This window comes from Perca flavescens, chromosome 18 (assembly GCF_004354835.1).
Source record: "Perca flavescens isolate YP-PL-M2 chromosome 18, PFLA_1.0, whole genome shotgun sequence".
NCBI classification, from domain to species: Eukaryota; Metazoa; Chordata; class Actinopteri; order Perciformes; family Percidae; genus Perca; species Perca flavescens.
Window position 1 is genome coordinate 242,208 of NC_041348.1, and position 133,229 is coordinate 375,436.

General features: G+C 43.6%; 5 protein-coding genes across 11 annotated transcripts in view; 3 read left to right on the top strand and 2 right to left on the bottom strand.

Annotated features, from left to right (window-relative positions):
* Positions 1-15,507, top strand: part of ankrd6b (ankyrin repeat domain 6b) — a 47,316-nt gene extending 31,809 nt beyond the window's left edge. For 4 of the 5 annotated variants that reach the window (XM_028604760.1, XM_028604761.1, XM_028604762.1 and 1 more), the window contains 7 exons: positions 2,260-2,364; positions 2,844-2,957; positions 3,132-3,278; positions 4,834-4,986; positions 9,695-9,808; positions 12,215-12,494; positions 13,276-15,507. In XM_028604760.1, the coding sequence (XP_028460561.1) occupies positions 2,260-2,364; positions 2,844-2,957; positions 3,132-3,278; positions 4,834-4,986; positions 9,695-9,808; positions 12,215-12,494; positions 13,276-13,883 (1,521 nt within the window). In that variant the 3' untranslated portion in view covers positions 13,884-15,507. The remainder of the gene's footprint in view (positions 1-2,259; positions 2,365-2,843; positions 2,958-3,131; positions 3,279-4,833; positions 4,987-9,694; positions 9,809-12,214; positions 12,495-13,275) is intronic. The other variant, XM_028604759.1, reaches the window with a different exon arrangement.
* A 7-nt stretch (positions 15,508-15,514) lies between these two features.
* On the bottom strand, positions 15,515-19,691 carry lyrm2 (LYR motif containing 2). Its single transcript, XM_028604763.1, has 3 exons — positions 19,574-19,691; positions 16,726-16,866; positions 15,515-15,829 (listed from the first exon to the last, which is right to left on the bottom strand). The coding sequence occupies exons 1-3, from the start codon at positions 19,616-19,618 to the stop codon at positions 15,749-15,751; spliced, it is 267 nt and encodes an 88-aa protein (XP_028460564.1). The 5' UTR covers positions 19,619-19,691; the 3' UTR covers positions 15,515-15,748.
* Positions 19,692-20,612: 921 nt separating this feature from the next.
* Positions 20,613-98,121, bottom strand: mdn1 (midasin AAA ATPase 1). Of its 2 annotated transcripts, none has more exons than XM_028604754.1 (101): positions 97,583-98,121; positions 97,189-97,415; positions 94,571-94,795; positions 92,820-92,927; positions 92,425-92,617; positions 92,138-92,347; positions 91,571-91,702; positions 91,314-91,417; positions 90,649-90,763; positions 90,234-90,406; positions 79,733-79,814; positions 79,410-79,505; positions 79,135-79,247; positions 77,450-77,598; positions 77,274-77,334; positions 76,500-76,711; positions 76,302-76,405; positions 76,012-76,156; positions 74,304-74,514; positions 73,594-73,741; positions 73,263-73,370; positions 72,846-72,997; positions 71,492-71,670; positions 70,876-71,084; positions 70,312-70,458; positions 70,088-70,229; positions 69,866-70,000; positions 68,519-68,657; positions 68,119-68,251; positions 67,506-67,636; positions 66,263-66,401; positions 65,918-66,032; positions 62,250-62,510; positions 61,961-62,158; positions 60,666-60,874; positions 60,459-60,581; positions 59,805-60,002; positions 59,192-59,299; positions 58,877-59,065; positions 58,082-58,171; positions 57,728-57,991; positions 57,372-57,636; positions 57,114-57,273; positions 56,318-56,434; positions 56,021-56,229; positions 55,794-55,942; positions 54,786-54,985; positions 54,029-54,252; positions 53,345-53,458; positions 52,931-53,060; positions 52,517-52,623; positions 52,215-52,348; positions 51,736-51,902; positions 51,423-51,543; positions 50,658-50,871; positions 49,392-49,632; positions 49,176-49,299; positions 48,350-48,514; positions 48,049-48,263; positions 47,577-47,964; positions 45,854-45,966; positions 43,208-43,883; positions 42,919-43,080; positions 41,386-41,671; positions 41,070-41,308; positions 40,286-40,381; positions 40,028-40,122; positions 39,722-39,846; positions 39,181-39,333; positions 38,507-38,616; positions 38,335-38,408; positions 38,047-38,230; positions 37,793-37,937; positions 35,994-36,140; positions 35,782-35,908; positions 34,128-34,233; positions 33,882-33,997; positions 32,771-33,178; positions 32,460-32,686; positions 32,150-32,287; positions 31,277-31,473; positions 30,777-30,938; positions 30,547-30,684; positions 30,230-30,365; positions 29,895-30,067; positions 29,650-29,781; positions 29,387-29,528; positions 27,738-28,054; positions 27,476-27,643; positions 26,999-27,100; positions 26,704-26,902; positions 25,955-26,125; positions 25,721-25,869; positions 25,521-25,610; positions 25,038-25,153; positions 24,584-24,758; positions 24,315-24,388; positions 24,031-24,145; positions 23,629-23,695; positions 21,574-21,716; positions 20,613-21,492 (listed from the first exon to the last, which is right to left on the bottom strand). In XM_028604754.1, the coding sequence occupies exons 1-101, from the start codon at positions 97,676-97,678 to the stop codon at positions 21,307-21,309; spliced, it is 16,596 nt and encodes a 5,531-aa protein (XP_028460555.1). In that variant the 5' UTR covers positions 97,679-98,121; the 3' UTR covers positions 20,613-21,306. The 2 variants fall into 2 exon arrangements, with proteins under 2 accessions (XP_028460555.1, XP_028460554.1); XM_028604753.1 differs by having other exon boundaries at positions 27,476-27,652.
* Positions 97,302-120,820, top strand: casp8ap2 (caspase 8 associated protein 2). Of its 2 annotated transcripts, none has more exons than XM_028604757.1 (10): positions 97,302-97,450; positions 99,433-99,505; positions 99,843-99,917; positions 100,054-100,154; positions 105,124-105,198; positions 105,598-105,713; positions 108,773-111,105; positions 112,861-115,612; positions 119,692-119,791; positions 119,875-120,820. In XM_028604757.1, exons 2-10 carry the CDS (start codon positions 99,448-99,450, stop codon positions 119,935-119,937), a joined length of 5,673 nt encoding a protein of 1,890 aa, XP_028460558.1. In that variant the 5' UTR covers positions 97,302-97,450; positions 99,433-99,447; the 3' UTR covers positions 119,938-120,820. The 2 variants fall into 2 exon arrangements, with proteins under 2 accessions (XP_028460558.1, XP_028460557.1); XM_028604756.1 differs by lacking the exon at positions 97,302-97,450 and adding an exon at positions 97,885-98,268.
* Positions 120,821-123,974: 3,154 nt separating this feature from the next.
* Positions 123,975-127,750, top strand: gja10b (gap junction protein alpha 10 b). The gene is made up of 2 exons (XM_028605552.1): positions 123,975-125,378; positions 127,712-127,750. Exons 1-2 carry the CDS (start codon positions 123,975-123,977, stop codon positions 127,748-127,750), a joined length of 1,443 nt encoding a protein of 480 aa, XP_028461353.1.
* Positions 127,751-133,229: the final 5,479 nt, after the last annotated feature.

Here is a 133,229-nt window from a genome sequence, read left to right on the forward strand (position 1 = left end):
GCTGTCGAGAGTAGTGTTAACTAGCTAACGGTAGGCTAACGTTACTTGCTGTCGAGTGTAGTGTTGACTAGCGTCCCGTGCGGCGATGTTTCAGTTCCCTCTAACGTCTGTTTTTGGAGCATCGGAGAGAAGCGCTGGCATTTAAGTGGCTCCTAAATAAGGCACCGATATCCGCGTTGCTATTTGGTCCGGTAGATAACGGTCATTAAGGCACCGGTGCCGTATTAGCACCGGGTCTGTGCAGGTACGATGGATCGCGTACAAACCAATAGGGTGTCGGAATGGTAGGTTTCCCATATATCGCGATGTGGCTTATTAATAAAATAAATTCTAACAGCGCCATCTAATGGCCGATTCACTCTAAATTTGGCATGGATGCTCAAGCCCCTATGCGGAACATCTGTGTTATATTTGGTGGCAATCGTAATAAATCTTGGTAAGATACGCAACTTCCTGTTTCAACAGCCCCCTACAGGAAGTTGGTCCTCTGTAACTTGCGCCTTGTGTTAGCTATCAAAATTCTTATGATAACTTTTTGTCACGAGGGTCCTCCCAGTCTATATCCAAGTTTTGGTGCCGATCGACCTTACGCTCCAGGAGTAGTTAGACAGAGTAGGTTTCCCATATATCAATATTTTGCTGATTCATTTTAAAACAGCGCAACGTTTGGCACAGATGCTAAACCGGCCATGAGGAACAACCTTGTCAAGTTTCGGGGCAATCGGAATGATTGTTGCCAAGATAACGCAACTTCCTTTTTACACGCAACTTCCTGTTTACACAGGAATGTAAAACACCTGAAAAATGCATAATTAAAAATGGCCGCCTTCCAGTTGGGCAGAGCTAATGAATGTAAATGGATAAAATATGTCCGCAGTGATTAGAGCAATATGGGTATTAAATCTGGTGAAGATCGGAGCAACTATGTCCAAGTTAAGGCCTTCCACGCATTAGGGGGCGCTATGGAGCCCGCTTACAGGTTTGGGCCAAATTGCTGTACAGTCTCGCAAATCTCCCAGGTGTTTATGTGGGTGGCAATTTTTGTGAGTTTTCGTATATATTGAGGCCGTTAAAAATGTGCCCAAGGGCTAAAACCAATTAGGGGGCGCTATAGAGCAACCATACCACTCCCAAGCATAATTGTGAATTCAGATGAAAGAGTTTAATATTCTGCACATGACTGCAAAAGTTTGAGAGTTTTTGTGCATTCTAAAGTCCTCAAACATAAAATGAAGATTTTTTCATGAAAACCAAGATTTCGGAAATTTTAGAATTTTGTAATTTTTTCTAAAAATATCACCATGGACTTCAAGATGAGACCTATGTTCCGTCAAAAGTTGGTATATTAACTTATTACTTTTGTCGGAATTAAGGCGCACGTTAGGGGGCGCTATGGAGCCCCCTGGCAATGCCCGAGCCCAATTACTACAGAACTTTGCAATTTTCACCAGTTGTGACGTGTGCACATTTTTTTGAGTTTTCGTGCATGCTAACCCCCTCAAAAATGCGACAAAGGACTCGGAAAAATAATAATAATCTAACGAAAAACAATAGGTTCCTTCGCACTTTCAGTGCAAGGCACCGTTGGGGGGGGTGGGGGGGCTCAGTTGTCACTGTCAGGCAGAGATGCTAAAGATTCAATATAATTTAAGAGCGGTCTCCTAGTTATTTCAAATGCATTTAAGGAGCCATTGAGGGAAAATCTGAGCTTTTCAAGTCTAATGGACAGGAACATCTCTTTCACCAAGTTCTTGCTCCCAAGAGTCCTTGGGACCGGACTGCGGCTATTTTTAAAATGTAAGGAGTAGAAAGTACAGATAATTGCGTGAAAATGTAAGGAGTAGAAGTAAAAAGTCTGCTGTAAAATAATTACTCCAGTAAAGTATAGATAGCCAAAATTTCTACTTAAGTAAGGTCTTGACATCTTTGATAACACGTTTGGGAGAGCTATGCTGACAGAAAGAGGAACTTGTTACTGTAAAGTAACTGCAGTCAGCTGGTTATTGGTGCAGTATGGGGACATCACCTCAAGGTAGAAATCACTTTCAACAAGTCTTCTCTTTTCCAACATCCAGCTACTTTTTAGTGAAAAGCAGTAAAAACTGAATGGTGAGCCTGAGTTAATTGTGACCTGTCGTGCGTACAAAATAATAAGTGTTAAGTGTATATACCCTCCCTGATCATAGTGGTTAACTTAGCACATGTGATGATTCCACATGTGATTCCACATGTGATTTTGCCTCCCATGTGTGTGTCCAGGTGCAGAGCTTTGTGCGTGGCCGGAGTGTGAGGAAGAGGAGAGACAAGCTGAAGGCTGAGGGCCGAGCTCAGTCTGTGCCCAGAGATGAGATGCTGCCCTGTAAGGTACAACCCCCACCACCGGCTCCAAGCTACTGTAAAGGACTGGGTTGGTAGTTTAAATAGCAGAAATAAAGGGAAAAACAACAAAAACCCAAAACCCTTAGGATGAGAGGAAGATACAGGAGACTCCTGTGAGTGAATTGATATATATTTTCATCAGAAACCTTAAAGGTTTTGATTACATCCAGTTTTGGTTGGAAAAATCTTATTCCACACTATCAGAGAGATTTCCATAAGACTTGACACGTTTCTTTAGTTACATCGTTGCACCATTCCATCAAATCGAAATATTCTGTATTTTGTATGCATCATTTTCTCCAAAATGTCTGGATCTCCACTAGAATTTTAGAATCAAGGGTTTGAGAAGTGAGGTCTAAGAGGTTGAACAAAATGTGAATTTGGGTTTTAATTCTTTAGATCTTGACATCTTTAAAGATTGTTTCGATGTCCTGAGTGCTTCACCTGTTCCTGTCCCCCTGCAGGACAGCGCCTCTGCTGCAGAGGACACCCAGAGCAGTGACCGAGCTGGCTGCAAACACGCCGAGGTGTCCCCGATCAACGCCAGGGGGGGACGGAACCGGAAGCACAAAGAGAAAGTAGGTCCCTGAAAACACCCCGTGATCCATCCAGACGTCCGTTTAGGGAAAGAGAAGCTAACCGTTGCTAGTGGTTCTGGACCGGGGAAGTCAACGAGTAGCGCTCTTCCTCAGTAACTGGTCGAGATGTGTGAAATGGAGGATCCCTAACCTGTGGTGATGTTGATGTTTCAGCCGCCTTTGTCCGACCCCCCGCGCCGCAGAGAGACCAGGCACAGCGAGAGGAAATGCAAACTGCCAGGAGCATCCATCCCCCCACATAACTATAAAGCCTATCAGCTGTACACGCTGTACCGCGGCAAAGACGGCAAGATCATGCAGGTCAATGCACAACACTCCCCTGTTTAGTCAGAGTAACCACTACTATTCGTGTAGCTGCTCAGCTGTGTGTTCTGTGAACTCATTTTTCATGTCTTTATATATGGATGAGTGTTCTCTGTCACTGAACAACTGCGCTGCAGAGATTTAAGGGAAAATTAACTAGGCCTACTACAAATTACCACCAGGGCCACAAACTGTTGCATCACCACTTGTTGTCAGTTCATAGTATATTTTCACTCAAGATAAAAAGACCTGGGGCCTAAATCTTGAAAGGAGACTAGTGGGTTCACATCTATCATCAGGTCTAACCTGAAGTTGGCTCCTGTGAGCTGAGGGCCGGCCTGCTGCAGAGCACAGCACCTGGATCATTTCATTTCATTTTCATTTAATTATTTATTTTGAACAATCAACAAACAAAATTAAAACCACAAAATAAAACACGATCAGAATTTAACAAAAATAAAAAAGGATTAGTTCGAGAAGGAGCAAGAAGAAGCAAATAGCTTATTTGGTCCTCCTGCCCCTATTTCACAAATCATATTATTACAAAGCAAATAGATATGCAATTACATCATACCATTTTTCAGGTCTTACAATAACTTACAACAATACCTTTACATTACAATTCCATTCCTATGTTTCGGTCTATTCCTTTCTGTATTGGTTAAGTAATGATTTCTTTAATCTAGTTTTGAACTGAATGATGTTATGGCTCTGTTTTTTTTTTTTTTTTATTATGTAAGTTGCTTTTGTAGGTATTTCCCCAAACTTCCAACCAATATAACATATATGGTAAAATTAGTGTGCAGTACAGAGTATGTAATGTATTTTGGTTCAATATGTATCTAGTTATGCTCAATATACCAATACTCCTGGCAATCTTCATGCACAGATATTTAATGTGTGGCTTTCAGCACAGTTTGTGGTCAAGTACAACACCCAGAAATTTACTTTCATAGACTCTTTCAATTGTTTCGTTATCAATTACTATTGTAACATCTGTGTTTATAGTACGATTTCCAAATATCATGAATTTAGTTTTGTTCAAGTTTAAAGATTTATTATTTATTACTTATTTGAATCAAACCAAAGTTTGAATTTATTCATTTCATTTGTGACCATTTCCAGCATCTGCTGCAATCAGATTCAAACGTGCCAATAACTCGACTACTGACCAATCAGATCACTGGAGAAATTGAGTCAGCATTCATACAGAATCCTGACACCTCACAACCTCTCTCTGTCTGTCTCTGCTGTAGTCATCAGTCTGCATTGATGAATCTACTTCAGGGCTATTTGACGTCTGTTAAAAAGCACTGTCTTGTAAACCCATGTGGGATGGGCCAAATGTTTGGCATGACAGAAATAATAATAAATGTATATGGGTGTATGTAAAATGTCCTACAAAGAAACATCCTTAAATACATTTTGCATGAACCTACTGTAAGCTACCTTCAGCGCTCAAAGTCTTACTGTGGCTCCATAGTAAATACGGACATTTAGCACAAAATTAAAGTTTGGATTTCAGCCTGTCCATACTTGCCGTGTGTTGCAGGCTCCTCTGAACGGCTGCCGCTGTGAACCTCTGATCAGTAAACTGGAGAACCAGCTGGAGGCCACCAAGGAGGAGATGAAGACTGAAATCCACACGGTCCAAGACCTGATGAACAGCAAGATGGGTCAGCTGGACCGTAAGAACAAACACCAGGTAGCATCCCCATGCTAACGCAGCACACAGGGTTACTGCCTTTATCTTTGTCTTTAGGTCTGAACAGACACAAACAAGAGAAACAAGAAGGGTTGCAGGTTTAGTTATAAAACTAAATAAGGAAGGATTTATGCCCAACGAGGCGTCCATTATCAGGAATTAATGGACGACAGCGAGGCCAGAACGCTCCATTAACACCTGATAACGGACACCTCGAGGGAGGAGGAACAAATGATCCTCCATGTGAAACGTTACTGTCGGCTGCAGCCTGAAGTAGAGAGCTGAACAAAGAATGGGAGGAGACGTGATCGCTGTGAAACAAAGTCAGTTCAGAGTGGAACTGACTTCCTGCAGCTTGTGTGTTAGCGCCATCCTGTGGTGTTCAGAGGACGAGGCACTGAAGGACTACACTCAGTGTTGGAAATACCAGAGTCACATTTTCTTTTAATGTAGCGCATTCATTTAGAACGGTAAACAGTCTGTCATATCAGAACTCCTGTAGTAGGTGTCCTATAAAAGCTTCTATCAAGGAGCACCCAGTTGGTGATGCACGTTCTCTGAGCACCAGTGCTCTCTGAGGAAATACAACGGTGGATGCAGGCAGGAATGCCCGAGCAACAGATCAGAACAACAACAGAAGCAGTGTGTCGGCCAAAGCTCAACACAAGAGATGAGAAGCAGATCCTAAAGGTGGTTCCTCTACAGTTGACTGAGCAATGAGGCTGCCTAATCATGCAACGTGATAGTTGAGGACATGGCACAGATGTTATAAAAAAGCTACTAGGACAGCACTCCAATCTGATAGTTTTTTGCCACACAACAGACATTTCGGGCAGCACCCTTCCTCAGCGTGTGTACATTCAATTACAACCAGTACTGCACACACACACACACACACACACACACACACACACACACAGGTGGGTTTAATACTACAACCAATACTGCACACACAGGTGGGTTTAATGCTGCGTTCATGCCACCTCGGAATAACAGGCACCGCCACTGAGGTTATGTTGTTTTTCTGACTGGCAGCGTTCACATGGTCGGGATGCGTGTTCTTCTTCTTCTGTTATATCGGTGTTTGGCATAACAACTTTTTGCATGACTGCCACCAACGGTTGGCCGTAGCCGAGAGCATCAGGTGGTGAAAACATGGAGACCACAATAACAGAAGATGTGCTGCTGTTTTCTTACGCGAGCATAGAAACAGCACATCGCCAGGTGTTTGTTTGTGTTATCTGCAGGACAACCAACGGGAAAAGACACGGATAATGTGTTGTTTTTTTATACATAGGCCTATTTATGAATAATTTGAAACATATTATGTCTGTGTATGTTTCTTGGCAGATGCATTTGTCCACAATAAACAGTTTATTATCATTGAAATATGTACAGTGACCCAAAGTCGCCTCCATCAAACGTCAGTTGTCAACAACGCGTCACCAGCTGGGGAACTCTGTTATCTAAATCCAGCGCCAGTTTCCCTCCTCTGATTCCCACAGGACGTTACGTGAATGGTGACGTTTTCACTCGGAAAAACGTTTTTCCGATGTCCATGAACGCACGGTAATACTACAACCAATACTGCACACACACAGGTGGGTTTAATTATATACAGCACAGGTGGAGTTAACCACAACTAGCACATTAACTCAATCAACAGATGGAGCCAGAACCAGTCCAGATCAGGGTTAAACACAAACCAAAACATTACAGTTTTTTTGGATTGCTTAAGCACGATTTTCAAAACAGGGCCCGTGTTTTCAAAACACTACACCCAATTAGCACAACCACACACCCAATTAGCACAACACTACAGATCCTTTGCATAATCAAACACTCTTGTAAAAACTATACACTTCTGTTTAAAAACCACACTTTGTTACCATATGAAACACACACGTTTCACATTACTATACTCTGTTTGCACGAGTTACACTCTTCTGTGATAAACCTAAAACACTTTTAGCACTTCTACTTCCCTATGATTAGAGTAGGCTACCATCAACAAAGTACAAATATAATGTAAATTCACCAAACACTACACAAGACCAATGTTACAGACTGAAGAAACTCATTTATTTCTCAACATGCCCAAAATGTTGACATGGAGATTCATAATACTGTAACAAAATGTCACTTTACGTATTGTACTGTAAGTTTACTGTAAAAAAAAAAAAAAAAAAAAACTAGACATTTGTCTCTTCGCCTAGCTGGATCTGGCCAGAGAATTTCATCAACATCACAGGCAATGTTGTCATTAGCAAGACACCTTGGATGACGAATCCATCCTTGCATTGCCGCTACCTCCATCTGGTCCCAGGCCTCCTCCATGGCTTGGATGAGGGGTACCTCAGCCTGGAGACGGAGATCATATACCTTCCACCGCCATGCCGAGAAAAACTCTTCTCTAGGGTTGAGGAATGGAGAGTATGGTGGAAGATATAGGACGGTGAAATGTGGATGTTGCTGAAACCAGTTGTGAACCAGAGCAGAGTGGTGGAAAGACACATTGTCCCAGACAACAATGTATTGCATATGATCGATTTGATTTGCTGCGGTTATGTTGTGCAATTGGTCCAAGAATGTAAGTATGAGTGCTGTGTTGTAAGGGCCCATATGGGCATGGCGGTGGAGGACCCCATTCTGTGTAATGGCTGCACAGAGTGTTATATTACCCCCACGTTGCCCTGGGACATCGACTATAGCCCTGTGGCCAATGATGTTTCTTCCCCTCCTTCGTGCTCTCGTCAGGTTGACCCCAGCCTCATCTACGTAAATGAACTCATGCTGGATCTCCTCTCCATCCATTCGTAAAACTCTCTGAAGAACAGTGTCAGGCAAAATTGTGTAGTTCAGTGTAGATGTAGTATACATATTACAATACAGTAAAAGATTATGAGACAGTATGCAAGATCACACTGCTAAAGTGAATACATACCTCTGCATAATCCTGCCGCAGTCGGTTCACCCTGTCAAAATTGCGCTCGAAAGGCACTCGATAAATTTGCTTCATTTGAATATGTTTTTTTTTAGGATGCGTGCCAGTGTTGATGTTGAGACCTGATGGATATCGTTGAAACTGGCGTGGTCATTGACAATGTTAGTTTGGAGCTGACTGAGTATTATAGCATTGTTGGCCAAAACCACGTTTCCTATCTCCCTCTCTTGCTGTTGTGTGAACATAGGAGGCCTTCCCCCTTGTCGTTCCTCACCCTCAATCCTATGTAGAAAAAAACCCCGTATACAATAGTACAGTAATTTCACAGGAAAAGGTAACGGATCTCATTTGTCAGATTCGGTCCTCTTTGAGCACCTTCTTGTCTTCCTCTTCCTCTACCTCTACCTCTACCTCCAGCATGGCCTCCATCTCTTCCTCTGTTGATTCCTCCTCTGTTGATTCCTCTTCCTCCCCTTCCTCCTCCTCCTTGTCCTCCTCGTTCTCCTCGTTCTCATCCCTGTCTTACTCTTTCTCTGACTCTTTCCATTGTGCTTGAAAACCGATGAACTCACCTGCTGCTTTTTATAGTGCTTACACACCTGATTGGTGTGTCTACAATTAAGCAAACAATGTTTGCCCACCTGATGACTGTGTTGAACCAATTGGTTGGACGGTGCGGTAATTAAACAGTCAGTGCTTTGGTATTGTGAGGAAGTGACTTCATGATAGATTTTTGTGTGTAATGTATGTTAAGTGTGTTTAGTGTTTTGCAAATCACTGTGTGTAGAGGTTTTCAACAAGTGTGAGGTTGACAATGTGCTTATAGTTGTGCAAATATGGGCTGATGTTTTGCTTCTTGAGTGTAAGGTTTTGCTAATAGTGTACTACTTTTAATTTTAGTGTATAAGCAATCCAAAAAAACTGTAATAAGCAGTGGAAAATAATGTTCTGAAAACTAATAATCTGAAACTGAATCAAACTAAAATATTCCAGAAAAAATAAAACCAAACTAAAACTACATAATCAGGCCAAACTTAAACATGAATGCAAATCATTTCTGTTTTTTTTTTTCTTTTCAGAAATAGAGCAGACTTAACATTGGTACTCCAGCAGATGGTTCTATGCCTACACTTACTTCCTGTCAGACCCTCCTGCAGTGCAGATGTCAGCCAACAATCCACACGAGTTAGAGTTATGCTACGTTTCCACGTGGCCGGCTATTTTCATAAACGGAAATTTAAACATCTCCGTTTTCAAAAATAACATCATGCACAGCTGTCAGTTTTCAGAAAAGTGTTCGTTTACACGTACCAGTATATATATGCTGTCAATGCCGTCAAGAGCACGCCAAACCTGTAGGTGGCGGTGTAAACGAGAAGCTCAAACCCACGTTGGCCAATCAGAATCCCGAAAATAGCAACAACAGCAACGAATCACTTCCTCTTTCTCTCTCTCGGCTCTGTCTCGGCTGTTTGTCTCAGTTTATGTGCAAACAAAGATTTCAAAAATCTCCATTCTGGCCGGAGTTTTTAGAAAGACTCGTTTCAGAGGAGAATTCTCCGTTTGCGTGTAAACGAAGGGCACAAATGAAGGGAAATGTCTCCGTTTGTAAAAATAACCATGTACGTGTAGACCCAAAGGGTTGACGGAGAGCTGGAAGAACACTATTGTCTAAAACAGTTGAAAAAAAATGTAACGTAACAAAGAAGAGCCTCCTTGGCTGCTGGCGTGGTTCTGGTTGCACTCATGATGTTTGTCCATCAGATCCGAGCTCTGGATAAGATGACCGTGGAGAGGGTGTCAGCAGAGAGGAGCGAGTGTGTGCAGAGGATCGAGCAACGGGCCCTGCAGGAGAGGCTGGAGGTAGAGAAGAGACAGGTAACACTAACACCCCACACACACACACACACACACACACACACAGGATACACAGCACTGTGATGTATACCTGAGGTGTTTTCTTATTATTACACCATATAAGACAAGTACAAACCAAGTCGATAAACCAGGCTGTAAAAGGTAGAGCCTGTAGTGTCAGCGGGCTGGAGTTTGTATTTCAGAACTGGTATTGGTGAAGCTGCTCCGAGTAAACATTTGGTTGCCAAACGTTCTTTAATTAAACAGTATGTGAAGAAATGTTCCCAGGTGTTGACTTGAGCACATAATTGTAGGATTCTCGTAGGGTACAGATTTGATCATTGGCAAATTATCAAAGAGGTTTTATCAATATTAATAAAGTTATGAATATGGTTATTAATAACTTTATCAAATCGACAAACAATCAAAAACGGGGCACCACCCTGCAAGTCAGGGACCAATAATCAAACTGTGGAACAGTCTCATTCTGTGGTAATCCTTTAAAAAGGAATTAAAGGAAGGGGTGAATCCAAGCACGGACCTGATTGACCAGCAATTATTACAACAAGTACACAAATAATCACAAGCAACTGCTAATTAAGTATAATAAGATTTATTAACGTCACAATTATCGGTAGCTAATCAATAATCCTTCAATAATAAACTCATATACCTCTTTACAATATCACAACCAAAAACAAAACAAAAGCAAAGCAACGCAGCATGGACACGTCTGTGTCTGTGTGTGTGTGTGAGAGGGGATGAGTGAAAAGGGAGGGGCGGTGTCGATCGTAGTTCTAACACATCAAACAACTCCAAAAATGGCTACTCCTGTGAGCTGCACAAACTATTTAGCCTCAAGAGGGCGGTAGTGGTGCTGGGTGCACGGGCAGGGGCTGAAGAAGCCGGGGGTTGCTAGGCAACGCGCACGCTTAGCTGGTATGGTAGCTAGTTCCTGTGTTAGCTCTATACCAACGTAAGCCAATTCCACGTGTGAAGCTGGCCTACAGCGTTAGCTCGGGAGCTACGCGGCTAGCCTGTGTGTGTGTGTGTGTGTGTGTGTGTGTGTGTGTGTGTGTAGAGAGAGAGAAGAAGAGTAAAGAAAAAAGGGGCACTCTGATCTTTAGTTATTGATAATGACCCAGTTCCCCTCAGCCACTCAGGTCTGGGCTAACGTGTGGTTTAGGACAGACTGAGACTTTGTTTTGCTGAGGAGAACGTCACTATAACTAATTCAGTGACTAACAGCTGATTTTCACGATTCTATCGCAGACAGTAACTAAACTCCTGAAAGGAGTGATTTAAGCAGGTAGCGATTACGGTTATACCCAGCTACTTAACAACATAAATCAACGAGTATAGTGATCAATTTATACATTCACAGCACAGATTAATAATCACATATGGACCGGTACATGATTAAATCAGATCACATTAATGGCAACAATGGTAGCGAACCCTTTGCTCATTAATAACAAAACAAAACGCACTAGTTCTAATATCTGCCCAGAACTGTGTAAGCCTCTTACTGTGTGCGTTGTTTGTCAGTTAAAACTCTTGCCAGAGTTTAACGATCCGTTTCGTCCCGAAGCAGAGGGGACAAGACGTAATCCAGGTCGACCAAACAAGAAACAGGACGCCGTCCTTTTCTTGAATCCAGGCTGATTAAACCCGCTGCAGATGAGGGAATACTTCGGCCAGTATTTCCTCGGATCCCCTTTATATCAGGGATTCACATGTAGGCCAAGATCTTTTGTCTTGCCTCCCCTGTGTCTCACCAGTCAACTCAATCTGAGCCAAATCACTGTTTAACCAGCTTCTTGGTCCCCAACATAATGTACTTTCAGAAATATCCTGACATAAATGAAGTTGGATGTTTTTCATAACCTCTAAGTACAGGTCAGCACCAAGCCCACTGGCACAGGCCTGAAGAAATCCCTTTTAAACCTTTTATGCTCCACATATCTGGAACAAACTCCCAGAAACCTGTAGGTCCGCTGCAACTCTGTTCTTTTAAATCTAAGCTAAAGACCTATCTTTTTGATGTTGCTTTTCTTTAAATAATCTATTTTATTAACTTTAATTTCTTATACTGCACTGTAACTTTTATTCTTATACTGCACTATCAATTTTATTCTTGTCTTTTAATGTTTTTAATTTGTTTATTATTGTTTTTTAATTGTTTTCTAACTGCTCTTTAATGTTTTATGTAAAGCACTTTGAATTACCCTGTTGCTGAAATGTGCTATATAAATAAAGCTGCCTTGCCTGCTTTGCCTTTTATGTACATCTGAAGATCATGACTTTACCTTGTGTCAGCAATAGTTACTCTCAATAAATATAACACAAACTAATATAAATTGTGTGTGTGTGTGTGTGTGTGTGTGTGTGTGTGTGTGTGTGTGTGTGTGCGTGTGTGTCTTTAAGCAGGTGTCCCTGGTCCGTGAGCTGAAGAGCTGGTGTCTGTCCAAGCTGCAGAACATGGATCTTGGCTTGAAGGAGGAGCCCGGCAGCACCAGGCTGCAGCGCTGCTCGTCTGTGGCCGAGGGCCTGGATGGAGCCGGCCTCACTGTGCTGCCCTCTGGCTCCCAGTGCCCGGAGCTCCACACCAGCCCTGTCCTCCTGTCCTCCAGCCGGGAGAGGCCCAGTGTGGCCGAGGGCGGCTCAGCCAACCATTACTTTGTGGTTCATGAGGAGAGCTCTCCAGGTAATTAACAGCTCCACCATCAGTGAGCCAGTAAGGCCAGTAATGCTGAAAGAGACAGCAGTTAGCCCTATATCTCTCACAAAAGACGAGCAGTTGAAGAAAATAAAAAGCAGCAATTTGACTCGATTCACTAAATATTTTGATGTCATTAATTAAGTGATGTCATGAATCAGCTCAAATTCACAAAAGAAGGGAGACCACACATAGTTAAGGATAATATGAAAACCAGTGTATTTAACCCAAATTAAATATTGCTATAAAAAAGGATAAAACATGTTTTTCAGTAGTATCAGTATTCAATTCAATTTTATTTATAGTATAAAATCATAACAAGAGTTATCTCGAGATAGAGTAGGTCTAGACCACACTCTATAATTTACCATGACCCAACAATTCTAGTAATTCCCCCAAGAGCAAGCATAGTGCGACAGTGTGACAGGAAAACCTCCCTTTAGGAGTAGTAGTGTAGTGAGTGTGTGGAAAACAACAGAACCTAAAAGATGAACCCAACCCAACCCAACCCAACCCAGCTGGCTGTGTGGACAGAGAGATCTGAGCTGCTCAGCTCCAGCCCTTAAGTAGAAAGAGAAGGGCAATCAGGAAGAGTGGGCTCAGGTGAGGCTTGTCTTCCTGCCACACTGCCTCTTAAACAGCTCACAGGGGAAATGGCAAGAGCCACCCCCAGAGTGGGAGGGTCCTAACAGTCATTAGGCTGGATAATAAAAAGGATTTGGTGTGTGCTGCTGAATGTGCTCAGTGAATCTCTTCTGAACTTTAACAGACGCTGATAAGAATCAGAATGCAGCAGCCAGGAGCCCGCTCTCAGCTGTCCCAGTGGTTCGGCCCAAGGAGCGTCCTGTGCTCTGTGCCGACTCCCAGAGGAAGAAGCAGGACCTGCAGGACGGGGACATGGTGGAGTATGGTGCGAGGGGGGGCAGAAGCCTGTCTCCGGCCACAGAGCGCCGCTGCAGCAACAGGACTGAAGCCGGCCTCAGGGACAGGGAGCGAGGCCGGGACAGAGGGAAGCTCCACAAGAAGCATTTCCGGGGAAGGACTAAGTCCAGAGGGGCCACAGGGGCTACAGGGGCTACGGGGGCCACAGAGGCAACTGGGGCCACTGGGGCCCAAACTCTGGAGATGTTTGGAGAGCAGCCCAGTGAACCCTCCTTTGCCCAGGAGAAGGACAACATGCACGCTCTGGAGGTGACCCAGTACTTCTTCGAGGCGGTGTCCACCCAGATGGAGCGCTGGTACGAGAGGAAGGTGCAGGAGGCGCGCTGGCAGGCGGAGCAGCGGGCGCAGGCCGACAGAGCCGCTCTCACCCAGAGGATCAGCTACCTGGAGGACGAGCTGCGCATGCTGAGGACTAACAGACAGAAGGACTGCTAACACACAGCGCATCGGTCAGCACCAGACTGCATGTGGACATGTGGACACACACTCCGGCAGGAAATATGGCAGCTCTCGTTTGTGTGGAACTAAACCAGTAGATATAAAGCTGTGTGTCAAAAGATTGATCTGATGTGCCATTTTAACATAGATCCACTACATTGTGTCAAACAGCATTACACACACACGCGCAGAGTAGAGGAACCAATGATGGTCCTCTCATCTAACAGAATATGAAATTACAGTAAAATGTAATGATCTTGTGTTACTTTGGAGGAAACACACCTGCCAAAAAACTAGATGAACAGCTGTTGAGACACACACACACACACACACACACACACGAGCAAAGAAATGTGTGGTGGATGATGTGTGTGATGTGTCCCTGGATGGTGGTGAAAGCTGTGTGATGGAGGGATTACAGTAGAATAAGCTGTTAGTATCTGCCTGCTGCTTATTTATGAGAATATAGCTGAACTGACACTGTATATAATGACCCCTGAAGGCTCTCCTCTTCAGTTTTTTTTTTATCAGAATCTGAAAATTTAAACTTTTACAGTGTTTAAATTTTTTTTATAAACTGATCAAATTTTCAAAAGAAACAAATTAATTAAATCGGCATTTCAAAAAATTAAAAAAAGATATTATATATCCTTATCTTGATAAGATGTAAATGTTTGGTATTGCGTTTCTCATATGTCCATCTCACATTTAATTAGTCTCCTGCGTTAACATGAACAGTTCTCATTTCATGATCACTTTAATTTAAAGATGTGTGCCACCTTAAATCCAGCGACACTGAGACTAAAGCAGCATAGAAGATTCCTTCATTTCAGTTAATATTAACAATACATCAAATCCCTATGATGTTATTTTGACTGCAAAAGGGATGACTTTAGCTGACAATTAAACACTGTAAAAGTGTAGAATTATTCCATTGGCACTCTCCAGACCAAATAACAAGCCTTAACATTTATTGTCATAATACACACTATGTCTCCTCACCAGTTCCTTAACAACAGTGTCTTAGTGAGTGTGTGAGAGGAGGAACGTGTTTACAGTTCACTGACCAGGACAGTTAGAGGAGATGCAACACTCGGCACACTCTTTGTTACTGCATACCAGCAGAGGATCTCTACTACGGTCGACACTGGAGCGGCAACATTTACAGGATTCAGCAGTTAGTCCATCAAAAGCAAATGAATCAGCAACTATTTAGATAATCCAGTAACTATTTCAGTCTTAAAGCAAAAACACGACAACACCTGATTGCAGTTCCTCCAATGTGAGGATTGGCTGCTTCTGTCCCTTTTAATATCATTATTCACTTTTGTCTGGAGTTTCACAGAACAACCGATGAATGGACAATGAAATAATGATGAGTTGCAGCCCTGGAAGACACCAAACCAAAGCGTGTTTCTAATCTCGTCTCCCTGCATACCGAGGCCAGTCCTGATGGAAAACATCACTTCTGTTATGTGGCACTGTTACTATCTGTCTGATGTAGTGACTGTCTGCTCAACATGTTGCTTGGTTACACATGAATAACTCTGTGGATATGAATAATGCACTGTGTATGATGATGCCAGAAGACATATTTTGTATTAAAAAAAAAAAAAGATCATTCTGAATCATCTGTGGCTTCATTAGTTTCCCTTTAATATACAATATCCTTACATATTATTAACAGCACCAACAGAAGTGTGGCTGAGGGCCAGTCAGCCTCAGGGGTTAACGGGTGCAGCCTTTGGGTCAGTTCCATCAACACATCCTGGAAAAGGTGTCCAGCCAAAGCCTCAGTGACAGCAACACTCCCCTGCACACAGTCTCCACAGAAAGCAGTCCAGACCCCCAGCAGCTCCCAGTCACCGGCCGGCCAACCCCAGAGACTTGTGCAGCTCCTCCAGGTGGTTGCTTGCTTGTGTGATCATCATACGGATGGCATCCTGCAGGAATAATAAGGAAGAACTGCAGTAATGGATAGAGAAGAGGATGCTGGGAGAACATGGACACTCTCTCTACACATATTCCATCCATAAGTCCATGCGTAGTTTGAGGGGAAGAAAAGGTAACTCAAGGTTCATGTACTGTTTTTTTCCTGAGCTTTCAATCAATCACAAATCACAGTCTTGATTAGTTCTCAGCCAGTCTCGCAGACCTTTCTCCACACGCTAGAATGGCTTGAAACAAGGTAACCAAGGCTGTTTTTCCACAAAAAATGTTACATAGTCCACGGTAGAACTTCACCACAAAGAAATGAAATGCGTGTGGCAGGGCACCTTTTAAAGGCTACACTGAAAGCAAGTAAGGGGACCTTGAGTTAAGATTATTTAGCCAAACTATAGTTTCCACAGTTGTCAATTAACTTTCACCCACTTATTAATTGTTGCAACAAGAAATATGTATCGGCATTAATAGACTGTAGAAACAGTCAAGTTTGAACCATGGTCCCTTTGATGTGGGCAACTAAGCACTTCAGATATTCTCATTAACATACTCCTGTTGTGAGCAAGTCATCAGCTCTTTGACCCACAGTGGTTCAACGTGAGGCCCACGGGCCAATGACGTGACATTAAATACATGCATTATGTTTGAATCCTCCGCTGACCATTCCAGTACTCTCACTTCCAACAGCCTACAGTAAGAGACTACACGCCGCTAACAAGCATCGGTCAGGTTAGGAAAGACAGGCAGTGGCGTCTTGAGTGTTGCAGGAATCACGTTGTGTCAACTAAGGTTAGCGATTTGGGCCTGCGCTGCTCCCTGAATCGGCCGCTGCTGGAACACCAGCAGGGCGGCTCCCGGCCAGCTGGCTGTGGAATGCTAACATGCATCTGTGTACCTGGTCTGTGGCGTTCTTGTTCCTCTTGAACTCGTCTCTGGCCCAGTCACTGAGGTACTTCCTGTCTGCCTGGTCAGGTACCTTCCGTATGGCCCTCAGCATGTTCCTGTAGATCCCCAAAACTCTCTGTCTCTGTAAGAACTGGCACAAAATCATCGGAAATATGGACCAAGAATCAGAATCTGATTCACAATCGGAGTTTTTGCCAAGTAGCAATTTGCCCTGGTTGTTGATTGGTTGACACAGATACATGAATAGATACATACATACAGCTCAATTAAAGCCAGACTAAAAGGAAGCTAAAGAAGAAGAACTCGATGATGGGTTAGTGCTGGAGAAGCAGCTGGGCTTGTACTGAAGAGATCTGACAGACGGGGTTCAATACTAGCACCACCCACCAGCAACATGCTGGGAAAATATGCACCAACCATTACCAACCCTAACCCTAACCATTACCAGTGGTAATCTATTGAGTGGCTGGTAAGATCTGAACATTCACTAGCCATTTGGCTGGTGGATGGACCCTGATCACAGACCTTACAGAGAACACCCTCTGACCTGTGTCCCAGACCAAGTGATAGGGGAAGACCCCGCCCTACTCTCCCTCTGAATGGCTAGTAGTCGGTGCCTGCTCTGGTTGGGTTGGTTAGGTTAAGGCAAGAGGAGTGGGATTGGTTATGGTTGGGGTAAGAATGTCAGGGCGAGCCAATCAGGGATGAGCTCCCTAATGAATATTCATGAATCTTCCCCTACCACCCTGTAAAATAAACTATCGCACCTCAGACAGACTGGCTGCTCCATGCTAACTGTGCTAACCCATGCTAACAGTGCTAACCCATGCTAACAGTGCTAACCCATGCTAACAGTGAGAAGAGGCTGGCAGGTGTCCCCGTTATTGACCTGAACCCATCTAACGGTAACATGTTGTGATGAAGAAGCCATGCACAGCTCAGCTGATCACTGTACGACCTGTTACGTCACAGAGCTGCAAACAAACAAAGTCTTTGTTGAACCGAGGACAGACGGACACACACAGACAGTATATAAAAGAAGGGAGACACACAGACAGTATATAAAAGAAGGGAGACACACAGACAGTATATAAAAGAAGGGACACACAGACAGTATATAAAAGAAGGGAGACACACAGACAGTATATAAAAGAAGGGACACACAGACAGTATATAAAAGAAGGGACACACACAGACAGTATATAAAAGAAGGGACACACAGACAGTATATAAAAGAAGGGACACACACAGACAGTATACAAAAGAAGGGACACACAGACAGTATATAAAAGAAGGGAGACACACAGACAGTATATAAAAGAAGGGACACACAGACAGTATATAAAAGAAGGGAGACACACAGACAGTATATAAAAAGAAGGGACACACAGACAGTATATAAAAGAAGGGAGACACACAGACAGTATATAAAAGAAGGGACACACAGACAGTATATAAAAGAAGGGAGACACACAGACAGTATATAAAAGAAGGGACACACAGACAGTATATAAAAGAAGGGAGACACACAGACAGTATATATAAAGGGGACACACAGACAGTATATAAAAGAAGGGACACACAGACAGTATATAAAAGAAGGGAGACACACAGACAGTATATATAAGAAGGGAGACACACAGACAGTATATAAAAGAAGGGACACACAGACAGTATATAAAAGAAGGGAGATACACAGACAGTATATAAAAGAAGGGACACACAGACAGTATATAAAAGAAGGGAGACACACAGACAGTATATAAAAGGGACACACAGACAGTATATAAAAGAAGGGAGACACACAGACAGTATATAAAAGAAGGGAGACACACAGACAGTATATAAAAGGGACACACAGACAGTATATAAAAGAAGGGACACACAGACAGTATATAAAAGAAGGGAGACACACAGACAGTATATAAAAGAAGGGACACACAGACAGTATATAAAAGAAGGGACACACAGACAGTATATAAAAGAAGGGACACACAGACAGTATATAAAAAAAAGGAGACACACAGACAGTATATATAAGAAGGAGACACACAGACAGTATATAAAAGAAGGGACACACAGACAGTATATAAAAGAAGGGAGATACACAGACAGTATATAAAAGAAGGGACACACAGACAGTATATAAAAGGGACACACAGACAGTATATAAAAGAAGGGAGACACACAGACAGTATATAAAAGAAGGGAGACACACAGATAGTATATAAAAGGGACACACAGACAGTATATAAAAGAAGGGACACACAGACAGTATATAAAAGAAGGGAGACACACAGACAGTATATAAAAGGGACACAGACAGTATATAAAAGAAGGGAGACACACAGACAGTATATAAAAGAAGGGAGACACACAGACAGTATATAAAAGAAGGGACACACAGACAGTATATAAAAGAAGGGACACACAGACAGTATATAAAAGAAGGGAGACACACAGACAGTATATAAAAGAAGGGACACACAGACAGTATATAAAAGAAGGGACACACAGACAGTATATAAAAGAAGGGACACACAGACAGTATATATAAGAAGGGAGACACACAGACAGTATATAAAAGAAGGGAGACACACAGACAGTATATAAAAGAAGGGAGACACACAGACAGTATATAAAAGAAGGGAGACACACAGACAGTATATAAAAGAAGGGAGACACACAGACAGTATATAAAAGAAGGGAGACACAGACAGTATATATAAGAAGGGACACACAGACAGTATATAAAAGAAGGGAGACACACAGACAGTATATAAAAGAAGGGAGACACAGACAGTATATATAAGAAGGGACACACAGCTCGGCCTTACCTGTTTCAGAGAAAGCGCTGCAGACGGTAACCTTGAAGCGGCCATCTCAGACAAACCGGATGTTGTGATCACGTGACTACCGCCTTTTTCCGTATGTGTCTCCCTCTGCTGGAGGGAGGTATTCATGAGCCCATAGGGCTGAGGCATCAGACAGTGAAACATATACTAATGGATTCCCAGAAGAAAGACAAAGACTGTATACAGCAGGGAAACGCCTGGATGTCACAATATCATGGAAAAACCAACCTGGGACTAGAAAAGCTCTCCTAGAATTCATCAAGGCAACCAGATTATTCCTCAGGAAATCGGAAACTAAATGGGAATATAGTTTTGCCCTGTGTGAGGCAGCAATGTGCCGTGAAGGTGTCTAGACTGCTGGAAATTAGTAGTAGTAGTAGTAGTAGTAGTAGAAGAAGAAGAAGAAGGAGAAGAAGAACCACCAGGCTTCATAGTCCGCATGAATGCTTTGGTTCCACCATTTGCCTTCTGTGGGAAGGTTAGCCGGGACGTCCTGGCTGTCCAACACTAGCATCTGTGCCTTGAGAATGAAAAGAGAAGGTTTTCCCTGAGGGGATGAGACCCATTGCTGCTCAGTGCTGATTCTCCGCCCCTGTAATCTGTTTGGGTCACTTGGTTGGGTGCTATGCCTACGAGGTTGTTGGACTGACAGTGTGGCTTGTGTGTGTGTGTGTGTGTTGGTGTTGATATTGACCAACTGTTTTTGTTTATATGCTTGATCATTTATTTTTACATTTATAGTCAATTTTACTTGTATTGGACTAAACTTCTATGTACTATTCTAATCCTTTTATCTTTTTAGGTGTGACATTGTACAACCTGTCCAGGGACAGCAGATGTAAAATAGCCTTTTGGCTAATTCTGGCACACTGTACATTTTTTTTTTAATGTATTATTAGTGTGCATTGTCCCGGTTAAATAAACCTGAAATAAATAAATATTCATATGTGTATATTGAAATGTGTAAATGATCCAACACAGAATAGTCTAAGGATGTTAATAAGCAGAGGCCCAGACAGAGCAGCCTTGTAAACAGTTTATTGTGTGGATCATTCACTTCATGGTTTAACAGATGGGTGCGATGAAGAAACGACGTCTGCTGACATGTCAGTCCACGTTACACATCACAGCTACTCCTACAGACAGCAGACGGCCTTCATCAGAGCTGGAGTCAGTCTGGAGACATGGGACTGTAGAACTCCTGACGGAGCTGGGACCCTTCACCCCCACAGCTGACTCGGGTGTGTTCTCCTCTCCAGAGGCCCATTCCTTCAGATGTCCCACAAACATGCTACAGTTAGCCACGAAGCCTCTGTCAGCTCTGCACATCTGTCGCTGTGTTCACATCGAACATGGATGATTTGATGACCTTCATAACACTGACTAAAACATCCACAAAAAGGATTTCAGGTCTATGGTACGAGGAGGACAGAGGTATTTACTGACTCTTCACTGAGGTGGTTCACACTAAAACGGGGTCATCATGTCATCTCAGACGTGCAAGTTAAAGCAATCCTCATTACATTACAAAAGAAACGGAGAATTCCCCTGATAACGAAGACCAAACAGTAAAGGTTGCTATCAAACTCTACTCAAATCTACAGTAAAAATAAGAAAATAAAGGCACATGTACATCCGTCTGTTTGAAGAGTCCTTTGTTGCGTTGTGCAGTTGCTTGCTCCCCACTTCTCCCTCCTCCCTTCCTGTGGGAGCATCTACTGGTCGGCCGCCGTGACCAGTTCAAACCACTGTCTGAGCGCGTCGCTCAGCGTCTCCGGCAGGGCGTTGACATCTCGCAGGATGACGTAGAAGGGGAAGGGGAACTCGTCCATGTAGGAGTGGATCTCTGGCATTTCTCCCGGCCCTCTGAATATGGGCACCTTGATGTCCAGGATGGAGTCCTGCAGCGCAGCGCCGGGGTTAGTTACACTTTGTGTCTGCATGTTTACAACATCAAAAAGTTCTAATTCTTTTTCACTTACCCGAGAGTTGGGGTTGTCAAGCACCACAAAGGTGATGAAGACATTGGCGCTGCGTGCCGCCCGCACTGCTGCCATCACCCGCTCCTTCCCCTCTAGGAACAAGCCCCGGCCGTCAGACACCACGACCAGCAGCTGGGCCGTCTCTGTGGGGGGAGGGCACAGGTCACACAGGAATATACATATATGTATACAGTCATGTGAAAAAATTAGGACACCCATGCTAAAGTTGACTAAAAAGAGGAATACAAAAATTACCTTTTGGAAATTCATCTTAATGCCTTAATTAAAAAAATTGGGAAAAATCCAACCTTTAAGGACACCAATTTTCTATGTGAATGAATAATGTATCATAAATAAATAAATGTTCTGCCTTAATTGATGGTTTGATTTGCATTGAGAGTTGATTTTATGGAAAGTACCCCATGCCAATCTCTAGATATGGTGAAGGGTATGTGATGATGTGGGGGGGCCAAGGGAACTTTATCAGGATGCATAGTATCCTGGATCCATGAAATAACTGGCCTTTAAAAATAACCATCTGCCTGCCTCTATGGGAATTTAACATAGGGGCATATTCACTTATGCCCCTGTATTTTAAGGCAGAACATTTATTTATTTACGATACATTATTCATTCACAAAGAAAATTGGTGTCCTTACAGGTTGGATTTTCCCCAATTTTTTTAATTAAGGCATTAAGATCAATTTGCAAAAGATGATTTTTTTTATTCCTCTTTTTAGTCAACTTTAGCATGGGTGTCCTAATTTTTTCACATGACTGTATACATAGCTTGATGAGATTGACACAGCTGTATAGGTTACAACTCGTAAATCGACATACGTCTTTGATCAGCGCTAAAAACATAAACTGCTGCTAGAAATGTGTCCGCTGAAAGTCACCTCGGCAGGACGGATATGTCACTCGACTGATTTCTGCTGCAGGAATGGATTGGACCGAGGTGAAAACACATCGGACATTTTATCACCTTTTAAAGTTGTTAGCAAACATCACACACAGAGCAACATTAGCATTCATTTGGACTTGTGTTTGTATCCACCTGATCAATTAAGTCCAATGTTCACTCTTCTTTTTGGTGCTGTAGAGACTACAGTACCCATAATGCAGTGTAAGGGACTTTTGGGCTGCGTCCCGATAGAAAAGAAGCTCTTTAACTGCTACATGTTCCGCCTTCTTTAGCAGCTAGTTGCAGACTCAGTCAGCTGTTCAGTGCTGGAAACCCAAACAACAAAAGGCTCCGCGGAGATGACGAGAACTGAAGAATCAGGATATTTCTCCGTGGCTTTATTGCTACATTCAACCGCTTTCACATCACACATAATCATTTGATCCTCTATTGCAAACATATTGATAAGAGCAGCTTTAAAACCCACCATTGCTTTACATCTCTCAGCAGCAACTAAATATCATGTATATTTAATCTCTTATTGAACCCAAGGGTCACCTCAACCCAACTTCTTGCCCTTAATGGTGCAGAACGTTAGTGTAAGTGTGTGTACTGGGTCTGGCGCTGCTGATCCAGTAGTGCACTCAGAAGAGAAGGAGGGGTTTGTTTTGTCCTTCGAGCACCTGGCTCACATGCTGGACCTTCCCTGTGTCTTAGTGCCACACTGAAGGCTGTCTGTGTCCTATCAGATCCAGTCTGGGCACTGAAATGGGTTTTGACTGGGCAAAGTGAGGTATCAAACAGCATCTGAAGTGGAATGGGTACCTAAATGTTACCTAAATCGTTTAAGCACAATCAAAAATAGAAAGCTAATGGAACCATCTTATCTGTTGAGTCAAAGCAGAGGTTTACCAGCTCAGTGTAACACTGTCCCATTATGGTCCCTATTCAATCCAATCCAATCCACCTTTATTTATAAAGCACTTTAAAAACAACATAGTTGAGCAAAGTGCTGAACACAATCTAAAATAAGCAATAACATATAAGCAAGCAGTAGTGGCCAACAGCCCTTTGATTAGCCAGAGTTCCACAGCAATGTGCACAGCACATGATTATTGGCTGGCTGTGAAATTTGCAGTAGGAGTCATTACCTGAGTTTAGAGATCCAGGAATCTGCTGTCGTGCTGCTAGAAACATCTGTGTTGAGGTGTCCAAAAACTACAGAGAGGCATAAACAGAGAGAGAGTCAGTGTGACAGGAGGTCACATGATCAGCCACATCATACAGGATGTAAAAACCACAAGCTCCATGGGAAATAGAGTACAATAAAAGCAAAGGGAAACTAAATGTTTAACGAGAATATGTTTTCAATGCGACAAGTTTCACGTTGCATACAGAACTGTGGATTGCCTTCCTGTTGTTTTTCATTCATTGTGTGCAGCATCACTCTATTAAAATAAAACATACTGTATCTGTTATACATAACCACTTTGTATTATTATAGAGTTAATATGAAGCACAGTGGATGGAGGAGCAGTACACAAAGTACCCACCTGTGCTATCCGGGTCTTCTTCTGTTGGAACTGACAGAGTCGGAGGATCCGAGCCCCGGACTCATCGTTGAACTGCTGCTGGAAGGGGTGCAGCAGCTGCACCTGCTCGCCAAAACTAGACACACGAGCACGTGTTAGCTTCACGTCAAATACATGTACACATAGTATGAGGTCACAAAAATGACAACTCTGTTTGTTTGAGTTTCTTGTTTTCGGTTTGTAACGTGGCTCCATCATCTCATCTGTTGTCTGTATTGTTTGACTGTGTCCACGCATAGGCTCACCTGCACACCGACACCTGGCCCACCTCCAGCAGGGTGAGAGCGTTGATGATCACGGAGAGGGATTCAAACGCCAGCTACACACACACACACACACACACACACACACACACACACACACACACACACACACACACACACACACACACACACACACACACACACACACACACACACACACACACACACACACACACACACTAATTAACAACTGATGATTATTTGCTCTGGACATGTTCAGGGAGCTGCAGCAGCATCAAGGGCTCCCTCACCTGTTTGGAGTGGTTGTCCACCATGCTGGAGGAGTCGTCCACAGCCAGACAGATCTGGTACTCTCTCTTGCTGGGCTTGGTCCTCCTCAGCCAGATCTTGTCTTTGCGGAACTGACTGGCAATATAGGGGATCACCTTCCTCATGTTCAGACGCTTCCCTGTGCGGTAGTCCCCTCTGTGGAGCAGCAGCAGCACATCACACACACACTCAACTACACTGTGTCTCTGCTGTAACAGCAGCACATCACACACACACACACACACTCAACTACACTGTGTCTCTGCGGAAACAGCGGCACTGGCAAACAACGTGTCATCACAGAAGACACAATCAGGAGAAGACACGTAAGACCAGTCAACCTGGTGACCACGAGGCTCAGTGGAACAATAGATGTGATCATTTAAAACGTCCATTATAAGAGGTATAAAGGGAGGGGAGTGTGTTGGTCCTCACTTGAGTTTGGCAGCCTGTGTGGGCTCCAGGATGAGGCGGAGCTGCTCACACAGCTGCTGGGACAGAGCTGAGGTCAGAGTCTGGTACTGGTGCCACATGGAGGCTGCTGCACTCTCCTGAACACAGACAACAACACATCAGTCACAGGGTTTCACCACTTACTTAAATTTAGTTACTAGTAGTTTAGTTTACTTTGCAGAAGCTCCCCTGTCTACTTTTTTTATACAGTGTTCAAATGGTTCCCAGATTTTCTCATACAGCCCCAATTTGTTTTTTAATATATAGGTTAAACTCTCCATGGACATACATAACCTCCTAACCCTAACCCATATTCTTGATCCAAGCACCAGTTGTAGGTGCCTCCATTTTCTTCCAGATGAGAGCTATAGTCCTTTTTGCCTGTGGTACGATCATTGATATGTTTAACGTTGTATATGAGCCATTATAACTCAATGTTATCTGGAAATGGTGGGTCAGCCTCACCTCCTCCTGAGTTCCTGGAGCCAGGTGGTGCCAGGCCTCCAGCTGCAGCTCCATCTCCCTCCTCAGCTCCTCGGGATCTCTCTCTGCTTTCTACACACACACGCACACACACAAACAAAGCTCTGAGTCTGCCTTTGTTAAACCACACAAGAAAGAAAGAAAGAAAGAAAGAAAGAAAGAAAGAAAGAGTAGTTCTGTACCTGCATGGTGTCCAACAGCAGCTCAGGAACTGTGTGAATGGTGGATTCTGTGCGTCTGTCTGCTCGCTCTTCTTCTCTGGGCTTTAGTCGGTCCTTCCATCTCTCCTCCTCCCCCTGCCTCTGCACCTCCATCTCCCCACTGTCTACACCTGCACAACAACAAGAGGAGGGGGTGATGTCACTAGGAACTTGGCGGCTCTGTAGTCTAGGTGTGAGAGAATGGGAGTGTGTCACCTGTGTGGGAGGCCTTGGCAGAGTCCAGCTGCTCAGGCTTGAGCTCCTGCACCTCAGCTGCCTGCAGCTCTTCCTGCTTCTCCGTTTCCATGGCGACATCCTCATCATTCTGATCTTCCTCCTGGTCCTGATGAGGCCCTGCTGCTTTCTGCTGGTCTGCACTGGCAACATCTGGAAACAGCATATGACCCATGTATCCACTTGAACCTGATCACATGTTGTACAGCTGTTCCTGAGTGTATGCAGTGTGATTACTGACACCACATGTTGTACAGCTGTTCCTGAATGTATGCAGTGTGATTACTGACACCACATGTTGTACAGCTGTTCCTGAGTGTATGCAGTGTGATTACTGACACCACATGTTGTACAGCTGTTCCTGAATGTATGCAGTGTGATTACTGACACCACATGTTGTACAGCTGTTCCTGAGTGTATGCAGTGTGGTTACTGACACCACATGTTGTACAGCTGTTCCTGAGTGTATGCAGTGTGGTTACTGACACCACATGTTGTACAGCTGTTCCTGAGTGTATGCAGTGTGATTACTGACACCACATGTTGTACAGCTGTTCCTGAGTGTATGCAGTGTGATTACTGACACCACATGTTGTACAGCTGTTCCTGAGTGTATGCAGTGGGATTACTGACACCACATGTTGTACAGCTGTTCCTGAGTGTATGCAGTGGGATTACTGACACCACATGTTGTACAGCTGTTCCTGAGTGTATGCAGTGGGATTACTGACCGTATGTCTGCGTGTGGTAGGCCGTATCTCCCTGCCTGATGTGTTCGTACAGGTCGGACTCCTGCTGGGCGTCGCTCTGGCTGCCGTCCTCTGAGTGATCCTTCCTGCTCTCCACTGTACGCAGACGCTTATTCACTCGCTCGTTGTAGTCGCCTGTGGAGCGCTCGTTGTCCGCCTGACCAGGTTTCCTCTTGAAGCTCTGGAGCGGCACAGAAAATGAAAAGATGAGATGGGTTGAAGAACAAAGGGAGGTAGAAGTGGAGATCCATCAGAATCCAGATGTTCCCGGGCGTACCTGAGTCTTGTTCTGCGTCTGTGTCTGTGAAGCCATTCTTGCTGTCAGCTTTGACAGGTGGCCCTCTGATTGGCTGGCATCAGCGGCTCCGCTCCCATGCTCCTAACAAACCAGAAAGATTTCAGACTTTATCTCCTTTAGGGGACGCTTTGAGTGACGGACTAAACACACTTTCAACTAGAAGGGGCAAACCTTTGCCAGGGCATGTCCTCACAATGCAGACAAGTTGCAACTGAATTTCAAATCTTGTATTATTTTTACCAAATCTTGTATCTTTTACCAAAGACATATTTCTTTTACTACTAATTTTTAATAAACCCTTATTTCAATCCAAGCTCAGTAAGTGACTTGACAATGCAATATTAGCTGTTTGTTGTCTTTAATATTGTATGCATTTTTGAATATGTTGATATCCTCTGTCTCTGACCTGGAGAGATTTCTAAGGTGGTCCCCCCCCCATCCTGCGGTGCAGTGTACCTCTTTAGCCTGGTCTCTCTCGGCCGCCTCTCCTGCCAGCTCCACAGCTGTATCACTCTGAAGGCTCTGCTCTCCAGTTTGGCCCGCCGTGTCGTGCTCCTTCCTCTCAGCTGACTCCGGCTGCTCCTCTTCCTCACCTCCTCCCTCCTCCTCCTCCTCCTCCTCCTCCTCCTCCTCCTGTAGGCATCAACAGTCCCAACAGTGACTCAAATGTTCATCACATGGGGCATAACACCGTACAACAGCACTTTGACATACGCACCTTTGGGTTGTGTCCTTTGTCATTGGGAATAGTCAGATCTTCGTCTCTTCCTGCCTCTTGTCCTCTCTCCTCCTCCTCTTCCTTTTCATCTTTCTCAGCAGACTCCTCGTCTCCCTCGGCTTTCTCTCCTCCCTCCTCTCCCTCCCCCCCCTCCTCCTCTTCAGTTCTGGGTTCCTGATCGCTCTCCTCATCTGGCTGCTCCGTCTGCTCCTCCTCCATCTTCTCTACTCCCTCCTCCTCCTCGCCTCCATCTTTCTGTCCGTCCTCCTTCTCGTCCAGGGCTGTGCCTTTCTCATCAATGTCCAATGGATTCTCCTCTGCAGAGAGAAAGGACAAGAGTTCACTAAGTGGAGTTAACAAACGCTGTGTCATGCCTTCATTTCAACAAGGGAATGGGTTTCACTACACGGCACACACAGCATTTAAAAATATGATATAACTACCGAAAACGTGGGTTGAGACCATGGTCTACACCAGGGGTTCTCAATCTTTTCGAGTCGCGACCCTCAGAATAATGAGGTTGGTGTTTGCGACCCCATTACCCCCCTCGACAACGAGAGAAAGAGAGCTGCAGACCGGTGAAACAGCTGTTTCTACATGCCTCCCCCCTGCTGATTTTGAGTGATCATTTTAGATGCTCTGATTAATAAACAAACAAATAATGTTTTGCTTTAATGACAGTTTAGTTTTAGGAGCTAGCACCCCTCTCTCCCCCTGACCCACCATCAGACCCCTTTCTGTATCCCAGGACCTCCTGATTTACAAATGAAGCTCTGAATAGAACACATGAAATGTACCAAACTCACACAGTAATGTAAAAGCAATTCATTTCATCACCCATCCCCCCAACCATCTGGTGACCCCCAGAAATTACCTTAAGACCCCCTTGTTGGTCTTGACCCCCAGGATGAGAACCACCGGTCTACACAACAGGCAGCCTCTGTCTGTAACTGTTACGGTCAATGCTAAAGCATCTAAAGATGACACATTTACCAAGTGGTGTGCTGCTTCTAGAGCCAAAAACTATTAGAGGTTACATCACCAAAAAAACACCCTCTGGTGACAGCTTCGCAAATGTCGGCATGTGCTGCTTTTCTTTGAAAGAATAAATAATTAAAAATAAATGTCAGTTGCAACACTGTAACAAAAAAGGATGTCGCTACACTTTTTCATTATGGGAAGTAATATTCCTAATGTTGTCACAATGCTGAAATTATTAATATTAGTTGATCAACAGAAATTTAATTGAGCGCAATTCTGATAATTGATCAATAAAGAAGAAAAAAAAACTGTTGGTCGTCTGGTTCTAAGGAAGATGAAGTCCAACACCTAAATGTATCCAGGTTAACAAATATTAATCTGATTAAACAGAATAATCAGTAGTGACAAGAACTGATCCTTGCAACAGAATAAAATGCACAGTGCAGGCCACTCCTCTTGTTAATTGTCTCATCTGGTTCTGTCTGAATAGAAGTGCTCTTCTCCTTCACTCCCTCCAAACTGCTGCCAGCATGTGCCAAGTCACAGTCCGGACTCTACCGGAACACTTCAGGGACACTTGGAACCGTCTGGTGCAAACCCCAATTAAACTGTGCTCTTGTGCACTTGACATATTCCAGACTGTGTCCCTGTTGGTATGCAGCTCTCACCGTCAGCCTCGCCCTCCCCATCATCCCCCGCCTCCTCATCCTGGTCCAGGTTCAGGTCCTCGGGCAGATCCAGGGCCTCGGGCTCAGGTCTCTTGTCCTGCTGACCGTGGTAGGGGTCCACTTCATTCTCATCAAACTCCCGCTGGGAAACAGCAAGAGCAGCCATCACAAACAGCACAGCCAAAAAAAAAAAAAAAAAAAAAAACCCTGGGAGGACAGTTTAAACCATTCAGAATTTCATCACCCCATAATAACAAGATTACCTCATCTCCTTGCTCGTTGATTTTCTCTTTCTCCTCCATGTCCATCTGTTCATCTTTGTCCTGGGTTTTCTTGTCTTTATTGGGGTCTGCAGCGTCCAAGTTGTCGTCCTTAGCAACCAGCTCTGATTCCCCCTGAGAAGCCAGTGTTGACAGGAAGTTAGGACATCTGGCTCACTTTGAAACAGGAAGTAGAAATAATTGATGTACTGCTCTCTATAAGCCTGCTGGGACTGCGCGCTGTGTACCTGGTCCATGCCCTGGCCAGACTCTTCCTCCTGCTCACTTCCTTCCTCCTGGTCATCATCCTCGTCATCCCCCCACATTCTCTCATCCAGAGTCTCTGTCTGTCCCTCACCCAGGTCCCCCATCTTTTTATCCAGCTCCTCGTCCTCCTCTTTAGCAGAGTCATCATCTTCACCTGCGGATGATTCAAAGGAGGAGAATCCACTCAGCAGTGATTCTGGGAGACCTTTCACTGTCTCTAGTGTCCTACTACAACCAGCAGCAACTGCAAGTGGAACAAGCCAACAATGATATAATATTATATAAGCCAATATTAATAGCAATAGGCTGTAGTTACCTGGTTCTTTCTCCTCCCCATCATGCATTTGGCCATCAAAGTCCTCTGACATCTCGATAGCATTGTCCTCCGCCTTGATATCCCCTTTATCCTGCTCTTCCTCCTTTTCCTGACCCTCCTGGAAAGTGTCCTCCACCTGGAAGAGGAAGAATGCGGGTATAGCTTCATGTTGGTCCAACAAGCCACCTTATACCTCCGATAGGCTTCCTTTACATTCAGCCGTTTCAAAGACTCATTCAAGTTCACATTGAGAACTCTTTGAACTCCCTACATGTCTTAGATAGAGAGCTCCATATTGGCGTGTCAGGTGGAATTACCTGATCTTCATTCTCGATCTTGTCACTGACGTCTTTGGTGCCCTCGCCCTCTCCGATACCTCCGCCCTCATAGTCGTGGAACTCCGTGGCACCTTCTCCATCTCCGCCAGCCGCCAGCTCCTGAGGAAGGCAGAAGCCCTGTGGAGGGGGGAATGGAACAGCAACATTTAGTCCCCGCTTTGAGTTGTTAACTCCCGAACCTGCTAATTGCTGTGTTGTTGGGCATGTACCTTGTGGGCGAGCTCGGTGAAGATGCTGGCCAGCACAGACAGCAGCTTGCCTGTGCTGCGGTGAGCACCCAGAGACACAGCCACGTAGTAGCGCACCAGGTCACTGTACACGGCCAGCAGGGGCTCCAGCTGCACCAGCAGCCTGCACGCTCGGCTCACCTCCTACACACACAGACAGACAGACAGACAGACAGACAGAGAGTGTGTGTAAGGGATTGAGATGGCAGTGCATGATGGTACAATACGATACCTCATTCTGAAATAATAAGCAGCTGTGTAGAATATGTGCGTGTTTAGAACCCCGGAATATTTCACTGACATTTTGATGTAAATGTATAACATGCAACCTGGCAAACATCCCAGCAGTGTGGGTTGGTTAAGATAAGACAGAATAGAAAGAATGGGCTCACAGTCACTGGCTCATGAATCAATCCCATCTACTGTAACTGTAGCTGGACATTAAGTCCTCTGGGTGTCACATGAGCAGCTGCTCTTGGTACCTGGAGCTGTGGTGGTGGACACGAGTCTCGCTGTGTCCTCAGCTGGCTCAGCAGTCTCTCCAGCCGGCCGCTAACATCTCCCACACACAGAGCCTCCACCTCCGCTGCCAGCTCCTCCTCCAGGAGTTGAGTCAGGTGACCAGGCTTTAGCAGCTCCTCCACCGGGTCTGCATCCTCACCCTCCTCTCCAGCACCCTCTGAAACATCAGGGAACAGCGTGTGGACAGCTATTAATGCTGCCAGACAGTCTCATACATACGCCATGGAGGAAATGTTAACAACATTTTGTCAGTGCCGGTGCATTTACAATGAGTTTTCAACATCCTTAAGGTTTGAGAGGTCTAGCAGCACTACAGAGATGTTTTGATATGACTGGGTCCCCTCTGTGTTTTGTCTCATACAAACATGTATCCATGGGGACTTTGTGAATACAGCATATGGAGTGCTATTTGTCAAGCCATGTTCAGATGGCGTTTGTCTGCTTTAAAAAGCTGAAAACTACCAATGATCCAAGATTCTGAAGACAGAAATAGCTTGTGGATCCCGGAGGGGGACGGAGGTAAGGAGAAAAGTGGTTGGGGGGGGCTCAAAAATACTCAGGTTTGGTGTCAACAGCATAGATGGGAACTGGCAGGAAGGTGATGTAGAAGCCCCTGATAGAAGAACGTCTAAACAGCTGGTGAGAAGTGTTTCCAACCCAGCTCACCTGCTCATGGATGGATGGCCAAAGAAGGCCTGAAGACTGCGACTACACAGATGTGCGGAATAAACCGGCACATCAGGGTTATATTGCTGCTTGAACCAACATTTAAGGAGGACTTTGAATTTCCTATACAGCAGCCCTGCAGAGAGCACTGCTGGCATCTTTCTCACCTCTCGGGGCGTCTCCACGCTGCTCTCCTTGTTGCTCTCTCTCCCTTCTCTTCACCAGGGTCTGGACAGCACACAGCACTGTGCTGATGGTTGTCTCCAGCTCAGCAGAGAACTCAGCACAGAAGGCAGGCTGCTGATCTGTTAGGGGAAGAAGAAGAGAAACAGTAAGAAACGGGATTTCATCTGACTATACAGTGCCAGTGCTGCTACTTTTCACCCTCTTTAGTTTGCCCTCATGTCTGTCAGCCAGATGTCATGTTATAGGTGTTACATTAGTAACATTTAAAGGAATGATGCTCAGTGCATTCACCTGCGTGCTGCTGTCCCAGGGAGAGCAGCTGGCTCTTCCAGGTGCTGAACTCGCTGATGCTGGCCTCCACCTGTCCTCTGACATAGTGCAGGCTCTGGGCAATGGCCGGCTTGCTGTCTGCCCTGCCGACACACATGGCCGGGGTGAAGAGCTGCTCCATGACGGGCATCTGAGCCACGACAGCACCCAGCTGCTCGAAGGCGGAGCTGCACGTCACAAAATGGTTCCTGTGGGAAACAACAGCGCTGTTGGGACGGTCTTTGGATAATGCTGCATCAAATTTCACATCAACTCTCGAGTGATTGTTTTACCATGTGTGGAGCACTCTGTCTGAGGTCTGCTGTGCCACAGAGTCCAGCTCCAGTTTCAGGCTCTGAGTCTGCTTCAGCATTGCGTTCATGCACTGGTGTAGCTGGCACCAGGCGGCGTCTCCCCTCCGCAGCAGACAGCCAGGAGGCTGGCGCTGGGCTGCCAACGGGGACGGGCACCTCAGGGTGTGCTGCCTCCAGCTGCTCGTCTCCTCCTTCTGCTGCAGGTCCTCCGGGCAGCACTGCAGCAGCCAGGCCAGCTGCTGCAGCAGGGTGGTGCACTGGGCAGCCAGCGCCTGGCCCCGGCTCACCCAGCCCTGCAGGGAGGCCTGTGGCGGGAGGGTGCAGCCTGCGTCCTCACGGTGGCTCTGGAGGTGGGCCTTGACGCCCTGGATGCTGTCTGTCAGCCTCCTGGCAGTGGAGACCAGACACAGAGACACAGTAAGAAAAAACCAGCTATGGCTGCTGAGCCTGACCTCTGACCTCACTGTGTGAAGGCCAACGAATGAAAAGACATGTCCTCAATTGGATTATTATAAGAGAAATGCAATATTGCTACACTAATATTGCTTTTCCATTTAACTAGATGCCAACATTACATCAGAGGCATTGGTATTATTACACATATATTATAACCTACTCTGGGGATGAGGGTAACTGTTTGAACATCAACCTCTTGTCCAACTTACAAAATCCAGATGTTTTTAATTACAGTTAAAGCTATAGTGCGTAGTTTCTGTCGCCCCCATGAGGAATTCTAAGTAATGACAACACTGTCGGTGCGTCCACATGATACAAGCCTTTAGTGAAAGCGCACCCCGCCACCCCTCCTCCACACAGTTGCTAGTAGCCAAGGAGGACACATGATGGACTCTTCAGAAGAGGTAATTAGTCACCGGACGCCCCAATCTTCTGAACATGGTCATACGGAGAAATCCAGAGAGAGTTGTGTGGAGCGGATAGTCTTAATTAGTTTGGTAATGGCTTGAATGTAACGGATGTTCATTAATATCAAAACATTACGCACTAAAGCTTTAATATTCTTCTAAAACAATGCTGGAATTTAACATTATCCCGTAGAGGACTTCGTAGTTCCATAGTGCAGCAGACTGACCTGAGATGGAGCCAGTGCTCCGTGAGCGTGGCCAGTCGTTGCCTCTGTTTGAGCAGCAGCTTGAAAAGGTGAGAGGAGAAACCTCTACAGCGCTCTATGTTCCCCAGACCCAGCTCCTGCAACCAAACAGTGACACACACATACACAGATACCTCAGACTACAGGAAGCTAACATCTGCTCTTCATCTGTAATCCCTGGCCCTTTCAACCAAAGAGCTGTTCTGAGCATCAGTATTGGAGTCTGACCTTGGCAGCTTGCTGCAGAGCAGTCTGCATGCTGGTTCTCCTGGCCCATGAACGGTAGAAGTACTTCTGACATCCATCCCACGCTGTCAGCAACTCTGCAAACAACCTACAACACCCAGGATGAGAGAGAGGCTTTCAGAGTACAGAAAACATATTCTAGAGTCGCCCACTACTTTGGTTTATCTTCCTCTGTTACATTACTGATTTAATACATTTCAATGAAATCTTCTTAAAAAAACAAATGAATGAATTCAACGTTTAATTATGGTTCTTACCCTAACGCTAAAATATAGTGAAATAGTAGAAACGTGTCATAAAGTCAGCTAACTGACTCAGTGTTTTAAGCTAAAGTGTGAGTGTTACTTAATGGTCCCATGGCATGAAAATTTCACTTTATGGAGGTTTTTTAACATTAATATGCATTCCCCCAGCCTGCCTATGGTCCCATAGTGGCTAGAAAGGGTGATAGGTGTAAACCGAGCCCTGGGTATCCTGCTCTGCCTTTGAGAAAATGAAAGATCAGATGGGCCGATCTGGAATCTTCTCCTTATGAGGTCATAAGGAGCAAGGTTACCTCCCCTTTCTCTGCTTTGCCCGCCCAGAGAATTTGGCCCACCCATGAGAGAGAGAGAGAGACAAAGACAGACAGAGAGAGAGAGAGAGAGAGAGAGAGAGAGAGAGAGAGAGAGAGAGAGAGAGAGAGAGAGAGAGAGAGAGAGAGAGAGACATCATGGCTTTCAAACCACGCCTTTCAAGGCCACACCACTAAGGTCTATATAAAAGAGACTTCAGATACAGTATTAGGGGACCACTAAGGTCTATATAAAAGAGACTTCAGATACAGTATTAGGGGACCACTAAGGCCTATATAAAAGAGACTTCAGATACAGTATTAGGGGACCACTAAGGTCTATATAAAAGAGACTTCAGATACAGTATTAGGGGACCACTAAGGTCTATATAAAAGAGACTTCAGATACAGTATTAGGGGACCACTAAGGCCTATATAAAAGAGACTTCAGATAGGGGACCACTAAGGTCTATATAAAAGAGACTTCAGATACAGTATTAGGGGACCACTAAGGCCTATATAAAAGAGACTTCAGATACAGTATTAGGGGACCACTAAGACTTATATAAAAGAGACTTCAGATACAGTATTAGGGGACCACTAAGGGGACCAGATACAGTAAGGGGACTTATATAAAAGAGACTTCAGATACAGTATTAGGGGACCACTAAGACTTATATAAAAGAGACTTCAGATACAGTATTAGGGGACCACTAAGACTTATATAAGGTAGGGGACCACTAAGGTCTATATAAAAGAGACTTCAGATACAGTATTAGGGGACCACTAAGGTCTATATAAAAGCATCCAAAAAGCACCATGTCATGGGACCTTTAATAATTAATCATTTCATTTTGCAATTCTGGGATAAATGCTAACACGAGAGTCACGTTAGTGAACGGACTCATTATTTTCATTTGCACAACAGTATCTATCTAAAGTTTGCTAACATTAGCCACCATAAGCTACTGTACATGGTGTCTCTATTAGCAGGGATGTTAGATGATTTTCTAATAGCACACAGCAGGCATTCTTAGCTAAAGTGAATAGGATGTGACTGAGCTATGAGCAGATTGTATTTACACGCTCTCGGCCTGCTCCTGGCTCCTGACAGCAGACAGAGCGGTGCTCATCTCCAGCGGATGCATGCAGAGGGTTTGCTCTGGGTCAGCGGTCCTGTTCCACGTCAGGCCTTTACGGTAAGACAGACCTAAACGGGAGCATGATATATATATAGAGAGGTTGGAAGGCTTAAAGTACAATGTGACACCTGTTAATCAGAGAGGAAAACTCACCTATTTCTCGGAGCATCTTGAACAGGTCTGACAGAGCTCTCTGCTTCTGCTGCAGGATGTGCTTGACCTCAGATTTCTGCTTCTCTTTCTCTGCCGTTGTGTCGATGCTGAGGTTCTGCAAGTCCCGCAGGTTGCTGATGACCTCGCCTGAGAAGAAGGAGAACAGGACACTGCATTAACACTGAGCATATTAACAAGCAGCTGTGTGATGTAACAATAAATGCCTGATGTCATTGGCTGGGTAAAAATCTCTTTCTACCCAACTCCATGCAGCTTTAAAGCTATAGTGTGTAGTTTCTGCCGCCCCCATGAGGAATTCTAAGTAATGACAACAACACTGTCGGCCCGTCCACACGACATGATATTTCCACCCTCCTCTTCCACACAGTTGCTAGTAACCAAGGAGGACACGGAGGATTAAAAAACATGATGGACTCTTCAGAAGAGGTAATTAGTCACCGGACGACCCAATCTTCTGAACATAGTCATACTGAGAAATCCAGAGAGAGTTGTGTGGAGCTGATAGTCTTAATTAGCTTTGTAGCAACTCATTTGGCAATGGCTTGAATGTAACGGACGTTCATTAATATCAGAAAGTGATGCACTAAAGCTTTAAATTAATAAAGCATTTGTTAATTGGCTTTGTTGTGTGCATCTCCCTTTTTTGCCATGGCCGTGCGGCTCGGTTTGTGACTGTACAAAAAACGGTTTTGGTCTCTATCGCTACATTTTCCCTTTATGACAACTCTGACAAGGTTTTTATGACACTTTGAGTGACAGGTGGCTGTAGTGACACCAGGCTAGCCCCTATACAGTCTCTGGGTGATACGGTGTGCAGGTGTAGTTCCTACATAAAACGGTTTACAACCAGGTCAGTGGATTATCTTGAGTAACCGGGTCATGACTTCTGGAAAGAAACATTGCTGTTGAGTCTTTCAAATGTATTTTGTGGCGCTTTGGGCACCACAGGCTGCGTGCCATCTAGTTCCATTATATTGGAGAGAAGGCAGACATCTCAATGGCCGATATCTCAAAAACTGGCCAACTCACACCTAAACTATCCAGACTGATGAATAGCACTACGGGTCAGAGGAGTTTTAGGGTGAACTGTCCCTTTAAGTAGGGCTGCACAATTAATCGTAATTCTATTGAAATCGCAATATGGACTAGTGCAATATCCAAATCGCAGGGGGGGCCCCAATATTGGTTAAAGGCAAAATATGTGCCAAACTATTCTGAATGAAGTATTGTGGTGCTGCAGAGATGTCCCGGCCTACAAATGCTATCCTACGGACTACAGAAAAACATCTTTGTTTGGTACAGATCCTCACAAAAATCACACTATAATCTTTTTAATTTTAATATTTTTCAATAAAGATGAGAATAATGATACAAAAATATCATTCCCTTCAATATCGTGACTCATATTTCAATCGCAATATCATTCAAAATAATCGCAATTAGATATTTTCCTCAAATCGTGCAGCCCTGCCTGTAAGAATTGGACAAATTCTAATTTTGACTTGATGATGGCACTCGATAAAAAGTAAGATGATAACCAAAGTTATTACAATGCATCCGGAGGGCAACATGACTGTCTGCACACTGCCATGGCATAGTGGACCAGCAGACCAGTCAGGGTCAAATGGAAATGAGCCTGAGGGTGGCGCCAAGGAAAGGGCATGGAGTCATTCAAATCCAAAGTGTTAATCCTTTTTGAAAATGTATTAATGTGCTCAGAAAATATCATGTCAGTCTGTCCATTAGACTTTGAGATGGAGTACAAGTGGGATTCTCACCAGTGAAGTAGTCCAGGTCTTCAGCCAGCTCAGGCACTGGGTTTTTCTTCAGCAGCTGGACACACAGTTTCTTCATCTTCCTGGACAGAACGGGTAGACGTCCCTGCAGAGACGAAGCTTCCACTCCTTCCTCTGGGCCTTCATGCTGGAATATCCAGCGCAGCTTAGGTTATACACTCATCATGTATTACCATAAAGCACATACGAAAAGGAGAAGAGATTATTCATTTGAGATAATATATAAAAATGTGTACCTGCAGATCTCTGCCCTTCCCAGGCAGGGTGCTCTTCAGTGCCCTGTGAACCCGATGGAGGGGGGTTTCCTCTGGGTTGGCATCCACACTGTCCAAGCTGGCGCTGCTTCCCTGCTCCACCAGTGCGGCAACACTCGGACCACTCAGAGCCTCCATAAACTTCTTGACAAACTTGAAGAGAGTACTGAGAGAAAAGTAAACAGGCAGAACAACGTTGGTGGCGGCCATCTGTCCTCTCAACACAAGAAATATACGACTTAGCACAAATCCATTATGGTGATGTTTTACCGATGCGTCTTCTCCACCGACTGTTTGATGGACCAGAAGCTGACATCGTTCCACTTGGAGATCTTGACAAAGTCCTGAGGACAACAATTCACATTACCGTGTTGCTCCGACATGTGCAGTGTGAACATGAAGGTTTTATTGGTATGCAATGAAAAAGGACACTGAAATAAACCTTGAGCTCCTTCTCGATGGGCGCTCTGAGCTGACTGATTCTGGTGTGGATGCAGTCAGAGAACTGACTGTAGTATTTGTGCAGGTTCCACAATAGACTGGACAGTGATTCTGTGAAATAAGGAAAGAGTTAACAAGGTGCAGTCTTTCTCACAGCCAAGAAGCAACAAATACTGATATTCCCTTGTTTTGACCTGTAACTCTAGAATACATCTGGCTATACGCAACTCAAAAGTATTCCTGAAACAATTAACATGAACTAAAGTGATGAAATGGACATTTCTATCAAACGTTGAGTTTGGTCAACATCCATCAGGGATGTCTGAAGTAGCATGATGCAGGACATTTGGATAAAAGACAGTGACAGATCAACCAATCATCATGTTGTTCATGTGTGCAGATAAATGTCTGGTACTGTGGAGGACTATCTTAGAATAAGATGGGTTTTTTCCACCGACCCTCACTATTGCATCCTTTTACTGGTTGCTTGTGATGTAGGCCGTATACAAGTTAAAATAAGAGCACCACAGAATGAGGACTGTGGACCTTGCCCCCCATATTCTACAGTGGCATCACGCTATAAAAGGATGGCTTCACAGCCAGAAGAAGAACTCTTTATGCAGAGGGCCTTTGAGGAGTGGGTTAGGATAGATTTATAGAAGCGTGGCGGCTGACCCTGTCCAGGCTGGCTGGGGAGCAGCAGGAGGTGGCAGTGGAAGCTGAGCACCATGGCCAGGCGGCTGTGGAATTCTCCCAGGGTGGAGCCCTCCATGAAGGCCTGCAGGGTGGAGGACACTGAGGACAGAGAGAGGCGCTCCACCTCCTCACCTGGAGGGGACAGTCACAGGAAGAAAAACATCTTAGCAGTCATAGAATTTGAAGGGTGGATTTATTTTTTCGGCTACATTGGGAGTTTCCACGTGTCCTGTTGTTGCTATCGCTGGTGTCTGTAAACGCACATTGATTAGTTGTGTTGTAGCAGTGAGCTACTACTGGGGAAGGGGTTTCATTCTTTATTGCTACTTGTTTCCACTTATGACACGGATAGAGTTTGACAAGCAGGTAAAACGTGCTGAGCTTCTTTTCACTTCAAATATATATTTTAATTGGATAGATTCCCCCATAAATGTACATTATGGGGGAGTTTCCACACAAACAAGTGACTGGTTAATTAGCTGTGTCATCTTCAACATTTGGATCATCAGTGTGTACGTACCTGTATTAGCGTCTATCCCCTGTTCCTCCAGATATCTCCCCACCAGCTGGTAGATAGAGAACCAGTGTTTGGTTGATTTCTCAGTGTGCCGCTTCTTTGCGTTGTCCAGACTGCTTGACCAGCAGCTACATGTCCCACATAACAGGGACAGGAAAGGACACATTTACATACAGAACACAGCTGGTATACTGTGGGCACCCATGGACAGGTTGAGGAGCTCCAGGTTTAATCTCTCTTCTCTGGTATCTAAAAGCATCTGAAAGGTAACATAAGACGCTGGCTGGATGTAAGCCTGCTGTGTCTTACCTGAGCTCCAGTTTGCGCCACTGGATAATGAGCTGTGTGACTGGTTCCAGTTCCTTCCGCAGAGAGACTGAGCGGCTGGCGTTATTCTCCCAGTCCTGATGAGAACACAGAGCTCAGAGCTTATCAAACACATTTCTACTATTTGAAGCTGATAATTGATTGCAGCTTTTTTTTTTTTTTATATCACAGATTTATTTTCTAGTTGTTTAAAAGTGTCAGCACTACGTGGATCTCATTAAAGTAATCACGCACGCTCACCTGTGCTTTACTGAGCAGGATCTCCAGACCGTTAAGGAACTTGGCCAGTGGACTGGCCAGACTGAAGGCCATGATCCTCTCCATCACCACAGTCAGCTGGAACACACACACACACACACACACACACACACACACACACACACACACACACACACACACACACACACACACACACACACACACACACACACACACACACACACACACACACACACACACACACACACACACACACACACACACACACAAATCAACTCATCTGAAGAGTCCATTCTACAGCGCCAGCTGGATTTGGAGCAGAGTACCGACATTGTCTACAGGACCAGAACACTCTCTTTGACTGTTTAAGCATCACGTGGAATTTTCTAATCTGTGTACAAATCGTATCATTTTACATTTGTAGATGGAGGGTAAAACAACAACAATAAATTAAGTTATCCTTTAAGATAGCAAGATACCACAGTTCATGGTCTGACAGTTCACGGCAGATATGGATACTAAAAGTTTAAATGTTTTACCTGACCTGATTAAACACACTCAAATGTCTCCAATTACCCAAGAAGAAAATTTCTAGGGCTCAACATTTTCAGCTTTTTGTTTTTCTTAAAGAAATAAGACTTCCCTGTTGGTGAAGAGACTGGAGGGAAATGTCCCAGGTTTGATCCTGGGAATAACCAAAGCATGTACATAAAGAGGCCTTGCTTCCGGTTACATTCCTTGCATTTGAACATTGAATCCCTACATGCTACCTGACTGCGGGCCTGGATGTGAAAAGGTAAGTTACCTGTACGAGAGCTGGGTGCTCAGGCCAGTCGTCTAGCCTCTGCTTCACTGCCACACTCAGCTGCTCCAGGACAGGAAGGCAGAGGCGAGCCTGGCTCATGTTGGGCTGCTGGTAGAAGTCATAAGGTCCTTCTGGTGCAACAACCAGACCCTCAGGCCCCCCGGAGCCCTGCACAGTGTTCTGCAGCAGGGCGGAGAGCAGCAGTTCACTGCCTATCAGCTGCTGGTCCAGCTCAGCATCTGAGGGGGAAACACAGGTCAGCGCTCCACTCACAGGACTGCTCCAACAGGATCACAAATGTAAACAGGACACTGACCAATCAGATGATAGAAGTGGGACATCACAGGGGAAGCAATCTGATAGGAGGAGACCAAGGCTTTGATATGTTCTCTGCTGTGATTGGCTGGTTTTGTGCCCTGGTACCACAGGGACTGGGCATGTCCCAGACAGAGGCGCTGATGGACCTGGACTACGATGTTCATGGCAGCTGGAGACAGGAAGCTGCTCTCACTGGGCTCTCCCTGGGCTTCCTCCTCCTCGTCCTGGAGCCCAGAGTCTGCTGGACCCTCCAGACTGGGCTGGGACATGATGTCTGCAAAGTCCTAGAGAAGTATGGACAGAGACCCTTACCGCTGTGGCAGGCACTTTATTTTTGCCGTTGCTCCACAATATCGGCATGTTGTAATTCAATTGGTCTGAGAGAAAACTACACTTCTGCTCCTCCTCTTGTTTCTGTTTTTTAAGCTTTAAAAAGAAATCTAGCTGTGACAGGAGACTTTGGCCAATTACAGGTCATTTCATATAGAGAGAGAGAGAGAGCGTGTTCCTATTGGCTGTTCTGTGTATGCACGACGGGGGTAAGTAAGAGAACTCTCTCTACTACTACTACAAATTCTGGCGTCTTTTTGCTTTCTACCCACTGCAGCTTTAAATGGGGACAGGGCCTCAGAGACGACGTGGTTTAAAGTGAGACCTCATGATCTGGACCAAAGCTCATCTCTCTGCTGAACTACCGGCCAGACAACCATCATGAGCGGTAGATGTTCATGCTTACAAGATTAATAATTGATATGACAGTCTATTCTCAACGTCAATTCATTTAAAATTTGATTGAGAGATTACTATGAAATGTGAATCTATGTTATATGTACTTTAATACTATAAGAGTAAAAATCATGGTTTTTCAGATCATCCAACACTTACGTTATTTCTGAGATATGACATTTCAGTTAAATGCTCATATTATGCTCATTTCAGGTTTTGTATTTAAATTGTATAATTGTCTAAATTGTATTTAGAGGTTATATCAGAATAGGTTTACATGGTTTAATTTTCCAAAAACACCATATTTTTGTTGTACTGCACGTGCTGCAGCTCCTCTTTTCACCCTGTGTGTTGAGCTCTCTGTTTCAGCTACAGAGTGAGACATCTCACTTCTGTTCCATCTTTGTTGGGAGTCGCACATGTTCAGTACCTAGGTAAGGACTACTAGCCAGTCAGAAGCAGAGTATGAGGGCGTGCCCTGACAGTACCTAGGTAAGGACTACTAGCCAGTCAGAAGCAGAGTATGAGGGTGTGCCATGCTAGCAGCTAGGAGAGCATTATAACGTGTGTTCCAAAGTGACCACGTCTGTCTCTGAAGTAAAGGCTGGACTACAATAGAGCTGTTTGGAGCAGTTGGTGAACAGTGTTTTCTGTTGGAGATGGTAAGTCCCTTTGGGCTTTTTAAACCTATAACATGCACAAAAAAAGATATATAACACAATAAAGGAAAGCCAAAAAGCATAATATAATATTCTGGTTGATTCTGGCACTGCCACTAGGCCAGGCAGACATCGTGTGTGAATACCTTGTTGAACTGAGGGAACTGGCGTCTGAAGTCCCTCTCTTCCTGCTCGTCCTCAGTCAGTCCCGAGCCGTGCAGTCGACTGCGGTTGCGGTACAGACTGGCCTCCATCTGCTCTCGCTCTCTCTTTTGTCTCTCCTGCTCGTCCCACTCGTTCACCAGAGCCTGAGGATCATTGCAATACAGTCAGAACAGCAACAGCACGCGTTTCATTTGGATAAACATTTTCATTCCTTGATCAGAGTCAAACCCAGAAGCCCATGGATCTTGGAGGGATGAAGGGAACTCTGACCTGACAGATTTGTCTGAAGAGGCTGCGTGTCTCGGGGCTGAACTCCCCTGTGGACAGGGTGTGGCACTGCACATACAGCAGAGCGTTGAGGAGCAGCGTGGAGGACTGGGGGACCACATGCTCTGGGTCTTGCTGCTGGGGCAGGAGCTTCCCCAGGCAGCGCAGACTGTCCATACAGGCTCTGGAGCAGAGGAAATCTGCCCGGGCCAGGTAGGACGGCAGGCTAGGGGAGAGGGAGGGGAAGGCCAGCAGGCAGGACACCAACTTGGACAGACCAGGAACAGGTGTGAGCAAGGTGGCCACCTGAGAGGCCACCAGCCTCATCCCGTGCCGCAGCTGGAGGATGCCGGTCCGCACCGGCCCAACCACGTCGGGGTACAGCGGGTAGTCCTCCAGCAGCCTCTGGCAGATGTGCTCCTGGGAGTTCTGCCACACAGCCTCCTCCTTCAGCAGGCCCTGTACCGCCGAGCGAGACCTGGAGGAGGAGGAGCCCTGCAGGGCCTTCAGCAGGTGGGACAGCAGGTCTTCCACAGCCGATGCCTGGCCGACACTGCACAGGTAGTGCTGCAGCTCCTGGAACAGGCGGCCATACTGGGCGTCATGAGGGCGACACGCCTGCTTCCTGGAGAGCTCAGCTATCTGCTCCTTCACCTGCTGCATGCGGATCCACAGGTACCTACAACAGCACGTCACATACAGGGGGTCAAAAGCCTTTTAAGTCGGATTTAAGACATTGCTCACATGCCATGCGCTACATTAAATGAACTGTGGACCACTGTAATCATTCCTCCTCTCCACACTGGCTCTTTATTTTTCTTTTAAACCCGCACTGTTTCCACTCGTCTGATAATTTTGTTGGTTTCAAGACTCCATAGTGTAGAGCACATGTGTCAAACTCAAGGCCCGCGGGCCAAATCGGGCCCCTTGTAGATTTAGATCCGGCCCGTATATCAATTTGGGTTCACAATAATAATTTTGGCCCGCCTAGTTGCGTGCCAAACCAAAAACAAAGGAAAGTGTTTTTTAAAATGCACGTGTCATTCAAAGCAGAATTTGGCAGATTTGCCGACTCTGAGACTGAAGAAATTTCCCCAGAAGCAGCAGAGAGTTTTCATATTCAGGCTGTGAAAGAGGTTGTTGTTAAAAAAAATCATCGTTTGGCTTGATTTGCTAAATTCTATGATGGCTAAGGAACTCTTTTGATGACTTTTGTAGGGCTTCATGTCAACAAAAATGCGACAAAAAGCATACAAAAATGTCAAAAAAGCAACAAATTTACAAAAAGGTGACAAATGTCTGAAAAATGAGATGGCCATGAGAGGACCTTGAGTTTGTGACTGCTGAACCATTTTTGTGTAGATTTTGCCACATGTTTAGGATCATTATCCTGCTGAAAGACCCAGTGACGACCCATCTTCAGCTTTCTGGCAGAGGCCATCAGGTTTTTATTTAAAATGTCCTGGTAGTTCAAAGCATTCATAATGCCATGCACCCTAACAAGGTTCCCAGGGCTTTTGGAAGAGAAACAGCCCCAAAGCATCACAGATCCTCCACCATACTTCACGGTGGGCATGAGGTGCTTTTCGGCATACTCATCTTTTGTTTTACGCCAGACCCACTTAGAGCATTTGTTGCCAAAAAGCTCAATCTTAGTCTCATCTGACCAAAGCACACGATCCCAGTTGAAGTCCCAGTGCCGCTTAGCAAACTCCAGACGTTTACGTTTGTGAGAGTTAGTGAGAAAAGGCTTTTTCCTTGCATGCCTCCCAAACAGTTTGTTGGCATGTAGAGAGCGTCTGATGGTTGTTTTGGAGACTTCGTGACCCCAAGATGCCACTCTTTGACGCAATTCTGTGACAGTGAGCTTAGGACTTTTTTTTACTTCTCTTACCATCCTCCTCACTGTGCGTTGTGGCAAGATGAACTTGGGACCTCTTCCAGCCTTGTTTGTCACTGTTCCAGTTGTTTTAAACTTCTTAATGATTCCTCTGACTCTAGATACGGGCAAGTTAAGGCGAGTGGCTATTTTCTTGTAGCCATTGCCTGACTTATGAAGGTCGACACACATCTGCCTAACTTGAATTGTGTGTTCTCTTGTCTTCGCCATGTTGACAAATGGGTAAGAGAATTAGGACTCTGTGTCACGTCATATTTATACCCCAGGGAAACAGGAAGTCATGAATTACTATTTAAAAGTTCCTAGATACCCTGACCAACTTTAGCAACTACAGAAAAATATATTTAAAAAAAAATCAATTGCGGAATTGTTAGGGGTGCCAATAATTGTGGGACACATGATTTCAAGTTTTTTTTTTCTAAATGTGTGATTTTTTTTTTACCACCAAAGTAATGTACTTAAATAAAAGGTTGGTTTTTTTTTTTTTTTTTGCATTTGGGTTCTATGTTGTTTAAAAAAAAGGAGCATTTTTAGAAGTCCATGACCCCATCTTAAACAGGGGTGCCAATAATTGTGGAGGGCACTGTGTGTGTGTGTGTGTGTGTGTATATATATATATATATATATATATATATATATATATATATATATTTGGAATCAATCCCAATGTCTTAAATGTGTAAACGTATAACACTGACACTGTTGAAATTATGGTCTACACACAATGAGGACCTGCGGCTGGTTCTGACCTGATCCGAGGATGCTGGAAGCCATCAGTGGTGCTGCTCTCCTCCAGCTCTGCGCCCGTCATCAGCTGGGACGACAGGCTGCGTCCTCTCCACTCCTCCTGCAGCAGAGCCAGCTGCAACAGACATCATCATCATCGTCATCAGCCTCACCAGGCAAATTATTTCTGGCTCTAACCAGCTTCTAGTTAATCAATTTTGTAGTTTTCACATGAAATCAAACAAGGTACAATTCCAGTGAAATGTAATCCCATCAGTTCCTGATAGTGGCCCCCTTCCTCCGAGTATCAAACCCTAGAGAAATATTTTATAGGCAAGGCAAGGCAAGGCAGCTTTATTTATATAGCACATTTCAGCAACAGGGCAATTCAAAGTGCTTTACATAAAACATTAAAGAGCAGTTAGAAAACAATTAAAAAACAATAATAAACAAATTAAAAACATTAAAAGACAAGAATAAAATTGATAGTGCAGTATAAGAATAAAAGTTACAGTGCAGTATAAGAAATTAAAGTTAATAAAATAGATTATTTAAAGAAAAGCAACATCAAAAAGATAGGTCTTTAGCTTAGATTTAAAAGAACTGAGAGTTGCAGCGGACCTACAGGTTTCTGGGAGTTTGTTCCAGATATGTGGAGCATAAAAACTGAACGCTGCTTCCCCCTGTTTAGTTCTGACTCTGGGGACAACAAGTAGACCTATCCCAGACCACCTGAGAGGTCTGGGTGGGTCATAATGTAGTAGCAGATCAGAAATGTATTTTGGCCCTAAACCGTTTAGTGATTTATAAACCAGTAAAAGTATTTTGAAATCAATTCTTTGAGGCACTGGAAGCCAGTGTAGAGACTTCAGTACTGGAGTGATGTGATCCACTTTCTTGGTTTTAGTGAGGACTCGAGCAGCAGCGTTCTGAATCAGCTGCAGCTGTCTGATTGATTTTTTAGGGAGACCTGTAAAGACACCGTTACAGTAGTCAAGTCTACTGAAGATAAAAGCATGGACAAGTTTTTCCAGATCCTGCTGAAACATAAGCCCTTTAACCTTTGATATATTTTTAAGGTGATAATAGGCTGATTTTTTAATTATGTTAATGTGGCTTTTAAAATTTAGGTCTGAGTCCATGACTACACCAAGATTTCTTGCTTTGTCATATACTGGAGTTGACGGTCCCTAGAGACAAGATTGTTTGTGACTTGAGTTGTAGCGCCTACATGTAACTTTTTATTTGTCACGTCATCAAGATACAATATACAAACGTTTGCTATCTTTAATAAAAAATGTAGCTTGTTAACTTTGTTAATTCTTAGACAGATTGTATTAGTCAAGAGCCATATTGGTCAACCTTGTTAATTATGATCAAGTACCAGTAAGTACTTCCTGCTGGGTGTGCTTTTAAAAGAGACCAAGGTAGTCAAAAGCAATAGACCGTTTATCAGAATATTTGAAATGATTTTGAAATAAAAATGTTATTTAAATATATATACATCTTGTGGCTGGTTAGCTCAGTTGGTAAAGCAGGCACACTTATAGAGGTTTATTAATATATACAGAAGGAGATGCAGAAGGTCAAGGGTTCGAGTCCGACCTGTGACGGTTTTCCCCTCTCTCTCCCCATTCATATTTGAGCTGTCCTATCCATTAAAAGCAGAAATGACCAAAAAAGAATTGGTATATACATCTTTATGAGACAAAATGTGGTGTAAAGCAGAAACAAACAGCTGCTGACCTCCTGCTGTGCGTAGTTAAGTTTGTAGGCCCTCTTCACCGCTGGATCAAAGATGGTCTGTGGTGTCCAGACCTTGATCTGCAGCAGGCCCATGTTGACCCAGAACACTCCGGAGCGGGCCAGCGGGTTGGAGCCTTGGACCTTGCTCTGGATGTACTGCTGCAGGCAGGTGATGCAGGCCTCCACCAGGCCATCAGGGAGCACATTCTGAGGCAGGAAGTCTCTGAAGACGGTCTGGATCTCCTGGGCAGCTATCAGAGGGTCAGGGTCCTCCACCAGACTCTCACAGCTCTCCATGTAGCCCTCCTGCAGACTGGGAGGCAGCAGGTCTGCCATGCTCTGAAGCTGGCGGCGCAGGACCGCACCCTGGAGCCGGAAGTCTGTGCCCCTAATGAGGAACGGGGGGGGGGGGATTAGGAAAGCCAATATTGATAACTGCTTGTTAAGTACATTTTTTTCTGTTTTAATCTACCTGAACTCAGCCAGTGAAGGGACAGCCATATTGTCCCACAACACAGCAGACACATCCTGCAGCTGCTGGATCCTCTCCTTCCACTCCCCCAGGGTGACATGGGACAGGAAGAGGAGGGCTGCCCCTGATGGATCCCATCCCACTCCAGGATCACTGCTGCAGAGCACTCCCAGCATGCAATACGACCACACGGCTTTACTCAGCAAGGCCGGTCCCTAAAAGAAACAAGGCCATGTGTTAATCCAGCAGGAAATGCCTTTTAAATACAGTGAGATCAACAGGAGATGTTGGAGGTCAGTACCATGTTGTCTGCTCCGTGGTGCAGCTTTGGCGCTGGCTGGGTCCTGGGACTTAGTGGGTCCCATTTCAGCCAGAGGTTGGGGTCAGAGGTCACGCTGCAGGTCCACAGGGCGGCCAGGGCCTCTGACAGCAGCTCACACCACACAAACTGCAGCTCCTCAGCCGGCTGGACAACAGTCAGGGGGAATTATGAGCAACATTCTAAGTCTTTTCCAGGCATTTTATCTGACAGTTCACAGCAGAGAGCTGACAGAACACCAAGGGGGAGAGAGGATGCTTTGATTACATGGTTAGACCCTGGGCCGCCAGGACACTCCGGAATTATTGGTTTTAGTGTTTTATCTCAAGTTTGGATCACTCTCACATGTTCTAGGGTGCCAAATACATTTGGTCCAATTCTTCATGTACACACTGCTCTCAACCAGGAAACAGCCTCTTTGTCGTTTTTTACTTTTACTTAAAGATCTCCTCCAGACATATTTTAAGACATGTTTTAAGACAAGACAACAATATTCTGCTTTGAATAATAATTGCCTGCTTTTCCATAAACCAATTCTGAAATGACTCCTCCGCTTTCTCCCTCATTGAAAAATCCAAAATCACTTAATATGCAAATAATTTTTCATTTCTAAAGTTTAACTAATGGACACAAGAAGTCTCCTACTTCATTGAAAAGTCCTGTGTCAGTGTATGTGACCTGGAGGCTTCAGGTTTCCACATCACACTTGTGTAGGTGACATACTGGACCACAAACTCTACACATGCATCATCCTGCAAAGTGCAAGTCAAACATCTAAGTGAAGTGAGAATAAGGTGGGTGTACTGACCCTGTCGCTGCTGAGCAGGAACCAGAGTGGCTGCAGCTGGCTGACGTTCATGGCTGTGGACTGGAGGCAGAAGCGCAGATGTCTGGAGAGTTCAGGACGTAAGCTGTCCTCGGCCTCCGGGTCACTGCAGAGCAACAGGGACAATTCACTACACATCCATCAACTGTTTCAGGATCAGTCCCCACAAGTATCTGTGCGTGGTTGAGGAGGTGTTACCCAGGCGAGAGCGCCAGGTGCAGCAGGTCTGTGCTGAGCCGCAGCTGGTTGAGGACAGCCAGGTGCTCCATCAGGGGCCAGAGCTGCGCCCGGCGGCCCAGCTGCTGCAGCTCCTGTCTGGCCAGCTGGACTCCGCCTCCGGGCTCGTCACCCTCAGGCAGGGAGCAGAGCTCCAGCAGCCCTCGCTGCTTCATCTGACGCTGCTGCTGCTCCACACTCGACACCAACCTCTCCAACACTCCTGATGGGGAGGTACAGAAGGACACTCACATATTGACTCTCTCTCTTAGAGGGTAAAACGAGACAAAACGCTCTATTACACCGCACCCTATGAACGTGCTGGACAGGACAAACAGTATAATGGTGATTTAGGTATTCTTAGAGCCAAACAGCAGGGGGGGGCTAACACTGTCAAGTTTTTCCTGTGGGTGGCGCTACGCACATGGAGTCCACCAACAGGGTTTATCCTGATGATGATGTAGCATGAGAGGCAAACCACATGGCTGATTCGATTTTGACTATAGCTTTTCATTGTTAGTTTTTACCTACTATCACAGAGAAGTAGTGGGGGTGGGGCTCATGCAGGAACCATGTGTAAAACACATGAGTTTGTCAGTGGCATGTACCAGTGAATCTTACTGTAGGTATGAACCAAACTCCCAAGAGGTCCAGCCCTGTTGTGTGAGGCTTGTGCAGATAGACTGCCTTCTCCACACAGGGAAACACCATATGACATAAGAACTATACTAAGTAGCCATTATTAGAAATGTGTCCTGTTTTCATCTGATGATGTCTGGCAGCAGGACTTTAAACTCTGCAGTGTGAAGTTCTTTTTTAACTCTTGGGTGACATTTCTGGGATGAAACCGGCAAATAAAGAGGAACACCTACTGATGAACAGGTGGCCTTCATCCAGTTAAACAATGTATGACAAATTTGTGCAGTTAAAGAGTAACTTGAAAGTAAGAAAAAGGTGTCACACACCTTGGCTCCATATGCATTTCTCTATTTTGTTGAGGTTTGATGATGAGTAAAAGAGTTGAAGCATCCCTGATGGGTGTGGTTAAATAAATTAGTTTGAATTGGTGGTCTCCCTTCTTTTGTTGTGAATTTGAGCTGGTTCATGACACTGTCCACTGGATGTTCAGTGTGCAAGATAAACCTTTTTGTGCTAAAGAATGTTAGTAAGTCAAAACACTATGGGGATCAACATGGCTATGGTCTGGGCCTGTACCACAGGTGAAAGCTCTTTCTGTAACAAGCTCACCAGTCTTGTGTGGATCCAGCTGGTTGTTGGCCAGCAGAACCAGGCCCCAGGCCTCCAGCAGACTCTCTTTGATGTCCAGCCCGAGCCCGGCACCCTGAAGTCGGACCAGCTCCTGCCTCCAGGGACCCGTGGTGGCGTCCAGCCTCAAATCGCTCACATCCAGGGCTTTACTCAGAAGCCGGAGCCGAGACGCACACTCAGCCACCGACTCCAACTGGAGAACAAGATGGATGAGGTTTGTAAAATGAATTCAGATCTTCTCAGACATGCTGTGAATGACAGACATTATACTAAAATGGCTTATAAAAACCTTCTTTTTGGCTGGACAACCATATGAGGCAAGATAGAGAAGACTGTAGGTAGGACAGGAAACATAAAAACAACTCCTGACAATGAGACTAGAGCTGTGTTCCCTCATTCACAGTGAACTATATCGGGAACGACCAAACCAGATTTCTCACTGAAAACATCGTTGCGTCAGGAGATGCGTTGGTTATTTGTGAGACAGAGGCGGGCGCGCCCAGCATCATGTTAACAAACCCACACAAAATGACTTGTAATCCGTCCCTGAAACAAACCGAGCACCCAGGAGGATAGTAAAATGTTGTAAATTATATAAGTTGCATGTTACATTTCCATGTAGGGTACAAACCGCAGAGAATTGGAACACCACTACAAAATGGTGAACACACTATATAGGGAACTATTTATGTGATGGGGAACGGTTTCTGACAGAAAACAAGAGCTGAGGAAGCGTCTCCAGACCTTGAATGGCAGAGCTTTCCCGAGGGTTTTCTGGATGCCCTTCAGAGCTGTGGCCACAGACACCGGGGTGGACAGAACCGTCTGGATCGCTGCAGAGACCGCCTGCAGCTCCTGCTGACCTCTGGAGTACAGCACAGACACAAGTGTTGGGAAATGGAAATACATTAGCTAAATATTTCCTGAGACATTAGTAATATACAGACGGTGTTATTGCACTCTTACAGTCATGCTATCTGTGTAATGTAAAGAAATGAAATAATTACTAATTGACTGACTTCATTTCATGTTATGCATTGTAGAGAAAAGTGTTTACTGGAATGTGGCATCAGTGTCTCCCAGCAGCAGCTGGGGCAGTCGGAGGATCAGGTGTTTCTGCACCCACTGCCAGTGCAGAGACAGCACCGAGATGCCCTGAGAGTCCGCCGCCAGCGTGCTGCACACATCCCAGAACCGGTCGAGCCACTGCAGCAGCTGCAGGATCTGAACACACAGCACAGAGAGAGAGCTGAGGAAATGCTTTCAGAGTTGGGGAGGGGAGGAGGCAGTGTGGTACAGGTAGCAACTGAACAAGCAGTAGTAGAGCTACTGTTACTGGTATTGCTGTGTTATAGTAGTAGTGGAAGTAGCAGCCGCAGCAGTAAGAAAAGCAGTAATGACAGCAGTAGCAGCTATGTGTAGTAGTAGGAGATGGAAAAAGGTGCAGGACCGCCAGCAGCTAGCAGTAATAGTAGCAGTAAGAAAAGAGAAGTGTGGGTGTGCAGGGACACAGTAACAAAGTAAGGGAGCTCTGACCTCAAACATGATGTGGTCCGAGATGGTGGGCTGTCCGCTCTGCACAGCCTGCAGGATGAACGAGTCCCACAGGTCAAAGAAGGTGCGCAGGTGCATGAGCACTGGGTGGGGCAGGTGACCGATATCCACAGTGCCTGAGGGGAGAGGGGCAGTTATATACTGTGCTGCGGCTCAAGAGGTAGACATTTTGTAACTGATACTCAATTTAAAGGGGGAGTCAGGTATGGAGAATGATGCTATGGCATGCGTTATGCTTCCATCAGTTCATGCTGATCCACAGCGTGCTGCGGTGCATACTGTACCTTTGCTGAAGGCTGTGGCTATTCTCAGGGCACAGTTCTGAGCAGACAGGTTGATAGCACAGGTGCAGATGACAGACCTCTCCTCTCTGTCCATCATCAGAACAATCCTGACAAACACAGTCACATCATTAGCACTCTGTGCCTGGAAGCAATTATTTACCTTTAATTTATGTTTCATACATTTCATACAAGATCACTGTACATGGAAAAGAACAACTAATTAAGCATTAAGCATTTTCAGATATTTTAAAACAACAATAAATTCACACTTATTTCTTAGCATATTGTGTGTTGCGCTTGATTTCTTTGCCATCCACTTGCAAATGTACATATGCTGACTTCTTTAAAGACTTTTTCCATGCCAGAGTTGTGCGCATGGCAGCATAAAGGCTGACAAGCATCTTCCCACCATACCGGTTAGCAACTGCGTTCAGTGCCTCCAGGAACTCCGTGTATCTCTCCTCGTCCTCAAAGCTGCACTTGTTGGCTAAAATATCCAGGTACTGCTTGTTCCATCGCATGTCCACCAGAATCCTGTATTCATCTGGCAATATAACACACAGCGGTTAATACTCATGAAGATGGCAGCAGTACCTTCTAACACAGGTTATATGTCTGATAGAAAGGCATGGAATGTTCTGCACTGAAATCATCATCAGCTTTAGCATGAAGTGGGAAAAACATCATGGACATCGCTGACAAGTCCCAGACACCTTCACCTGCATGACTTCACCTTGATGATTGTATTAACTTAGAATTCTATTCTATTTGCAGGTTGTGATTTCAACATTCTGGTCAAGGACTGCAGATGCAGCAGAACAACTTTACCTTTGCTGTGAGGCTGGAGCAGCTCTGCTAGTGACTTGCCCTTGGCAGCAAGTTTGCTCCCAAACACAGCCTTCAGAGCCCGGTTTCCTGCCTCCACCTGGACCAGAGCCGGGTCTGGAAGAGAACAAACACCCTGCTTCAGGATCTTTTTTTTTTTTTTTTTTTTTTTTAAAGATTATTTTTTTGGGCATTTTAGGCCTTTAATTATAGGACAGCTGAAGAAGTGAAAGGGGAGAGAGAGGGGGAATGACATGCAGCAAAGCTCCACAGGCCGGAATCGAACCCGGGTCCGCTGCGTCGAGGTGTAAACCTCTACACATGGCCGCCCGCTCTACCAACTGAGCTATCTGGGCGCCTGCTTCAGGATCTTAAGCACTGCATAGTGCTGGACACTCTCGACAAAAGAAATTTCCCATTTTCAATTCTGCAGTGTGATTACAATATAAACTGTAGAACACAGATGCCTCTGTACTGAAGGATTACTGGCCAGTGATAAAAAACCTGTACCTTGAATTCTTTCCAAGGAAATCTACTATCATTGCACATGGATAACTTGTTTTGGAGTGGTGTGAGTAGTGAGGTGTGTGTGTGAATAGTGAGGGGTGTGTGTGTGAGTAGTGAGGTGTGTGTGTGTGTGTGTGTGTGTGTGTGTGTGTGTGTGTGTGTGTGTGTGGAGTAACACACCAGGGACATATTTGTAGCTCCTGCCCAGGTATGAGAGCCAGCTGCTGCGGAGGATCCAGTCTCCGTGAGAGGCCCTCTCTGTGAGCAGTCTCACTGCTGTGGGGATCAGCCTCAGAGTGTCTCCTTCGGCTAGATCCACCACTCCTCCAGAGAACACCAGGCCTTCATGGACATCACTGCTCTGCAGTGCCCTCTGCAGGTCACTCAGACTCAGGGGCCGATTCCTGTGGACAACACAGCTAGTGTAATTATTTCCTAAAGTATTAAACTTTATGACTTTAATTTAACTGACCGTTAAAACTGACACTTCCACTACTATCTCTTTCACTTAGAGAACACCTGCTTTGAGTAATTACACTTAAAGGGACACATCCGCTATAGGCAAAGCTTACAGTTAGACTGACTACAAACCCTCAGCTGACATTACAAGTACCATCTTTCAGTTCATACACTTGAACTGACACCTTCAGCTGAATCTATCCCTTACACCTCAACTGCTTTCAGTGCTTGATCCGGGACTGAATCTCCAGTAACTTCACATGAACCAATACTTCAATTTTATTCAGTATTCACACTTATGTTGAAACTTAACTAATTTGGTTTCAACTGCCACTTCAGGTGCTTTTTAGTATTTTAATCAGGTACATCTTTATTTCCCTTAATACCCTTTTCTCTGTTGGATGGGTCCTTCAGAATAAATTTGCACAGGTAGTTATGTCCGCTGCAGACTCATGTGATGGTGTTGTCCCGTCCTTACCGCTTGCCCTGCAGGCTGAGGGTGTTGAGGCAAAACGAGAGGACCTGTCCATCTCGGAGGACAGCGGAGAAGCAGGAATCCTCGGTGGAGAGGAGGGCAGAGGGGAAGCCGTCAGGCCACACTCCAGCACACAGTAGCCCACTGCCCCAGTCCTCCGTGTCCAGGATGGCCAAGTGCTGCTCTATTAGCTGCTGGGCGTGCTGGAGGGAAAACAATGCACCCATGTTTATTCATCCTCTGGGGAACATGATTGTGAAAAGTCAAAAACACAAGGATTTATTATCTGGCTGACCAAACCTTGTCATGTAATCTATAAATAAAAATGTAAAAAACACTGGAAAGAAGGAGTTAAAAGCGGACAATGTAAAAATGGCTGGTAAAATTAGAAAAAGTCCTTCTGGTTAAAGAGATCTGAAAGAAATGATTTAAAAGATGCTGAGGATTGCTTGATGCTTGAGATGCTCCAGCAAGGAGTCCACTGCTGAAAAGGCCTGGTCACCCCTGCTAACATAGTGCATTGTGGGAGCTCAGCATGTCTAAAGTAGAACACAAGTTATTAGCAGGATCTAAACACCACATGGAGCCAGAAAAGGGAGGCCAGGACACAGGAAATGGGTTATCTTCTCATAGCCGTCACTAAGAGTCAGCTGGATTCAAGCAACTCATTTATGGATTTTATATATATATATATATATATATATATATATATATATATATATATATATATATATATATATATATATATATATATATATATATATACACATATACATATACACACACATTAACATTACGGGTAGCTCAAATCAAGCAAACTGATTGGTTCATAACAGAGAGAGAGAGAGAGAGAGAGAGAGAGAGAGAGAGAGAGAGAGAGAGAGAGAGAGAGAGAGAGAGAGAGACAACACACACACAGGTAAGGGGGGCAGGTGTGAAGGAGGCCCTCTGATAACAGCCGGCAGTGAGACCGAGGAGAGGACAAGGACTTATTTGCAGTGGTTTTGCTACCTTGAGGTTGGCGGGGGTGCGTTGGCAGAGCGAGTAGGCCTCTCCGCAGGCGTGCTGCAGGGCGCTGGGTAGATCTACACCTCGCTGCAGCTGGCAGGACAGCAGCGACGCAGCATGGAGCAGGGAGGCCACTGATGAGGCGGGCGAATCTGAGAGGTAGAACCCTTCTTTTAGTAACTCTGCAGACTGACTGACTGGCAGCATACTTGATTGTTGTCAATGCTTACCCCAAATGGCAGATTTGATGCTTTTATGTATTTCAATCAGCAGATCACACACACAGTCTCCAGTCACCCCTGCAGTGTGAAGAAGGGTCTTCAGGTCCAGTGTGTCCCAGCAGACCCCCTCATGTTCCCCTGGGATGTACACCTCCACCCCTCTGTTCCTCATGGCTCTGGAGAGCTCCCCATGCACGGGGTCCATGGTCAGGAACAGCCTGCAAAGCCCACACATCAGCTGAGCATGGACGTCTGCAATGACTTCAACAAAAAGTGACCAGGCTCGAACACTGCATCCTACTGTACCTGAAGTTAGGGTGCGGGCTGATTTTGGGGGTCTTCCCGTCTATGACGCCGCGTTCGTTGATGGTGAGAGATCCGCCGGGCTCCAGCAGAGCGTTGAGGCGATCCAGGACAGACGCACTGAGCACATGATACAGGATCAGTACAAGTCGCTAAATATTCTGACCTTTTTTTTCAGACCTGACTTAAAGGTGCAGTAGGTAAGTCTTATAAAACTAACTTTCTGAAATTTGCTGAAACTGACCCTATGTTCCAGTAGAACTACATGAAGGAGGTAATTAAAAAAAAAAAAAAAAATCCAGCTCCTCTGGCTCCACCTACAGCCTGTAGTGTGATTTGCTAAAATCAACAGCTCTCTGTTCAGATGCACCAATCAGGGCCGGGGGTGTCTAACTGCAGGTCAATCACTGCTAATGCGCACGCATTCATTCTCCCTTGTGGGGGAGGGGCTTAGGAGACCGTTTTGGGCTGGATCTTCACAGTCCTGGATCTTCACAATCCTACCTACAGCACCTTTAAGTTGTTGATCCCCTGAGATTTCTCTTCATCTACATATCTCATCTCCTATCGTTTCTCATTTTCAATATCTGTCCAGTGAGCTTACATTTCTAGCAATGGCCTTTTGTTTTGCTTTGTTGAAGACAAAATCTAAATCAGATTTTTTTCCCCTATAAGAATCCTAAAATAAGATGCACGACAAGCTATCCAAACACGACGGTAAAAATACCAATTCCATTATACTGTAGGCCAAAGACCAACAAGCACACAAATACACAGAGGATACAGCACTTCTGCTCACCTGCAGAAGTTAACATTGTCCATGAGCAGCCAGTCCCCGGCCTGCAGGGCCTGGACCAGCATCCCGTCCAACCACTCAAAGCCTCCGTTTGTCCAGCCGTCCTCCAGCTGAGCCAGGCGCTCCTTCAGCAGCGTGAAGTCCGTCTGCAGTTTGGACATGTCTGGAGGACACACACAAGCCTGTTACAGCTCTGGGAACACATGCTCATACTTACAAGAGAAGGAAACTAGCCGGCAGTATGCAGGAGTGATCCGTTACCAGTGAAGACTTTGAGCTTGGTGTTGAGTTTCTGCAGGAGGAGGATGATGACCTCCAGCTTGTTCAGTGCCTCCGAGTTGATGCTCCCCCCGCCTCTCTGCAGGCCCTCCTCCTTCAGCCAGTGGCAGAACAGACCCCACGTCTGCAGCAGGAACTCTGTGTCCTGGATGCCGACATCCAGTGACATCAGGCCACGCCTTATTACCATGGCAACTATGTAGTCCACGCTTTCCAGCACTTGTTGCCATGGCCGCATGATATCAACCTGGAATGGAGAAAAGAGTGCCGAGTGATGCAGTCTGATGTTTCCAGACAATGAAACTCTAGCAAAGAGAGGCCTGGGAATTCCTGGCTACCTGTTCGAAGCCCCCCAGCAGCTCCGTGGTGTCCATGGCGCTGTTCATGGCCATGACCCGGAGCCGGTGTCCCATCAGCAGAGCCAGCAGCCGCGCCAGGCTGGTCTTTGCGCTGGCTGTGGGGCCCACCAGTATGGTCATCCAGCCCATCTCCACACACTTCATCAGGGACTCCAGGGGCCGCAGCGCCTGGTGTGTGATGGACAGTGGGGGGTCCAGGGCCACAGGGGCTCCACCGCTGCGCTGCAGGACCGAGAAGCCCACCTACCATGGGAGAGGAAATCCTTAACTTTGTCCGTACAATTTAAAACATTTGCCTTTGAAATATATGATTATATATTATTGCTGACAAACCTGCAGGTTGAGTGGAGTGATGTGGAACTGTCTGGAGCCGCTGTAAGGCTCAAAGTCCTCCCCAAACACCTTCCTGAACACGGACAGAACCTGTGTGGGACAGCAGGGGGTTCACAGACTCAACAGAGGAAAAAGACTTCCCAAACAGGTCAGGAAATATACAAAGAAGACTGAGGGTGGTCACTGAATGCAGAGAACTGAGTGAATGAAACATCTTGGCTCAACGTGTGAATGCACTAATCAGAGTTTGCATAACACAGCAAAAACACTGTGGTGCTTATTTTATTATTATTTTTTCAACGGACACAGTACCTAATCTTAAGGAAAAAGTACCCATGTGGGTATTAAACCTCAGCAAGCATGATTCTGAAACACTACTGTAGCTGTAGAGTGGAGGACATGACGGACGTCGTCTCTCAGGTACTCCGAGACTCTCGTTAGAAACATTAGGTACTGCACCGAGTTACAGTTGTACGGCTCTATCCTGCAAGGATTACGAGTCGAGCTGTTCAAACCCAACATAACCCTAACCAGGGGACTTCTGAGGGACCTGTAGTTTTTCCCAGACGTTTAAACCACGACCAGATTGTGTAGTCAAAGCCACTCAGAGAACTGGCCGGCACAATTAAAGAGTCTTAAATGCTGTATACTATCTCTACCAAGAAGGCTGTTTAACAAACATCCGATATCACTATCAGAGGGTTCGTCAAACATCATCTTAGAGTGAGACCAATCCTTTCATGATGATTTCTTGAACGTTTCTTGTGTATAAGCAAAGATGAAGAAATGGTGTACCTGAGCCTTGTCAGCCTCGGCCCTCATCCTGTCAGCGTACACCAGGGCCACGTGCTGGCCTGGGTTGTAAAACCCTGGGGACTGGTCTGCCTGCATCAGCTGACACCAGCGGAACAGGTCACGCAGGTTGAACTCCCAGGGACTTCCTCTCTGGCCCCAGCGGCGCTCCACACTCACCTCCTGGACAAGCTGTTGGAGGCAGAGCACCGACTCACTCACAGCTTTAAACATGTGACCCTCTGCCTGCTGCTGGACCGGCACAGCAGAGTCAGCCTCTCAGTCAGCAGTAATACAAGTAAGGGAAGAGAAACGTACCCGGTTACTGAACTCCACCATTTTAGCGATGATTTCCTTATCGATGCTGGTAAAAATGGAGTCTCCTATGAACTCCATGTCTTTGCTCGTGAGTTGGTCCACAAACACCTGAGAACACAGGGGTAAGCCCAGTTTAATTAAAGTGATGGCTCTGCTCAGAGATAAGATTCAGGTGTTTTCTCTTCTCAGAGAGTCGAGGAGGGCGGCAGCAGCAATGGTACATGTGGGAAACCATTGCAACGCAATCTATGGGCTCGATAAAGGTTTTGACCCATTGAATAATATTCAGAAAAATGACCAAATCCTGTGGTTGTCTATCAGCCTTTGTGCATAGATGTATATCAATGGTCAGCTCACACAAAGACATTCTTTTCTAAAACTACACATCTCTTCCCATCCGACCTCAGCGGATTCTTCGATGCTGAAATGAAGTTTAAATTCTGTCCAAGCACTATTACAATACTGCACTCTGAAATTCAATTATTAAGAAATCAATTTTCCAAATTAACAACTACATAAATAGATACGAAAAGAAGCAAATAATTCAAACAATGAATAAGCACTAAGTAAATGTGATATAAAGGTTAGTATGATCATGTTGGCTGCTGCAGACCTGAGTGAATCTGTTGAGGAAGGATTTGGGCAGTCCCTTACGCCCGCCACCTTGCGTGAAGGGGTTCTGGCAGCCAAAGATCTTGGTCTTCTCCTGCTGGACCTGGAAGCTCATCCCCAGTTCAGGAATGTAGATCTCTGCTCGGTGGTCGAAGCAGGCGTTCAGCCCCTCCAACACCGACTGGGAGGCCAGGTTCAGCTGGCGGGGGGAAGCCGAGTCACTTTCATATTGCACATGAGGGCGAACTCACACTTGGCCCAGTTAAGCCCAGTTAAACCGTGCGTGAGCACATTGGACCCTCGCTACCTCGAATCGTTTCAAGCGTGCCCGGCCACGGTTCGGTTGGATTGGGCACGTGATCGCTAAACATGCCTGGGTCCGGTTCTTACCTTACAGATGAACGGGAATTACAGTCAGCAAGTCCTGCAATGTACTGACGATAGCGTGCTCTGGCCCTGATTGTTTTACTGCAGTGTGAGTGCAGGCCAGTAGTGGAGTGGGGAGGGGGACCATCGTGCTCGGGCACAGTTCAAGGCAACTGGGCCAAGTGTGAGTACGCCCTTAGTTCAACATCACATTACAATCGGCTTTCTGAGGGTCTGCAAACAAAAACAGGCTTTGAGCCATAAAAAGTGTACAAACGGCGTTCCTCACCTCGTCCAGGACCACCCAGTGGCCTGCCTTCAGAGCAGCCAGAAGGGGGCCGTCGCGCCACGCAAACTCTCCTCCCTTCCCCCCCTCCACCGGGAGATCTGTTCCAAACAAATCAGTGACATCCTGCCAGAGAGTGCACGTGATCAGCGTCAGAGCCAGGTGGTATTTGAGTTCATTCAGGAGCATTATTAAATAAAAAAGGCTTACGGTTTGCTCTGACAGGTTGATTCGGACCAGATGATTCCCAGAAGCTTTGGCCAGCGCGGCCACCAGACTGGTCTTCCCCACACCAGGGGAGCCCTCCAGCAGCACCGGCCTCTGCAGCTTCAGCGCCCGCAGGAGCCTCTGGGCGTTCACGGCGGTGGTGCCCGCTGCCATGGCGTAGTCCGACAGGTCCCGGCTCTCAGTGTCAGGCCCTGGGTGGACACAGAGAGGAAAGAGCCCGTAAACATTACTAAAGAACTATGGAATAACCAGCTTTAGTTTCCATGAAGACTGGAGTCTTTTTATGGAGACTGTAATGTTTTATGTATGTTTTAAATGTGGACCCCAGGAAGAGGGGATGAGGATGAGGATCCTATAATAAACTAAACTTTGTAATGACCGGGGAGGGATATGGGGCTGAAAAAAAGCAAAGCATTCCACAAGTATGAACAACAATACAAAGACATGAGGATGATATTAATCTTCTCACTTGTTCCTGTCGTCGTTTGAAAAAGGAAAATGGACAGCAGAGAACATGAAACAGGTATTATTCTGATTTACTATAAGAACCGTCCATATAAGAACAGTCCATTTACTGCTGTACTAAAATAAAACATTGAAAAATTGACAGGGGACAAATCCACAGTCCTTGTTCTGTGCAAACATTTATTCCAAAGTGTATCTGAAGTTAATGTGAGGCTTTAACAGTCTGAGTTACACAAATCAAGTGAAGTCAGATAAACTTTGGAATGTGTCTTTGGTCTTTTTGTGGACTTTGTCCCCCATCTCTTACATTGAAATCACATTAGGACGGAATCTTTTGACAGCCATTATGAACAGGAGGAATGATTACAGCAAGATTGTTCCAATGTACATGTGGGCACAAGACAATTGCTTTAAGACAGACTTAAAAAAATGTCAACCTATCCACTAAACTGAAAGGAAAGGTATATAATTTGTTAGGACTATACTTGAGGATGTAGTGGATCTGCATAACAATTGTGTTGATATTTGGGGGACATTTGAACAATGTGATCCTGAGATAATGGGAAAAAGGTAAAAGTACAATGATGTAGAATAAGATGTATGTAAGAATCTGTAACTGATCAGATCCCAAAGAACAACAATTTTGTCTCCGTGAGTAAAAAAAATAAAAAAATAAAAACACTTGTGAAATGGTGAAAACCTTTTACAGGCAGATGTAGGTGGGGCATACAGTTAGCCAGTAGATGCAGCTCTATGCAAGGAATGTGTTGATATAAAACATTTCAGTAAGTAGGAATCAGTAAGGTCCGTACCTAAAGCAATGTAGAAGGGATCAATGCCGAAGAAGTCTTCGCCCCACTGGGGTTCCCGCGGCAGTCCGCTGTCATACACTCTGAGGGCATCCAGCATCTCCTGATCCAGCTTGGTCATCTTGCTCAGCCGCTGCTGCAGGTAGCCCAGGCACAGCCTGCGGGCCAGGAGGGCGCTGTCTGCAGACGACACTGTGGTTCCTGCAGGAAAAGGGAACCCCAATCACATTTCTTAAACACCACCTTTGGGAGACAGACTCTCAGTGGAACTAAACATCAGCTGTCAGCTCACCGGAGCCGATGCCGTCTACATAGACCAGACATGCAGCATGGATGAAGGCGGTAACTGTGTCCAGTCTGAGGTCCCACTCTGCCTCTTCTTCATCGTCCAAGGCTCCCATGGTCATGAACCCGTCCTCGTCCCGCTCGCACACTGTGTTGAGGAAGTATACCCACGACAGGACGTCTCTGACGCTGAGGATGCAGCGGCAGCCAAAGTCCTGCTGGGTCAGCCACTCGATGAAGTCCAGCATCAGCTCGGCGATGTCGCCGCCTGCCACATCAGGAACACTTTCCACATTAGGTAACTGTACGTGCATACAGCAACAACAATGAGGTCTGCAGCGTAGCCAACACCAAGGCCCTGTACACATCATTGGTGTTTGGTTTGCCCTGGCAAGCTGATCCATTATGTTCCTCGGAGACAGCAATGACTTTGAACTTCATGGCAGTGCTAACTTGGTTGTTGCGCATCACTAAGATCTTATGCCTTGCTGTTGTGCTATAAGTTCAATCAACTCAACCACTTTGTCTCCACTTCGGGGCAGTGAAACAAGCAGAGGCCTGTACTACGAAGCAAGATTTGGGGTAACCGAGGTAACTTCAGGTTCAACCCAGGGTTTTCTGTATCACGAAGGTGGCTCACTTGTTACCGGGTTCAATTGCCGTGGTAACTTATGCTGGATGCCTAACCTGGTCGGGAGCAGGTTAAGTTGGAGATCAGCGATCAACTGGAGATCTGCTGGAGCTCGGTGAGCACAGAGAGAGAGAGAGAGAGAGAGAGAGAGAGAGAGAGAGAGAGAGAGAGAGAGAGAGAGAGAGAGGGAGGGAGGAGGAGAGAGAGAGAGAGAGAGAGAGAGAGAGAGAGAGAGGGATGCGCTCATAAAAGTTAAGACATTTAGAGACCGACAACCAGGTTAACATCCCCTGATGGGTATATTTATGAAATATATAGATTTTAATGGGAGGGAATTACATATTGGCCATTTCTCGGCTTCTTGAGTTGCCAACGCGCACAGCGGTTTGAATTATGTTTTTATATGTTTTATTTGCTCTCACGATTGCTTCCACAACCAGGGTTGCAACTGAAATAATAGGCTAACGCAACAACAGTTTATGGAAATCACAAGTGTAATTATGGTCAGATCTTGTGTCTGACTGATGGGGAAGTGATATTGATAAGCGTTGTGATTTACACATCTACAAGCGTCGCCTATTTTTTGCCAACTTTCCTCCTGTTTTAGGAAGCAGCGACTATATTGTGTTTTGCCTGCAAATCCGTGTCTGTGTTCTTCATATTTATGTAGAATTATAGTATAGCTCTTCTTATATAAATATGCGGCTCTGGTAGATGTCTGTGATTGGTCATGCTGTGCAAACCCCGCCTCTTTTATGTGAACAGCCATGTCGCTAGATTGGGAAACCCTGGGTTGATTGAACTAGTTGATAACCAGCGTTGTGACACAGCTTATGCTGGACCGCGGTTGTTAGGTTAGGTGAAGCCGGGAATTGGAAATAAATCCAGGACATGTTGATCTTGCTTCGTAGTACAGGCCTCTGGAAACACGGTAAGCAAACAGGAGCTGTTAGCAAACAGTTGCCTAGTCACACATCCAGCAGACACAGAGAAATGTAAGCATTCATTTGGAAAAAAAATTATAAATATCTGTCTCTTTAACTGCTAAAGGATCCTCTATGTTCACGAGCTGCAGTCTCTAACTGTGTCTGTCTGCTGCTGAGCAGGTAGAGCACAGTGACTTTACCAGAGCTGGAAACAGCGAGGAGAATCAAACTCCTGTCCTGTAACCATTTGGCTACCAAGGCGCTCCTATCTGAGCTGTCTTGTTGAAAACAGCTCCCTGAAAAAATGAGAGTGACAAAGACAGTGAAGTGACTACTCCTTTCACATTACTCCTAGTCATCTAATCCATTGTGCTGCCAGGTCTGTGAGTAGTCACAGAGCAAACGATGTCAACCTAGACTGGCTGTCCTAACCCTTCCCCTGAGCAGTGCTCCTAGTGTGGCTACAATCTAGAAATTAGAAAAAGAACAGATCAACAGGCCTGACTGCAACAGCCATGAAGACCAACTTGGACTCACTGCATTAGTACTAGAGCTTTAACGGTTGACTCTGACTGGTGAACAACAGATTTAATTATCAACTAGCTTAAAGGTCCCATGACATGGTGTTCTTTGGATGCTTTTATATAGGTCTTAGTGGTCCCCTAATACTGTATCTGAAGTCTTTTATATAGGCCTTAGTGGTCCCCTAATACTGTATCTGAAGTCTATTTTATATAGACCTCAGTGGTCCCCTAATACTGTATCTGAAGTCTCTTTTATATAGACCTTAGTGGTCCCCTAATACTGTATCTGAAGTCTCTTTTATATAGACCTTAGTGGTCCCCTAATACTGTATCTGAAGTCTCTTTTATATAGACCTTAGTGGTCCCCTAATACTGTATCTGAAGTCTCTTTCCCAAAATTCAGCCTTGGTGCAGAATTACAGCCACTAGAGCCAGTCCCACAATGAACTTTCCTTAGGATGTACCATTTCTGTGTCTGTAGCTATTGAGGAGGGGGGAGTGTGGCCTTGACCAACTGCCACTTTGCTCGTTTGAAAGCCATGATGTCTCTCTCATGGGTGGGCCAAATTTTCTGGGCGGGCACAGCAGAGAAAGGGGAGGTAACCTTGCTCCTTATGACCTCATAAGGAGCAAGATTCCTGATGGGTCCATCTGAGCTTTCATTTTCTCAAAAGGCAGAGCAGGATTAACCTGACTCCGCCAGATAGATCGCTTCGCATTTGCTCGGCATATCCATCTGGGAACTTTCCGTTGGAGAACTTTTGGAAAGGGGCCAAAATCGTGGTTAGCTGATTGGATGAACCATCTGTCTATCACCTATGTTGGTGACAGACGGGCCAAATCAACCAATCAGATCCACGAAGCGTATGAAAATACAACCACAAGCCCGCCCCTGCTGCTGCAGGCAAAGCATAGCTCGTTAGCTCAGCATGCAAGCAACATGTCGGTAAAGGATATTTGCCGTTTGTGTAACGAGAATTTAGGAATAAAAGACACCATTTCAGGTTCCCGGACCGCTGTCTGAAAATACTGGTTAGCTCATTAGATAAACCATCTGTCTATCACCACCTAACCCACCTCAAAACCAACACTGATTGGCCCGGTCGTTTGGCTAACGGCTCCAAATTTTCTCTATCTCAAGATGCCAGACTGATCTGCGAGTGGAAAACTGGAGCTCGCCAGATCAGGACGGTCTCACGAGGCTAGAGCAGGATACCCAGGGCTCGGTTTACACCTGTCACCATTTCTAGCCATTGGGGGACCATAGGCAGGCTGGGGGAACTCATAATAATGTTAAAAAACCTAATAAAGTGAATGCCATGGGACCTTTAAAAAATAATATTTGAGGAAAAATGTTGAGTCATATGTTGATGATCTACCATTATTTTAACGGAAATAATTTAGACTCTAAAACATAAATAACTATGATGCAACAATTACATAATAATGGTTACCGGAAGTCAAAGTGTCTCAAAATGGCTTAGCCAATCTGTTCAGCGACCAAACTATTTAAATATTGATTGTATTATATGTTTGTGAAGTGTAACTGAGTGACTGTAACTGAAAGGTGTTTCAGCACCAGATGCTGGTTTACCATCGAGCGACAGGCCCGAGCGCAGGTTGTGTTGGATGATCTGGACCAGGTCAGCGCGGCTGTTGCTCTGAGGACACCAGATCTCTGTGAAGCGGTTCCTCAGGGCCGGAGACAGCTGTCCCAAAGCACACAAGCACAAAGTCAGACACCACGCCTACATACAGGTGTGGTTGGTTAGTCTGAAAGCACATTCTGACATTTGAAAAAGCATGGTCAATCATTGGGACAAACATCCTACCTTCAACCTCAGTGGAATCAATTACAGAAAAATGCATAAAAAAAAAAGTCATCAAGTAGGACTTCATCCTGAGATCCACTGACAACACAGTTTGGTTTTTCATCTACCTCCTTCTTGCCAAAGTCTCCTCCAGGATTCATGGTGGCAACCAGCCGGAAAGCTGCAGCTGCCCGGATCAGTTCCACGTCGTCGTTGTCCCCACTGCCCTTCTCTGCCAGCACCAGGGACTTCTCCGTCTCCAGAACACTGACAGGAAACACCACACACGGTCAAGGGCTCTTCTTAGTGTCGACAACATGGAAAATGTCATACATCATGTTATACCAAGTGTACCTGAAGTACACTTTGCGGCACTATTGGTCACAAGTGTCGTAAAAGTGCACTCCGTTGCATATTCGTCTTACTGTCCTCACAAGGTGCAAAAAAAGCATGTCAAGGGTCAGCCCATAGCAAGGACTACTTCTTCAACTCAAGCCAAGTCTAGAATCCTCTCTGCCTTTAACACTCTTCAGACATCTCTGCAGATCTTGTTGTTGTCACTTATTCTAAATGCTGATAAGACAAAATGCGTTTTATTCTTCCTGCCGCACATGTTGTACACATAAAGGTGCTGAAAGTTGTTCATCGCTTCTCTAATTTAAAACTAACGTTGATTGGAGCAGATCCAAGGACTGGCTAACTCTTGAAAATATTATTCTTCCCTTGGGAAGACTGCCTAACCCTAACTCTAGCCACCATATAAATTAAATTAATTATGTATCACTGTATCACTGTACTGTGGACTGGCACCTCTCCAGCTACCAGTCCACAGTCCATACTTGGTCCTTACAGGGACCTGCGACCCTCTGGTTCCCAAGGCAAATCCCTACGGACTGAGCGTGAGTGTGAAGAGAGAGAGAGAGAGAGAGAGAGAGAGAGAGAGAGAGAGAGAGAGAGAGAGAGAGAGAGAGAGAGGAGGGTGGTGTATGTGTTGGTGAGTATAAAGTTAGCAGTACACTATAGCTGTGAACGTCGCAGTGCAGTCTGTGTTCAGCTTATCTGTCACTGTATAAAAGCTACTACTCCTCAGACCTGAGCCAAGTTCCTGTGTCTTGCTGCAAGCGGTTTAGTCAAGGGACACAACAACCTCAGCATAGGCTCATAGGGCTGGCTTTAAGGTGGACCAGATATTCTCAAGTTAATGACAAGCTGCACCCCCAAGCTTTGCTTTAGTGATCTCTCCTTCGCTGCAACCGACAACCAGTTTATGCTAATAACCAAATTGCAAATGATGTAATTTGCACCCAAGTGCTCCCAAACCCAGGGAAAACCTTTGTGCTGCTGTCTGCATGTGCCTGTGTGAGTGTCTACCTGTTGAGTCTCTCCAGCACTGAGTCGTCTGCCAGGGAGATCTCATCCAGGAGAAACACTCCTCCCTCCTTCATGGCCAGCACCAAGGGACCGTCATGCCACTGAAACAGCCTGCTGTCCTCTCCATCAGTCTACACACACACACACACACACACACACACACACACACACACACACACACACACACACACACACACACACACACACACACACACACACACACACACACAGTAAGGACAGGGTCAGCTGATGTCACAGAATCGTCTTTCCTTTGTGTCTTCTTAATAGCTCCATTTAAATGTAACAATGTTGTTTCTTGTATTATTTTTCCCTGCAATTAAACTGCATCAACATCTCCACTCTATGGAACCTCTGAAGGGGTGAAAGATACCGTTGAGTATTATTAAGAGGAGGTGCTCACCTCACTACAACCTGAACCAGATAGATAAATTTTTGCAATACATACATACATGCATACGAATCTTGTTTCTCTAAGCGTCTGGTGAGACAGAAATGTAAGTGGTAGTAGTTTGTTACGTATCTTGCTCACTTCTGCCATTTCAAATGAACCTTAGGGTTTCCCTTTGTAGTTTTTACATTTCCTGGTCAGTACCTGATGTGTGTGTCTGACGGGCCGCAGACCTCCCAGGAAGTCAGACGTCTCCATGTGTAGGTGACAGTTGACTGAGAAAAACTTCTGTGCAGCCAGAGCAGCAAACAGCTGGCAGATTGTAGTCTTTCCACATCTGGTGAGGGAACAGGAGAAGAGCTTAGCATGATTTAAATCCCCTGACACTCATACACATCTTCACACTCTGTAAGGAGCATCAGACAGACACAAACAAAGTTCTAAGAACTCATTGTGTGGAATCTACTCATGTACAACATCTTATCTGAATCTGTCCAGGAGTTGCTGGATATTTCAAGTTGCTTCCATGACTAAGTGATCATTTACATTTACTTTACCCTTACTAAAGACAGAATGATTTGGGCCTTGCTCATGTGAATCTTACCCAGTGTCTCCTACAAGCAGGACAGACTCCCCAAATCGCAGCGCCCGTCCTACCAGCACAGCCAGTCTTCTCATGCTGTGAGTCCACACCACATGGCGAAACTCCTCTGGGACCCCGGCGATGCTGTCAATGAAGGGACCTGCCAATCACAGCACCAAGCCAACATGAGTTCATGGCCTCTTTCTCTCCTCATAGTTTACTTATGTCCACTTTCTCTTCACCTTTCCATAAACACTTAAAGGAGCTCAGAAGCAACCTTAAGGAATATGGAGTTTAATAGGCAACCTTCCACTCAGATGTGATAAATACAATATAAATACAAATATACAATATACAAATATATTGGTTGCAAACGGGAGACATTTGAAGCTGTGGTGGAGAGGAGGTCACTGAACAAACTGTTATCTATCATGGATAACCCTCCCTCCCCCCCACTCCACACACTGGCCCTCCAGCAGAGCACCTTCTCTAAGAGGCTGCGACAGCTTCGGTGTCACACGGACCGCTACAAGAAATCATTCCTGGCACAGGCAATACAACGTTTTTACACTTCATCAAGACTTATATACATCCCAATATACACCCTACACAGGTTTTACTATAAATACGATTAAGTAGTTGGACATTCTTATTCGCCACTTGTATATATGTTTGTCCATTCTATCCTTTGTATTTTTTATCTTTATTTTTTTGAATATTTGTTCTTGTATTCTATCCTATTTATTATTTCTTGTATATTCTGTATGTGTGCTGTGTGTCTGATATTTTGCTGCTATAGCGCTGACATTTCCCAATTTCAGATCAATAAAGTCTATCTAATCTGATCTAATTTAAATCAAAAATCTCTTGAGGGAGTAATCCCTTGAAGCAAGACTTTTGCTGAACAGTGGCCACAAAGGCACAGAGTGTTACACAATTAATAATTAACATTATATTTGTAGGAGGAAGACTGTGTAATTTCTTCTTTCATAAGTTACATAGTCTGATGTCAAAGTATAGAGCAGGAGAGTGACTGTAAACCGTGTAAGGCACAGACAGACATCAACATGCTGTTCTAAAGAAAAGGAATGTGGATTCTACGATGTACTGTATATTTTGTGAGTGCCATTCAATGTGCTCCCAGCTATCTCTCTACGTTTGTATCTGAATACCAGGTTGACTCTTTGAGATGATCTAAACTTCTGCCTCGATTAAAACAATAACAGATTTTGATGAAAGACTCAGTGAAGCCACTTTGGATTCAAAAACGACAACAGTTAAAACATCCTGCATTATTCAACCAAACTTCAAGTACAGTGCGACAGCGTGAGGTGGCCCTGGATCGGCGTGTGCTAGTGTTCCACTTACTGAACTGGCCTGTGACCTGTTTCTGAGAGAACAGGCTTTCAGGGTTCACCTTCCTCTTGAAGTGCTTCTCCAGAATGGACAAGATGGTGGCCTCTTCCTCGGGCTTCCTCACACGTCCTGCCAGCAGCATGTACCCTGGTGAAGACCACAACAACTTTATCTCAGGTTTCAACGGAACACCGTGTCGGTTGGGGACTCAACAGACAGTGTGACGAGCCTCACCATCGTCAGCCAAATGCTGCAGCCAGTCCTGAGAGGCGTCGGTCTGCTCCTCCAGCCTGTAGCGATCTGCCCAACGGAACAGATCTCGGAGGGTGATGAAGCCATGTTTCCCCGCAAACACAGAAGAACCCCTGCGTAATGACTGAAAACACATGTCACACATCAAGTTAGGATTGCCCAGAACAGGTAGGTAACAGCAACGACATACACAAGTGTCCAGTTACCTGAAGCTCTTGCATGACTTTGACCAGCCGGGTGCAGTAGGACGGAGGCAGGCTGCACCTCTGGTGGAGGATGGTCTCCAGCTCTCCACTGGGCAGCTCATCAAAGTGCAGCTCCACAAAGCGGTTCCTGAAAGCCCTGGACAGCACCTGGAGATCAGTCAGGAAAGATTACTCAAACGGTTTCTAGGTTGTGTTGGACAGGTACAAGTGGAGTAAGTTTATCAGCCCCACCCAGAGATGGGGGCTCTGACCAAATAATATATTTTGCATTGTATCTCCTGAACCACACATGATAACACAGAATATGTGATATGTGATGTCTACCTATGTTTTGATGGTCCAGGATTACAACGATATCTTACCACTACCCCTACACGTGAACATGCAAAACAGAGTGGTAGGGCTAAGTGGTAGGGGCAAGGGCCTAGATGAGTCACTAAGACTGTGGGGACCATGAATATCTGTATCAAATTCCATCTAACCAGTGGTTATCAAGCTATCTCAATCTGAACCTCACTGTGACCACGCCATCCATAAATCTCTCAGACTGAATGAATGCTATACCTTTCTACCGCCGTAGAGACCAGGGGGATTCTGGGTAGCAAACAGCAGGAACCTGGGGTGCGCCTTGATGACTTCCTGTGTCTCGGCCACAAAGAGCTCCCTGTTGTCGTCCAGCAGCCTGTTGAGAGCCTCCAGGACGTCGGTGGGGGCAAGGTTCAGCTCGTCCAGGATGATCCAGTAGCCTTTCCTCATGGCGTCTATCAGAACACCTGCAGCACACAGTGAGTGGCGTTAGTCGGGGGGGGGGAGGGCTCAAAAGGCTGATTTCTGACTCTAAATGTTGCAATCTTACAGTTTACTGCTCAGATTTAGTCCTATGTGTACATTATATCAGAATCCATTTTTTTAAGCTTCACATGTCATTGTTCTGCAAAATATGCCATAGTTTTTAAATACAGCTAGTTGCACTTTTTGTTCTTTGGATTTGACTACTTTCTTTGACGTCCGTAACAATATTTTCCGCTCTACCAGCTGAGCTACCCAGTCGCCCAATATTTTCCTCCTTAAACTGAAATATTCTGGTTGATACTGCTTTTGTGTTAAATCTCATTTCAGATAATGTACAAATAAATGTGAACCTGGGTCTTTTTCAACAGGTCAACATGAGTATCCGTACCCTCTTTGAACACCAGCTTGCCCCGGGCGTCTGATGAGTAGCAGCCTATGTACTCCTGGATGTCGGTGTGCTCGTGGTTGTTGATTCTCACACACTGGTTGCCCGTGGCTGCAGCCAGCCAGCGGATCAGGCTGGTCTTCCCTACAGACGTCTCTCCCTGGATCAGCACCGGGTGAGTCCTGCCAGGCCCAAACATTTAGACAGAGAGTGATGGGGGGGCTATTGACTGGTGAGGCGGGGCCGCTGAGTCATACAGCAGCCACAAATAAAGCCAGAACATCTTCATACATGACAGGCGATGGGTATGCTAACATTGTGACAAGATGATTACATATGATTAATAGGAGTGGGAAAAAAAAAATTGATACAGCATAGTATCGCAATATTTTCTGTAGCAAGACGTCAAGTATCGATCTTTATTATATATGTGTTGGTCAGTCTGTCTGCTTGACAATCTGATTTTGCAGCAATATAATTGAAGTGAGATGAAAAAACAGAGAAATGTATCTTTTTAGATAAAACAGATGTTGACAAAGTTTCCTTTTGGAGACATCATTTGAAACCAGGAAAAATTTGAAGTTGGAAAAAAGTTAATGAATTGCAATATATTGCAGAATATTGCAATATGTTTAAAATCGCAATAATATCGTATCGTGACATAAGTATCGTGATGATATTGTATCATAAGGCCTCTGGTGATTCCCACCCCTCATGATTAAACAAGTCATTACTTTATTTTATTAACGCAATCATTTACTGCAGCTTTAAACGAAGAGAATACCGTTTGCAGTCATTACAGAATGTTTTTCTAATGTTTTTTCACACCCCTCTGCTGAGCAACACACTACAGGATGGGACTATAGATGTATTTTGGATCGGCCCTAAACACTCAAACTCAATTAATACAGCTTTAAGAAATTAATGGCAATCCAAAACCTCAAATTGATGGTCTTCATTTTGTATACCACAATGTAAACTTGCGCACACTATACACTTTTTTTTTTTTTGTATGTCAACATGACATCACCCCATCCCACACCTTTGGGATGAGCTGGAGCGCTGACTGAGAGCCAGACCTGACCCCCACAGCAGTGTTGGACCTCATTAATGCTCTTAAACTCTACAAATATTAGTTAGGAGTTCAGGAGGTCGGCTGTCCTTAACACATGCCACACAGAGGCAGATCACCGACTGCAGGGGAATTCAGTCCAACCACATTTTCTGTCCTGATGCATTCTTTCCTAAAGGGCCAGAATTAGCTCTGACAAAATGAACAACTGGACATTTATAGATGAACCCATTGATTTAGGGCAAATCCTGGGCAGGGAGTCAGGCTGGGCAACAGTTTTCCTACCCTGCAGATACCACTCTGGCGAGGTCGCGGAGGTTGAGTTTGACTGAGGCGGTGAGGATGTAACTGGAGTCCAGAGCTGGTTCCATCTCCCCCTGGGACACCCAGTAGCCCTCCACATCCACGCAGCAGCGATCTGAAGGCGCCGGGATGGGCTGCAGGACACATTACAAAAAGCTTTTTTCCTCTGTTCAAAAATACCCTTTTGTACATAAAGGGTGACATTAAACACTTTTATGAACTTGGGGGGGGGGGTACTTTCCATTAAATCATCTCTCAATGCAAATCAAACCAGCTATTAGGCTAACTGAAATAAAACCATGCCAATCTCCTAACATCCATATTCACTAATTGTTAACCCCATCAAACACTTAGCATAAACATTTGAAAAGACAGGAACTAGGTGTCAGAACGTCTTACTTGTTTGAGACACTTAGTGTTCCCCATCAGGATGTGCTGACACACCAGTTTCTGGACCAGAGGGTGGGAACTTCTATCCAGCTGAGTGAGGAAGCTCAGGCAGAAACCCTGCAACCAGGAGACAGGAACAAGGTCAACTACATCCAGGTGATCTAAACCTCCTTCATACACCCCAAACCGCTGGCATGTCTCAGTATCACCAGCAGGACATGAGCAAATGGTTTTCCTTTGAATTTCAGAGAACGGACACTTTACAGAGATCATTGTACAACTGAGAGAGAGAGAGAGAGAGAGAGAGGGATTATTGAGATATTTCTGTTGAGGCTCCTACCTCGTAGAGTGAGCGCTGCACACTGTTACAGGGGTTTGCTGCCACATACTTCAGAGCCCTGCACAGAGTACGCAGACTGTAGTGGGGTCTGTGGCCCGTCCCATCCACCAGATGGGAGGTGGCCTCCTTTCGTACAGACAGGTAAAAACTACACACAAACACAATTAAGGAGTGAATTAGCTTGAGCCTTCTGCAGGATTCTGAAAACGGCAACAAACGGGAGTGTAGAGTGAGCAGTCACGCTACAGGGTTTCTCTAGCATTAGAAGGCCTAGGGTGCAGTTTTGGACACCACTTAAGGCAATTGAATGTAAAATTAATGTAACTTTAAAACTAAATCACTTTTCTTAGATCTAATGATTGTAGTTGTCTACTGCGGTCTTCTTTAGTTTTGTCTTTAAGCTTTTAGAGTGCAACTTATTTATGATCTGCTCTAGCTTTTCTAACGGTTTAGGCGCAGATACGGTAATAATAATACTCCAAAATTGTGTCAAATTGTTTGTGTGATTCATGTTTTCTTGAGGGGGTGATCCCTAAAAATATCAAAGAATTTACATTTCTATTGTTGCACAAAATATATAAATCCAAGCACTCTCATGTCTAATTTCAAAAACTTTCTGATTTTATTCTGCGAGATTCTTCACAACCTTTAAAAAGGACCTGTTGGAGCCATGTTAACTGCACCAGCTGTAATGTTGTGTAAAGGCTGACCTGATGATGCCGCTGAAAACACTCCTGGGGGGCTTCAGGAACCTGAGGTAGTCTGAAACCAGAATCTGCAGGTCCCCCTCATTCTCCAGCTCCTCCACATACAGCTCAGTAAACCTGTTCCTGAGGCCCAGCGGCAGGTTTCTCTTGCCCACATCAGTAGCTGGGTTCATGCAGGCAAAGAGACGGAAGTCTGGGTGGCGGAGCAGAGGCTCTGGGATCAGAAACAACTACATTAGCAACAATCCCAGGAATATAGAAAAAACTATGCAAAATGGCTAAATATATTTGATTCACATGACAAGGGAATGTCACATGTGAAGCAAGTGTTTGGTCAGGTGAGTCAGCAAACTCAGATGTGTAGCAGAACTAGTTGATGATTGATAGACTGATTGATCAGTGATTTATTTAGTGCTGTGTGCGCTGTGTGCTGCGTTCCGACCACTCAAGACAATGCTTGTGGTTCCGCCAGCCGTAACGCAGCGCGTCGTAGAAGCTTTCCAGAAGTAGCTCTCCGCTCCGCTGAGAATATGCGCCACATCTATTTCTGACGGAGCCGCGGGGCGATCAACAGGCCGGGCTGGGCAGGAAGTGGAACGGCTACAACATCCGGTCACTTTTCTAAATAAACTCCCTGTGCAGACTTCGGATGGTTTCTATCATCACTACACTATTTTAAGCCTCAAATCTTTGATAACTGGACTAAATGGAAGAAACTATTTAACAAAAATGACCAAAACAACTAAATTTGTCAGGCACAATGCTCTGCTTCTGAAGACGCTCCCGTTGTGGTGGGACAACGGCAGACAACAGAACAAAACAACAGCACAGCCGGAACGCAGCGCATCCACGCAACTCCGGGGTTACAGGCTCTAATGTGGAAAAGTAGTATTCTACAGTTTATACACCGCAGACTTTTTTTAATCTTTATCTTTGGGGTGCCTCAGTGTGGCTAAACTCTCTTTAATGTGTGTTTGGGAAATGGAGTGTCTGTCAGTTTCTGGTGTAATAAAAACCTAAACTCTGAGGCTCTTTCTTATTAACAGTGTATAAAGCTTGTCATTTTAAACCGCCGCTGACCGTTTCTAGGTTAGATGACAAATGTTGGCGGCAACAGATCATATGAGCTGTAGCTGATTAACATTAAGGCTGGAAGTGAGCAGCTAATGGTTAATGTGGTCTGACAGCAGACATCTGTGCTGTTCCAAAGATCATTGGGTAAAAAACATCACTCTGTTCCAACACTAACTGACTCATACTGAACCAGCATCTCATCTTTGGGTCTGATCTACAGGTTGTTGTGAACATTTATAGACTGCAACTACAAAAAGTGTTTCTACCAACATAAAGTAAAGAGAAAGTATTCAAGATCTATGAATTTAAGTTTTTTTTTTATTATTACTTTTTAGGCATTTCCGCCTTTAACGATAGGAAAGCAATGAAAGGGGGAGAGAGAGGGGGAAGACATGCAGGAAATCGTCCCAGGTCGGACTCGAACCCTGGACCTTCTGCGACTGAGCTATCCTGGCCACAATTTTAAGTTTTTTTTTAACTGGTAACAAAATGTTGAAAGCTGAATCTAAATGTATTCAATGAGGGATTCAGATATGGATTTGATCCGATTCCAGCGGCCTCGGCTAATAAACATTCGATCAATCTTTCAATAAAACGCTATGAAAGCCCAACCCTATGTAGTAGCAGCAGTCCTCACCGGTGTCTCCACGGTCCAGCAGCACCAGAGATCCGGCGCTGCCCTCCAGCAGTCCACTCAAACACTCAAGGGTCTCTGCTGTCGCCAGATTGATCTCATCCAGCAGGATCCACTGGCCCTTCTTCACTGCCCGAGCTAATGTTCCCTACACACCAATACAAAGAGGGCCATTCACCTTTGGGGCATTTTGCCGTTATTTGACAGTTGACAGTACAGAGAGTGACAGGACACCAGGGGAGAGAGAGGGCTACTAGAGTGCCCCGATACAAGAAATGTAATACGCTCTTTACCTCCACAAAGGCGAAGACCATGGCTGCCTCACAGGCTCGGATCTGCTGCTGGGTCTGGTTCAGCCTGGCAGCCAACGCCTCCCACTGCTCCTGCAGCAAGGCAGCTGCACGCACACGCACACACACAAGAAATGAGTCTTTCATTGTGCTACAGTAGCCAGTTTACTAACTGTTATCATTGTGTATTGCCGTGCACACCGTTTGATTTCTCCTGCAGCTCCTTCGTGAGCGCAGACTTGCACACGTGGTCCATGAGTTTGAGCAGATCTTGCCAGCGCTTCCCCCTGAAGCAGGTCTGCACATGACCCAGGAAGGTCAGATTCTGCTTTCTCGAGTAAGTCTGGGAGAACAGGTCCTCGAAGGCCTCCCGCAGAGGGAGCAGGATCTGGTGGTGGTCTACTGGCTTGTACCTGCATTAGACAGAAACCCTTTTCTGTCATTTGGAAAATGAATGCTGGAGTATGTTTGGACACAGGAGGTGTGCCCTGGACCTGCTCTGTGCTTTAAGTACACTGTGGAGATTTCATTGAGCCTTTCTCACCCAATAATTGTTTGTATTCTCAAAACCTAATAAAAGTGTTAAATGAATTTTAATTAGGAGAATAGTGTAAAACTGAGTGACTTGTATGCATATTTATAAGAGATACAGTTTAATGCTCTTTGCTCTCCTGCTGTCCTTTTCTTTGTAGTGTGTGATCCTTTACTCTGTAATCAGGGCATCGCTCCTTTATTCAGCAGCTGTTTTTCCTAATTCTCTTGACTGTCTGTCAATCTGCTCATTGTTTTAACCCTTTGTTTGAATGTTGCTAAGCGTTGCTCTGTAACCTTTCAGCTAGTCTGCAGGCGCTCTGAACAAACACTTTCTATCCATCACAATGACAGATGGTACTTGATATCACCAAGACATGGAATGTGTGTGTGATGGGAAATATTACGGTAATGTTATTAATGTGCAGTGTGCGTGTCACTCACCCTCCGAGCAGGTCGGCAGTGTCACTCTGCTGGTTCATGTTCACAACCCGCAGCCTGTGTCCTGGATTCAACAAACAATAAGGAAGACTTGAATCAGGAATGCTGTCAGACCAAGTGAAGGTATTTATGGACCCTTCAGCCTGTGGACGGGAGCTGAGCCGGGCTCCTGGGCTCACCTGTGACTCTGGCCAGGTGTTGGACAGTGGAAGTCTTTCCAGTCCCCGTCTCTCCCACCAGGAGAACAGGCTCTGCTTTGGCCACACACACGGCCAGCTGCTCCAGCAGCACAGCAGAGGGACGGGTGGCCGCAAAGGTCTGCACGTCCCTGTTCACGGGAATACACAACATGCTGAATCATTACATATTCCTTGGTATGCTTTGTATGTAGATATACTGGTGTCACAGTCCCTCAGCCATAATATACCTTTTTCTTTTCTTAAATCAGTGTCAACATATTTAATGAACTGAAAGATGACAGATTTTGGAGAATATACAGTGACTATTGGGTTTCCTATTTAAACTTAATTTAGATCAATTTGTAAAGATTTCTAAGGAGGCCTTGTGACACAATTATTGTTTTAATCCCGTTATCTCGAGATCACAGGTTACTATTAAAATGTTAATTACATTTGCATTTTCACAAGACATGTCAAAAATTATACTTAAAAACTATGCACACACCTGACTGTGAAGACAGTCCTTCCAGAAAAAAGTTTTTTTGTGATTGTTGCGGGCAAAAATCCTTGATTATGTGGCATGTTTTCTTAAAAAATGCGATGGAATATGCGGGATATTTATGCAATTTTATGCGATGAAATTGCAGGAACTTTCAAAAATTGCAGGAACTTGCAAAAACTGCGGTTTGATGAAAAAGAGAAAAAAAAGTGATTCCCCCCCCAACACCCTGCTTTTCGATGATGTTCACGTGGCGTAATTACGTCACTTCATAACGTTCCCATGGCAACAGGGGAAAATGGCTGCTCTTGTGTGAAGTAAACGCAACATTTTTCAACTTTCTGCTAAGATATATGTGACTTTTTTGCAACGAAAATGCGGGGATTATGGAATCATGCAAGCCCCGCGTATTTTGCGCAGAAATCTGCAATTTATACGACGAAAGTGCGGCGTATTTGAAATAATGCGGCCCCCGCATAAACATGCGGACTTTGGCTGATTATGCATTGAATTATGCTATCGCATAATCGCGTTTTTCTGGAGGGACTGTGAAGAGGTTTACAATGCAACTGCTTGAAAAATGTATAAATAAAAAATTATAAATAAAAAAAGAAATGATTCCTTATCAAAATTCACATCCCGTCCTGTATATTGAAGAACAAAAAGTGGCTTAGCCCCCACAAGCTACTGCTCATACCAGACCAAGGGGGGTTATGAATATGAGCAAGAGTGCGTTGTATTGTTTATGAATAAAATTTTGTTTTTCAATTTGCAAGAGAAATGTGTTTCAAAAGTTACATCTCACTGGCTTTAAATCCCTCGACTAGATGGAGAAATAACAAACGTTTACAATATGTAAAAGCTCAAATCATCAGTGCCATTTTATTCCTGTTAATATGGCTTACTGGACACACTTGTGCCAGTTTTTGCATGCTGCTTGCTTTGTTGTTAAAGTCTGACACCCGTTCATATTGGCTTTGGGAAAGAATCAATGTGAAAATTTGGGCATGTCCTGATGGGTTTGTTTACCATAATGCAGTTTTAAATCAATCCAATGTTTATTCAATTTACCAGCAGGGGGTCTATTTGGCCCTATCAGTAGGTGGATGTTGGCACAGCAACGAGCTGATGCATATTTGGTGTAAACAGAGGTCAAAGGGGGCGTCAGGCAGGATGTCCCACTTACACATTCAGCTGCACCGATTCAGTCTGCTTCCGACTCAGAGTCACTCTGCCCACGGCCGCCTCCAGCTCGCTCAGCGAGATGCCCGGCTGGTACATCTGGCAGAAGTGCTGCGCCTGCAGACAAACAGCAGCAAGGAGTTGGATTCAGGACATGTTTCTGTATACAATGGAGATTATAAATACTACTTCCTTATTCTTTAATCAATCAATGCTGTAGGGGGGTACTTTGCATGAACCCAATCCTTATGTTTTTGCCAAAGCCGGCTGGTCACATACCTTCTCTTTGGAGATGTTGAGCTTGCTTCCGATGATCTCGGCCATTCGCAGTCGACTGTCAGGCCGAGACAGCATGGCTGTGAAGCAGTCCAGAGCCTGGCAACCAAAGGCACCACCACAAGGCATCAGTCAATAAAAGTCATGTAACCTGAATCACCACCACTCGTCTGATTAGAGGTTTTACACCCTGGCTTCAATAAGAACACATCCCAGTGCGATATAATAATATATAATATAAAATAATTTGAGCAGTACTAAACTGAATACAACTAAATCAAATGCTTTTCTTTTCGCTGACCTTTGAAGAAATCAAAGCCACTAACCTCTTGGAAGACATGTTGTGCTGTGGCTGAGGACGTGCTGTCAAAGTTAACGCTGATCCGCTCACACCATTTCAGCAGGTCCCTGCAGAGTCGTGATGAAGAAAACAGAAATAATCATGAATGAGGAGCATGAACCCTAATGACCCAGACCAACACATATGATGAACTTTGCAGTTAATGACATTGATCAATGAAGCGCATTTGTGCTATTGAAGTGCAGAGCATGGAAACTAGAGATACATTGATTTAACGGCTGAACCCCGGCCAGCACACACATCACACTGATGAAACTTCCATAAGCAGCCGGGCAGATAATGTCTCTAAGTGAGGAGGGGTTACCTAATGACAAAGCCTTGGTTTGACCTGTAGAATGTGGGATTCCAGCCCAGCGTACAGAGGACAGTCCAATCAATATTCTATCGAACACAGCAGCAGCTAGTGGAAAGCTAATTAAAGCCTGCCGCTGCAGACTGGCTGGTGGTTTGGGGGGTTCTGACAGATGAAAGGCCAAGGGGCCCAAAGCTGATGCCGACTGTCAGGAGCCGAGAGGCCAGACACCGAGATGTGTACTTTTTCATGGAAAAAAAAAATTATATATATAAATAACATAGATTTTCCTAAAGAAAATCTACGTTAAAGTAGTTTATTTATGTTCTTTTTCCGTTATACCTGATGGTCAAACTGGATAATAAAAGAAAGTTCTGGGGCATTTTTTTGTGTTTGTTCATGTTTAATCTGAGCCAGACCAACAACAAAGATAGAAACAATATCACATCCATACAGGGATAGTAGTATACAGTTGTTAAATCATAATATATGACACACTGGTATCAGATCGGTACTCGGTATCAGCCGATACGCAAATTCAGGTAATTTAGCACAAAAAGTAAGGAAATTTGTGTTTGGTAGATTATTTCTCTGTGGTAACAATGCTTTTTGGCAATACATCTTATACCGTTGTAAAGCCTGTCAGTTCCCTTTCAATTGGTGCCCCATTTGTAAGGAACATGCATTTGTGGGATGAGCAGCAGCGTTGAGTATGTGGGTTGCGCCAATGAAAAATTTGCCAAATCTTCTCTGCCAATGCCAAACAGCTTATTCTGCCATTGACTCGTTTGGTGTTTGGTGGATTGGATGATTGAAGTTTGAAGAAACAATACATATTGGCAATTTAACAATTCATTCATTTCACAAACAGGAGCCTCAGAGGCCATCCACATGGAGAGGCTTTTTGGTGCGAACACACGTTTTGCATCGTTTGGGCCGACCGTCCAAACGGATCCTGTAAACTCACTTTTTTGAAACCTGGTTCCAGAGTGAAAAAAACGCTGCGGAAAACGGCTCCCTTTTGGCTTCGTTTGGATGGTGAAGACGCATACTTGCGTATCGACGATGTCATCGCCACACCCCTCGACCACTTACCCACACTAGCACTAGCTAGTGCACGGCCACTGACACGACTGTGGTGAAGCTAACCATAGCCCATCTCCATGGTCCAACCAGCACACTTCATCTAAATACTTTCCACTGCTCTGCCGGTCCTGGATTCTACACAAGATATATTGCTAACGTTATGTAGCTAACGTTAAACATCGCTAAAGTAGCTGACCGCTCCAGCTGGGACGTTAACGTTAGCTGCTATGGTTAGCTAACGTTAGCTCTGCTAGCTAGCGCGCTGCCATCATGTCCGATGGCAGACAGAACTGCAAAATAAAAAGCAATCCAACAGCACATTATACAATGTAAACAAAGACAAGTTTTCAACAACAAGCGTGTTGAATCTTTTACAAATGGATCCGTTTGGACGCACATTTTTTTGACACGGTTCCAGGGAAGACGGGTAAAAAAAAAAAAAAAAAAAAAAAAGATTGTTTTGGTACGTGTGGACGTGGCCTCAGTAGCATGTGGAAGAACCATACACCGCCACAACAGCCTGGCATCTCCTCCTCATGCTGGTCACACACTGCTGTGGGATGGCATCCCATTCTTCAACCAGCATTTGTCACAAGTCAGCCAACGTGGTTGTGTTGGTCACTCTGGCACGAACAGCACGCCCAAGCTGATCCCACAAGTGTTGAGGTGAGGACTGCTGGCAGGCCATTCCATCCTCTCCACTCCCACATGGTAGTCTCTGATAAACCTCGCCCTGTGGGGGCGAGCGTGGTCTTCTTGGAGGATAGAGTTTGGTCCCAGACTGTGGAGATATGGGATTGCCACTGGTTGCAGAATCTCATCTCTATATCTCTCTGCATTGAGATTGCCTCCAATGATGACAAGCCTCGTTTTTCCATTGAGGGAGATGCCGCCCCACACCTTCACACTGCCTCCATCAAAAGGTGTTACTCTATCGGTGCAGCAATCAGCATAGTGTTCTCCGCGTCTTCTCCACACTTTGACCCTACGACCCAACTGCCATAGGCAGAATCATCCAATCCACCAAACGAGTCAATGGCAGAATAAGCTGTTTGGCATTGGCAGAGAAGATTTGGCAAATTTTTCATAGGTGCAACCTACATACTCAGCACTGCTGCTCATCCCATAAATGCATGTTCCTTACAAATGGGGCACCATTTGAAAGGGAACTAACAGGCTTTCCAACGGTATAAGATTTATTGCCAAAAAGCATTGTTACCACAGAGAAATAATCTACCAAACACAAATTTCCTGATGTTTTTTTTTTTTACATTTTGTGTTTATTTTGATCTTTCACTTCAGTACAATCACAACACGGTATATTTCCAGTTGACATAGCGCTCATTACAAATCACAAAGTGTTTTAACAAATGCAAGTATGAACAATTACTTGCTGTGTTTTAAGTATAACTTGTACTCTAGATTTGTTCGATTGTCTCAAAATGTAATTTCTTTTCCTCTTTTACAAATTTTTTATAAATAAATAAAATAGGAAGAAAAAAAAAGGGCAGAATAATAAAAATGGAAACTATATACATCCAGGGAAAGAACATGTGTATTAGTTAAACTCAATCCTTGACAACCTCAGATGGCTCAATATATTCTCAAATGACTTATGAGAATGATTATTACCTACACATACAAACATGTATTATTATCATATACATTATACATTAATCTTGATCTATATAAGTATAGGAGCAAAATCTGATCTTCTTTCTGATACATATGCAACCCAGTTCCTCCATTTTTTCAGAAAAACATCTTTCTTTAAGTTAACAAAAAAGGTAATCTTTTCCATCATATAAATCTCTATGGTCACATCTATCCAGTCATCTAATGTCGGTCTCTCCTGTTGCAATCATTTGCGAGTGATTGCCTTTTTACTGGCTGCTAGAAGGACGCCCATCAGATATTCGTTATTTACTGCAATAATTTCTAAGCTAACACAACCAAAATAGAGTAGTTTGCATTCTAGAGGTATGGCTCTTCTAAAAATATGTTCAAGAGCATCTTGTAATTCTTTCCAATATTCTTGAATATGTAGGCATTCCCAAAATATATGATAGTGGTTTGCTTCAATGCATCCACAGTTTCGCCAACATTTTGAAGTGTTATTAGTGTATTTGGCTGTTTGTATTGGTGTTATAAAATATCTAATAATGTTTTTCCAACAATACTCCTTCCAATTTAGTGACCTAGTTGATTTCCACTGAAATTTCCATACAGTTGACCACTCTACATCAGAAAACTTTCTGTCATCCATTTCTCTTTAAGATAACTTGTAGAATGTTTCTTCATATTTATTAAACTCTTGTATATCTGAGAGACTATCTTATATCTAATACCTGATGTATATGCTTTTTGAAGCAAGTCTATCAGTGGATTAAGATTATCTTTGAATTTCCCTTTTATTTTTTTAATCATAATAACTTCGAACCTGAAGGTATCTGTAAAAATCTTGATTTTCTAGTGAGATCTTTTCCTTCAATACTTGAAAGCTTAGGATTTCACCTTTCTCAATGATTGTGCAAAAAGAAGTTATTCCCTTATTTGTCCACAACTTGAATCTGTTATGCGACTGATTTGGAGTGAAGTCTGAATCATAAGCAATCCATTTAAAAATGGAGATATATTCCAATAATTTAAATTCTTTTATCACAGATACCCAAACATTTAAAGTAAGCTTTGTCCATGGGTCTTCTAGCTTATCTATATATTGTCTTAAATTATTATCTGCTAATATTGCTTGTACAGGAATATTCTTTGTAATATAGCTTTCCATATCCTTCCAAGGAGCATTATAATGTGGGTCACACCAATTCACCACTGTCCTAATTTGCGCTGCTGTATAATAATCTTTTAATGAGGGGAGAGCCCACCCTCCTTTATCCTATGGAAGCTGCAATGTTTTAAAGCGTACTCTGGGCTTTTTCCCTTGCCAAATAAAACGTGAAAGCAATTTATCCCACTCTATGAATTGTTTTCCGGTTATTTCTACAGGTAGGCATTGGAATAGGTAAAGATATTTTGGTAATACGTTAATTTTAATTCCTTCAGTCCGTGAGCTGAAACTAAAAAAGGGAATTAGATTCCATCTGGCTAAATCTTCTCTGATTTTTACAGTTAGTTGATCAAAATTTTTTCTTTGTAATTTTTTGTCAAATGGATACCTAAATATTTAAATGATTTTGTATGCCATTTTAACAAGTATGTATTTTTTATATTTACAGGGGGAGTATAATTATATGAAATTATTTCCATTTTGTCAATATTTAATTTATATCCAGAAAGAGGGCCAGAATTCTGAAATTGTTTCATGAGTTGAGGCAAAGATTTGGTTGGATCTCCAAGATAAATCAGTATATCATCTGCATAGCAGGCTATTTTGTGTTCCACTCCTTTTATACTGATACCTTGGACTGCTTTATCCTGTCTGATGCTTTGTACTAAGGGTTCTAAATAGAGTGCAAATATTTGAGGGGACCATGGGCATCCTTGTCTAGTGCTCCTTTCCAATGTAAATGACTTTGATAAATAACCATTAATCTTTATTTTTGCAGTTGGCGTATCATAGAGTGCCTGTATGCTTCTAATTATATCGTCGTGGAAGCCAAATTTATGTAGAACCTTATAAAGATAAGTCCAGCTGACTGAATCGAAGGCTTTTTCAGCATCTAGACTTAGAATCATTGATTTTAATTTATTTTTCTTAATATGATTCATTACTTGCAGTGTGCGCCTAATATTATCCTGTGTCTGCCTCTGACGGATAAAATCTGATTGATCTTGATTTATTAGGTTGGGCAGAAATTCTTCCTATAATCGACATTTAATATTGATAAAGGTCTATACAATCCACATTCTAACTTATCTTTGCCTTCTTTTGGAATAATAGATATAACTGAATCCTTCCAAGATGGAGGAGCTGTCGCATTCTTTAAAACCCAATTAAAAGTACGGACCAGAATAGGTATCAATTCTTTTTGGAATGCTTTATACCACTCTCCAGTAAATCCGTCCGGTCCTGGGGATTTATTAGATTTCAATTTAGTAATAGCCCCCTTTACTTCATTTGCTGTTATTTCTGCCATCAGTGTTTTATTTTGCTCATCAGTAAGGGTAGGTAACTCCAATGTATCTAAAAAACAATCAATCTCCTGGTTACTATCTTCTGGCATTTTAAAATATAATTTTATATAAAACCTTTCAAAAATGTCTTGAATGTCTTCTTGTTTGGTTTGTATTGGTAATAGGATCCCCTGCTTGTTGATTTTTTAAATTTCCATGCCAATATTTTCATAAATTTAGATCCATTTTCGTAATTTTTTTGCTTAGAAAACATAATTATTTTTCTCTATTTCTTGAGTATATAACATATTCATTTTGTTTGTTGTTTTTATTTGTTCTAGTATTTTTGTCCTTATGTTCTTTTTCTAATAAATTTAACTGATGCTGTAATTTTTTTAACTCCTGTTGTCGAATTTTCTTTTTAAGTGAGGCTAGTTATATAATTTTACTCTCTTAATAATGCTTTCGCAGCATCCCACAGTATGGGGGGTGTGACCTCTTCATTATCATTGGTTTCTAAATACAAATGAATCTCATTTTTAATACATATTTTAAAAGAAGAATCATTAAGAAGATTCAAGTTAAATTTCCACAGAGTATCTTTAGATTTATTATCTAGTTTTACTGTAAGTAGATTGGGGCATGATCACTAATATCTATCGTTCCAATATCACAGCTTGTCACCCTGGTCCTATCTCTATTAAACATGAGGTAATAGTCTATCCTGGTGTAGACATTATGTGGATGAGAAAAGTGTGTATAATCCTTAGTATTCGGGTATAGATCTCTCCATACATCAATTATCCCAATATCATTCATCAATGTGTTAATTTTCCGATGGATGGGTTTAGAGAAAGTAACTTTTTTGTTTGAAGAGTCAAGCTCCGGCTGTAAATGTACATTTAAATCACCTCCACAGATCAATATACCTTGTGTTTCAGAGGATATAATCTGAAAAACCTTTTGAAAAAAGGTGAGATTACTACCCGGTGGGGCATAAATGTTAAATAAAGTAACATATGTTCCATTCATCACTCCATGAACAAAAATAAATCGGCCCTCTTTATCAGCATACTCATTTCTTTTCAAATATAACCTTGTTGGATATCAAAATGATAACTCCTCTTCTATGCCCTGTATGATATGAAGAATAATAGATCTGGGTGAATCCCATTCTTTTCAATTTGTCATGCTCAATGTTGCTCAGATGTGTCTCTTGTAGATAGACAATGAGCATTTTCTTTTTTCATTTTGCTTAAGATTTTCATTTTAATTGGGTTAAGCAAACCATTCACATTGAAAGAAATTACTTTTACTCCGTCATTTGCCATGTCTGTTCAATATAGCATTGCAATCTGAAGGATGATAGAAGGCGAGGCACAGTCCCTGGAGAAACAATAAACGACAAACATAACGTGCTTCCAAGATAGGGGTCAGGAACATACGACCCTGTAACAAGTTGGTAGTGGCGTCTGGCATGGAGGGAGAACCTTCTCTTCCACAGTGGCGATCGGGGCCCTCCTGTTCACCGTCTTTACATGAGCTGTAAGAGAACATAACTCCCGTGTCCAACGTTACGACGTAGAAGTGTGTTGTCATTCAGTAATACCAAGAGAGAAATTAAGTTAAAATCTATCCAACGATTCAAGGCCCAAAAACAGCTTTTTTTCCTCTCCTTTTTTTTTTTTTTTTTTTTTTTTTTATTGTCAGCCTCGCATTATCTTCTAAATGCCTGTAGATGTTCCCTGAGGTCTGTCGATCTCTGTGTCATTCTACCTCTTGTTTTTTGTTGTGGAACCGTCTCCTGCGCTCTAGTTGCTCAGCGAGTGATCCAGTCAGCGATGTTTTCTCCACGTTGAACCCTCTTTTCTTCAGATCCATATACGCTTCATCAGCTGTGTTATAGATGTGGGTCCCGTCCTCATAGAACACACGCAGCCTGGCCGGATAAGGGGTCTGGAATCGAATCTTCTTGTCTTTCAACATTTTCTTTACCTCCGTGTATTCTTTTCTTTTTTGAAGAACCGCAGGGGGGTAATCATGATCGAAGTAGATTTTTTGTTGACCCACAAATATATCCTCTTTCATCCACGCTTTCCGGATCACTTCTTGTTTCATCTTGTACCTGAGGAATTTCACCACAATCAATTTGGGTCTCGCGTTCACTCCAGGCTTGGGTGCAAGTGCCCGGTGTGCTCTCTCCACGTACAGTTCTGTCTCCGGAGGAAAATCCAACGTGTCTCGCAGAAGTTGTTCGATGTAGTCAGTCATGGGGTTTTTCTCTGCGTCTTCTGGCACGTTGTATATCCTTATATTATCTCTCCTTGATCTACCTTCTTGGTCAATCTGTTTGCTTTCCAAATGTGACTGCATTTTTATAATTTTTTGAATTCTCTTCCATGCTTTCAACTTCTTCAATGCGATCTTCTGAGTGACTGATTCTTTGATTTGTCTTGTTTAATTCAGTCTTAATTTCATCCAGCTGACGATTGTTCTCTTTGCGAAAGCTTCGAATCTCCTCCAAAATTCATTCCAGATTGGTTTGCATGTTATCCGGTGGAGTTTGCCGACGGCTAGCATCTTGCTTTTGAGCTAACGCTAACGCATGTGTTGCGTCGGCCGCTTCTTGCTGTCTACCTTCGGTTTCTGGCGCCTCCGTATTAGTTTTCCTGCTCTTCTCTCTCGTTTCCATCGTTGTCCCACTATTATAGAATGTTTTAAAGAGAGCTTTTATTTTTCTCAAGATTTAGTGGGATTGTTAATTAGATCGCCGGAGGAGACGATGAACTACGCTGCCATTCACTCAGTCGCCGGAACCGGAAGCCAACCAACCAATCAGCTTTCAAACCACACCTGTGCAGTCAATTGGCTTCCTAACAACACCTGAGCATTCAATCAGCATAAAAGGACTCCAAGGAACAGGGCACTTGAACACATTACTGAAAGGGACTACTTTTACTCACCATGCCCAAGACAAAGGAAATCAGTCTTGAGCTCAGAAAGAAGATAGTGGAGGCTCATGATAAGGGGGAAGGCTAGACTGCCATTTCCAAGTGTTTCACAGTGTCTAAAACCGCTGTACCAAGTACAAGGAGACAAATTCTTTAAGAAACAAACCTGGGCATGGTCGTAAGCGCAAGATTTCAAGAACTCTGGAGAGTAAAATAGTCAAAGATGTCAGTAAGAAGCCCCGGACATCTGCCAAGATGATTGCTGCTTACCTGGCCTCTTCTGGAGTTGATGTTTCAAGGAACACAGTTGTGAAGGCTCTTCATCGTGGTGGGCTTCAGGGCCATCGTCACAGAAGAACCCCTTCACTCAAAGAGTGGCACATCACAGCCAGACTGAGGTTTGCCCGTGAACATTTGAATGGTAAAGATGAGTTTTGGAAGTCTGTGCTTTGGTCTGAGGAGACTAAACGGGAACGGTCGTTGCTGGGTCTTCCAACAAGACAATGACCTAAAGCATACATCGAAATTGGTCCAACAGTTCCTGAAAGATACCAAAACCAAGGTCCTGGAGCGGCCCGCACAGAGCCCAGACCTCAATCCTATTGAGAATCTGTGGCGGCTACTCAAAGTGAATGTCCATGCTCGGAAACCACGCAATTTGGACCAGCTGGAACAATTTGCAATGAAAGAATGGGCCAAAATCCCTCAGGAGACCTGTGCCAACCTAGTAAAGAACTACTCTAAGAGGTTGTTGTCAGTTGTGGCTCAGAAAGAGTACACTATTGACTATTAATGGCCCAGGTGATAATAATTGTGGACGTCTCATTTTTGCCCTTTCTTGTTTCAACTTGGTGTATCAATCAAGTATCCTGATCAAACTTAGTGGACATTTTGTCTTTGTTATTTTGGAAACAAATACACTATAAACACTTGTTGTTAATGGTCATTTCCATGGAGAAATCAAGAGTTTTGTCTAATTTCATATGGGGGGCTAATAATTTTGGCCTCAACTTTATGTTCTAGTTCAGTCAAATAAAGCCATTAGGTATACGTTTGTGTGAGCTTCCTCATTTTTGTTACAAGCATGAGCCAACTTGTAACACAATTCAATTGTCAAGCTAATTATGAGCAAACTTTTCAAATGTTGCAAAAAAGGATAGTGCTACAGCGTAGTTCGGTGAGAAGTTATAGAAGCGCCATAGACTACGCATGGCTGTAATCCTCCAGGAAACAGAGGAGAAGTAGAGGCTGCTAAACAAGTGGTCTCAGCCATCAAACCGTCTACCAGAGAAACATGGAGAGACGAGTGATTGAGTGAGTAAATAAATAGGTTCGCTACGTCAGAACTTATTCATATTCTATATCCCATTTAGAGCATCAACTCTTTTTCCACAAAGACAAACCACCTCAAGAGAGCAGGAACACTTTGTTACCCAATTTAAGTTTTATTGAGTTTTATTTAATTGTTTCCCTTCTGTTTTTCTAATGTAAAGATACTTACCAAATAAAGATTAGCATTACTTGATTTAAGAGGTCCAATGTGTGGGAATTTCTTCCATCTAGCGTTGAGATCATATATCACAATCAACTCTCTCGCACCACACAGTTCAAAGTAGGTATTACAGCTACGGTAGCCTTTACGCTTCAAAAAGCCAGTCTCTTGATCTTTTCAATCAACTTTTTTCTTTTTTCTGGGCGAAGAAGAAGAAGACTCCTGTTCCTGAAATTTGGATTTTGAATACGTGTGGTCCTCCACGTTTCCTTCTTCAAACTTGCCGGCTACGATACCCATTAGCAGGATTAGCAGCAGCTGGGAGTTTATCATGTGACAGAGAAAACGTGAAAGGTCGAGCAGTATGTCCTGTATGTCCCTTACCAGCTAACATATTTCAAGATGGAGCATGAATATGGAGCGTCTACCCCAGTTCATGTGAATGCAAGTTTGTGAACAGGCAACACAGATTTTGATAATGAACCACTAAACACGTTACACACTGGACCTTTAAAGAAATGCCAGACTAAGGAAAGTAAAGGAGGAGCAGAGAAAGTAGTGAGCTGGGCCTCACCTCAGTGACAGTGCCCTCCCCTCCAGCGGGGGTCTGTTGTCCTGCTGGCTGTCCTCGGGGGGGTGCAGGCTGCCTGTGTCCAGGTCCGAGTGTCTGTCCCCAGTCAGCTGGCAGAAGATATCCAGGAGACGGTCTGACACCACCGTCAGCTGTGGATACCTGCTAATGAGCACCTACACACAGAGACAGGGGTAAGCTAGTAATATACCAGGGTCATTCTGGAAGGTTTTTGTCTAATATAAAAAAAAAAAAAAAAAAAAAAAACTGTATGTGAAAAGATTAACGTGTTGACCAGTAGTATTATGGACTACGATGTTAAATGTCCTGGAGCTATGCAGTGAATTACGTGAAGTCACGTACTAAGCTGTTGGGGGGGCTGTAGCGGAGTGGCGGCTCCAAAGCCAACAACACTCACCTTCTTCAGCTCTTCTCGTGTCATGTTGCCCATTTGCAGCTTGGTCCAGTACTTGTCCAGCAGCGCTGCATGAGAGTTCTGTGGTTTGTGCCAGCTGCCACCACTGAGGTATATCCTGCAACAAGTACAACAGCCATACTGAGGTCATATCATGCCCACTGTATGCAGAGACTGGCTGGGTATGAGGAGGTGTCAAAGCAGGCTGGGTCGTTTTTTATTGTTAACAACTACTTCCATCATTGTCTGTGTGGACAGATGTGTACTGTTGTCCCCAAATATAGGACTCATGGGGCCTCATGCAAGGACTTTTTCGTATTCTTATCCTAAACCTCTCGTATGAATGTTGCAAGTCGGATTCACAAAGCTTTCTTAACTGCACAAATTGTGTGTGAAAAGTGAATTTCTTGTTTCAACTTGATAAATTGCCAGTGGTTCATGAGCAGGTTTGGGAGATGCATGAGCCTGTTTGGATGAACGGTGTGTGCCTTCCCTCCGTGGCATCTGCTGCAGACCACGGCGTTCAGGCTACATGAACAGTCAGTGGGATGTCCATGGAGCCTAAACCTCAAAAGCAGTGTGCACTTTGTTTACATGTTCTGATGCTGGGACACATCCAAATAGTGAAAGATAATCAGGTTACATTTACAACGTAATGACATTGTTACCTTCTTGTTGCAAAAAACTGAAATCCAGGAGCAACATCGATGCAATCCTCCCGCCCTGGAATCATCAGCTTTTTATTCTCCATCAAAGGCAGGAGCACAGATATCTGAAAAAGGACATTTCAGTAAAGTTATGGCTTGTTGCAATAAATCATTTACATTAAGCTGATTATTAAGAATATATGCAGAGAATGTAGGCATATTGAGTATATGTTTGAACTGACAATATTAAGGCCGTGTTCCTTTAAGTTTTAACTCACCACATCCAAAGGTGCGTGGTCAATGTCTTCCAAGAGGATCCACTGGCCTTTAGATACAGCTTGTGTCAGCGTCCCTGGCTGCCACACAAACTTCCCTGGTATATCAGTACACCGGTACATGCCGAGCAGCATCTGTGAAACAAACAAAACACATTTGCAAATGTTCAGCCTTTCACCTAACCTGCATTGAATGCTAAAGGGGCACTCCAGGGATTTAGTATTTAAACTTCCAAAAAGGTTGGGGGACACATAAGGGACATATTTAAAATATTAAAATGGTGAAAATCAAAGCAGCAGAGGCCGAGATACCTAATACCCTTTTAGTCCCTCATACGGGCCAGGCTTCAAAAACACTGGATCCTACAGTTCACTCTGTCTGTCTGTCTGTGTCTGTGTGTGTGTGTGTGTGTGTGTGTTTGTGTTTCCAGCGTTTCCAATGTTCCTCCATTTCCAGTTTGTAATGCTTTCTGTTAAGCCTACGTAACGTTCAGCCCTCAGAAACTGAATCTTGTGTGTAAAATTGGTGGAGTGCCCCTTTAGGTTTTGACTGACTCCATGCATTCTCACCTTGCTGTCAGTTTGATCCCCGAGCTGGACCTTGAGGATCTCTGTAGCTTTTGTATGTCCTGTAACAGCAGCCATGAACTCAACCAGGGCAGTTTTACCGCATCCAATGGGACCCTCCAGCAGCACAGGCGTCTGGGAAGCCACAGCCAAGGCCAGTCTTCTCAAATTGCGGCAGGTTGAGTCCACCAGCACCAGATCTTTTTGGTTCCTCTGCAAATTAGGATTAATATTATGACCAGAATGATCAACAGAAGACTATTTGATGGGACAAAGCAAAGGGAACATACCTGTTCCGCCTGTCTAGGAACGATCCTGGGTAGGATAACACCACACACTGCTACCACATTCTGGGACAGGTCCTCTGATACCACCTGGCCCCTGGTAAACTTATTAGCTTTCTCCTGGCGCCACATCACAGAGCCCTGATTGGCTAACACCAGGGCCTTTTCTACCTCCAGCTGCTGAGTTTCTTCCAAAGCTCTAAAGAAACCAGGAAAAAGGGAGGACTCTGACATGATACTTCTGCAGTTTTATTCAATTGAAATCTTTTGAGTGCAGTACTTTTACCTGTAATTGAGTATAATTCAGAATACTTCTTCCACCTCTGACTGAGACTAAATATGTTCCATAACACTTTGACATATTATGACAATAGATTAAGGAAAAACAAAAAGGTACATACTTAATTTTCATGTGCAGGATTTCATCACTCGTCAGTACCTTCCTCAGGAAGATGCTTTTCTGATTATCAGTCATATGAGAGACCAGCGCTAAACAATGGGCAGTGTACCTGTTGGAGGCAATGAGAAAATACAGTGCTTTTACTTTGTTGAGCACACAAGCAGGACACCAAAGATTCTACAAGCTGTTGTAGGGAGGCTACAGAAAGGCATACAACAGTATTAACAATGTAACAGCTGAATGTAAACAGCAAGACAGATATGGATGAAAATAACTAATAAAAAACACATTTTGACGTCATCATTTGGTTTCTGAAGGGACATTTTCAGCATGGGTATTGGATTACTGCCCATTACCATTTGGCAATTAGCAGAGCAAGAAGACCATAGAAATACCTGCATGTCAGTGAAGTAACCCTCTCTAAAACGTTCCACATCACGCGTGTCAGCTTCCGCATGGAGCCGTGCTGGTTGCCGCTTGGACTCAACACACTCTGGACACCAGAAGTGGTTTTCCCAGCAGACAATGTGGCCGGTCTCAGTAGGAAAAGCTGTTACTGATAACATTACCAATGCTTCTGATCTATTCAAGTGTGCCAGTAAGCCCTCACACTGAGCCAGCATGAACAGTACCAGCATCAGTCATTTTATCATTTACATACGTGCTATTAATATTGTGACATGTCAAAATGTCTTCTGTGAAAAAGGCCTATTGTAGTTCATGTTAATGATAAATGACAACATTACTTTGACAATGATAAATGTAGACGTAATGTTGTGGATTGTCTTTTTTCAAGTTTCTGCAAGCTGACTTTCAAAACGAGATGAAGAAAATACAAGAAGGACTCTGAGAGCACAGACCTCCGCCAAGCCATGCCTCTCTCACAAGGTTAATGCTCAGTGAATTTTACCAGTCAGAAACTCATTTTTCTAATTATTCTGACACCACGCCCTATCTGGCAATGTTAACAAAACAGAAACATTATTTGTGTGTGCCCCTTGATTGGGATCACCCTTCCACCAGAGAATCAGACCAGTAGCAGTGTTTCCTCTATATTGATTTTGTAGTGGCGGCCCACCATGGCAAAATTTCTGCCACCACAGTTTCAGAAATAGGGCTGTACAAAAAATGTAGTCGCGGTTGCCTTTGAAATTATCCTGCCGACATAATGCACCCCCCGTTGGCTGCCGCTCACATTGCAATTTAACAACAAGTAGAACTATTCAGAGGTTATTGGGCCCGTCCAGTTTAACTCCACATACTGTTGTGTTGATGGAGTTTATTGTCAAAACACTATTAAACGAACAGCTCCACTAAAAACATCACCGCGGTGGGTCCATTCTAACTGTAGACCTGTTGTAGATGTTGTTGTACCGGACAGACCTGCCCCCAATGCTAAAAAAAAATCCTAAAGGAAACACTGAGTAGTGTTTCTGTAATCCGACAGACAGACAGACAGACAAAACATGACCTCCTTGGCGGAGGTAATAATGGTTGAAGGAAACAAGGATGGCATGCTTTAGAAAGGCAGTCAGCAGTAATGTCCAGGAAATGAGCTGAACAATGCAAACACACCCACATAGTCTTTACATTTAGAAATGCTTCAAACATAACTGAGCTGACCTCACCTCACAGAGACAGAGACAGACACACTCTTTTTGGATTTCAAATGAAACCAGCTGTAGTTAAGGTTTCTATGTCCTAAATGGCCCATGAAGCCTCTGGAGGGCAGAAGAGAAAGCAGGTACATACCCTCGCACCATGACATCGCTAGTGAGCAGCTGGGACACGCACGGACTCCAGTCCCAGAGCATTCGAAACTTGGCACAATCACTCTGGAGGAAACGGAGGGTGGCACCCATGAGGTCACGCAGCTTCATCCTCCTGGGGCTGTACTGAACAGCTGAGGACTCTTCACTGGTGAAGAAGAGCCTCTGAAACACTGGGGGAGCATCGTTGAAGTACCTCGCAGCAAACCTTATGGAGAGAAGTAGAGTGCTGGTCAGGGTGACGTAGCCTGCAGAAATGCAAGCTTAGGTTCCTGGATCAGTGTTTGAGTGCCAGAGGATTCAGCATTTTCGGAGGTTCAGCGCTACTAGGAACTTAAAGCCAGGATATTTCCGACTTTTTTCACTAGTTTATACCATTTTTATTTCGGTCTCTGTCAAGTCCCCCAACTCAGTGAAGTTGCAATACTAAATCACTTGAGTAGCCCTTTAAGATGTACTACAAAGTCATAAAAAGTTGCTGCTTTTGTGATCCAATTTTTTGTTCTTTTTTTTTTATTGTTGGAGAAATTAAACAGCAGTCATTTATGCCCCAAACTCTGTGTTGTAGGATGTTTGGAAAACGGTACAATAGTAATTCCCATAATGCAGCTTTGTATACATGAGGTAGTCTGGATCAACGGAATTTCCAGGATAGTTGCATGACATCCGGCATAATGTCCCTCCCCTTCCTCTCTGTGTGTGTTGGCGTTCTCCAACTCCGTTCTCTTCTGGAAACAACTAACTTGTAGCTAGCGAGCTACACGCTAAAAATGTCATGTTTTGAAGAAGATTTGGACGGTGCAACAAGACAGACCTGATTGGTTCTTTCAGGGAATGATTGTAAAGATTTATAAAGAATATGTTTAGATAATTTCCTCTCTAACTGGGAGGTTTTATAAAGAATATGTTTAGATCATTTCCTCTCTAACTGGGAGGTTTTATAAAGAATATGTTTAGATCATTTCCTCTCTAACTGGGAGGTTTTGGGACTGATTGGTGGGGTTGCTGTGGACCAAGTCCACATGGAGATCCACTGGTAAGAGCCAATGAGGTTTAACCATGTATCAGCTAATTTAAATAGCTCACGTTAGGCCTGCACGATAAATTGTTATAAAATGTTTTAATTGAAAGCATTTGACATTGACATGTTTTAATTATGTTAAAGGAACACGCCGACTTACTGGGACTTTAGCTTATTCACCGTAACCCCCAGAGTAAGAGTAGTCGATACATACCCTTCTCATCTCCGTGCGTGCTGTAACACTGTCTGACGGCTCCAGCATTAGCTTAGCCTAGCACAGATCCTGCAGGTAACTGGTTCCAACTAGCCTACTGCTCCAAATTGTGACAAAAGTGACAAAATAACACCAACATGTTCCTATTTACATGTTGTGATTTGTAGAGTCACAGCGTGTACAAAAAACAACGTAACATGAGACACAGCCATCTTCTAACAGTAAACAAACCGGGAACTATATTCTCAGACAGGCTTGCTGCGAGCATATTACTCCGCCCAAGTACTATATTCTGATGCCGCTGGAGCCGTCAGACAGTATTACAGCACACACGGAGATGAGAAGGGTATGTATCGACTTGTCTAACTCTGGGGGTTACGGTGAATAAGCTAAATTCCCGATAAGTCGGCGTGTTCCTTTAAGACATGTTCAAGGAGTTGAGATATAGCCTGTATCAGGGCCATATTTAGTTCAATGTGTTATATGTCACTATTTCTGGTAGGCTATTGTACTTAAATGACCAGTATTTACTTTATTTTCTTTATTCATTGAAGCCTCTATGTTTACAGGCTTGTGGTGATGCGCAATAGGTGCAAAAAAAAAATCCATGTTTGGTACTGCCAATTAGTTTGGTTTTGTCATGGTTCATGTGTGCAGAGAATCGTGATATCAATTCTAAGCTAAAAAATCGTGATTCATATTTTTCCCCGAATCGTGCAGGCCTAGCTCATGTTACTGAATTTTGTCAACAGTTAAATTAATTTAATGTTGTATGTGCAAATGTTCCACCAAAACAAGTTCCTTCCTGAGACTATTTAGCCGAGCCACCGTTGATGCGTCCAGAGCTCAGTCTGCTAGTGTTTTTTTTCTCCTATCCTGGAGTGTATCTGTGGTGCAGCCAGACCTTACTCCACAGCGCTGTGGAGATAAAGCTGGAAATGCCAGACTATACATGAGGTGACTACTGATGTATCCATTTTTGCCCAACTTTGATCAAAGCATGGCAGCCACTGTCAAGGCTGGATTGCCAACTGGGCAAAGACCCCAGACCCTCAGAGCCCCTAGAGCCCTAGTTTTACTGTGTCTGCTTTGTACTAAATAATGGTGATATTAACTGAATCGACCTGAAGGGTCCTGTGCAAAAAAATCGTTGTAATACCTTTGTTATTTCAAATGATATTGTGCCAACAGGATGCAAATACATCAGTTCACTTTGTTTACTAGAAGGCAACAAGATACAAGGAGAAGAGAAGAAGAGGTGGTGGAGGGTGCCAACGCCTCATTTTTGCCAAAAGGCACCCAACTGAGTAAATGCAGCCATGTGTCCTGGTGCAGCCTCTCTAGGGGCTTATGTGAGTGCACTTACGCCTGAGCATCAGGACTGATGCCGAGGAGCTTGCTGAGGGCCACACACAGGCGCTCGTGGAGGTCATGGCTGATCCTGCCTCCAGCTCTGACCCTCTCTGCGTTGCGCTCCAACAGGTCCAGGACCAGCGGCCGCAGGTGGCGAGCAATCAGCAGTGTGTAATCCTTCTCCAACAGCAGCTGAGCCACACACTCCAGAATACACTGCCTGTCCTGCTGGCTCCATATCTGAGGACGACACATCATCATGGGACGTTTAAGTGGTGAGTGCTTGACAGCAAAGCCACACATTAATCAATATGTCTTCACAATATGTACATCCTTGGGTTTACCATGCAGCCCACTAGTTTCAGTAGAGCGATCAGAGCGTCCAGTGAGCGGTGCACGTGTCTCACCTGTTTGGCCAGATAGCGGCTCAGCTCGCTGTGACTAGTGTCAACATGTCTGGAGATGGTGGCCAGAGCCGACAGGCTCAGCTCTAAGTGTTCCATCTTCTCCCCCCTCCCTCCCTCTCTCTCCCCTCGGGACGGTTAGGGTCAGGGCTTCGCTCCGCACACCGAACCAGCTCGCGCGCTCTATCAACAGCTATTTCCAGTTTTAAAGCTAACTGGGAGCTTCATCACGCGCTTCTCTGTACCACAACACGCACGTTCCCGTCACTGCTGTTAAAATCCTGTCCACATGTGAGCGAAGCACAAGTCCTTCCGGGTCGGAGGTTGGACTATTGGGCGTCGCACTGTGATGACGCGTCGGACAGCGTCGCGAGCACAGTGCAAGTGCAACTCTCTCCGCGAGTGGAACAGCTGTCGCTCGAGCCTGATGTGCTGCTATTTCCCGCTTTGGTTCCAGCGGGAAGCCCTGGGCACAACCCCGCTGCTCTCCGGTAGTCCTACACGGGTCCACGTAGGGGGGCCACATAGGGGGTCCACTGCTCTTTAACAAGCTTTCTGCGACAACACAGCCACGAAGAAGAAGAGTGACAGACCGCGGGAAAATGATGTCGTTACTTCCTGTGCAATGAAGTCTTGGCGCGACAGTCCAGTTGTAAACAACAGGAGGACAGCCGACAACACGCAGACCCGTAAGTCAACCAGCTCCTAGTCCTAGCTAGCTTCATTTACTGGGATAGCTTTTTAGGAACGTGTAGCCGGTGCACATTAGCGTCCCTCCTGACCCTCTGAGCACTTTCTCCGGCCGGCCGCTGCTACCTTCAGTCCTAGAGAAGGCATAACTTATATAACGTAACGTTACACACCATTACACTGGTAGCAAGATAGTTAATGATGTAATATGTTAGATTAACCACAATACAATACTCAGTGATGTAAAGTTCTATATTTTTGTATCACTTGATTGAAATGGAAATGTCAAGAGTCAACGGTCAACGGTTTAAGAGTTTGGAACAGGACGGTCGCAGCTCTAGTAATGTTAATGTTAGCCTGAGCTCAGTGTCACATATCAGACTAATGTTATAAATAAAGCAATACTTAGGCAGAACAGTTAACATTCAGAAGAAACTCTTCAGTAACATGAACAAGTAACGTTACCTCTCCCTTATTCTGCCTGACTCTGCTGTTCTTTGCTGCCGTCTATTGTTTGACAGTAAAGAACAAAGAGCCCTAACGTTAGCTAGACTAGAGCACTATGGGAATCAGGCTAACAGCCACCGTTTGTCTTTAGTACACTGATGATTTAGTACAGTAAATGATCTGAAGGAGTGGGAGAAATGGATCAATTCTCTATCGCAGTGTAACGTTAAATCCTTGCATATTGCATTATGGAAATAAATGGTGACACAGTAGGCCATAGTAAATGCTGTGGGGAATACCATTGAGGCATTGTTTATTGATAGAGCAACCAAACAGAAATGTCTATTTTTGACAAGTCCAGCAATGTGAATGCCTAATCAAGGTACTAATTGATGTCAAATGTGTATAACATCCAATATTGCTATAAAGCAGTTCTGCTCATTGATTTTCAACACTGCCTACATTTACCCAACACAAGCAGAGATGATAAAGTGACCTACCATTCAGGGTATGAACTGGATGTCCCATTAGTGGATATATAGTCATATGGCGAGCAGACTGACCTTACTGTTACTGTATGTAACACTTCAGGATTGCTATATAAGCTCTAGAATCCGTTATTGGATTGATGAAATGTGTCCATCAGCCAGGTGTTTGAGGTTCATCTATTTGTAGACTGGTAATAACTATTGATCATCCTTTGGCATTGTGATCAGGAACTCTGTAAGAAAATGAGCCACAGAGATACTAGAAGAATGGAGAACATTGACACCAACAATGCTTCTGGTCGTAAGTTAAAACATTATATTTACACACATACACCACACACAGACACTTACATTTAGATTGATTTAGTGGTTTTTGTGTTTTATGAAGAATTCTGGTTTGTAATAATTTTAGCATATAAAATATAATACTGTGGATGTCTCTACCACTACAGTTTCACTCCAATTCTCACTCAGCAATTCCATTCCTGCAATTTTCTTTTCTTAATTCTACGGGCAAGTGAATGCACTAAATTGTATCTTTAAAAAAAAATCCCCAAACAGTAGGTACATTGTAGAATTAACATTGTGTTTAAAAAAAGGGTTGATTACTGATGACAAACATTGATTAATATCCACAGTCTTTGTACCTGATGTCAGTGAAGATTCTGTTGATATCTATGAAGGCCTGGATATCGGTTTTAGCAGCGATGCAGGTAAAAGTCCTTTTTTTGAATAATTTATTTAAAAAGATTTTTTTTTTCTCGTGCTAGGAAAATAGTCCAGCAAAGCAACATTGAGACTTTCTAATTCTAATAAAAAAGCGATTTGTCTTATTTTGGTTCATTACAGAGAAGTCATCTCCAAAGGCTTCCCAGCTTAAGGACTCCATGGATCTTTATGAAGAACTTGTCACAGAGGAACAGCAGAGCAGAGAGTCATCATACTTAGAGGTGAGTTTCCATGCACCCTTTCTCTCTGTTGAGAGATATATATACAGTGGGGGAAATAAGTATTTGACCCCTTGCTGATTTTGCAGGTTTGCCCACTTACAAAGAATGCAAAAATCTACAATTTTAATCATATGTACATTCTAACAGTGAAAGACAGAATCCCAAAGAAAATTCCAGAAAATCACATCATATGAATTTATTAAAATTGATAACCATCTGATGAGGAAAAACAAGTATTTGACCCCCTGGACAAACAGCAAGTATTCTGGCTCCTACAAGCCAGTTAGTCTTTCTTTAAGACACAGCCCCAATCCGAACCAATTATCTACATCAAATACACCTGCCTCACCTCGTTACCTGTATAAAAGACACCTGTCAACACCCAAACAACCAGCATCCAACATCCCCACCATGGGCAAGACCAAAGAGCTTTCTAAGGACATCAGGGACAAGATTGTTGATCTGCACAAGGCTGGGATGGGCTACAAGAGAATCGGGAAAGCAACTTGAGAGAAAAGATCAACTGTCAGTGCAGTTATCAGGAAATGGAAGAAGCACCACACCACCGCCAACCTCCCTCGGTCTGGGCCTCCACACAAGATCTTGCCTCGTGGGGTGTCCCTGATCATGCGAACGGTGAGGAATCATCCCAAAACCACAAGGGGGAACTGATGAATCAACTGAAGGCAGCTGGGACCACAGTTACAAAAAGATACGGTTGGTAACACTACGCCGTCATGGATTGAAATCCTGCAGCGCACGCAAGGTCCCCCTGCTCAAGAAGAAACATGTACAGGCCCGCATGAAAAGGCCTGGAAGAAGGTGATGTGGTCAGATGAGACCAAAATAGAACTTTTTGGCCTCAACTCAACTCGTCGTGTTAGGAGGGCAAAGAACACCGAGTACAACCCAAAGAACACCATCCCCACCGTCAAGCATGGTGGTGGCAACATCATGCTTTGGGGGTGCTTTTCAGCCAGGGGACGGGACAACTCCATCGTATTGAGGGAGGATGGACGGGGCCATGTATCTGGAATTCTGGACCGACATCTCCTTCCCTCAGTGAGAGAGCTGAAGATGGGTCGAGGATGGGTGTTTCAGCACGATAACGACCCTAAGCATACCGCCAAAGCAACAAAAGAGTGGCTGAAGAAGAAGCACATCAAGGTTCTGGAGTGGCCTAGCCAGTCTCCAGACCTGAACCGATTGAAAATCTTTGGAGGGAGCTTAAAATTGAGTTGCCAGGTGAGAACCTGAATGATTTGGAGCTGTCTGCAGGGAGGTGGGCCAACATCCCTGCCGAAATGTGCACAAACCTTGTCACCAACTATAAAAACCGTTTGACATCTGTGCTGGCCAATAATGGCTTTTGTACAAAATATTAACATGCTGTTTGTCCAGGGGGTCAAATACTTGTTTTTCCTCATCAGATGGTTATCAATTTTAATAAATTCATATGATGTGATTTTCTGGAATTTTCTTTGGGATTCTGTCTTTCACTGTTAGAATGTACATATGATTAAAATTGTAGATTTTTGCATTCTTTGTAAGTGGGCAAACCTGCAAAATCAGCAAGGGGTCAAATACTTATTTCCCCCACTGTATATATATATATATATATATATATATATATATATATATATATATATATATACACAGACAGACAGACAGACAGACAGACAGACAAAAGTTTGGATACACCTTTATTTTCATGACTATTTACATTGTAGATTCTCACTGAAAGCATCACAACTATGAATGAACACATATGGAATTATGTACTTAACAAAAAAGTGTGAAATAACAGAAAACATGTCTTATATTTTAGATTCCTCAAAGTAGCCACCCTTTGCTCTGATTACTGCTTTGCACACTCTTGGCATTCTCTTGATAAGCTTCAAGAGGTAGTCACCTGAAATGGTTTTCCAACAGTCTTGAAGGAGTTCCCAGAGATGTTTAGCACTTGTTGGCCCTTTTGCCTTCACTCTGCGGTCCAGCTCACCCCAAACCATCTCGATTGGGTTCAGGTCCGGTGACTGTGGAGGCCAGGTCATCTGGCGCAGCACTCCATCACTCTCCTTCTTGGTCAAATATAGGGTTGGGTATCGTTTTTTTTTTTTTTTTTTTCGATTCCGGTGCTAAATCGATACTTTTAAAACGGTGCGGTGCCGGTGCCTGAACCGGTACTTTTTAATAAAGTTAAAAAAAAAGAAGAAGAAAAAAAATAAGTGTAGTAAACAACAGTCAGTGACTTGTTTATTGCTAAGGCCATGGTCAAAATTAAAGATTTAATAATAATGTAATAACAATAACAATAACTTATTTCACCAGTAAATTGCTGTTGAACCCCAGATGGGAAAAGGGTATTTTACAATTACTGTGAATGCACCACAAGGCTACCTGTTTTAAGTGAATCTGTGTTGTTTAATTCCGACAATGGCAGCTGCAAGTGAACGCACCGTCTGTGTTGTTTAATTCCGACAACGGCAGCTGCGAGTGAACGCACCGTCTGTGTAGTTTAATTCCGACCATATAAACATACTGTCTATCAAATGAATTGCGACAACGGCAGCTGCTGCGCTGCAGAGCAGACTGTTCCATCCCGCTGTTGAAGTCCTCCACAGTGAAATACAGTCACACTTTACACTGTTTAACGTTAGCTGTCAGCATTTTAACCGTGATTTATCCAGCTGCTAGCTAAAGGTAGGCTAACGTTACATGCTGTCAGGTGTAGTGTAAAGTCAGGCACCGAAATGAGGCACCGAAACTTTCGTTCTTATTTGGTCTCGTTACTACCGTTTAGGTCGGCACCGGTTCCCTATTGGCACAGAGTTTCGGTACCCAACCCTAGTCAAATAGCACTTACACAGCCTGGAGGTGTGTTTGGGGTAAACTAAACGCAAACCGGATGGGATGGCATGTCGCTGCAGGATGCTGTGGTAGCCATGCTGGTTCAGTATGCCTTCAATTTTGAATAAATCCCCAACAGTGTCACCAGCAAAGCACCCCCCCACCATCACACCTCCTCCTCCATGCTTCACGGTGGGAACCAGGCATGTAGAATCCATCAGTTCACCTTTTCTGCGTCGCACAAAGACACGGCGGTTGGAACCAAAGATCTCAAATTTGGACTCCTCAGACCAAAGCACAGATTTCCACTGGTCTAATATCATTCCTTGTGTTTCTTGGCCCAAACTAATCTCTTCTGCTTGTTGCCTCTCCTTAGCAGTGGTTTCCTAGCAGCAACTTGACCATGAAGGCCTGATTTACGCAGTCTCCTCTTAACAGTTGTTCTCTAATCTGAGCTGCTGTTAACTTGCGATTTCTGAGGCTGGTGACTCAGATGAACTTATCCTCAGCAGCAGAGGTGACTCTTGGTCTTCCTTTCCTGGGGCGGTCCTCATGTGAGCCAGTTTCGTTGTAGCACTTGATGGTTTTTGCGACTGCACTTGGGGACACATTCAAAGTTTTCGCAATTTTCCGGACTGACTGACCTTCATTTGTGGATGTAATGATGGCCACTCGTTTCTCTTTACTTAGCTGATTGGTTCTTGACATAATATGAATTCTAACAGTTGTCCAATAGGGCTGTCAGCTGTGTATCAACCTGACTTCTGCACCACACAACTGATGGTCCCAACCCCATTAATAAGGAAAGAAATTCCACTAATTAACCCACACATGTGAAGTGAAAACCATTTCAGGTGACTACCTCATGAAGCTCATTGAGAGAACACCAAGGGTTTGCAGCGCTATCAAAAAAGCAAAGAGTGGCTACTTTAAAGAATCTAAAATATAAGACATGTTTTCAGTTATTTCACACTTTTTTGTTAAGTACATAATTCCATATGTGTTCATTCATAGTTTTGATGCCTTCAGTGAGAATCTACAATGTAAATAGTCATGAAAATAAAAACGCATTGAATGAGAAGGTGGAATTAAAATAGCCCCCCCCCCAAGGCTTGAGGTAAACCTGTGTTTACTGTCGTTGTGCAGAGATCAACACACCCGTCTGTTGCTGGACTCTGCAGCTTTGTTCCCAGTGCACCGCTGTGCACAGCCAGGGTATCAATAGGCAAACATGGGTATGGGGTTGTGAAAGGACCCTATTGCAGATGTGCAGGGTTTCCCTCAAGAACTAGTTTAGCAGAAGTGGGAAGTAGCCCACACTGACATACGTCTTCTCATTCATCAGTTCAGTTAGTAGACCATGTTCTGAATAATAGCCATACTTACATAGCCATATGGCATATCCTGTGTGAAATAGTGCCTCTGTTTTATTTTATAAAATTGTATTACAGTTTTAGGATGTGAGGTTTTATTTATTTCAGGCAAGGTGACCTATCTGCCATAAACCACTTTGTGAATAATTCATGATGATGGCAACTTGGTAGGTATTTTCTCCAAATCTCTCAGCTCTAGGTCAGCTCAAATAATCGCGATCAGGAGATGATGTCATACTTCCAGTAATGTTTGATTGGCTGACACAGCGCCTCACTGGATGACGGCATTGTGTTGAGCCCACTGATCCCTGCTGAGTCAACGCATTAGCAGCTGAATTTTACAAATGCAGACCTTGTGTTGCAGAGTCTGGCTGTATTGTTCTCTTCCATAGTGATGTGTGAGGAATTGCAGTGACCAACAGTCTGATGTGAATAGTCGAGTACAGGGTTAACCTTTGTTTGTTATTCGGCGTCGTACCCAGCATTTGTGTGTTAAAGGAGTGTAACAGTTGCATGCTGTGATGGAGGCTCTGCAGAGGGAATTACTGTAATTGTTGGATCTTTGTAAATTATAGAGTGTGGTCTAGGCCTACTCTATCTGTAAAGTGTCTCGAGAGAACTCGTGTTATGATTTGATACTATAAATAAAAATTGAATTGAATTGCAGAGATCCCCATGCTCTGAGATGCTGCTGTCAGCTGACCAAAACACTCTCTCACAAGCCTTTTCTTTTTGTTTGTTTGCAGTTGAAATCCAGATTCCAGGCAGCTCAAATCCAAATTAAAGAGTTGCGCAGGAGAGTGGAACAGATGGAGATCCAGGTTTGTTATATTTATTTATAGCTGTTTGTTGTGCATTATAGCTAAATTATGGCTAAGCTAATTTTTTTATTTATTTTACTAATATTCAATTTTAGTAGTGACCAACTGTCAATCCCATATTGGTTTTAAATACATTTTGTGGAGAATTATTATCGTCAGCTGTAGAGAGATTCTTGTTGGCAGAAATGTTGACCAGCCACAAGTCTCCAAACTGTTTTGTCGGGTCAAAACATATCTATATCTAATGCTAAAAAAGGAAAATGAGTAGAAAGCAGGTCTCAAAGGAGTGCGCCTTTCTTTCCAGGGAGAAGAGGGATCTTCCTCAGTTGCAGTAAAAATTGTCAAAACCCAGCGCTAAAGATTCAACAGTACTAACAGGTTTTTCCCTCTCTCTCACAGAATACAGGGTTGAGCACGGAGAACTACCATCTCAAAAAGAACATCTCTGCACTATTACAAACAGCTCGACAGGAGGTGACTCGAAAAGATGCTGAGATTCAGAGGTTGATCCAACAGTAAGTGCTTTTTTTGATGAACTAGTGACTCAACGACCGGAGGGATTTTTGCAGTTCCTAGTAGATAACGTTCCGAGAACTTTTTTTTTTTTTTCTTGTGTTCCGACTGGATCTTCTGTGTTTCTCTGTTAAGTACTCCAGCCTAGTCTTTAAACTGCGCCGTTCCAACTCTGTTATGAGGATCCCGGCAAGGCACAACGGGAACATACCGATGGCCTCTTCCATGCTGGTTTGTTGTTGTATGTGGCGCTAAAGTCAAGTGATGACGCTATAAAGACCGTTGCTGCTCCCTTACCCCTCCTAGAAGTTCCTATGGCCACTTGGCCAGTGCGAATGCAAATGGAACAAATGGTTTTGGGGGAGAGTAGTTAGTAGAACTGTTTAAAAGTGGACTTTTCCTACTCTCTTTAATATTTTATATTCCGGACAAAACAACAGCTCTGCTGAGGTGATTATCTCGTTAGATGCCGAAAAGGCATTTGATAGGATAGAATGGGCATATCTGTTTAGGACAATAGAGCAGTTCGGTTTTGGGGATCGATTGATTTCATGGATTTGCTTATTATATGCTGGCCCTCAAGCTTCAGTTTGTACTAATAATGCTAAATCTGAATATTTTACTTTATCACGTGGTACGCGCCAGGGATGTCCACTATCTCCATTACTTTTTGCCATAGCTATGGAACCCCTATCGATAATGCTTAGAACACTTCCGATATTTCAGGGTATAATCCGAAAAGAAATTGAATATAAATTAGCTTTATATGCTGACGACTTGTTACTGTTACCAATCCAACTGTGTCTATCCCTGGGATTATACATCTATTACATGACTTTGGGAAATTTTCTGGGTATAAACTGAATTTACAGAAGAGTGAATGTCTACCCATAAATCAATCTGGTCAAAAACTAAAACCGAATGATATACCTTTCCACCTGGTGAGTTCTAAATTCAAGTATCTTGGTGTTAATGTCACCCTTTCTTATTCTGCCTTAAAGGCAGCAAATTCTGCTCCTTTGGTCATAAAGTCCACTTTTTTAAGATGGGCAACTCTCCCACTATCACCACTAGGTAGGATAAACGCTGTTAAAATGAACATTCTGCCAAAATTTCTTTACCTTTTTCAGGCTATTCCTCTGTTTCTACCCAAATCCTTCTTCAAGAATATTGACAAACTAGTCTCCTCTTTTATATGGGCAGGAAAAACTCCTAGAGTTTCCAAAAGTTTGCTTCAAAAAAGTCGGCTAAGTGGAGAGCTTTCCTTGCCTAATTTTATGTATTATTACTGGGCAGCAAATATTCAGAAATTTGTGTTTTGGGTACAGACCCCCTCTTTACCATGGTGCCAATTAGAAGCTAGGTCTTGTACTTTAACATCTCTCCCTGCTATGGTATTCTCTTCTCTCCCTGTGTCCCTTTCATATTGTTCAAAAAACCCAATAGTATGCTCTTCTCTCAAAATACTTTTTCAATTTCGGCGTCATTTTAAATTTATTTCGGCATCAACCATGGCTCCGATTCGAAATAATCATCTCTTTCTTCCTCCTGTTTCAGATTCTGTGTATTCCTTTTGGGAAAAGAAAGGTCTGAAATGCTTTGAAGATCTTTTCATTAACGATGTGTTTGCAAGTTTTTCTGAATTATCTTCATCATTTAATCTACTTCCCTCTCACCTATTTCGTTATTTTCAAATTAGGCACTGTGCCTCCTCTCTGTTCTCTGGGTTTCCCTCTTTGCCTACAAAGTCTACATGGGAAGAGGCTTTTAAAATGAATCCTCCTATGGGGGGGACTATCTCAAAGATATACACAATTATCTCGTCAAAGGATAATGCTCATAATATCAAAACTGTTAAGGCTTGGGAGGAGGAACTTTACTTAGAGTTTGAGGATGGCTACTGGAGCAGAGTATTAGACAGTGTACGTACCACCACTTTGTGTGCTAGACTTAGCTTTATACAATTTAAAGCTATTCATAGAGCTCATCTCTCAAAGTCAAAACTTTCTAAAATATATCCCAATGTTTCAGATTTGTGTGATAAATGTAAACTTTCACCATGTAAACTTAGCCACATGTTTGCACTGTGTCCCAAGTTACAGAACTTTTGGAACTCTTTCTTTCAAATAGTGTCTGATGTCCTAGGGGTCAAATTGGCAGTTTGCCCTTTGATTGCAATCTTTGGTTTTCCATCTCAGTGTCAGCCTTTGAGCCCTAGACAGGCTGATTATTTTTTTTTTTGTGCTAATACCATCTCAATTTTGCATGTATCCTTGCTTGTATGTAGATACACTTTATTGTACCGGTATGCAAATATGTAATTGTTTGTATGTATATTTTTTTTTTCTTCTTTTGGATCTTCAGACATACAGTTTATCAGATTGGAGTTTCCTTGTTGGGGCTGGGTAGGGTTGATTATGGTGGTGGGGTGGTTTAAAGTGTAAAATGCAGTTTGCAACAATAAAAATTCTATGATTAAAAAAAAAAAAGACTTTTCCTATAACTACGTTGCTGTAACTACTTGGTTGGAAAGAGGCTATGATAACCTGTAGGTTAATGTAATGTATGAAATACTGTAGGGCTGTCCTCGACTAAAGAAATTCGTAGTCCACTAACACTTATACAATTTTGTCGACTAATCGATTAGTTGATTTAATTGACAGAGCTGTGCGCTTTGAGAGGTGGTTAAGACTAGAAAAGCACAATATAAATGTAGTTAATTAACCATCTGTAAAACTGAGTTTCTCCGCAATTAATCCTGCAAAAGCACCACTTTAAATCTTGTGTTTACCATAAATGTGCTCATACGTTTCTTGGAAATGAGTAATTAAGCATGAATAAGCATAAAAAATGACTAAGAAATCTTAGTCGACTAAGACCAAAACGAGCAATTAGCCGACTAATCGACTAAGAGGTGGCAGCCCTACTATAATGGGAACAACTTACACAGGTAGCTTGTTATTTTTATCATTGCCTAACCACTGTCTGTGACAAAAAACTTCTACTGCTGATTGCATATATGTTAAATGATTAATCACATGGTAAACTTTGTTTTCCCCAGGTCACACAAAGGTTCCCACCATCTCCAGTCTCACATTAATAATCGTCGGGATCCAAGTTCCTTGAGATGGACCTCGGCAGGCAGCTCCATGAGTAGGCCACCTCCTCCACCTCCCCCCAGTCTTCCGCTGCCTCCTCCACCATCCAGCCCTCCTCCACCTCGACCGGCTTCACCTCCCAGGGAGGATGCCCCTCCCAGGGATCCTCCTCCAGCCTCCAAGAGAGAAAGCAATAGTTCCACCTCTCAGTCCAGTGCATCCAGCAGGAAATCCAGCAGCAGTTCATCAACCCGACACAGTGAGCCGGGCAAACACAAGTCCACGCACAGAGAGGAAAAATGTGAACCTACAGATAGGAGACATAGAAGTGGTTCAGATCCCGACAGGTCTCACAAAGCAGACAAGGACACAGGACGAAGACATGACTCCAGATCATGTAAAAGCAGGAACTACCTAAATGTTGAGGGGCGCCACAGATCAGACGAGTCGAGAACCCCTCCGCCAGAGATTCCACATGCTGCCGTTTCCTCTGATGATAAGAAAGGGAGAAGTCGAGAGCGGAGACAGGATGCAGCCAAAATGTCCACACCAGACTCTGAACACAGTGCAGCTCACAGCTCTAAACAGCGCCACAGCCAAGATCATAGAAAAATCCAGACTAGTGACAAACATGTCGGGAGGAAAAAGGGCCGCAAAGATTCCTCTTCACATCACCGCGCTGAGCGCTGCAGTGAGTCCTCCAACGAGAGGGGAGGGAATAGACTGTCGAAGGATTATCAAAGGAAGGAGGGTAGACGACGTGAAGAGGAAGTCAGCAGAAAGCATAAGAGGAGCACTCCGTCAGAGACCAGTAGAGAACGTGAGAAAGCTAGAGCAAAAGGGTCAGACCAAGGTAGAGTGGATGCCAGTAGTAAGGAAAAACTAAAAAAGACACATGAGGCCTCAAAAAGATCATCCCAAGAACCAAATATCACCGAGAAGAGCTCTGTGGAGGACAGTAGTCCAAACAGGAAATTGTGTTTCATGGAAACATTGAATCTAACCCTTTCACCAATTAAGAAGCAAGTGTTGCCTGCCAATACCACCCAGCCTGAGCTCCCACCAGTGGACAAGGTAGTAGAAAATGGGGCAGATGATGAGAGTTCACAACCTAACGTTGAGGACATGTGTGTGATTGATGAACTAAACAGCAGTGAATTAGAACCAGGGTTGGAAGATGTTGCAGATATCCCCCAAAAGCCAAGTTCTGAAACAACACACAAGAGGTGTGATGATGAGAAAGATGTCCAGGAGAAAGACAAAAAGCAGAGTAAAACTCCTGCCGCTGACGAGCATCGTGAAGATCGTTCAGTCCAATCTACCTCATCTCACAGCCAACACCCAGGTGCTGCAGAGGATCCGATGGCTGTGCATCTCACAGCAACATCAGCAGAGATTAGTTCTCTAAAAGCAAGAAATCATGAAGACAAAACCCAGCAGGCCTTAGACAGCCAGGTAGATGATTGTGGATCTATGGAGGCTACAGATAGTGACAGTGACAAGTCCCGACGCATTTATGAACCACACAAAGGCAATTCTTCACAAAAAGTAAATCCTGGAAATGATATTGATCAATCTGTTGCTATTACAGACCCCGTTATGCTTGATTCAAGTGTAGAACTGAAGTGTAAAAATCCTAAACCTGCAGTACAGAAAAGCCTCCCTGTGGATTCAGAAGATGCAGCTGCTTTGCCCTTAGGAGAAAATCCTGTAGCTGAAGATGTTACTGACAAGGCCAACCTCAAAAGTCAGCAAATGTCTGCCACTATTCTGCCTCAAGACTGTCAGCAAGGACTCCTGGTTACCAATTCCATTCACATGAAAGATGCTGGTCGTACGCAAGATGGTCCTAAAGATACAGATGCTGTATCTAGTACAATAAGCCTGGAATCCCTTCCACAAGAAGGGCTGAGTCTAGCTGAGGCTATTTACGTTTTAACACAGACAAATGAAGACACCAGTGACAGCAGTAACATCTGCACTGAGCCTAATTCCTCCACTGGCTGCATCGCCGTGTCCAAAGTCAGCAGTACCACTGAGGAGACGGCACTGCCAGAGAAGTACAGGGACCTGACTTTCACACCAAAGAAGAGCTTCACCCCTCGAAAGAGTCCTGGCGTTGAGCCTTCCAGTTCTGTGCCTTTACTCCATGATGAGGACTCCATGATGCGCACGCTGAGCAATCTGAAGAGAATCCCTGATGCCATAAGCCCTCTGAGGAGCCCCATACGGATAACCAAGAGGAGTCTTCTCCATGTTCACGGCAAGCCAGGTCATGTCAAGAGTCTTCAAAAAGGTAACGTTGGCCTGATTAAAAAAAACGGTCATGTCAAATTAAATCTTACGCACACATAGATCCAGAAGACGACTGTGGTTGCTTGTTTTAGGCATCATTATTTCTTAGAAACACACTCTGTGTTTTTGTGGTGCTCATATTTATTTTTAAGATGGTTATCCTCTCAAATAGAGGTCTTAACTCTGCTTACTACTACATTTGTATAAAGCTTTTGGTGGCTCCAGAGTTAAATGTCCACGTGATGTCACTTAAGGCCGTTTTATGGAGGCTCCACGGAGCGCTCTCGCCATAGCCTATGTAAGTGGCCTGATGTCTATACGTGTGTGTGTGTGTGTGTGTGTGTGTGTGTGTGTGTGTGTGTGTGTGTGTGTGTGTGTGTGTGTGTGTGTGTGTGTGTGTGTGTGTGTGTGTGTGTGTGTGTGTGTGTGTGTGTGTGTGCGATAGAGTGAGGGAGAAGTGAGAGAGTGACGGCGATTAGCTTTGGAGCGAGTAGTGACTCTAGAGTCCTAGTGAGAGAACCAAAGTGTCTCCCCTGTTCTTTCTGACCACGGTGGGAGATCTGGAGCAGAGGAAGTTCACCCTCTCCTTGATGATTGTCATGATGATTATGGAAGAGAACCAGGAAATGAGCTGGGGAAATGCAACGCTACCAAGCCACGGCCGAGGAGGGGAGGGAGAGGGGTCTGCAGGGCTATAAAATGGCCTTTAGTCAGTGTTGGATTGGGCTGAAGACTACACGTTTGAAAATGAAATAAATCAGGAGGTATGAATTTTGAATAAAAGGTTACAGCCAAAATTTGGATTGTTCAGCATCGGCAGGGAGGGAGATTAGCTAGTATGGGCTGTTGTGGCTCAGCTAAGAAAGGGCACCCTAAATTTTAGCTGCAGGATTGCGGCTATGGTTCAGTGTTAAATGGAATGTGAAGAACAGTTCCAAACACCCATATCTGTCCTGAGATGACCTTACACCCAACAGCCTGAGTAGAGTAGAGTGCTTTGTGCCCCTGAACGATCCCAACAGCTACAGATGCCTAAACGCTGTTGCTATACGACTGAGCGAGCTCTTCTATGATGTAACTGGCCTCAGTATATCCAAATGCCTCAAACCAATAAATGCAAATAACATCAGGTACTGTCATCAAAGTAATGGCTTCTCACATGGCAGTAACCGTTAATCATGTTAAGAGTGCAGCACCTCATAGATATGAAATGCAGATCCTTTACAAGATAGGGACCTGATAATTAGTCCTATAACAATTATTGCATAATTGTCTAATTGCCAATTATTTTACATAATCACTGTTCCTTTTTTAACCGCAATTAATTGCTACCATTAGCTAAGGTCTTAAGGCGTATGACTGGTAATTGTTGATTTTGTTTAGATATGAGAAATTGTAATTATATAAGTGATTATTGTCAGACTATATATTTTTATTATTTCAATTGTTAGTTGTTGGCAGTTGACCCTATACATGTTCATAGCAACAAAATGATGATGGGGGGTACAGTTAGAAAACTGTTTTATGATAATAAAGAGGCCTGTGTTGTTATATTCTCTGGGTCACATGACAGTGATATTAAACCAGAAGGTGGATCCTGGGATTCATTCAAAACTTGAATTTGTTGTAAAAAACTAATACATGAATAAATATTTTTAAATTCGACTGAAAGAGACAATTAGACAATGAGATGTTTGAATCATAATTATGAGATGCTAAATGTCTAACCCTGCTTTGCTTTCATCCTCCTGTGCAGAGTTCTCCACCACAGCTGTTGATGCCAACACAAAGAAGTTGGATGTAAACAAAGAAAACAAATATCCGGGTTCTCCTGCAAACCATGACGCACAAACCGTGGTGGATGAGGTATCCGACCTGCCTTCAAGTCTCTCTGATGCTGAACTGGAGGAAGGGGAAATTTTCAGTGAAAGTGATGAGGCGGCTGCAGATTCTCCTCTTCCTGCAAACAAGAAGGCCAAGTTAGCACAACCAGTCAGACATAAACCAAGTCCTAAGTCTGTGCTAAAGAGGAAATCTAAAGAAAGGTGTGTTGCATCAAAAGACACTCCTGAAACAGCAGGTGTATCGACACGAAGTCCAAAGAGTCGTTTTAAAACCGTTTGTCCCGCAGCAACCAAAGCTTCCTTTTCCACCGTAGAGGAAGTAATGGAGACCTTCAAGGTGGTTCGTAACGAGATCCGAAAAAAGTACATGAAGCTTCATAAAACCTTTCCCAAGAAGAGCTTCTATGGTGTCATGGACAATTTCCAGGAGTCGTTCTTCGAATTTGTGGACGGTGCTCATTTTGGTGAAATATGCAGTCAGTCAAGGGAGCTGAAATCCACGCTGAAGAAATTGATTGCGTCTGTGTTTGGCAAAGTATCAAATAATGGTATTGTGAAACGCATTTTTGAACAGCAAGCAGTCAATCTGAAGCAAAGGTTGTGGGACTTTGTAGATGTCCAAGTTGACTACTTGTTCAAGGACATTTACACGGCACTAAAGAGCCTTTGCAAATCAGCAAGAGCTCAGGCTGAGGATGACGGGCCCCGTGGAAATGAGAAAGTATCCCGACAGCCTCCTGCAAAGAGAACACACTGTCAACAACAGGATGCACAATCGCCTCCGACCAGCCTGAATCGAATCCAGCCATGCGCTGTGGCGCCTTACAAAACAGGCCTTGGAAGCAGAGGGAAAGATATTCGAATCACACATGTGGAGAAAGACAGGAGTGTTGATCCACATCCAACAAGTTGCCCAAATACACAAACTGTGGCCAACCACCTTCCTCCAAAAACTATTCCTTCAACTCCAGAGAAAAGTAACATATCTTCTTTGGTTGTCCCTCAAAATGTCTCTTTGCTTGAGAAAACTGACTTTGAGCTTCTCACAGAACAGCAGGCTTCCAGTTTAACGTTCAACCTGGTGAGAGACACTCAAATGGGAGAAATCTTCAAGTGCCTTCTGCAAGGATCCGACTTGTTAGAAAGCAGTGGCATCACTGGAGACAGCACAGCCTGGTCCCTCAGTACACCCAGGAAGGATGGAGAGAGGCTCCTCAGCATCACCACTCCCACTAAATGTAACTCTCCGTCCAAACTGCTCTCCCCGACAAAATTTGCTACTCCCTCAAAACTTATCGCAACATGGTCTAGCATTTCCCCTCGCAAGATATTGTCTCCACAAACCAAAGATCAGATCCCGCTGAATCCAGCTTTATTCGATGAAAGTTGCTTGTTAGAAGTGCCTTCAGCGAGTAGCACAATGCTGCAGTCCAGCTTGGCTTCACAGAGGTCATATTCCATTCTAGCTGAAGATCTGGCAGTCTCCCTCACCATTCCATCACCTCTCAAGTCCGACAGCCACCTCAGCTTCCTACAGCCGTCGGGCATGCGCCACATGTCCACGCCAGACAGCGTCATCAGCGCTCACATAAGTGAGGATGCTCTGCTGGAAGAGGAAGACGCTTCGGAGCAGGACATTCACCTGGCCCTCGACACAGACAACTCCAGCTGTGGCTCCAGCAGCAGCGAAGTACTCGCCACACCTTTCTTGTTCAAGCCTGACCTGCCCATGCATGCGCTTGTAATGGAGAAGTCCAATGATCATTTCATTGTGAAGATTCGCCAGGCGACCACAGGAGCAGATACCAGGCTCACTGCTGAGGAAAGCTCAGGTCAAATACTAACCGAAGAAAATGACGTTGACACTAAAGACAGTCGAGCAAAAGCTGTTTTGTCGGACAAATCGCGGAATGAGACTCCTTCAAATGCTGTACCATCAGAGAACCATATGTCTGGGACCGATGCAGACATCCATCTCACTCAGGATGAGAGCTTAACACTAACAAAAGAGCCATCCCAAGGAAAAAAATTTGCAACTCAGCAAAATACCTCAAAAGTTTATTTTCCTAAGGATTCACAGAAACTGTCAGAGTCTCTGAAAAGTCAGTCTAAAACTACTCCTTCAGACAACATTTTGCCCAACAGTGCTCAAAGCTCTGATCATTTCTTTGGACAGATCAGCCAGGCAACCAGCAGAGAAGATATCCCAGCCACTGCTGATGAGAAGGCAAGTGAAACACGCCACAGAGGAGAAGAGGGGATGACTCTTTTGTCTAAGCCTCAGAAAAGGATCAGTTGCCCCAAAACGGTGGTATCAGATAACCGTCCACATCAGCCTGCTGACAGCTCCGAAACTAATCACAGGAGCCAAGTGTCGGCGTCACATGATTCAGATGAAATTCAGGCGTCGGAGAGAAGTCTCGCCATTGCGGAGGACGACATAAGCAGCACACCAGAGAGAGAGCAAAGGGATTGTGACAAAGGTAGAAAACGGAAGAAGCACCAGAAATCAAAAGCCAAGCGGTTCAGAAAGGAGGATGAGGAGAGTAGAGAAGAGAACAATGAAGGTGAATCCAAATCCTCCCCAGCGTCTCTCTCCCCCAACAGTCTCTACGCCAAGAATGTGATCAGGAAGAAGGGCGAGGTGGTGCTGGCATGGACCAGGTCAGTACTTGGTTCTGTATTCTATTCCTTTCAGAGGTAGATATCGTACTGCAGTTATATGAGTTTATCTTTTTGTCCAAGTGCTTAACTTGGATTTCCAAGTCTTAAACAAGTTATGTCCTTTGACTAAACTTTTGGGATCCAGACTTCAAGAAGCTGTACAGAGTCACCGCACCCAGCTGTTGTTCTGTAACCAGCATTTTACCTTTCTGTTTCTTTCTGGATACGCGCTGATGTTCTGCACAAATGAAGTTTCTAACGGATAAATAAAAGGGGGGGAGGGGACTATACCTTCCAGCCAACTTCTACAGAAAGTTAATCACCCTTTTGCAGCAAAACGTAATAAAGATTCAGTTTTCTTCACTGTGACCTCCTATAGTTTATTCCAAATTAACACTTAAATGGTCGCAAATTCGAAATGTTTTGATAAATGTCCCTGCTTATTCAAAACAAATCTTTATTGGCACTCTTTGATTATTATCATTTGTGTAGGAGGAAGTGCATGAGGTGTATGCAGTTACATGTAAAGACTGGGGGTCTCATTTATAAAACTGTGCGTAGGAAGTGTACGTATGCCCCAAAGCCCAAAAAAAAGTCAGATTTATAAAACTGTGTGTACGCACACCTGTAAGCAATGTTCCCTTTATAAATCAGAGATTACCTGCAAGTGTGCATACGACCTCAAAACTAGCTCTCAGGTCTTCAAAACTCAACATCCCTTTCTCATTGAATAGCTGGTCTAAAGAATAAATACCTCTGTCACTCCCCTGCTTACAAGTAAAGGGTTTGTCACCAGACATTAAGTGTGTATTGTGCCATATTGGGGTGTTCAAATGCCACTTATTGGTGTAGCGTAGTTGCTCCTCCACCTGTTTAAAGTTGATCAATGTGTTGGTGATAATAGTGCCATAGGCTTGCATATGCTTTTTTGGACACACACCTGGGGTCTCATTTATAAAACTGTGCGCAGGATCCTTACTATAAGTGTACGTACGCCCTAATGTTCAAATGTCAAAACGCCAAAAATCATGGTGTCGTTTAGCTATGATAATGGGGTGCAGGATAACCTTGCGCCACTGGAAATCTCCCACCCTGTCCACTTTTAAGGAATGGATAGAAATACTAAGCTCAATGGCAAGCTATGAGCGGGTCACCTATAGAGTAGCTGGGAGGGACCATTCCTAGCTCAATTGTTTGATATGAAAGGATGACGCTACCTACCTCTGCATGATCTTTTATCTGGTTCAGGTACAGGATGTGTAGACTTCGTAGGGTGTTGTGTTTTCAGTTTGCTTTTTGTTTTTGTTGGAGGCCTGGCTTGAATTGTACGTTGTTGCTGGACAGCAAACTCCGTTTTATTTATTTATTTTTATTATTGTTTTTTCTGTTTGTGAAGAAAAAACATAAAAGGCAAATACTGAAAAAAGACACAATATTCATGTAACTGTAATAATGTAACAGTTATAGTTTTGTATTTGTCTGACTAAAACATCAATTAAAAAAAAAAAAAGTCAGATTTATAAAACCGTGTGTACACACACCTGTAAGCAATGTTCCCTTTAATAATCAGAGATTACCTACAAGCGTGGGTACGTGGATCAGCCTCTTATCCCGCCCTGTACACGCCCATTTTTATCCATAAATAGTCAATGTAAAGCACCTCATGAATGCTGATCAGTATATGAATGACACTGGCAGTTGTTACACCGAATCATGATGACTGGTGGAGAAAAAGCTAAAAACTTCTCAGTCGTTCAGGAATTGCTGCAAATTGAATTATAATGTCGGCCTGTTCTTGCACAGTGTATGGAACCCTGATCTATAGACTACATACAGTATATTAATAATATGTCCAAAACGGCAGGTAGGGCTGGGCGATATGGACCAAAAGTCATATCCCGATATATTTCGGCTGAATATCGATATACGATATATATCCCGATATTTTTTTCCGCAAAGTGAGAGCAAATGTTCAGTCAAAGCCAAAATCAAATATGACATGTCACAAGTAGTTTCATAGAGACAGTTGCAAAATCAAATAAATAATAAACCGGTTTCTTCACCTGGTTCATGATTAAATGCTCAGCTGTTCAAATAACAATAAAATGTAAACCTAAATACTGTATAACAGGAGTAGCCTACCTTTTTTGAAATCAAAGCTCCATATTTGTGATTCGTTCCAAAGGTCAATTAAGCTTTTGATATTAATATAATCTACTTTGTTCAAAATGTAATGCCTCATGCCTGTAAGCCTAGGTTTATAGTCCCATTCTTCCACTTGATACTGCTTCCACTTAAGTAAACTAAAAGATGAACTATCGACTACAAAACAAAGAAACTAATTAATGTGTTAATACAAAGAATATTTATTATGATCGGTTCACAGATCTGAGTCAAACGGAAACTTCACCCTTCTGAACTAAGAGTTTCTGCTTCAAGGTGAAGTTTAAAACAGACTGAAATGTCCAGGCTCATTCCTCCACTATTTATTTCTGTATGTATTTATGCGTTACATGTCATTTTAACGGGCACTGAGCTCCAGATCCTGCAGCTGCAGGCGGTCTCTGCTGCCCCGCTGTAGCTTCTCTCCGTCCGCCTGCCGCCCGGCAAACTTAGTGGAACTTTCCCCGATATCGACATACAGGTCGTCCTGGACTACGTGTAAGATCCTACCGATCACCACTCTGTCTTTGGCTGGTCCGATCCGGATCAGCGGGGACAGCGCAGCAGCGAGGCAAAGCTGTGTTTTCCGGGGAAGAGACGCTGCGGCCGGCCACGGAGCTCTCCGCCTCCCGCTGCCGCCGGAGCTCAGGTTGCTGGTCGAAGGCGGCATACATAATCATAAAACACATTGTCACCTGTTAAATGTTATTCATTGCTGTTTGTTCTTTTCATTTCCTCTATCGAACATAATTAAGCAGTACAAAAGTCCGGCATCTTTAGCGTTGATCTGAATGCTTCGGACCCCTGTTCCAAGATGGCGGCGGTTTTGACGTATGTTTAGAACCTCAAGGCGACATCTGTGTATATATCTATGGGAGCAAGGATCACATTTGAACTATATCGATATATGCGATATGGTCTAATTCCATATCTCATTTAAAAATATATCGATATATTTTTTATATCGATATATCGCCCAGCCCTAACGGCAGGCATTACGGCACTCGGGGACAGCTTCGATATATCAGACGTATATGATAAGATTTAACAGAACTATATATTATATCCAAACAAGCCTTAGTGATAAAGTTGAAGATTATATATAATATTTAAAAAAAAACACTTATCTGTTTGATATTTCCCTCTGGATACAGCCGGTTGCCCCCAGAGTGGCGAGGACCTGTATTTGGACCGGGATGGCACGGTTCTGGCGCGTTGCCCTCACTACTGGACCCAATTCAGTACATAGATCCAAGAGCTCAGCTTTAGGGAATCTAAATCGGCATATGAGCAAGTCATCGTCATGGTCCCTGAAGTCTCTTTCTCTCCTGATTCTTCCATTGGGGGTTAGTCCTCCTGCAGGGCCGTCATGCAGCATTACGCACGGGGCTCACCGCAGTATTTATATGTTTACAACAATTTGTGATTGTTAACACCTTGCCAACACAGCATCAACTAGTGCGAACAGCGCTGATTAAATATTAAGAACAAATTTTTATTTAAGATTTGAGTTGGAGGTGTTTATGGAACAGTTTTCACTCAGTCAAAGCGCAAATAACACTGCTGGATTTCATCTTCATGGTAAAGTGGATGATATGGAGTGAAGAAATGTGCGTGAGGCATCAATACTTGAAAATATTATGAGTAATAGTTATTCCCATTTACTCTCTGCAGTCTGACTTCAGTTCACCACCTCACCATCTGCGTCACCAATTCCTATTTTGTCTCCAAAATGTGCGTTCGCATGGGTCAGAGTTTGCGTGGAGGACCGCACATTCTCCTGTCAAGTTTGTTTTTTATAAATCACAACCTTTGCGTGGGAAGTGGCGTACGCACATTTTCAGCCACGAACACCTGGTGATGGTAGTCGTGTCAACCCAATGTCCCGCTCATCACCTGTGTTCTGCTTCTTCCAGAGATGAAGATCGAACTATTCTGATTGGCCTGAAGACAAAAGGGGCTTCACGGGAGACTTTCTCTTCCTTGTCAGAGAAACTTGATAAGCCGTCAGAGCAGGTGAGTTCATCTCTTCTCTTTTCTGTGGTTTTGAGGTACATGTACAGGCATATTTTAACTCTTAACTGATTTTCTTTGATCAGATTGCTGACAGATTCTACCAGCTGATGAAGCTTTTTAAGAAGCAGGAGAAGATGGACACTTGATCCCTCTGACTGTGTTATTGCAAATAGAGCATTTCCACACACATGCTGTGGCTGCAACACAGGTATGTCAGCTGCTGTTCATGTGACACGTTGCTGGAAGAAGTGACCGCAGGGTGGCCCCGTGGGTCACAGGATGGAACCCCACATAGGCATGCCTATCCAGATCCCTGAACGGAGCCCTGCATAGTCCAGCCAAGCGAAGCAAATATGAGTGGCTGTTTTAGCCCAGCTTGGTTACTCAACAAAACTAAATGCAGTCACTGCCAGGGAAGGTATTTTGTTCTGGATACTGAACTGGACCTGTTCATACTGTTCATGTGGAAAATAAGGATTAAAAAAAAAATTACTCTTTCACAGCACAATTGACAACATAAATAGAGTTAACATCGGTGTTTTTTTAGGAATCCCCACTGAGTCACTACGTCAGTGTCAGGTCTGGATCTGATGCCTGGTCCTCTTCTGTCCAGCATCTATTCATTCCTTCTCTCGTTGCCTTTGCAGAAATGATACGTTGCAAAGCTGGTAGGCTCAACAAGTCCTTAAGTTCATCTTGCGTCTTCCTAAAAGTAGTGGAGAGAAACAACAAAGCATGAGCCATCAGTAGACCATGGGCTCTGGGGCTGATAGGTTGGGCCATTTTAGTAGAATTCTGTATGAGATATGTTGGATCTTATTTTAATGTATGTAGGGGGGGAGAGGAGGAGGGGGGGGGTGTTAAAATGTTTACATACCCATTTTATGTACAGTCCATTTATCTCTGTGAACACAAACGAAACATTGTATCTGTGGTCCTAAATGGAATTGATTTATCAAACCTAAACGGAATGGAATGCAATATTGTGAATATTAATTCTTTACTGAAAATAAAGTTTTATTTATTTATTCCAGTGTCTGTTTTATAAGCATATTAACCCAACTTTGGAATTTGTGTCAAATAATTGTGATTAATTGGTCGACTAAAAAAAAAAAAAAAGGAATAACTCCCAACAAGCACAAACTGTATTTATGGATGTAATGTTCAGTATGAGTTTGTTTCCACTAATCGAGCAAGCAGAATAACATCCCACTGTGCAACTCTTCTACACAACATCTTCACTACTGAATGACATCAGGGACCATTTGCCAGTTTTTGGGAAATGGTGAAGAATAAAGATGTTAATGGGATTAGATAGAGCAGAGTAAGAACAGAAGAATATATAAATACATTTAGAAATGAATTACTAAAACAACTTGGAATACAATGTATGGTGAGATTGATACTTAAATCATATGATGAACACTGTCCTTTAAATCAATACAACAAAAAGCAAGAAAGATTATTATAACGAAATATGCAGTGTGGGTATTTATAGTTTTGGAAAAAGCATTTGACACAATTGATCATTATTAATGAATCAATAAACTAGAAAAGTATGGTATTTGACAGGTTGTACTCAATTGGATGAAAAGTGACATACGCACATGGAAAGATCAAAGTACTTAAATATCCCTTGTGGAGTCCATGGGGGGGCGATTTTGGGACTAAAATTATGTATTCTTTATATAAATGACATATGACACTAATATTTATAATACATAAAGGTTGTAACAGCAGAAATGAGTTAAAAATGTGGTTTGAAGTGCACCTGGTTAGCTCACCTGGTAGTGAGGGCGCCCATATATAGAGGTTTACTCCTCAACGCAGCAGCCGCGGGTTCAACTCTGACCTGCAGCACTTTGCTGCATGTCATTCCCTCCTCTCTCTCCCCTCATGTCTAAGCTGTCCTACACAAATAAAGGCCTAAAATGCCCAAAAAATAATGTGTTAGTGTTTCGACTTAAATAAATTATCTTTAAATTTAGACAAAGCCAAGGCATGTTTTGAATGAGAAAGCACTTTATATTCTGTGAAGTTCATTTTGTGATCCCGTATTTAAATGACTGTATAAATTATGGGGCAACATCTACAAAACCACCTTACAATCACTAAGCACATCACAAATAAGAGCCATTCGGACAGTAAACAGTGGGAGCACATATACTGTATTTAAAATGACACCCCTTAAATATTAAATATCTAGTCGAATTTAAGACTGCACAATTCATGAAGCAAAAAATAAAACATACAACTGTTACAAATAGAGAGGGGGGTAAGAACTTCCTTTTAAACAGCAGTAGGTCCGGAACAATCTCAAAAAACTTGTGTGTTTTCTGTTGTGTTGATTTGTGGGGTGGTTTTGTGGAATAGTCGGGACAAATTGTAACAAAGTGCAATTTTAAAAAAAAAGGTACAAAAGATTTCTTTTTGAAAAGTCCAGAAGTGAGAAAGGAGCGTGACTGTCTCACTGGTGTTAACGGTGCTTGTTTAATCTTCTTCTTTTTCTTAATAGCCTGATAGAGTAGGACTGAAATTCAGAGTAGTATTTTTGTATTGATTCAAATTTTCTGTTTAGATTATCTGATTGTGATTTATGGTAAAGACTGGGGGTAGGACCCAAAAAGTATAAGGCAGTGGTTCCCAGTGGTGTCTGGGGACCCCCCTGGGTCCTTGATGGAGTTCCAGGGGGTCCCAAAAAGGTGGAGAATTACTTTTACTATAATTCAACCCATCCAAAAGAAAAACGCTGACAAAGTGTATGACTTTTGATCATGGGTTTCATACACTATCTGTAATAAAACATCTGAAAGCAAACATGCTATCAGATTGGAGACCCTGGGATGAAATCTTATCAAATGGGGGTCCTTGGTCTAATTTTTTCTTCTTTTCAATCATTTGTTCAAAATAAAGATTTCATTCATTAATTTACGCCAGTTGGAACCAATCTGTTAGGTAGCACCATATACTGTATCACCATGACACAAATATCCGTAAAATGGGCCACAAAGTGTGGAAATCGAGGCCAAGGCCTTGGGCTGTTTGTTACTCACTAGCAGAGCAGCCAGGAATGGGACATGAAGTCCCATTGTGCCACATTTTGGACAGATAACTAATGTATCTCTCTTACTAAAAATACTGTCTAAAACTCAATCATTCAGTGATTGATTACATGCCAGACGGCAAAATCCAAGTCAATCTAAATAAAAAATAAAGTACTTCTTTAGTCAAAGTACCACAATACCACAATGTATAAGTCCTGCATTTGTAAGGCATCACAAGACAAAGAAACACGTGTAATATGTTGTTTTACGTACATTTTTAACCTAAAGAGTAACCACAGCTAGTACAAGATTTCTCTCTGAAATGTAGTGGAGTAGTAGTACAATATACAACAGCAAAGTACAAGTACCTCATCATTGTACTCAAGTACAGAACTTAAATAGAAGTAGGTACCGTAGTTACTTTGTACCACTGCATCCTACCCATACCTGATAGTTGAACATGTGAACTCCATGGGCATGAATGTGCTGCTCTATCAGCCTCCAGCTGCTGCAGCAGCATTACTGGGGGGTCTGACTCTCAGTCAGTGTTCCAGCTCTTCCCAGAGGTGTTGAGGTCAGGGCTCTGTGCAGGCCTCTAATGTTCCTCCACACCAAACTGGGAAAGCCATTCCTCTACGGAGTTGGCTGCATGTTGGAAAGGGACAACACAAAGGCTTGACACTGAACACTGTTGTTCTTTATGAGCTAGGAACACATTGAACACATTGTACATGGTTGTTTATTGACATCTCAGTTGGTGCTATTTTCAGTGCACTGTCCTGTTGAAAGTGTCAGGGTGAAACTAACCTCAGGGCATTATAGGGCCATGTGCCGGATCAATGGCTTCAAACTAGAGTCCTAGTTTGCAACAGCATTGAAATGTGTCAGCTTGGCTACACAGTGGGGTCTCGTCTGTCTTCAAGGGAGGACAGAAGAGCCCTGATGCCTCCACAAACGAGTCTGCTCCTTTATAAAGGCGTTATGCTGAAGCATTTGAGACAAGGACCATAGAAAACATGTAAGTAATACAATTTGTGTTGCAATTCTGAATTCCATTTGATGAATAACCTACAAACTACTTGTGCTTTTTTATTCATTGACAGATAATAATAATAATAATAATAATAATGTGACAGAAGATGGGGGATTGGAACTTACTAGGGAGTATTTTAGAAGAAGTCCACATTCATTCCACCATCGTGGGGAAGATCTGGCTCACCATCCTCTTCATTTTCCGCATGCTTGTGCTCGGCGTTGCAGCTGAGGACGTCTGGGACGATGAGCAGAGTGAGTTTGTTTGCAACACGGAGCAGCCTGGCTGCAAAAATGTCTGCTATGACCAGGCTTTCCCCATCTCCCTCATCCGCTACTGGGTGCTGCAGATCATCTTCGTATCCTCTCCGTCTCTGGTCTACATGGGGCATGCGTTGTACCGTCTGAGGACCCTCGAAAAGGAGAGGCACAGGAAGAAAGCCTGTCTGAAAGCTGAGCTGGAGGGGACAGACCCCATCCAGGAGGACCACAAGAGAATTGAGCGAGAGCTCAGGAAACTAGATGAACAGAAGAAAGTAAGGAAAGCTCCCCTTAGAGGTTCATTGCTGCGCACATATGTTTTCCATATCTTAACCAGATCTGTGGTGGAGGTAGGGTTCATTATAGGTCAGTGTGCTCTGTACGGTATCGGACTGTCTCCTCTGTACAAATGTGAGAGGTTGCCTTGCCCCAACAGTGTTGATTGTTTCGTGTCACGGCCAACAGAGAAGAACATTTTCATGGTTTTCATGCTGGTTATTGCTGGGGTTTCTTTATTCCTCAACCTCCTGGAGATTTTCCATCTGGGGGTGAAGAAGATCAAACAGAGCTTGTATGGATACAAATATGGAGACGATGAGAGCGTGTGCAGGTCAAAGAAGAACTCCATGGTGCAGCAGGTGTGTGTGCTCACTAACTCCTCGCCAGAGAGGTTGATGCAGCTCACACAGATGACCCGCTCGGTCATATCGGATGCTCATAGGGAGACGGTGCCTTTGAATTTGGCCCTTGTGTCCCCTCAGAATAAGGACGGGTCCAACAGCTCCAACCAGCAGCCTGCACAACCGTACCTGCCGAGTCAAGCGGACGTCCAGGGTCTCCAGCTGCTGGGGGTGGTGGAGCGGCGCTACACCCAGGACAACAGGAAGCCCTCGTGCAGCAGTGAGGAGTCAAATGAAGCTCAGGTGTCGGGTCGGCCGCGGTCCGCAGGACCTCGGCCTACACTGATGGCCGGCCACATGGAGATCCCAGCTGCCCTGAGGAACCCCCAGAGGATGCAGAGCAGAGTGAGTGTTTGTAAGGAGCTCAGTGACATGAGCGACTCGACAGAGAGCGACCACTACCCCACAGCCAGAAAGTGCAGTTTTATGTCCCGAGAACTGTCGGAGGCCACTCAGTCTGACAGTACCGATTCCCAGAGTGGACCAGACGTCGAGGCCCAGCACCTCAACCAGGGAGAGAGTCCCGCAGTAACCCCGCCGCCTCCAGCAAGCGGGAGGAGGATGTCCATGGTAAGAACAAAAAATGCACTTCTTATTGAAGCAGCACAGCCCATTGAAAGTGTGAGCTCACACCGTGCTGAACAGCAGTGTTTCACTTAAATCAAAGCAAATCAAAGAAGAAAAGACAACTCCATGTTGTCACATGTATTTCCTTTTGACATATAGCTGCCATCCACCCGTGTCAGTTAATTGTTTTTCATTTTGACATGGACATCTTCATTTCCTCATGGAAACTAATGACAGTGCTTTGCATTTAGTATAGGCTAGTGCACTTTATATATCTATATTTAAAGGGCACTAGCAGGTCTATGCTGCCCTCTGCTGGACAGCACTGAAATATATCCCAATCAGAATACGTTCTTGATCCCCTCAGCGAAATGATTTAGTTTATTATGTAATACATACATATTATGTAATACGTAAATTTGTTTTTTGTCTAGTAATTTGTAAATGCATGTCACAATGAAAAACTGCATTCAGTTATTAAATAGATTTTAACATGACACAGTAGGCTAAAGTCAGATATAAAAAGGAAATGCACATGCTATAACAATCAATGTGTATTGCACTTCATTGTATTTTGTTTCTTTGATTTATTTTTATCTAGACATTTTAAAACTTCCATATTGGCTGAAAGCTTTCTGTCTGTTTGACGGGGTGATCACTGTGTTCTATCACACCTGTAGCGTAGCTCAGGTCATTTTCCATTTCCAAGGGGCGGAGACCAACGCTTGGCCAACGCAATGCAGCACAAAATGTCTCTGCACTCTACAACCAAAGGTCTAAAAAATGGATGCCAGGCCACAAACCTTTCTGACTTACAGCTAAACAGTACACTAGTTTTTATGAAAACATTTGATGCAATATAGGAACAGGATCTTGATTCATATTTGATATATTATATTATTTATTCAATTCAATTTTATTTATAGTATCAAATCATAACAAGAGTTATCTCAAGGCACTTTACAGATAAAGTCGGTCTAGATCACACTCTATAATTGACAAAGACCCAACAATTCCAGTAATTCCCCCAAGAGCAGCAGCACCTAGTTTGACAGTTTGACCTGAGTTTGGCTGTGCTGGACGGACCAACATCCTCTCAAGCCCGCCCCATGTGAGATAAATGGTTGTGATTGGTCTGCTAAAGGCCGGGTCAGATGGAGGGGGCCAGACTCACTTCTCACTTCTCACACCTCTAGTATCCAGCACCATAGAAAAAGATCCATTCACCTTTATTGTATTAGAGTAGAGGCACAAATCAAAGGAGGCACAAAGGAGACCTAAAAGCTAAACCATGTGTATGGCTAGATTCCCTCGTGGTAAGGGAGCTATGTTTCAATGATGGACTCGAGCTGCACGGTAGAGTGTGCGCCCCGGCCCCATGCTGGCAGCGCCTTGGGTTCCAATCATCCCCTCTTTCTCCTTACTACCTCCTTTCCTGTCTAACTATCTAATAAAATATGCATTAAAAAGATAATTTAATTAAAACAAATCATAATAATTGAAACTGTTTTTAAAAATACAGTTATACAGTGTTTTGCCACCAGTCGTTATAGCCTCTTTAAACACATGTATAGGCCCACCATTTGATATTCATGACTACATAATCAACAATTTCTAGTGAGAAAGCACCATTATTTATCTGTTTAATGACATTTAATTGACAGTGGTCTGGCAACATGAGCAGCAACTGGCATCACATTTTGATTCAAGTATTGCTAAATGGTGATTGGTGCATGGTGCTCAGTGACATCATGTTTTTAAACTAAGGCCCGCACTTCAAACACACACAAAAATACTGACATCACCTAAACTGTAGAAAATTTGCTTTCCAATTTCCACTGGCTGTATAGGAAAATATATCTATAAGAAGAAGTTATTACCTCAGTTAACATTTTCACAATGTGTTTATGTTCTCAATCACTAGTTTCAAGTCTTCTTCATCACAGCATGATGTTCATTTAGTAAATGATGCTCCCATTCATTTTAAAATAGAGGATAAAACAGGGGATGCTTTAAGGCGGGGCTACCTTGTGATTGACAGGTTGCTACCATGGCGCTGTGCATAGCGTCCGTCAGATCCACCCCTCGCTCCTCCCCAGCTCCACCCTATCATCCAAACATGGTCACTTCTGGTGACGGCCAATAGTCAAACCCGAGGCTTCCAAACGGCAGTCCACAAACCAATGGGTGACGTCACCCTGGCTACGTCCAATGGGTGCACCTCTGCTGTTGGGTGGTTTTATATTTGCATCACTGATGCAAGGGGACATGTCAGCGTGTCTGTGATTTACATAATAACCATGCATTGTTGATCTTTCTTTCTTTCATTCTTTCAGAGCATGATTCTGGAGCTGTCTTCAATCATGAAAAAGTAAAAAGGAGCGTTTTGTGACCAGGCTAGCTGCGTTGGGAGGGCTCCTGTCATCCTGTCTCCAGCTGTAACGGGATGTCCCACAGTGGGTTTATTCAGTGTGTATAGTGCATGAACAAGAGCTTCAGTTCAAATGTGTTGACATGACATTTCAGACAAAAGACGCTTACTAATTTGCTTCCTGATATCTCCAGCATTTGATAACTTTATATTGATAGTTTGCAAGCCACTTGCTTAATCAAAATGATATATGGCTCAAAGCATATATGTGACTGCTCATATAATGAGACCAAAAGCCTGTTGCAAACTGCAGATTGTAATTAAAGATTGTGGATTTGAAGCTTCTGGCCCTGCAGGCCAGAGCTGCAGCTGCGTCTAGGCTTATCCCGAGTATTAAATCACCTTCAGGAGTCATCCATACTGACCCTAAACTAACTAACTAACTAACCAAATTTTATTCTGATCTATATGCATCTGATCGTAATCAAAACAGTATAGATAACCCATTAAACACCATTGAGTTTCCCAGAATAGACCAGGAGCTGGTGGAAGATTTGGCTAAACCAATCTCTACAACTGAAATAATGACTGCAATCACTAATTTACAGAGTGGCAAATCACCTGGTCCAGATGGATTCACTGTTGAATTTTATAAAAGATTTGCCCCTCTCCTTTCCACTGTTCTGAGCGACATGTACAATGAAGCTTTGTCTCTTGGCCAACTTCCACCAACCTTGACTAATGCTAAAATTACTCTTCTCCTAAAAAAAGATAAAGATCCTGTACTCTGTAGTAGTTTTAGACCCATATCATTGCTAAATGTAGATTACAAGATCTTGGCTAAGACTTCTAAATTTACTTAATATGCCTGGCTCCAGCACCCCTGAAGTAGTGGTGTTGCTGGATGCTGAAAAGGCTTTTGACAGGGTGGAGTGGGATTTCCTTTTTGAAGTGATGGAAAGATTTGGCCTGGGTCCAGGTTTTATTTCATTTGTCAAATTGCTGTACTCATCTCCAGTAGCATCTGTACAAACTATGTTTGTCTCACCCCCTTTTCAGCTCCACCGTGGCACAAGACAGGGGTGTCCACTTTCACCTTTATTGTTTGCCATGGCCATTGAGCCACTGGCCATTTGGTTATGATCTGAAGAGAGATTTGAGGGCATTTCTCGCCAGGGAGTAATACACAAACTGTCACTGTATGCGGATGATTTACTTCTTTACGTATCAAATCCAACTATGTCTCTTCCGATAGTTTTAAACATTTTGAAACAATTTGGTCAACTATCCGGTTATAAATTACATTTTGGAAAGAGTGAATTATGCGCAGTCAACAATTTACCGGGGCGACTGCCAGATAATATAGCACCTTTCAAATGGGTGGATGAGGGACTTACATATTTGGGAGTTTTCGTCTCTAGGTCCCTATCCGATACTTTTAACAACAATTTTGTTCCTTTGCTCAAGAGAGTCGAGAAGGATTTTGGCAGATGGTCTACTTTACCATTGTCCTTAGCTGGCAGGGTGAACCTCATTAAAATGGCTGTCCTGCCAAGGTTCCTCTACCTTTTCCGACATATCCCTGTACTTATTTAAAAAAAGTATTTTGCCAAACTAGACCAATCAATCTCAGCCTTTCTATGGGCCGGTAAACCTGTGCGCATGCAGAAAACGATACTGCAGCTTCCAAAGCGGGCTGGGGGGCTTGCCCTCCCCAATTTGTTACATTACTATTGGGCTGCTAACATTCAAAACATTTTATTCTGGACCGTTGAATTGACTATCTCGCAACCTGCCTGGGTCCAAATGGAATTTTCTTCCACTCAGATGTCATTGCGGTCATGGTTGTGTTCCCCGCTTCCTGTGTCTGTTACTAATGTCAGCACTAGCCTAGTGGTCACTCAGTCGTTAAAAATTTGGTTACAATTCAGAAAGCACTTTGGCCTACAAGGTTCCTCTACCTTAGCTCCAGTGTTCCACAATCATAATTTCAAACCATCTACTATGGATTCTTGGAAACATTATCCTGGTTCTCCTAATCTCCCCCCACAGACATTACTAGACACTCTTCTCATGATAAACCCCAATCAGAAAGGGAATATTTCACATATCAGCGGTGCCATGGACTGCATCATTTCAGTCTTTCCCCAGCAGACGAGGGAGTCATGGGAACAGGATCTGAGGCTTAATATAGATGATGACCAGTGGGGCAATATTCTTGAGTTAGTCCATAACTCCTCCATTTGTGCCCGACATGGGCTGATTCAATGTAAACTCATACACAGGATTTATTACACCAATCACAGATTGTCAAAAATTTTCCCCAGTGTTGTTGGCGCTTGTAACAGATGCCACCAGTCCCCCTGCCAACCTCATGCACATGTTTTGGTCATGCCAAAAGCTGGCAGATTTTTGGGCTAAAATATTTGACACTCTTCATGATTCTGCCTATGATTTTGTGGCAGATCCACATCCCCTCTCTGCCCTTTTTGGTATCCCATCTAATAATACCCTATCAGCTAAAGCACGACATTCCATGGCCTTCTGCACCCTACTGGCCAGGCGATTGATTCTTCTAAATTGGAAGCAAGCTCTGCCCCCATCCCATGATCGTTGGATCAAGGAAGGTTTACATAATCTAAAGTTGGAAAGGCTGAGGTTTTCCCTCAGGGGCTCTTTGAAGAGCTTTGATCGAATTTGGAACCCCTTACTGTCCATCATAGAGTCTTTAGACATTGTTCCTGAGGAGTCAGATATCTGAGTGTTTTCCGACTTTTATTGTCATAACTTAACACCCCAGTTTTATTTCTATTTATTTTTATTTTATTTATTTATTTATATATTATTATTTTTTTATATATTTTTATGGATAATTAAATTGCAAGTTATCTTATGTTTCGTTTATGGTCCCTTTATTTAGTTACTTATTTATGTTTTTTTTTTTCTTTTGATTGTATTGTTTGTTACCCAGAGACAGGTGGGGCTGTGGGATGGGCCCTCAGAAATGGGTGGGCAGGGTGGGGGTAAGGAAAACATTCGAATTATGAGCATTGTTTTTATGTCATTCTGCTGTCCCATTGTGGATGTTTTGTATTATTATTGTTGCTCAATAAAAGTATATATAAATAAAAATATATAAAGACCCACTAGAAAAAGAAAAAAAAAGATTGTGGATTTGGCAACCACAAAAAAGATGAGCCTATTAAGTGTTTATAGTTTATCATACAGAATGAGCATTTTGTTTTGATTGAGAGGAGCCTAATATTGTTTATGAATATATCTGACAAATTTAAGATTTGATTATGAATGTTTATGTTGTTTTTTTCTATTAAAGATGTTTCCCTCTTCAGCAGGACAGATGTGTTTTGTCTGACTCAGCCCAGCTCATAGTATAGTATAGTACATAGTATAGTATATTAGAAAAAGTTATAGTATTCAGTGTAAAAAAAATAAAATAAAAAGTCATAGTAAAGTATGTCAAAAAAGTAATTAAAAAGTAATAGTATAGTACATAAAAAAGTGTTAAATCATAGTATAGTATACAAAAAAAAGTCCTAGTATTCACTGTCAAAAAAAGGGATAAAAAGTCCTAGTATAGTATGTTGAAAAAAGTCATAAACAGGTCATAGTATGTTGAAAAAAGTCCTAGTATAGTTTGTCGAGAACTGATAAAGTCATAGTATAGTATGTCAAAAAATGGGACAAAATGTCGTAGTAAAGTATGTAAAAAAAATGGGACAAAAAGTCATGGTATCGTATGTCTAAACAATTTATAAAAAAGTCATAGGTAGCAATGATGCAGTATGTCGAAAAAAGTCATAGGTAGGGTTGGGTATGGTTTGGGTTTTTTCCGAGACCGGTGCTAAAACGATACTTTTAAAACGGTGCCGGTGCCTAAACGGTGCCTGAACCGAAATATATATAATATATTCATAATGGATATAATATAAAATATAAAAAAAGGAGCACAAAACAACAGTCGGCGACATTAAAGAATGGCTTGTTTATTGCTAAGGCCAATAATGTAATAACAATAACTTATAACAATGACTTATTTCACCAGTAAATTGCTGGTAAACGACAAAAACAAGCACCAGATGGGAAAAGGGTATTTTATAATAACTTTGAATGCACCACAACACTGGCGAGTTTCAAGTGAACACACCGTCTGAGTTGTTTTTCCGACAATAGCAGCTACAGTCAGACTGTTACGTCCCGCTGTTGGAATCCTCTACAGCAGGGGGGTCAACTTCACGAGGGGCCACACACACTGGAAAAAGAGAATCACACCAAGGGCCAGATATGTAGAGTTTATTTACATGCTTTCATTTAAGAGAAAAAGTCAACTATCTGTGACTGTATTATTCCATGTCTCATAATATAGTCTTCTCACTTACAGTTTGGTCAACATAAAGCCACAAAAACGTCAGAAAAAAAGTTTCTTAGCCATCATAGAAAAGAATCGCCAAAAAAGATTGCAAAAGCAACCAGAACAACGGGAAAAAAGCATTGAAAAAAGCGCCCAAAAAAAAAGTCTGAAAAAGTGCCAAAAACTTATGTAATTTAAAATGTACTGAGAACCTAAACTGATGGTTAAAATCTGCAAGGGGCTGGGTTTGGCCCGCGGGCCTTGAGTTTGACACGTGTACTCTACAGGAAAATACAGTCACACTTCACACCGTTTAACATAAGCTGTCAGCATTTTAACCATTGGGTTTAATCCAGCTACTAGCTAACTTAACGTAGCGTCCCGTGCAGCGATGCTTCTGAAAAAATTAATGTCAGGTACCGAAACGAGGCACCGGAATTGTCGAAAAAAGGGATAAAATGTCATAGTATAGTATTTCAAACAATTTATAAAAAAGTCATAGTATAGTATGTCGAAACAATTCATAAAAAAGTCATAGTATAGTATGTTGCAAAAAGTCATAAACAGGTCATAGTATGTTGAAAAAAGTCCTAGTATAGTTTGTCGAGAACTGATAAAGAAGTCATTATATAGTATTGTCTGTGAATTGGTAAATCGGTAAATGGATGGAAAGAGTAATAGAATATTTTCTCAAGTAAAAGTACTGTTACTTTAAAGACATTATGTTAAAATGACTTGTGCCTAGATTCAATTTTGTACCTATGCCATGATACAACAATGTTACTTCTAACCATACCCTATAATGATGTTATCAGTAATTTAGTTGCGTTGTTGTGCATGTTTCAACATTTTTTTCACATGCTGCTTGGCCCGGCACAGGTGAAACCACAACCCGGACAGAGACGTCGTCTCTCAACACTGTTATTTATTTGGTTAATACATTTCTGACCGTCAAAGCTGGAAGCATCATTATCTGGCCAATAGCTCACTGAGATCAGCACTTGCCCTCAGACCCCAAGGTTGCCAGTTCAAGCCCCAAGAGTTAAAAGATGACCATCTTATATGTCATGAGCCATTGTGCTTTGGAAACCTTCCCTGTATATTCTACATGTTT

Coding starts and splice junctions, on each gene's coding strand:
- lyrm2 (XM_028604763.1), bottom strand. CDS start 19,618: ATGGCCGCTTCAAGGTTACCGTCTGCAGCGCTTTCTCTGAAACAG. Junction 16,867..19,573: donor CAGCGCTTTCTCTGAAACAG/GTAAGGCCGAGC, acceptor ATTTTGTGCCAG/TTCTTACAGAGACAGAGAGT. Junction 15,830..16,725: donor ACAAGAACGCCACAGACCAG/GTACACAGATGC, acceptor TTATTCCTGCAG/GATGCCATCCGTATGATGAT.
- mdn1 (XM_028604753.1), bottom strand. CDS start 97,678: ATGGAACACTTAGAGCTGAGCCTGTCGGCTCTGGCCACCATCTCCAGA. Junction 79,506..79,732: donor CACAACATGTCTTCCAAGAG/GTTAGTGGCTTT, acceptor TTTGGTTGCCAG/GCTCTGGACTGCTTCACAGC. Junction 38,409..38,506: donor CCATCGAGAAGGAGCTCAAG/GTTTATTTCAGT, acceptor TGTTGTCCTCAG/GACTTTGTCAAGATCTCCAA.
- casp8ap2 (XM_028604757.1), top strand. CDS start 99,448: ATGAGCCACAGAGATACTAGAAGAATGGAGAACATTGACACCAACAAT. Junction 105,714..108,772: donor ATTCAGAGGTTGATCCAACA/GTAAGTGCTTTT, acceptor TGTTTTCCCCAG/GTCACACAAAGGTTCCCACC. Junction 115,613..119,691: donor GTGGTGCTGGCATGGACCAG/GTCAGTACTTGG, acceptor TGCTTCTTCCAG/AGATGAAGATCGAACTATTC.
- gja10b (XM_028605552.1), top strand. CDS start 123,975: ATGGGGGATTGGAACTTACTAGGGAGTATTTTAGAAGAAGTCCACATT. Junction 125,379..127,711: donor GCGGGAGGAGGATGTCCATG/GTAAGAACAAAA, acceptor TCATTCTTTCAG/AGCATGATTCTGGAGCTGTC.